The 119,316-nt window shown below is 39.6% G+C and overlaps 9 protein-coding genes and 1 non-coding gene across 18 annotated transcripts in view; 2 read left to right on the top strand and 8 right to left on the bottom strand.

The window, feature by feature from the left end:
• Nucleotides 1-21,855: 21,855 nt before the first annotated feature.
• On the top strand, nucleotides 21,856-40,287 carry pkd1l3 (polycystic kidney disease 1-like 3). The gene is made up of 23 exons (XM_086071404.1): nucleotides 21,856-21,886; nucleotides 21,958-22,113; nucleotides 22,378-22,403; nucleotides 22,481-22,502; nucleotides 22,580-22,641; nucleotides 22,719-22,781; nucleotides 25,921-26,079; nucleotides 26,359-26,471; nucleotides 26,549-26,672; nucleotides 26,762-26,881; nucleotides 28,292-28,511; nucleotides 29,957-30,138; nucleotides 30,389-30,619; nucleotides 30,755-30,856; nucleotides 32,620-32,798; nucleotides 34,790-34,936; nucleotides 35,016-35,218; nucleotides 37,413-37,600; nucleotides 37,692-37,824; nucleotides 37,897-38,092; nucleotides 38,192-38,408; nucleotides 39,326-39,410; nucleotides 40,162-40,287. The coding sequence occupies exons 1-23, from the start codon at nucleotides 21,856-21,858 to the stop codon at nucleotides 40,203-40,205; spliced, it is 3,003 nt and encodes a 1,000-aa protein (XP_085927530.1). The 3' UTR covers nucleotides 40,206-40,287.
• A 905-nt stretch (nucleotides 40,288-41,192) lies between these two features.
• On the bottom strand, nucleotides 41,193-50,240 carry ist1 (IST1 factor associated with ESCRT-III). 2 transcript variants are annotated; one of them, XM_086070970.1, is made up of 10 exons: nucleotides 50,063-50,240; nucleotides 45,051-45,154; nucleotides 44,790-44,970; nucleotides 44,623-44,710; nucleotides 44,464-44,547; nucleotides 44,253-44,363; nucleotides 43,969-44,172; nucleotides 43,224-43,325; nucleotides 42,745-42,784; nucleotides 41,193-42,570 (listed from the first exon to the last, which is right to left on the bottom strand). In XM_086070970.1, the coding sequence occupies exons 1-10, from the start codon at nucleotides 50,224-50,226 to the stop codon at nucleotides 42,410-42,412; spliced, it is 1,239 nt and encodes a 412-aa protein (XP_085927096.1). In that variant the 5' UTR covers nucleotides 50,227-50,240; the 3' UTR covers nucleotides 41,193-42,409. The 2 variants fall into 2 exon arrangements, with proteins under 2 accessions (XP_085927096.1, XP_085927097.1); XM_086070971.1 differs by lacking the exon at nucleotides 50,063-50,240 and adding an exon at nucleotides 47,680-47,817.
• Nucleotides 50,241-51,046: 806 nt separating this feature from the next.
• mphosph10 (M-phase phosphoprotein 10 (U3 small nucleolar ribonucleoprotein)) lies at nucleotides 51,047-57,485 on the bottom strand. The gene is made up of 11 exons (XM_086070969.1): nucleotides 57,340-57,485; nucleotides 56,093-56,759; nucleotides 55,834-56,009; nucleotides 55,581-55,746; nucleotides 55,030-55,171; nucleotides 53,479-53,546; nucleotides 53,237-53,374; nucleotides 53,039-53,149; nucleotides 51,857-51,964; nucleotides 51,546-51,776; nucleotides 51,047-51,301 (listed from the first exon to the last, which is right to left on the bottom strand). The coding sequence occupies exons 1-11, from the start codon at nucleotides 57,423-57,425 to the stop codon at nucleotides 51,155-51,157; spliced, it is 2,040 nt and encodes a 679-aa protein (XP_085927095.1). The 5' UTR covers nucleotides 57,426-57,485; the 3' UTR covers nucleotides 51,047-51,154.
• A 16-nt stretch (nucleotides 57,486-57,501) lies between these two features.
• Nucleotides 57,502-59,632, top strand: mcee (methylmalonyl CoA epimerase). The gene is made up of 3 exons (XM_086070972.1): nucleotides 57,502-57,559; nucleotides 58,206-58,546; nucleotides 59,110-59,632. Exons 1-3 carry the CDS (start codon nucleotides 57,532-57,534, stop codon nucleotides 59,260-59,262), a joined length of 522 nt encoding a protein of 173 aa, XP_085927098.1. The 5' UTR covers nucleotides 57,502-57,531; the 3' UTR covers nucleotides 59,263-59,632.
• Nucleotides 59,633-60,914: 1,282 nt separating this feature from the next.
• fth1a (ferritin, heavy polypeptide 1a) lies at nucleotides 60,915-63,189 on the bottom strand. The gene is made up of 5 exons (XM_086071887.1): nucleotides 62,909-63,189; nucleotides 62,480-62,585; nucleotides 61,884-62,030; nucleotides 61,424-61,549; nucleotides 60,915-61,313 (listed from the first exon to the last, which is right to left on the bottom strand). The coding sequence occupies exons 2-5, from the start codon at nucleotides 62,579-62,581 to the stop codon at nucleotides 61,155-61,157; spliced, it is 534 nt and encodes a 177-aa protein (XP_085928013.1). The 5' UTR covers nucleotides 62,582-62,585; nucleotides 62,909-63,189; the 3' UTR covers nucleotides 60,915-61,154.
• A 3,544-nt stretch (nucleotides 63,190-66,733) lies between these two features.
• trnaw-cca (transfer RNA tryptophan (anticodon CCA)) lies at nucleotides 66,734-66,805 on the bottom strand. The gene has a single exon. It is a non-coding gene; the product is annotated as a tRNA-Trp (tRNA).
• Nucleotides 66,806-68,014: 1,209 nt separating this feature from the next.
• Nucleotides 68,015-69,967, bottom strand: LOC147177516 (large ribosomal subunit protein P2-like). The gene is made up of 5 exons (XM_086071271.1): nucleotides 69,871-69,967; nucleotides 69,247-69,370; nucleotides 69,108-69,156; nucleotides 68,330-68,425; nucleotides 68,015-68,133 (listed from the first exon to the last, which is right to left on the bottom strand). The coding sequence occupies exons 2-5, from the start codon at nucleotides 69,367-69,369 to the stop codon at nucleotides 68,051-68,053; spliced, it is 351 nt and encodes a 116-aa protein (XP_085927397.1). The 5' UTR covers nucleotide 69,370; nucleotides 69,871-69,967; the 3' UTR covers nucleotides 68,015-68,050.
• Nucleotides 69,968-70,982: 1,015 nt separating this feature from the next.
• lin7c (lin-7 homolog C (C. elegans)) lies at nucleotides 70,983-76,417 on the bottom strand. 2 transcript variants are annotated; one of them, XM_086072023.1, is made up of 5 exons: nucleotides 76,207-76,417; nucleotides 74,291-74,409; nucleotides 73,795-73,866; nucleotides 73,518-73,727; nucleotides 70,983-73,396 (listed from the first exon to the last, which is right to left on the bottom strand). In XM_086072023.1, exons 1-5 carry the CDS (start codon nucleotides 76,241-76,243, stop codon nucleotides 73,229-73,231), a joined length of 606 nt encoding a protein of 201 aa, XP_085928149.1. In that variant the 5' UTR covers nucleotides 76,244-76,417; the 3' UTR covers nucleotides 70,983-73,228. The 2 variants fall into 2 exon arrangements, with proteins under 2 accessions (XP_085928149.1, XP_085928148.1); XM_086072022.1 differs by lacking the exon at nucleotides 76,207-76,417 and adding an exon at nucleotides 76,098-76,177.
• Nucleotides 76,418-79,246: 2,829 nt separating this feature from the next.
• bdnf (brain-derived neurotrophic factor) lies at nucleotides 79,247-94,669 on the bottom strand. 7 transcript variants are annotated; one of them, XM_086071438.1, is made up of 2 exons: nucleotides 94,484-94,669; nucleotides 79,247-80,673 (listed from the first exon to the last, which is right to left on the bottom strand). In XM_086071438.1, exons 1-2 carry the CDS (start codon nucleotides 94,628-94,630, stop codon nucleotides 79,834-79,836), a joined length of 987 nt encoding a protein of 328 aa, XP_085927564.1. In that variant the 5' UTR covers nucleotides 94,631-94,669; the 3' UTR covers nucleotides 79,247-79,833. The 7 variants fall into 7 exon arrangements, with proteins under 7 accessions (XP_085927564.1, XP_085927567.1, XP_085927565.1 ...); XM_086071441.1 differs by lacking the exon at nucleotides 94,484-94,669 and adding an exon at nucleotides 93,929-94,280; XM_086071439.1 differs by lacking the exon at nucleotides 94,484-94,669 and adding an exon at nucleotides 93,719-93,871.
• Nucleotides 94,670-117,651: 22,982 nt separating this feature from the next.
• Nucleotides 117,652-119,316, bottom strand: part of kif18a (kinesin family member 18A) — a 20,769-nt gene continuing 19,104 nt past the window's right edge. Inside the window, exon 5 of the mRNA XM_086071749.1 lies at nucleotides 117,652-118,975. The gene's annotated coding sequence lies outside the window, so the exon portion shown is untranslated. The remainder of the gene's footprint in view (nucleotides 118,976-119,316) is intronic.

Raw genomic sequence — 119,316 nt, 5'->3', positions numbered from 1 at the left:
ACAGCAAAACCTGATTGGAGTCCATCATTGCCCTTAAAACAACAGCCGTCCGTAAATAACGTCAAGTCTGGGTCGTCCAGTGGGATGTCGTAAAGGCAAAACAAAAATACAAAACGAGCTGTACAAACTAAAGGCGACGTGAAAAACAACACGTGGAGAACAAACACTCAAGGGTAAAGTTGTTAATGTGGGACAGGTGCGGCGCAGAAGGACACGTCCCTCTACTTAATCAGAGACACACGCACACACCGCACAGCCATGACAACTTTCGGGTCGCGAAAGTAGCTTGTATTTTTTTTCTCGATTAGACCGGTTGGTACAGCCATAAACAGCACAAAACTTCGGCATTTTCTCAGCTTTTTCCTATGGACAAATTACTTCCTGCCCCCCATCTGCCACTTGTCGTGACGTCACATGAAACCCACCTATAGGTCATAGCCCTTAGCCTCAAATGCCTGTTTTGCTTTCCATAAACTGGAAATTTGAGATTAAATTGAATTTCAAAAAAATGAAGCATTTTGGTTAATAATGGATGGATGGATGGATGGATGGATGGATGGATGGATGGATAGATGGTTCATCATGAAACTTAAACCAGTTCTGACATATGGGCATACTGTAGTGTCAACAACTGTAAAATCAATTTTTAAAGAATGAAACAGAACATGGCAAATTCATTTCCTCACTCTTCAGAAACCAATCGTCTGAAGAACAATTCTGGCATACGTAAATTGAGTTGCACGAGGTGCATTTTTCATTGGCCCATTCTTTACATATGTGACAACAAACTCCAAAATGACTGAGACAAGTTGCCCCTAACTACCATGTGGGCTATTTCTTGCTCTAGTTTAAAGTTAGATTAAAACAGAGCAGTAAACAGTGACAATATGCCTGAATCTCAATATGATTTGTTGCTAGAATTTGTCTGTGTACGACGCCTTTTTCAAAATATGAATATGTGGACACACTTGTTTTTTCACATAGCCGCAACGAAATATACTATTTGAACCAGAGGTGAGCATTCCGTCAATATTCAGAGAAGGGCTCAATCCGTCAATAATGCCCATTTTGTTGTCGGATTTAGCATTGCCGTAAATCGGTTTGCATCTGTCAATGTAATTAACCAATAACCAGGTTATTAGGACCAAAGTAATTTTGCATAACGGGAGTGGTTAAAATAACGTTGACAGAATGGCGATTGACGAACTGTGGCCATGAAATTTACTGTCGGTTCTAAAATAATGGCTGTCATTTGGCGATGACTTAAGGCCAGTTAAAATAATGTTGATGGATTGGGGGGCGCTGGTGTGCAGCGACAAGTAAAGACGAGGAGTGATGCACCTCCGCTGGGATACGCTACTTTTTCATACAAATACCACGATATCTGACATTGAACTGTAACTTTCCGTCACCTGCAACACTACAGCAAAGTCTGACACGACTCTTCTACAATGTCCGGAACAAGAGGGGGCAAAAAGTCAGAAGCAGCCGGGGCTACTGCTAGCCATGCTACACCATCGGACACAGCCGTGCTAATGACTGCCATCGCTAACTCGAAACAAAATGTGGTCGCCAAAATCACCGCGCTGGAATCTAAGGTTGAAAGCAAATGCCAAATTCTCAACAACATGATTGACTCACTCAGCAGCCAGTTTATTGATCAAATCAATGGGATTCGGTCGGAATTCTGCGCTAAAATCTTGCCGATTGACGCTAACCTTGCGGATCACCGGGAGCGGCTAACTTGCCTGGAAGACGCTTCAAACACATACTCCGACAATGTTGTGGCACAAGTTAAAGAGTTAAAAGAGACGGTGTCAGCCCTGTGTGCAAAAACCGACGACCTAGAGGGGAGGCAGCGCAGATGCAATGCCAGAATACTCGGGACTCGTGAACATTTTGAATCCGGGACCAGTTCTGTCTCTTCCGTGGCTAAGCTACTTCAGGCTTTGGGCCTAGACGCCAGTCCCACATTGGACCAGGCACATCGCTGCAGCGTCTTCAGCCTGCCCCAGTTGTCCCAGTTGTCCTCTGTCCTTGCCCCAGGGCAAGGAAAGAGACCCAGGCCGTTCATTATTAAGTTTTTCTATCAAGAGAAAATGGAGGTGCTCCAGAGGGCAGCGCAAAAGAGTCCCTTGATCTACAATGGCGACAGGATTTCCATCTTTCCGGATCTGCCTCCCACTGTGGTGAAAAGGAGAGGAACTTTCAAGGAAATGAAAGATCTACTTTGTGGCTGCCGGGATGTGAAGTTTGGGATGCTGTATCCAGCGAAGCAAGAACCTACATCAAGAATCAGCTACTACGTGCGGGTGATCAACATAACGAAGACTAAGTACCCTGTTTTATTGCTGATAATGTTTGAATGACTGAATATACCTCAAATGTCAGTTTGTACTATATGCAAGTCACTGGTGTTGTAGTGTAATACTTTTCTCAGTTTTAGTTTTATTATTTGGACTTCCAAGAAATGAACTTTATATCATGGATTATGATTCTGTACTCTGTGCCACAGTCCTCTGTCCTCATGGATAACATAACTTCGGATTATTTTCCATTACATTAGCCCCCTCTTGTTTAATCTTGCAATGGAGCCGTTGGCCCTAGCATTGACTACGTTTACATGCAGGCAATAAACCTTTTTGTAAACACGCGCAAAATTCCAAATATGCTCTTATTCGGGTTATTAAAAACCAGAATAAGAGCCCTGGGTTACTCCTTTCATAATCATAATTGTTGCTCATATAAACCCATTCGGAATATATCGATCGATTGGGGCAATTTTTTTGCTGTGCGAATGTTGCCCAGTTAAAGGGCAACTCGATACTTCCTGCCAGTGTCTCAACGTGCGGCAAACGCTGTGACAAAAATAGCAGACACACGTTGAGCTGCTGTAGTCACCTCAAGAAGGAATGTTTATTCTTCCTTTGTGTTCAAATGCTACTCTATGCCCCCAGTGCTACTGCAACTCCTAGTGAATGGATGTGGAATAGTGACATAGAAATGGAAACTGCTTAGAAACTATACTATTTAATCTAGAGAAAATAAACAAATACATTAAAAAACATATAGAGTGGTCTCTGTTTTTATCCACTTTAATTTCCTAATTCAGTTTGTTTAAACATTTTTACAGACCGCTGATTTTAACTCTCTACACTCTCCCCCACTTAAAAGAATGTCTCCTGACATTATTTACTTTTTAATGGACTACTAGTGTATGCATGTGTACTGGTTGGGGCAATATGGCTGGAAAGGGATGGAAAGAAGGGCTGGTAAGAAGGTTTTCTGGTGCTGCAAGGGGCTGATTGTACAAGAGAGTGTTCACTTGAACGCTCCAATGGCAGTATGATGGTTGACCAAGAGAATTATATGTGAGTCTCGCTGTCGGGCTTCCTCTTCGCTGTGACCTCCTTACACCATCCATTTCTCCTCCATTCTCACCATCCATTTCATCCACTTGATCAGGCTATCTTTCAGTCATTTTGTCGGCAACCTCAATCTCACTCTGTTCCATCATTCTGGCTGTTGCAGGCACCATAGACTGATTTTGAGGGTTCTGTAGTGCTACTGCAGATTTTCTTTGCTGTAGGTTTTGTGGGATCGCAGGATCTTGTGGTTGCGGTTGATGGTTTACAAGTTTGTAGCATGGGACTCCGCTTCGAAGGTCATGACGGTAAGTGTAATCTTCTTCCTCGTCAGAGCTATCCATCAGAGTCTGGTCAGTGTCTTTTTTAGATTGAGTCTGTCTGCTCCGTCTTGTCTTAGTTTCCATTGGAAGGTCTTCCTCGAGAGGTAGGTCATTCACTGGCAGTAGGAGATTTCTATGAATGATGCGCATGACCTTGCTATCTCTTTCCGGCTGTAGTTTATAGACTGGCCCATCTCCTAACCCTTCCACAACATGATGTACTACTTTTTCCCAATAGGAGAACTTTCCCCGGGCCTTCTCTCTCTGAAAGGTTTTTCACTAGTACCCGGTCCCCAGGCTGAAGAATGACACCTCTGATGTGACGGTCATATTGTTTTTGTCCTTTCGCTGAAGACTTTTGGCTATTGTCAGATGGTATTTGGTAGGCAACTCGCATCCTATCTGTCCAATTTTGTGCAAAAGTCTGATGGTTGTGCATTTAATTGTCTTTCTCAGTGCTTAACAGTAAGTCAATTGGCAATCTTGGAGGCCTGCCATACAAGAGAAAGAATGGTGAGAATTATGTGACATCATGCCTCGTGTAGTACGCGTGCACGATCTGAGGCAGATGATCTTTCCATTTGCTCTTCTTTTTTTCTTGTAGGTTACGAAGCATTTAGAGAAGAGTACGATTCAGTCTCTCAACTGGATTGCACTGTGGAAGATATGGAGTTGTACGTGAATGAGAAATACCTGAGAGTTGTTGTAATCTTTGAAACAGACAGGCTGTTATCAAACTCGCGTCCTTGATCGTGATGCAGCTTCTCTGGATACTCAAAATGAGGAATGAAGTCCTGAAATATCTCTTCAGCTGCTGTTTTTCCTACTTTATTTCTCATAGTGTAGGCCTGTGCGAACCGTGTAAAGTGCTCGACAAGGACAAGGATGTACTCGTACCCTCCTCAATAGACACTAACTCAAAGGGTGCACTGGTTGTGATGGAACCCATAGGAGCTCTTTGTGGGACATTGAGACACTTTTGCTTGTGATGAGTTATTAACATTGTTTTTAGTTTTAATTTATATTTTAGCCGTTTTGGATTTAGTTGATTCAGTGTAGGCTCAATGAATTGTATGAATAGACCTATATTCTTATCTGTGTTACTTTCATGAGAAAGAGCAACGGGTCTGTCTATTCATTCGTTATCTAATGGGAGGGCTGGGATTCTGCTGTGTCGGAAGGGAGTCAGGCTTATTATTATTGTATTTTTTCTAATCTGATTTATACCCATGGGAACGGATTCTCTTGTATTCATTCAGTTGTAACCAGGTGTGTTGTGGGCTGACTTTTTATGAACCCTCTTTGTGAATAAATAATGATGTGGGCTGGAGAGAAGACACATTTGAACAGAGCACTGCTTGGGTGACTTCAATTGTGTGACCAGAAGCTTCTGGTAATTAATACCTTTGCAAAGGAACTTCTTCAACAGAATCTCACCATTCAGTTAATTGAACACGCAAAGAGTACAATACTTAATATTGTCTACTCTAACAAATGGTGACTGCCGACGCTGAATTATAACGAATGGTCTCCTCCGTTGAACCGAACGGATGGTGGTATTTTGACGTGGAGCTAGATGCGGCGTTCAAGGACGGGCGGAACTTCTAGGCCTAAATAAATAAAGTACGGTAAGTGGAGACTGTTATCCACGTAGAGAGGTTGTGTCTGTCTGGTCCGCTGCAACTGGTTTTTCGTCTTCCAAATTGTCTAAATTTTAAATCAGATCTGTGTGAACAAGTTATAGTTTGATGTCGTTGGAGAGTTGATAATTCCGACGATATTGAACTAAACACGTCGTGGAGTGGTGCATTTGAAGGTGACGTGATGCAGACTCGAAGTGATGAAGCTTTTTTTGTACAGGAAGAAATAGAGGTTAATTTTTTGATTTGTTTTGTTTCTCGTCAACGCTATGAAGAATCCTTAGACCATAATATATATTGAAGATTATGGTATGCGCTTCTGTCTTTTTTGGCAGTTTTGGCCGATTTGAGGACTACTATCATAATTGTTCATGGCAATTGGTGAAAACGTCCTAAACACGTAATATGTCTTTTATTTGAAAAAGCGCCTGTTTGAAATTGAACAGTATTGAGGGGTCCAGGTTGATTACAGCGATGATTGGATTTTGTATCACTGTATTTGCAATCGAGAGATTACGTGTAACTTTTGTTTTATTTTGTTGGCGCTTCTACAATATGTAGTTTTGAGGTCAGGATTCCCGTTTGAATTCCTTTTGTTCCACGGTTGAATTCGATGGTACGTGACAATTTCTTTAAAAAATAAGCGCCTTGCAGAAATTTTGCAATATATGGAGAACAGTTTAGCTCAGCGGGATTGGGTAACCGCTGTGTATAAACGAGAGGTCACGTAATTCTTATGTCTGTCTGTGTGTGGCCATATGTGTTAACATATTGAACTATTAATACTAAAAGTGAGACGTCACTGTATTAAAACCGAAAGTATACATTAAAAACTACAAACAAAATGGAGGCGATTTCGACCGGATACAGAATGGTTTGTCCTGAATGCGCTTCCGGTTCAGGGAAAAATAAAAGCGTCGATGAACAATGAAAAAACGAACTGTGGATCGATTGTATAAAAAGCTTTCGCTGGACAAAATGGTATGTCAGACTTTTGTATTTTTTTTGTTGGTAATGGAAAAAGGCTGAATTTGATGCTAAAATGACTCCAGCATTTGTGGAGCAGTTTACGGGTGGTTTGTTCGAAGTTACCCGTTTACTGAAATCACCGTATAAAACTGCAGTTTGAATGCTATAAGATTTGTAGACAACGAATTGATAGAATAACACCGTTTATTATTTTATAATGACTGAAGAGTGTGTGCGTATGCATTTGAGTGTGTGACCTAGCTTCTAAAAAGGTGGGGGCTATTATTGTTATTGTGTGTGAGAAATGTGCATATGGGGATTTTGTTTGTTTTTCTTCAATATTTTAACTAAGTTTGGTGTTGTTTTGTGTGAGATGAGACTGTTGTGATAGTGGCGTTTGTTTTATTAATGGGAATGTGATAAAATAGGTTTTGCGATTTATAATGTTAAGATTCCCCCCCCCCCCCCCCCCCCGTTTCTAGGTTAGAAAAAAAAGGTGGGGGCTGGGCTGTGCGCTGTTAGCATAATGTGTCCTCGTAATGGGACTTTTTCTTTGTCAAAATGGTAAGAGAGGAATGATAAACAATATAAAATAAGTAATAATATTTGAAAGATATTGTTGAGTTTTTGAAAAAAGAATATTAAATTAGTGTTTTATTTGTATTTTTTATTTTTATTTTTATTTTTTTAGTGACTGAGCTAATAGTCTTTATATTTTAATGATTGATGACGATGGTTAATTTGTTAACTTTCCCTTTTCGGGACAAATGAAGAAAGAATAATGATAAAATAATGGCATTTTGTTTGAGCTATGTTGAGTTGATATAATTATGCCTACATCTGTATAGCTGTGGCTGGAAGTAAGATAGTTGAATAAGGAGTTATGAATGTTTTTGAAATTGACATGTTGATAATGATTTTTAATATATATATTTTTTTTTGAGTGTGTCATTTCAGAAACTGATGTTTGAGTTCCAAGGCAGATGAGGGTTTGATGGCCTTCACTGATTACAAACTGCGAACGGGATGCGCCCCAGCTGCTGATACGTTGTATGGCTAGTAGCTATTTGAAGGGGTATTGGGAAAAAAAAAAGAAGAAAAAAAAGAAATGAATAAAGAGGCTGTGTTTTTTACGAAACATTTTTGAGAAAGCAGGGAGTGAACTGTCTTGCTATGATCCCATATCCTCAGTCTGGCATTTTTAATGCATTGTATCAACGAGTGTGCATTTTTTTTGATCAGGTGAGCTCTCAGAAAGACTGTGTGTCATCGGATCCACATTGCAGACTGCGTCTGAATGGATGTGGCAGAGATCAAAGGTCAAAAGCCGCAGAGCAACAGTCTTCTCGTCCTGTGCCTAAGAAAAACATGATGTTCAAATTCCTCAATGCCCAGTGACTGTGTATACGCCTCATTATAGTGACTTCTCCCCTATGGCTGTTTTGCATCCAGAGGAAATCTAAATGCCTGCTCCGAACATTGCTGCCACAGCAGCCGCCCTGCTGGCCAGGACTGAACATTGACAACAGCTGCCGTCCTGCCTTTTGCTGGGGGTCTGGACAAAGAAAGTTGGTGGTCGGAATGGGAATACTTGTTCAGGGATATGCTACATAGTGATATGCAAGGCATTTTTAATGTGTTGAGTGGGGAACTGTGATCTATAGCAAGATATTTCAGAAAATTGGAAACGACATATGTGAATTTGAAATGAGGGATTGAGAAAATTTATTTCAATCTATAGCCTACTAAATTTTTGCCTAAATTTTTGGGAGAATCAGTTTCTGAATTGGTACAATGGGAATTTTATTAATATGTTATGATATGATATATTTTTATTTTCCCCGTGAGGAACTTTTTTGGACTTCGTCCAGCTGCAGCTATAGTATAAAATAAATAATAGAATAAAATGAGTAGTAACAAGTAAAAGACTAACTAAGAGTTTGATGGCTAAATTAGATTTTTTTTTTTTATAGCACTGTGATTTATAAATCCCAGAAATATTTTGTGTGCTGTGTTTTTTATGAGCCCCGCTAATATGTAAAAGATTAGAAGTTTGAAGATAATTTTTAGTTTGATTAAATCTAGGAAATGGTAGATATTTGTAAATTTTGTGTGATTTTATCCTCAGCCCCACCAAAGAGGTGAGGTTGATTGGCAGTTTAAATAATTTTCGGGACTCTAGGAGAATTAGAGTAATATGGTTATTTCTATTTTTTATGGTCCCAAAGTCATCATATATTAGTGTCTTAAGTTGTATTTGCTTATGCTCAGTTTTATAGTGTTTTGTAGCTCTTTTGTTTATCTCATGGCCTGATTTAGAGGGTTGAGTTATTTATGACGTTTTTTGAGTTATGAGGTCTCTATTTTGTCCTCCCTTTATCTTGACGTGTTTGAAAAAATCAGTGGATCTTTGTCAAATGAGGGAGTTTATGTTTAAGAATTTAACCAATGTAGACGAGTTAGAAAATTAAAATCAAACTTAAAAACGAAATTAAAAAGGTTGTGGGGTATCGGCCTACACTCCAATTGACAGGATGAGTTTGAATAGGATAATCCACAGTTTGAATATGAAAAGGTTTTGAAGTGATAATCCACAGTTTGAAGAAATCTACCAGAGGAAATCGATCGCAAAGTAAGTCTGAAGCAAGCAAGGACAATAATGCATATTCGCCGAATGAAGGTAATTACATTATATTATATCTTTTATCTCGGAATCACATTTGAAAAATGTAATGTTTGGAGCCCAGTGTTTGCAAAAGAGTATAGATAATATGAATATATGTGAGTTTTTCCCAGCATGCCAGGATTCGGCCGGTCATGGGATTCTGGGAAGAGAATAAGAGATATGAAAGGCACAGTTATGCAAATTTAGAACAAATTTAGGCATGGTAAAAAAATTACCTATTATTGAATAAAACCTATTTGAAAGATAAATATTTATAAGCTCTGTCTTATATTTATGAATGAGCGAATGTCATTCAACTCAATCAAAGGCTGGGCTCTATTTTAATGTCACAAAAATAGATATTTTCCTGTTCCAACAGCACAGGACCTACAGATCTTAATCAAATAACATTTACTAATCCCAACTAACAAAACCTATCAGGGTTTTTTCCTCCAAATAAAATTTATGAGAAACTAAAAATGAAAAGTTTCTGCACTCAGGAGAACGGCCCCAGGGGGTTGGTGAAAATTCCACATCTGGTCTACAAGGCTTCCGGAGACGTGCCAGGCTCGGCTATCTCATCAACTGATGATCATCAATCTTATCACCTCCGACCTGGAGCCACGTCAGCTGACCCAGTGATCGTTCTGGAGCGGCCGTTTCGACATCATTCGACACCGTTTGAGGACATCAGTCAACGGATCAAGTCAAGTGCCTTTTCTTGGGCAATCATTCAAAGAAGAGTCACATTTTTCGGGCAGAATAATCCCGGTGACCAATCGAAGAATTTGGGTAGTCTACCCCAGATTCTTAAAGAAGAAAAAGAACTATTGCGTCACTTTTTTCATTCAACAAAACTTCATCACAAGATGGCTTCAAAGAACACATATTCGTCTGCCGATACATTGCGACACTTTTTAATGAACAACATTTTATGTTAAGCCTCACATATGCTATGCTTATTCCACTAAAAATCTTTTAAATGTATCAAATTGTTTTTTAATGTCATATGATTGTTAAACTATCTCCTCTTCTGCTAAAGGGATGTTTTAAGGATAATTATTTTTACCACACAACCATTGAAAAAAAAATGTTTTAATGTGTTGAGCTCTCAAGAGCTCAAATGAGGGAATGATGAGTTATTAACATTGTTTTTAGTTTTAATTTATATTTTAGCCGTTTTGGATTTAGTTGATTCAGTGTAGGCTCAATGAATTGTATGAATAGACCTATATTCTTATCTGTTACTTTCATGAGAAAGAGCAACGGGTCTGTCTATTCATTCGTTATCTAATGGGAGGGCTGGGATTCTGCTGTGTCGGAAGGGAGTCAGGCTTATTATTATTGTATTTTTTCTAATCTGATTTATACCCATGGGAACGGATTCTCTTGTATTCATTCAGTTGTAACCAGGTGTGTTGTGGGCTGACTTTTTATGAACCCTCTTTGTGAATAAATAATGATGTGGGCTGGAGAGAAGACACATTTGAACAGAGCACTGCTTGGGTGACTTCAATTGTGTGACCAGAAGCTTCTGGTAATTAATACCTTTGCAAAGGAACTTCTTCAACAGAATCTCACCATTCAGTTAATTGAACACGCAAAGAGTACAATACTTAATATTGTCTACTCTAACACTTGATACAAGGACATTTCTTTGTAACATAATCCTTAATATCCTGTTGCATATACAGACAGAAAAAACATTCTCGAGCAAGATGAGACACTTTTTCAGGACCAACGTAACCCATCTCATCATGTAAGCTTTTCAACACTAAAAGTCTGAGTTGTTCAGGGAGTACCAGTTGTCTGTTTTTAGTTATTTTTCGGTACAGTAAACCATTTTCCACCTCTAATTTATGTAACAAATATTGCCCGTCACCCTCAATTTTTCCATTTTATTTGTCTTTTTAAACATTTCCCCCTGGGGAATACGTGTGCGTGTCTTAACTCTGTGTTTTCAATTCAAAAGGACTCTTTGAGTTTCCCTCCAGCAGGGACTGGATTTCGTTTTTTACAACCCCCAGCATACCACAGCTCTTACAGACCGGGAAGTCTGTTTTTATCAAGCTAACTAGCGATAAGACTGCTTATCAGTCCCCAGACCATCTTTTATGGTCTGGTCTATCCACAGGAATTAGCCATGTGTTTTTTTGAAACAATGCACTTTGGAAGTTATATGGTACAACAGTGCCCTCCAGCGGTCACTATCGGTTATCCTCAAGAATCCTGCCGCTCCTAATTAATCTGAAGTCTACATAATTCGGGACATACACAGATTCTATGTACTTAACTGACATCAAGGGACTCCTGTTGTTTATCTTTGTACACAACCTGTATGTCTATCTCAAATGAATGATGTGTGTAATTTCTGCAGCCACCTAAATTTAGCGGATTCAATAACTTTATGATCGCGGTAATGTTTGAAATGTGTTCAGAATAATAATTGAAGCATCTGGCTTGTCAATTCTGATAAAAAATTATCAAGTGCTAGCCCAAAAGCTTGGTCTCAGTCAACCAAGTCTGCTTCATGCACACGGAAGAGGCGGGACCAAACTGCCGGCCCCCTGGGACACAGTTTAAAAACAAGCGCGAAGGAACTTCTCTCTCTTCCCCTCCTTCTCTCTTCCCCTCCTTCTCTCTTCCCTCCTCTCTTCCCCACCTGCTCTACACCTCACGTCTGGCCCCATGATCTCTTCCCCTCTCCTTCGCCCTATGAACTGCTCCTGACCATCACGAGAGACGTGGTCGCTGAAAACGCGGAGAGCGACCACGTGGCTTCTTTCTTTGAGCCCCGGACTTAAACAACAGCGCGCGCGTCTGTTCCTGTGGAGAGCTGACCCACCTACCTTCTGCTCTTGGAATCACGCAGCGCCCCGCCAACCCGGTTCCACGACGGCTGTTAGGCACCAAACCGCTGTGCGCCAGCGACCCCTTGCTGCTCCAGCCGTGCGCCCGAGACACCTGCCTGCGGCCTCTCAACCGCGCAAGCACATCACCACCAACCGGAACGTACGCCAGCCAAGGACTTGCCTTGGCCTCCACGCCGCGCGTGCACCTCGCCAGCAGCCAGAGACTCCAGAGCAGCATTTTAGCTGCGCGTGCGCCGACTGCCCAGATTGCCTCAAATAGAATTTTCTTCAACTAAGGATCGACGCTCGAGAGTCCCTCTTCCTTTCGTGCAAACTAAACCAGTCCGTAAATTGCGCTGTGATTGCAATCTGACCATATACTACTGGTGCAACGTTTCATTCAAGAATAAAAGGATTGATTCCATCTCTATCCCCCATCTACCTTTTTCATCTACCCCTTCTTTATCTTAGTTAGGTTGCATGTTTTCTTTTTATCTTTGATTCACATTTTTATTCCGTTTCATTGATAGGTTAGGCTGTGAACTGATATATATGTGTGTTTACTAAATACATTTGTTGTCTAGAAATTCATTTTTTGCCGAATAATTTGTGTTGACTGAGTGGATTAGTAATTCTCTTATGAAAGCAAACTCCATGATTAACTAAAGTAGCAACTTCAGATTATGAATACTTGATAATAGGATTTTTATCGTTTATTTTGCTCCTACAAACAAGCAAATCAACGTGGTGCCCCAGAGGTTGCTGAGGAAATTACAACTCCTCTCAGTACCGTCTAAATTTCTCATAAGCCATTACGGCAACCCAAATAATCGCTACACTTATTCCATTCATAGAGTAGTCTTCTGGTCTTTTTACACATTGTCCTTATCTCTTTTTCATTGGGAATCCATCCTCTCAATTTCAAACAGACAACTTACTTGATAGCTGGATCCTTTTGTTGTGCATCTTTGATGCTTGTTGGAGTGATACTTGAAAGGCTGTCAAATGGCACAACACTTCTTCGTAGGTAAGTTGTAACATAGCAACCTAGGGAACATCATTGTCTTGTGCTGCTTTACTACCTTGCCGCACGGCTGTCACTACCTCTGGTGAAATTGACTCTGTGTGATCATCCATGTGGATGTTTACTGAATGGCTAGACAACGCCAGGCCTGTGTTTAATGTCAAAATTAAAGTCTGCTAACTCACTAACCCATCTGTGACCTGTAGCATTTAACTTTGCAGAACTTAGAACATAGGTCAGAGGATTGTTATCTGTATAGACGGTGAAGGTTGGTGCTTAATACAGATAATCACGGAACTTATGGCAGATGGCCCATTTGAGAGCAAGGAACTCCAATTTACCAGAATGTAATGGTAATTCTTCTCAGCGGATGTCAGTGTTCTGGATCCATACCCATGACACGCAGTTTGTTTTCTTGCCGTTGGTACAATACAGCTCCTAAGCCTTCCTTAGATGCATCTGTGTGCAATACAAACGGTGATCAAAACTTGGGTAGGCAAAGATGGGCAGGTTGGTCAGTAGTTTCACAAATCTGGATACCGCATCTTGTTGCTGAACTGTCCATGTTATAGGCATGCGAGAGAGAAGCTGTCCTTTATCTCCTTTTAATGTTCAACCTTTCTTTTTTTCCATCTCAGGCTGTGTGGCGTTGCTTGTCTCAGTTGGGCTCTGAAGAAGCTGAAACAGGGGCGTTGCAAGTCGTGAAAAATCTTAGATACAGGACCGGTAATAGCTTAAAAATCCAAGCAATGTTCTAACCTCTCCGACAGTGCGAGGCTTCTTTTCTTTCAGAGCTATTACTGCCCCCCAATCCTCTTCATCAATTTGAATGCCTTCTCTAGACACCATTAGTCCCAAATACCTGACTTGCTTCTTGAAAAGCTCGCATTTGGCTGGCCGAAGCTTAATGCCATGTTGTCGCATTTGGCACAGCACTTGTTTCAGATGGTTCACATGTTCTGCACAGGTTTTGGAACAATAAAGGACATCATCCAAATATGGCAAACAACACTCATCTCGGATGCCCTCTAACACTCCTTCCATACACCTTTGAAATGCAGCAGGTGCATTGGATAGACCAAAAGGGATTCTGACCCATTCATAAAAGCACCAGGGTGTGCTAAAAGCTGTTAGTGCCTTGATTCCTCACTGACAAAATATGGTATGCACTCCCTTGGTCCAAGATAGAGAACCATGAGTTGCTTGCTAAACTGTCCTGGATCCTCGGCAGTGGGTGGCGATCAGGGATGGTCTTGCGGTTCAGCTTTCTGAAATTAACACACAGGCGCAGGCGGGGGGGTTGTCTGCGCACACACACCATTGGTGAAGAATAGGCTGACTCTGACTTGTTGATCCAGCCCTCATTTAAAATGTTTTGAATATACTCCTTTACCTCTTTGTGTAAAGGTCGTGGAATGGAGTTGTAAGTGCTCTGGACAAGAACAGTGTCTGTGGTGTGGATTTATATTTGGAGCCCAGGAATACATCCAACATCTCCTTCCTCACGTGCAAACACATCTGATTCTTTGTACAGCATCTGCCGTGCAACTTCCTGGTCCTGCTCAGATAGACTTTCAGTATTGCTCTTTTGAATTTTTAAAGCCTCTGACAGCACGTCTATCAAGCTGATGTCATCAGTTTGGTCAATGTTCCCCATGATGATCTCTTGGATTACATTAAAGCCAAGTAGTGGACTGCTCAAGGTTTATTGACTCACTAACATTGAAACATAAAGAGAGATTGACCCGTGTTTGTTGCTGACAATCTCGAGAAGAACCTCTATTCACCCATCAAATGGAATGTCTGTCCCATTGGCGGCAGTGACTTAAAGTGGGTGGTCTGGCAGAAGACTTTCCAGTGGTTGGATAGTTACATTTGGTATGACTTGTTGCACCCAAGATTTTTCCACTATGGTAACTTGTGCCCCACTGTCCAATAACATCTGCTGTTTTTTTCCATTTAACTGAGTTACCAAAAAACTGCCACCAATTAGCTGTGCAACACGCTTTCTTTCTGTGCTGTTTAAGGGGTCTGGTCGAGGGTAGGATTTTCTCTTTCAGCTGTAAAGTTTCTGTGATGGGGGACTTAGGATTTGCCCTGGTCACTGGTGGTCCCTCCCCAGTGACCTTGTCCAGTTTCCCTGTGGATTGTTCTTCCTTAAGCAGCCAATTGCTCGTTGCCCCTCTTTTTCAACGGAAACAGTGCGTGCAGCTGCCATTTTCTTGGGCTATACATTGCCGACATTTACCTTTTACTTCTGACTGACTGTTTCTCGGGCGGCTGAGGGGTACGTGTGAATTTTGTTTTTCCAAACTCTTAGTCAGCGATGACACTTGTGCAGTCAGCTCTTGTATGGCAGTATGATTAGCTTGGACCTGTGTCTGCATTTGTACTGGGTCTTGCCTGTTACAATCTGGCTGCACTGTATTGACACTAACTGCCTTTTGTTTTTGTGTCTGTCCCAACCTGTTTTGTCTCTCAGGGTCCTCACTTAATGACTTTATTATATCTAGTATGAAGTCATCAGTAACGTCCTGTTTTGAGGTTTAAGATCATGTCTGATGTATGAGCATTTTATGTTTATACCTTGGTAAAGTGAATGTAAAAACACTCCCTGCACTAATGTGCTGTCGTATTGAACTCCTGTGCTCTGTTTCGAAGCGAACATTACACGATGTTTTAACCCCATCAATCTATACATGAATTGTTGCGGGCTTTCTTTCTCATATTGTTTTGCATTGCTGAGCTCCTGGAATAATTCTGTACTGCTCTTATCCCTAAGATGAGCTCTGAAAAAACGCTTTAGCTATGCTACAGTTAAGCTATCTTTGGTAACAAGCATGTCTTTAAAGGTACCAGGCTTGATTATTTTGAGCACTGTTCGTATAACCTCAGCCTCTGTAAACCCTTCAACAAGACCAGCATCTATTTGTTTAGATAGGTTGTTATAACTCAGATCAGAATCGGAATCTGACATCTGACCACCATGAACTTTAATTCTCTACGTGGCAGCAAGGCAGCAACATCGGTTAGTTTCACCAAGCCAGTTACCTGGTCGGCAACCATTGGTGTGGGTACTGTCATTATTTCTGATGCAACTACTGGTTCAGTCTCTGACACTTCTGCTGTAGCTGCTCCTTCAGATGCTTGACGCCTCCATCAGTTCCCTTCAATGTTTGCAGTTCGCCAATGAGGCCATGAAGCATAAGCAGACGAGACATCCCTTGATCCTCAAGCCTCTTCAGTAGTTTACTCCTCATGTAGTCAACAATGAAGTCAAAAAGTTCCACTTCAGTGGAGTCGTCATCTGGCAAATCTTCGAATACCTCATCATGGTACGCTTCTGCAAGCTTGTAGAGAACTTCTCTGTTGGCGGTTCCGATCAGCTGATGAAGCTTCTGCTGGATCTCCCACTGTAGATCATGTCGAGTGGTCATCTCTGGATGCCAGAAGTCTGCCTCTTGGATCAACGGCTCAGGAAACAGGAAATCAGGATCCCGCAGTTCATTGATGATCAGCACCAGTCCAGTAGGAGGCACTAACTCCCGGACGAGCCCCCACTTTTGTTGCCTAGTCTGCCCGGCAAGCTAGAAGGTGAAGAGGGTCTTCTGTCCAGATTTAGTCATAACTGTTTTAATTTTTTATTTCCTCAGTAGAACTTTTATCTGTGGATGTGTCTTTGTGAGTGATGTCGCAATTTCTGGCAAGTGTCTGTAATCAATTATGTTTTTAAAGTCTTATCGTCATGACTGGGACCTAATCTATTTCCACAACAATGGGCCATTGTCTGTGGTTGAAGTGTCTGTAATCAATGATATTTTTAAAGTCTTATTGTCATGACTCGGATCTCATCTAGTTCCACAACAATGTAATCAATGATGTGTTTAAAATCTTATCGTCATGACCGGTGAACTCCAGGTGGGCTGTTTGGAGGGGGCGTTGTGGTACCACCCCTTCAAGATAGTATACAAATGTAGTGAGTCCGCTGTAACTTCGCACTTGCGAGAGGCTGCCACCATTGCTGGAAGCTCGCTTGTGCCCGGAATATTCTGTAGAAATAAATCCTTCGAAGGACCTGTTCACCGATCTCCAGTCTGTATTCAGAAAATCAACATTCTCTCTACCCGGAACAAAACGAACACGCGGAAGACAAAGATGGTCTTCTAACAAAGGACAACTGGATACTTCCTGCCGGTGTCTCAACGTGCGGCAAACGCTGTGACAAAAATAGCAGACACACGTTGAGCTGCTGCCTTTGTGCTCAAATGCTACTCTATGCCCCCAGTGCTACTGTACCTCCTAGTGGATGGATGTGGAATAGTAACATAGAAATGGAAACTGCTGAAAAACTACACTATTTAATCTAGAGAAAATAAACAAATACATTAAAAAAATATATAGAGTGGTCTCTGTTTTTATCCACTTTAATTTCCTAATTCAGTCTGTTTAAACATTTCTACAGAGAGCTGATCTGAGCCTATCCTTCCTCTGGACCTGTCCAAACTATCGAAATCTGCTCTCTTTAACTTTTTCCCCTATCTTGGCTTTGACTGTACCTCTGATGAGCTCATTTTTAATCCTATCCATCCTGATCACTCTTAGAGAAAATCTCACATCTTAATTTCTGCCACCTACTGCTCTTTTTCATGCTGTCTTGTCTCTTCCTCCTCCACCAATTCACACGTATTTTCTGTCTTCTGCTAATCTTCATTCCTTTGTTTTCCAATGCATGGATCCATCTTTCTAAATGTTCCTGCATCTACTCCCTGATTTCATTGCAGACAGTAATGTGACCTGCAAAACATTCCACGGGTATTCCAGTCTAACATCATCTGTCAGCCTATCCATCATTATTGCACAGGAAGGAACTTAGAGAAGATCCCTGATGCAGTCCAATCTCCACCTTAAATTCCTCTGTCACACCTACAACACACCTCACCACTGTTCTGCTACCCTTATACATGTCCTGTACTGTTCTAGTATACTCCACTCCAAACTTCCTCATGCAGCTCCACGGTTCCTCTCTGGATGGGCACGAGAACACTTTTCCTCCATTTTTCAAGTATCTTCTCACCCTACATTATTCTATTAAACAACCTGGTCAAAAACTAAACGGCCACCTCTGCTTGATGCTTCCATACCTCTACAGGTATCAGGACCAACTACCCTTCCATTTTTCATCTTTAGTGCCTTTGTAACTTCTCCCTTACAAATCATTGTTTCCTGATCCACCACAATTGCCTCTTCTATTCTTCCTTTGTTCTCATTTTGTCATTCATCAACTCTTTAAAGTATTCTCTAAATGTAAATTGAATTTTCCTTTGAATGATACACATTTGTACCAAACCAATAACATGTGAAATTGAGTGAGTTTTGAGGCCAATATTAAATGGACAGCCTTTGTTCAGTGGTGATGTTTTTCTCAAATTGTTCAGTATAAATTGCCCCAAATTTCCCACAGTGTATTTTCTCGCAAATCTATGAAACTGAAAATACTAAGTAGTTTTGTCTTACTTACTGTACTATAAATATTTTTTATGCTCACCCTCTCAACAGCAACCTCATTGGCCGCTGTGGCCTCTGCTCGATGTGAAATTCCCAGATAAACCTTGGGAATGACGGGATCTTTTCCACGAATTTCCTGCCGACTCTTTTTGACAAACAGATTCCTGCCTGCTGTCAAAACCCAGAGGTTGGATATGAGCGCGCCACCAGCAAAGCCTCCGTCCAGCAAATTGTCATTCAGGTAGACCATTGCTTGCCACGGCACACGAGGGGCCAGGGTGATCCGTTTAGATCTCACAGTCAGTAACTTGGAAGCTGGAAAATAAGCAATGCAACATGTGCAACCATTTAGGTCTGAAACAAATCACAAACAATCACCAAGTTGAGAAATGTTGTTAAATACTAATTGATAACAACCTGAGGACTTTAGAGCTTCTCTTAACTAATGATCTTGCAGTAGGTTCACCTAAAGCAGGCTTCCCCGATCCTGGTCCTCGAAGGCCGGTGTCGGTACCAGATGTGATCGGGGTCACCTGCCAACGGCTTCACGTTACAGGATTGGCCTTAAATTATCCCTTTACAATTGTTCAATAAAGTTATATGGAGAAAAAATCAGATTGATGTTAAAATATTGGAAAGAAAATATTAAAGATGTAATTTAAATAAAACAATGTATGGACTGAAATTGTAAAAACGTAAATAAACCTAAGAATAGAAAAGCAGGGTACTTTAAGATTAAAGAAATAATAAAATCGGCGTCAGTATAGCAGCGCTAACGAAATGCGCAATTCAGACATGTTCACTTCGGTCTAGTTTCTTTTTTAACTGTTCACAAATCACAACACATCACGAAAACAGTTGTAATGATAATACAGTAGAAACACATTAGCAATCTAAACTGACAATATTTGTCACATCTCAGGCAATTAATTTGTATATTTATGATTTATTCAATCTATTTTATTATTTATTCAATATATCTTGCTTTTATATTCTTCGGTTTATTTACATTTTTAGAATTTCAGTCCGTACATTCTGTTATTTAAATTAGATCTTTAATAGTTTCTTTCCAATGTTTGACAATCCTGTAGCGTGACGTCCTTGTTAGGTGACCCCGATACGATCTGGCAGCACGATCACATCTGGTACCAACACGGGACACCTGCAAGTTTTAGATTTTAGGTTTCCGTTCTCCAACGCCCTCGAGGACCAGGTTTGGAAAAGTCTGACTTAAAATAACCTTGTAACAACTTTTACTTCATCTACAACCTTGACATGTGGTCCGCCAGCCGCCTATTTGTGGCCTCCAAACAGTTAGGGCATTTTCACACTCCACTTAGCACAGTGCTCTACACCCGCGATCAACATTAGTCAACATTGGGTACGTGCTGCAGCGTGCAGCCGAGGCTGGGCACAAGGTGAGCGCTTGGCACAAGGCCCACGCCATGAAAATCACGAGTTGTATTTGTTTTGGTTGCGTCAGCATATTCTTCCCGAGAGTTTTCTCCATGCAAATGATCAAGACATCCGGCGACTTCACTGCTGCGAGTGCAAGTGGAAAGCTCTACAACAGGGCTGTCAAATGTATGGCCCACAGCCCGCAAGATGATTTAGGGAAGTACACAGCGAATCGGTTAGTGTTAAATTTCCAGTTTTTGATCAAATATGCAGTAAATAGTGTTATTTTAACACTGTTAGGATAAAAAGTTACACTGTCAGAGTAAATGTCCATGAGTGTTGAGGTGGATGTAACCTGAATAGCACTACCTTGAGTACCTACCTGAGTAAGATACTGAACTCCCAGTTGCTCTGATGCTGCGTCATCAGGAGGTGAATGAGTAGTCGAATGTAAAGTGTTTTGAGGGCCTTGTAAGGTGGAAACACGCAATATAAATGAAGTACATTGCTATATTGGCATATATAGGAAGTTATTTTATTTATCTTTCTATCTCTATGTGCAGAAAATAGAGACCAGGGCGCTAATTGCTGTTATATACAGGTGCTTATCAAAAATTTGAAAAATCCTCAAAAAGTTGAATAATTTCAACAAACAAAAAATTTGTATAATGTGATTCACACAGCAGAGAAGAGCGCAGCCAGAGAAAACCTTCAAACAATCAAATAGTGAACAAACATTTAATACCGTCTTAAAGTAAACAAAAGAATAATGAAGATTAAGATTAGAAGCATCCAAAGGGAAATATGTTTTTTTTGCTACGAAACACATTTTTATTCATTAACTGATTCATATGAATACAAATCAGGAAGCGCGTCTAAATTAATTGATATTCAGTTGAATAAAATTTGTCTCACCGCATTTTGTTCAGTGATGTCGATGGTCACTTGTCTCATTTGTGTGACAAGTGGTAGGCTTTATATGCAACCTGGATTTGCAGCACTAAATTATGACACTGAGATTCCTGGAATCAGAAATGAATAGTTGCGAAATCACTCTCTGAATCAGATGACATTTGTTTGGCCTCTGGGCACACAACAAAATAAATCAGTGACATTTTTATTTACACTGCGTACCCATGCAACTATGACATGTACTTAATGGGAATCCATTTCACAAGTGTTTTTTTTTTTTGTATGGTATACCAAGATCGTCAAAACTTTTATTTATTGACTCACTTTTTATACAAATTGGTGTTCCTCTCCAGATAAAAAAAAAAATAAGTATATTTACTTTATTTTAGTGATCTCACTCTCCCGTCTTCTTTCCAATAGTATGGAAACAGTGAGGCCAATTCTGTTTTTATGTCCACTGAAATTATTCATTATCATTTGACATTGCGTCCAGCTGGCAATGGTAATGCTTTTAGGTAATTTTTAAAACTTTGTCATCTACCTTTCGTCCCTCTTTTTATGACCACTTAAAAATATGGACTCCAACATTTTTTTAATATTTAATTATTCAAATTGTATCTAAATCATTAATTAATTTGAATAATATTTTATCTAAAAAATAAAAATAAATACATAAAATAATATTAATTTATACATTTATAAAAAAAGATCCACAGGGAGCCACAGGAGAGGGACTAAAGAGCCCCGTGTGGCTCCAGAGCTGCAGGTTGCAAACCCCTGAACTAGTCAAACCCATGATATTACTTTCATTTTGCATCTTGTTTGAGTGTCTGCAGTGATTTTCCTAATGTATTGAGAAGACATGCAGAGTTTTCCTGGAGAAAGCTCTCTGCTTTACATGTGATGACAGAAATAACCTTGACCAGTTGCTGTTCCAACCTCTCTTTCTGCATTGCAATGTGCCTGAGTTAAATAAAGCAAACATGTTGATCAGAGTTGCTGTCTTTTGGTGTGTTGCTGCTAGATATTTATCTGAAACAAGTGAACTCTGTCAACCTGATGGAAGACCCTCACTGTGTGAATATGCTTTCAAAAATGTTTGTTATGAGATTTATGGAGAGTCTAAATCTTGGAGTCAAGCAAGGAGCAGCTGTGCACAGCGAGGAGGAGACTTACTGAAAGAGTCGAATGATGCCGTCAAGATGTTTCTGAACGACATCACCAAACAGAGAAGTGGCATTAACCTCACCTGGTGGCTGGGGCATGGGGTTTGCAAGGACAGCCTGGATTCCTCATTGGGTGAGTATGGTGCATTTTTGTTCTTCTGTTGGTCACTGACATTTTGAGAGATGTTGCCTGTTATGAAGATTCTTCCAGCTGCACATATGTGAAGCAGAATCCTTTTCAGCTTGTTGTATCGTCCGACTGCAACCGCAAACGAGGCTTCATCTGCACCTACAGTAAGTGTCACATCCTTTTGGTTATACTCATAGACATCATCTATTTGCCAAGGTGGCAAATCCAGGTCGAGAAAGCAAAAACCCTGCCACAGTTTGGCTTTAGCCATTGATGCTAGCTAGCTAGCTCCCTAGCACCTGGGGGCCAAAGCCAAACTGTGACAGGATTTTTACTTTCGCGACCTGGATTTGCCACCTTAATCTATTTTTGTGAATTTACAAATCCAAACACTTACTGTCATTTTTTTTTTCTGGAAATCTGGAAAGGTTTGCCGTTGTCACAAAACACACAGGTGAGACGTATATTTTGTTAACAGTAGGAAGCAGAGTCAGAATTGTAATAATGGGCTGCTTTTGCTTATGGTTACAGAAAACGTTGACATTCAAATCACGTAAGTGAGACTACTCAAAAAGTCAGACTGAAAAGTAAAATTAAAACTGTTTATCGCTGTTGTGTGACACAAACCAGGGTTCAAAAGGAGTGAACACCCAATGGCTCCCCATATTTATAACATTGTAGACCTCCTTTTGGTATGTGTTACAATTCTACAGAAATATTTAGTTGTCTTGTGTACATTGGGCTGACATTTATGGTTTATTTGCCAAAGGAAGCTGCCAATGAACTCATGCGAATGGAAACCGAGGCAGGAGAGCCAACAGATGAAAGTAGGGTGGGTTATTAAATGTACTGTACACTTGGATGAACAGATGGTGCTTAACTCTTGGAAACCTCCAAAAACAGCACTTTAAAGATCATGAGACAAGTAATATATACACTTCCAAAAAAGAAAAAAACTGAGGCACTACAAGTTAGTTAATTAGTGTCCCTTACTGAGCCATTGTCAAAACATAGATTTTCACATTAAAAGCTTTGGATGTACTTTACCGTCCTTCATCCAGGAAAGTGCACAAGTCTTAAATAAACTGTAGGAAATAAAGAACATTGGCCCTGGATATTTGGTTACTAAGGATTTTGATCTCTATACCAATATTGCACATGAGGAGGGACTATGGCCCTTGCACATTTTTTAGAAAGGAGATCTCCCGAATAACATGGAACCAACAAAGGGGACTTTATATAGAAATGTTTTTCTGTTTCTCAACCAAATGTACAAACAACAGAAAGGTACAGCAATGGGATCTTGCTTTGCACCCAATTATGCTAATTTGTCTTTTTGGGATGAAAAAAAAAATTCTTATTCAAATATGTTCTTTGATAAAATAGTATGGTGGGGACACTATATAATGATGTGCTCCTATTTTGGTCTGGGTCAAAAGAGGAATTGATTAAATTCCGTGGCTATTTAAATAATACAAACACATTTCTGTGACAGAAATCACATTTCTCAATTTAAAGGTTAGGGTAAGAAGATCTTCATACTACAATCTACTCACCGCAATACAATCTTGAGAAAGTTGAGAGCTGATAATTACCCTCCATAGCTGCTAATAAAAATAAAAATGAGATACATCCCTCATAATCAATTTCAGCAGCTGAGGAGGATTTGTGATGATGACACCCATTTTGACCATCATGCTCAAGTTATGGGACAAAGATTCATAAGTAGAGCATACAAAAAATTAATTATTTCTACGACTCATCAGAAAGCTAAGAGTCCAAATCTAAATGATTTATTAATTTCAAAACAAAAGAATGAAGAAAGTAGAAATTAAGTGTACTTTGTAACAACTCACACGAAGCAAATCAAACTAAACAGTTCAACAAAATTGGAATATCCTTACATGTGACAGCTTACTTAGAGAAGTACTTCCACATACTCCAACAATTAGCTTCCGGAAGGCCCACACCCTTAGCAATAAAATAATCAAGAGCTATCTTCCCCTTTACAAAAAAAAAAAGACTTGGCTCAGTACAAAAAGAGGCAACTTTAGATATGACAACTGTGCACACTGTAATACCGTAAAGACCACTTTTTTTTCTTTTTTCTTTTTACAAATACATTAAATCAAATATAAATTCATGTATTAACTGTATCACTTACTAGGACTACCTATGTGGTCTACAAGCTTGAATGCCCTTGTGGCCGTTTCTACATTGGTAGAACTAAGCGCAAATTTAAATCTAGACTTGCTGAGCACAAACAAGCCATAAGAACTGGCAATGCTCTATACTCTATAGCACTGCATTATAAATATTCCAATCATTGTAATAAAACTCTAAAAGCCTATGGTATAGAACATATACCTGAGTCTATAAGGGGAGGTGATAGATTAAAAAGAGTTCTGCAGAGGGAGTCTTTTTGGATTTACACTTTAAGAGCCACTAAGTTTCCTGGTCTGAATGGTGAATTGGACTTCTTTCCTTTTCTTTAAGATCTCTTTTGTAAAATGATATTGTAAATAATTGTATATTAATTGTGTTTCTTTTTTTAGTAGTGACTGTCAAGGCGCTATCTGTGACCCCTGCACGATCTGTGACGCGCATGTGCGGAAGATCGACCATCTTGGATCGCTAACTACGGCAACAACACTAGAACAAAATACCTTCATATGCCTGTGTGATATTGCGCGTTCGTAAAATGATACATGAAAAAAAATTCAGATTCTTGATGAATGTTAAAGTAACTAACTAAGTAACTATGATCCTATAAATTTTAAAGATGAACATTTTACTCTTGACCCTTATTATATTTCCTGTGAATCTGCATTGTTATACTTTACACAAAACACAAAACACTTCAGCATGTAAAACTAAAATAAATACAAAACCAAATATTTTTAATTATTCACAAAACAAATATGTCAATTGCAAGTAAATAAAAAAAATACACATTTGCAAACAACGTGTTACACTATGATAATGGCCACACATTGTTCTAAAGTGTGTCGAAATCTTTTTTTATTCGTACAAGATATGCTTGGGTACAGAACTGCTTTGCTTAAATAAAAATAAATAAATAAACAAAAACAAACGTGCACCTGTCCAGTACCTTTCGCAATGTCTGTTTCATTTTGCGTGTGTTAACGTGCTTTGACCTATGTGATTGCCGTAGTTAGCGATCCAAGATGGCGTGTCACAGATCGTGCAGGGGTCACAGATCGTGCCTTGACAGTGACTTTTAGAGTATTGTTAATTGCTGATTGCTGATTGGATGTTTAGTACCAGCCGATTGTGTGTCCAGCCCACATGGAACATGTGACTTACCCACACTCTAAAAACAGTTGGGTCAAAAATAACCCAACTATGGGTCAAAAATGGACCGATCCTCTACTTGGGTCAATTTGACCCAACTTTGAGTCAAGAAATGAATATTGGTCAAATAATTGGGTCATTTTGTATAAAAGAAAGTTGGGTCAAATTAACCCATGAAGTGGATCGGTCCATTTTTTTAAGCTATAATTGGGTTACTTTTGACCCAACTGTTTTTAGAGTGCATAATAAAACAGTTCTATGACAGTCCATTTCAGCTTGCCTTAACAAAGACCTACAAAGGCCAAAACGCGTAGCCATTTTTTTAATCAACTGGCCATGTTTGAATAAAGGTCTTTTACCTGTATTGCCTTTGGGTGCCTCCGTTTTTTTCTCTTTTTTTTCTTTTTTGGAAGTGCTTTGCAGATGTTGATCCCTCCAATGAATAGCATCAAAGAGAATTTTTTTTATAAGAAAAAAAAATCCAACATAGCAGCGCTCCTGCATGCTCTGATTATATACACTTTTCTATGATTGAATCCCTACTCTGTATTACATATAACATTTAAAAATACTTCTTCTGCCAAGAAGAACATTATTATTCACTACTCACTACCGCTAATGATTCAATGACATACCTCTCTTCTCATTTGTTACAGAACAAATTCATTCTGTATTTGTTGAAAGGCACTCAAAATCTGACACCTGAATTTGCCCTTGAAAACATGGGCATAATCAGTCAAATCATTGACTGCAGCATTAGCATCCTTGACATCTCCATGAACAAATGTGACATCCAGACCAACCCTAACCCTACTGTAAGTTTAAATAACACATAAAATCTTTTGGAGCAACTGTCATAATACTTAACTCAGTGGTTCTTATCCTTGTTGGAGGTACTGAATCCCACCAGTTTCCAATGCGCATTTACGGAACCCTTCTTTATTGATTGATCACTTGAGTCAGTTGTGTGTCTTGACCTGCGCCCAACCCTTGAGATTGACTCACTCTAGGGTTCGATGGAACCCAGATTAAGAACCACTGATTTAACTACTGTTACTGCTGCAAAATAGTAATGTGTCACTACCTCCCCCCAGTCTTTATTTGAGGATATGTTTGAGATCTTTCGGACCATTTCAGTGCTGCTGGGTTCAGCAACATCACAGAACATTGTCATCAAGTACTTAACGGGTACCATCTATCAGAGCAGGTTGGTTCTGACTTTCTTCTTAGAACTTGACATTTGTTGACAAGCAAAATGGTCAAATCCCCCCAAAAATCACTCAGTCACAACCCTGAAGATCTCAGCAATGCCATTCTGGGCTCAGTGGAAATTGGTGAGTTCGTCATAATGCCCCCATATTCCATTCTTCAAAGTCACATTGGACAAAATGAAAGGATCATTGCTCAGGTGCGTGTGTGTGTGCGCGCGCCATTGGCATGTTTTTCCACTTTTGTTGTCGTAAGCGACACTCTTTTAGCAGGTGTTTTGCTTTTTAGATGGCTACATTCTCAGTGAATCCCCATCCAACTGATGACATCTCTGGAACAGTTTGTAGCATTTTTCTGAGTGATGGAGAGTCAGATGTTGAGTTGGCCAATCTCACAGAGATGATTGAGGTATAACTGTGATAGGACAAAGTTTGTAGCACCGAAGTATGCACAACAGAATTTTTGAGATGGCATAGAAGAAAAACGGCAATGACATTTCATACTGTAATGCTAATAATTGTATTGAGAATTCAATGTCAAAATGGAAATACATGAAAAATACATTTAAGTCACTTTTTTATAAACACTTTAAAATACCACAAACACTTTAAAAACATTGAATTTATTGAAAGATACCAGGTGAAATGGATAAGATAAATATACACTGCTAAAAAAAAGAATAATAAAGGAACAAATATTGTTAATTGTTTAGATTTTTTTTAGCAGTACATATATACATATATATACACTGTTCAAAACAATTAAGGGAACACTTTGTTCTTTTTAATTATTTTGAGCAGTATATTATACAGTCTGTGTATCATCCCACATCATCCCATCTTTTCATAATAAGGTTATTTTAGTCAACTAAACTAACGAAATAACTACAACTAAAATGAAAAAATAAAAAACGTTTTTGTTGACAAAATAAAAACGAAAATGCTTTAAAAAAAAAATTTAACCTAACTGAAACTACATTTTACACTTCCAAAACTAACTAAAACAAAAATTATAGTGAAAATGTCTTTAGTTTTAGTCTTTGGTAATTAACTGAATACATGAGCTTTGGGGTTGATTTTAAATGTAAGTAATTTAAGTATATTTATTTCATCAATATTAATCAAAAGAAGGACGTTTCAAAGTGTGTTGCACAGAAGTGACGTCATCTAGCAGCAGCCAATAGAAAAGCACCTTCAGATGACATCGCTCCTCGGTGACAATTTTGTATTGTTTGCCTTTTGGCACCAATAGCTCGCCTTGCCTTCTTTTTCATTTAAATCAGCTGAAAAAATGCTAACTAAAAAGTGTGTTACTTTTTTTATTTTACCTTGGTATTTATTAAATCTTGCACACAAGTAATGCATAACATTATAAAAAAACGAAAACAACTAAAACTCTCTAAAACTAAGCATTTTTTTAAAAACTGAAACTTATAAAAAAAACTAACAGAGCCTCCCTGAAACTAATTAAAACGAATCAAATAAAATATATATTTTTTTAAAACAACTCCAAACTAAATAAAAACTAACTACTGTATAATGAAAGTTCCAAAACTATAAAATACATAATTTTATTTATCCATTATCTATACCACCTCATTAGGGCCGTGTGTATGCTAGGGCCTTCTCACACTTTTGAGTTAAAGGCACGAGATTGCATTTCATATGATTTTCACCGTTTTCGAAAACTGCCAAAGTAAAATGATCCAAATATGAATGTTCATATTTGTTATTTTTAACATAATCTAACACAATATAAACTACAATGAAAACAAAATCTCCTTGGCAGAGGTAATGATACCAAATTGTTTCTCCACAGATATTTATGCCCCGCCCAGTCACTCCAACAATGATTAACCACACAGTCATACTTGAAGAAAATGCAAAGGTAGTGACCGCGGTCAATGTCTCAGACCCTACGATGTCCATCTGTGTCAGAGTGGAGCCCAGTGGGAACATGTCCTTGATTCTTACACTGTCTCAAGTGTCACCTCCGAATTCGAGCTACTTTGCAAACATGACCATCCTAAATCAAACAGGTAACCATTACTTTGGGCTTGTTGTGATTGCATTGTTGTTTATAATATGTTGTAAAATTAAGGGCAGGAACTTTCCTTTAGTAGGAAATAAATGGAATTGGAATGGAGCAGTGGACCAGCTCTACACCCTCGGCAGGGTCCTCAAGGGTGCTTGGGAGTTTGCCTAATGTGTTTTGTGGAGTAGGAGAAGGCATTCAACCATGTCCTCCAGGAGATCTTGTGCGCCAAGAGTATGGGGTACCGGATGCCCTCGTATAGCCTGTTCGATCCCTGTAGTCAATTTTCTTTGACAATTCTGTTCATAAACTTTATAGAGAGAATTCATATATAGCTAAGGCCAGGGTTGGGAGGGTTACTTTTAAAATGTAATCCATTACAGTTACAAGTTACCTGCTAAATTTTTTTTAGTTAGTAACGTAATCCAAGTATAATAATATTAAAGTAATGTAACTGGATTACTTTTGGATTACTCCAATATTGAGTATGCTCATGAAGACAAAATAAAAATAAATATCACCACAATATATATTCTATACAATGTGCCTCTGCTATTTGCGGGTGATAGGGACCCGGGCAGCCTACAAATAGCAAAAATCCTAGTGTAATCAAAGTAATTAATAGACAGACAGACATCCAATGAGGATGACGATGTGCGACATCAACTGCAAAATGAACTTTTATGCCAGTAACAAGTTTAGCCGTGCATATGTTGCGTATGATGTTTAAATAGTGAATTGGTGGGAAGAAGATTTGTTTGGAAGGTGTAACTCACATTATGGTTGTAGGCTAGCGGGCCAGCTAGCAAGAAGCTACAGCTACATGCTACAGCATGCCGCTGGACTCTCAGCTCAAACTTTCGCTCCGAGTGAGTTCCAGTGAATACCGGTCGCCATTCCCTCCTCCCGTCCGTGAAGCTTTTTCAAACTGCCCGCGTGTGGATGACGCGACTAGTCAGTTTATTCGTTCCCACCTCCCCGACATGTAGCAATGCGTGCACGCACTCTCTCTCACTCTCTCTCTCTCGCTCTCTCTCTTGCTCTGTTGTTCTCTCTCTCTCACTCTCTCGCTCTGTCTCTCTCTCTCGCCCTCTTTCGCACTCTCTCTCATCGTAGAAATTGTAATCCCTCAAAGTAATCCCCATTTTTAATAAATGTACCTGCAAACTGATTACATGTTTTTTCCTGTAACTGTAATGGAATACAGTTTAAAAAAAAATGCAATCTGATTACGTAACGGCGGTACATGTATTCCGTTACTCCCCAAGCCTGGCTAAGGCATTGGGGAATCTGATGACCACAGTATTTCATCTCTGCTTTTTGCAGATGCTGTGGTGCTGTTGGCTTCATCAAGCCGTGATCGTCAACTCTCACTGAAGCGATTTTTATGAAGCTCTGTTCTCAGTTCTATGTTAGTCAAACTTTTTCTTTCTTTTTTTTTAATCAAAGAAGGCTATCAATGGATCATAACCCCAGAGATGTTACAGCAGAGTCCCGGGGAATGGCACATTAGCAGTGAACTCTTTAACTCCACATGGGAGCCAGGCATTACACTGAGCATCAGCACTTTTATGACCAAGTGCGTGTACTGGAGCATAGAGCGACAGATATGGAGCACTGATGGCTGTCAGGTGAGTGTCTACCAGGTACATCTTTCCAAAACAACATTCCCTGTACTCTATTTACACAGATCCAAGAAGGGGGAACATTCAAATGATGTCTTTGTTTGAATGATTTTCCTAGTGGCAGCTGAGCTCAGTTTGTTGTTGTTTTTCTTGTTAGTCACTGTATTCTTTGATGTTGTAAATATCAGTCAACACATATTTGTAAATTGGGTTAGGGAGAGCTCTGAAATTTAATACGATGTTGTTTTTTCTCCAGGTTGGGAAGCAAAGCACTCCCAGACAAACTCATTGTCTCTGCAACCACCTCACTCTTTTTGGGGGTTCCTTCTTTGTGATGCCGAACTATGTGGACATAACACGCACCGCTGAGTTGTTTAGCACCGTGTCTCAAAACTATGTGGTGCTTTCACTGCTTTGTGCTTTCTTTGGCCTCTACTTGGTCACTCTCTTGTGGGCGTGCTATGCTGACCGCAGATCACTCTCCAGAGTGAGTCAAAGAAATCTGTTTTTGTAACTATCAAAAGCATCCAAAGATACTCACCCACTAGCCTGTCATGTCGATATGCTAACCATTTCTTCTTTCCAACCCATTTTCATGCCCATTGCGATGATCAAATGTCAGAGGAAGATGACGCTCCTGGAGGACAACCACCCGTGTGCGCAGTACAACTACTTGATCAGTGTCCAAACTGGACAGCGCAAGAATGCAGGGACGACTGCCAATGTAAGTCTTTATACAGGAAATGACACACTAATAGGTGTTCTTGAATTGAACACAATCACGAAAACGGATCCTCCATTGGGTAGAGAACAGAGGATCAAATTCCATTTTGTTTCCTTTGAAAATTCTTTAGTTACTTTCGCATTTGGCTGAATGTGAGCAGAGAATTTTGCTTTGTACACCTCACAATTTAACTCGTCACATCACTTCAAGTACAGTACAGTAGGGATGTAACGATAGCGGCAACATCGTGATATCGCAATATTAAAATTGCCACAATATCGTTATCGTCATATCACAATATTTAAAGCAGCACATCTGTTAAAAAGGCAAGGTTGTATTCCATTTGTGCAGTTCTAGCATCCTCTGGTGGTTAGTTTATTGAGCAGTTTAATTTTAATTATGAAGGTTTTGGCGGCTATCACTCCTATAAATCAGTCATACCAGCTAATATTTTTCAACATCTCTGCCAAAAAAGCATTACTTTTGGCCCAGTCAAACACACCATTGTGAACCACATAAACGTTTTCTTTTGAGGGCCGCATGCAAAATAATCGAAGGATGCCAGAGCCATTTTGAAATTGTCGACTTTATTAACTCATTCAATCCCAGCAATTTTCCCTGAAGCAACCCCCTTTGCTCCCGGCTGTTTTATCAGATTTATTGGAATATTCTGTTCTATTGCTATAAAATCATAGAACCTACCAAAAGAAAGATTAGAGTCTCTTCTTTCATCAGGAAAAAAGTATGCCACCTGCTGGCCATTTTTTCTAATAACTAGCATTGCTTTAAGCGACTTCTTCATGTCTGAAGCTTTATCAAAGCCTACTGTATGCTCTAGCATACAAAAACATAAAAATTTATAAATACATTTTTGGGAAAGAAGGTATTTAAAAAACTTATTAATATGTTTTGGGGTTTGAATGAGTTTTAAACACGCTAAAACTAATAATTCAATTAATATTTTACTATAGTTTAGCTGGTTTTTAGTTATTTTTAAACAGGACATTTTGGGATTTTGTTTTTATTTTGGGGTGGCCCACACCCCTGTATCCCACAAGAATAGATCTGCCCAGCCCTGACCCAATCTTCACAATCAGAATCAAAGGAAGAGTAATTGGTAATAAAATGACAATTTTAAAGCAGTGTTTACTTGAGGATCTCAGTTAATCATTAATGTGATATGTTCACGAATTAGACCTTGAAACAAACAGCGGAACACGGAGGAAAACATTTTTGCTTCTGGAACTGAAATATCTGACTTAATCAATAAAATTACAAAGAGAAATAATTGTGTTTTAGATTTGAATCGTTGTTTTTTTTTTGCATATCTAGAAAAGCAGGCTGTGTCAAAAGAAATTTTTTGTATATGCTGGGGGCCGCTAGAAAATGGATGGTGAGCCACAAATGTGCCCCGGGCCATAGTTTGAACACCACTGAGATAGCCCATGATAGTTTGCACCGCTGAGCCAATTAGCGCACATGACAATGACATGACCAAGCCAAATTCTCTTGTCACTACTGTTATTATGTACAAAAATACAATATTGTGCTTTTTCTCCCAATATGAGCTTTTTTGTGTGTATCGTGGGGTTCATATCGTGATATTGATCGTATTGTGATGTTTGGATATCGTTACATCCCTAATATACTGTATCTTTAGTTTAATTTGCTGGTTATGAGACGTAGGCTACATTTTGGTGTCGAGCATGCTAACTTTAGGTCTGCTGATGTGTGAACACAAGATTCATTGTGTGTGTCTCTAGGTTACAATGACGCTGATTGGCTCAGAAGGACAAAGTGACGCACACCATCTCACGGATCCCGACAAGCCTGTGTTTGAGAGGGGAGCTGTCGACTTGTTTATGCTGGCCACACCCTTTCCATTGGGCAACGTTCGAAACATTCGGCTCCAGCACGACAATTCTGGAGGTCATCCGTCATGGTACGTGAGACATACAGGGCCTGGCGTAAATCTAGCATAAAATGCTCTGAGCAAGGATGTGGTTGTCTTTCTTTTAGGATTTTTGTATGAGGAGAGATTTGTCTAAAAAATATTCATACAAATACATTTGTGATTTTCACGTGTTTTTCAGATCAACAAACAAATTCGTCATTTTCACATGTCTTTTTTAATTTTGTGAGTGCATTTTCCATGACTTTTGCTTGCGAGTTGTCGAAAGTGCGTTTGTGGATCGTTGCGCACGCTCATTTATTTTTGAGACAAACATCACGCTGTTTCGAGATATTCACACACACACAAGCGCTCACATATTTATATGTGTCTCAGGCCCGTTCCTCCGCCGTCCCAAGGGAGGCAGTGTTACTGTCTCCATTGAACGGGAACAAGCCATTTCTGTTTCTCGTTTAAAATTGGACATTGAGAAACAGAAATCAAGTCTTTATCTGACTTTCTATTATGTGTATATTTTGCACAAGTCGGGAAACAAAATGCGACCTTAGTTTGTTTCCTTTGAGCTTGTTTTGCTTTCACTCGAAATACATTTTTCTTCTGCTGTTAAATTTTCTTCTTCTACGCCAATAAAGCAGCAGCGGCCCACTGATCTGTATATAACTGTAGCTTGTGGCGGGGTGGTCACTATTTTTTAATAAGTAGACGGCACGGTTTGTGCTACTTTGAAGACCCCCTTTTTTGTTTATTGCCCAGTTTCTTAAGAACTCAATATTAGATTTGGCAGAGGCATCTTTTGTTGAAATACAGTTATAATTCTTTAATTAAGAAAATATACAAGTTTCCTTCTGTAAACATTACTAAGGATATCATTTATACATGTATTTGAGGCAAATTGCATAATGTCTCAAGTCCTCTTTTTTATGTTTAACAATTTTAAAACATCATAAATCATGCCGTTCTTGGGAGGAGTAACGGCAGCGGTGCGGCTTCAAAAGTCTTGGCCTATTGGCTATCCAGTAATATATACAGATCAGTGCAGCAGCCAAAGAGCAACGAGCCGTTTCTCGTTTAAAAATGGAAATCAAGCCGTTATCTGATCTTCTATTATGTGTTAATCTTACAAAATTCAGGAAACAAAATGCGACCTTAATTTGTTTCCCTCAAGTTTGTTTTAGCTTCACTCGAAAGACACTCCACTTCTTTGGCCCCTGCTGCTTAAGTGGCATAGAAGAAGAACATTTAACAGCAGAAGAAGAGTGTCTTTCGAGTGAAAGCAAAACAAGCTCAAGGGAAACAAATTAAGGTCGCATTTTGTTTCCCGATTTGTGCAAAATAAACACATAATGGAAGGTCAGATAAAGACTCGATTTCTGTTTTCAATGTCCAATTTAAATGAGAAACAAAAATGGCTCGTTCCCATTTAATGGAGACAGTAACACTGCCTCCCGGTGGACGGCGGAGGAACGGGCCTTAGACAGATGTGAATATCTGAGCGTGCGTGTGGGTGTGTGGGGGTGTGCGTGTGTGGGGGGGGGGGGCGTGCATGTTCGTGCGTGTGCGTGCGTGTGTGTGTGAATATCTCGAAACAGCGTGATGTTTGTCTCAAAAATAAATGCGCATGTGCAACGATCCACAAACGCACTTTTGACAACTCGCAAGCAAAAGTCATGGAAAATGCACACAAAATTAAAAGACGTGAAAATCGCGTATATATTTGTGCATCTGAAAAACATGTGAAAATCAAGAAAATGTTTGTAGATCTGAAAGACACGTGAAAATCACTAATTAATTTGTGTGAATATTTTTGAGACAAATCTCTCCCCATATTTTTGCAAACGCGTGGAGTTTGCGCTGTTGTGGGTGTGAACACAGCTTGCTTCCTGGCCAATGGAAGCAGCTTTTTTCATCGCCTTTAAATTCAGCACAGGGGAGGTGTATGGTCTACATGGCGGAAGCAGAAACGGCCTCGCTGGAGTCCATGCATGTACTTACTGATTTAACGGATTGCTTTTGTTGTTCAGGTACATAAACAGGGTGATCATACAGGATCTCCAAACTGAACGTTTTTGGCACTTCTTTGGTGACTGTTGGATAAGCAGCGACCGTGGAGATGGTATGACTAAGAAAATATTCAATGCTGCAAAGAACAACGAGGTTTCCTGCTTCAGGTAAGGCCAAATGTCTTGAAAGCGTATGAGCACGTAATGGGCAAACTGAGTAATGACATACTTGCCTCTTTATTATCAGGAATATATTCCAGAGCAGAACATCAACGGGTTTTAGGGATGAGCATATTTGGGTGTCCATTGTGGATCCACCATCGCGGAGCCCTTTTACTCGGGTTCAACGGGTTTCTTGCTGTATGAGCCTGCTCCTCTGCACCATGGCCATCAATATTGCCTTTTGGAACATTCCAGAGGATGAGGATTCTCCAGTAGTCTTCTCCATTGGTAAATCAGTTTTTGAATCAAGATTGTGCTTCGATTGCATCAATTTATTCAGCGTGTGAGTGCTAATGCTTAGAATAGAATAAACCTTTATTTGTCATGTAGACACACATACACGAAATTTGACCTCTTCATTTGACGCGTCGGGGTTGGACTGGGACAAAAAAATCGACCCTGGCATATTTAGCTAACTAGTGTTGTACAACCGACTCTTAATTTATGTATGCGTTCCCCAAAGAAATGTTTTACTGTCATCCTAACCCCAACTGTAATTGAAGTGTACATCACTGTAGCTATACATTCCAGTTGTGAATGAGCTGGGATCTGTTAGCTTGCTAAAAGCCAAGTTGCCTGTACAAAACAAAATAAAGCATGACATTGACTGCAGTATGTCAGCCACTATTGCTTGCATAAGTTGCAGCTGTTCCATGTCCACCCCCCATTTTTAATAGTAGCATTATGTTTAAAAATATATATATATCACTTAAAAAAAAAAACACTTCCCCGGTCAACCGGCCGACACCATCTGACCCCAGGACCGTCGGCCAACCGGGAAATGTCCCGGTACGCCCGATGGCCAGTCCAGGCCTAACAGTAGTCGACACATTTATAGGATGAAAACAATATCACATTAATAATCTGAATATGCGCAAAACCTTGATGAGTTAAATGGCGACTTATTAATACTGCGCAGCTATTTTGCGGGATCACTGGGTAAAAGAGTCATTCATGTCAGTCTAATGAGTGCGATTGCCTTTCATCTCAACTAGGATAAACTCAGTTCAAAATGTTAACTTTAAAGTGCTGTTGATCCTGGCATGAGAATGAGAAAAGAAAAACACAAGTGCAGGCTGATGTTTGCATTACAAACAGCATCTGAATTGGAACAACTCACCAGCAGAGGGCGCAAAGGGAGACTTACCACAGTGATTCTAAAGTGGTTAAAGGTGTACTCAACACTAAATTAACTTTTTTTGCTGATAAACTGTATAAACTGATGTCTACATGTCCTGGTCATTATGTTGACATTTTAGTGCATGTTTGTTGACAGCTTGAATTTGTGGCAAAAACTGTGTGTTTGCTGCCATCCTAAACTTAAACACTGGGATAAACTCAATTTGTCCCCTCATTACACGAGAAGTGACCGACCGACTTTGTCACTTGTGGACGATGACGTAGTCGGCTAGTCGCCCCCGCCACCCACCGGCTCAGTCTCGTACTCGGCTCTTTTAAGGGCCATTTAGTGATCTCTAGCGCTATCTAGTGGTCAAAGAATAGAATTTGAAGTACACAGGAGCACGCACACACGACAGTGGCTCAGAGACAGCACATTTCGCAAGTCTACCACCGATTTTTATTTTGCGTGAGCAAACGAGCATCTCGGCGAGCGATGGCGACTCGGCAGCCGTTGTAAAGCCCGGCAAGCGACGCCGAAAGACCGATCGAGCTGGAATTAGCCGGAGCAGCTAGCGGGATTAGTCGGAGCCATCGGCCAGAGTGGCTAACGAGAGTGGCTAGCAGGAGAAGCTAGTAAAAATAAAATAGCTAGTAAAAGCTTGCGAGAGCAAAGCAGAAAGTGACAAGTGACGGGCCCGAATCATAGGAGTTAGTGACGACCACCTGGTGAGACTACATCAATGTGATATAATTAGTGATTACTAGACCTACGATTATATATTTAAAAAATACGTCGATATGATAGGCTACAACATATTTTTTTGCATACTATTGACATAAACTGTTTATAAAATGAATGAATTATTAGTTTACCACTAGATGGCGCTAGGGATCACTGAATGTCCCTTTAAACACCTTCTTAGCAGTTGCTGCTGTCAATCACAGCCAGTCCACGCCCAACCCTCTCCCCATTCGCAACCCAACGGTCCTCTAGGCAACACCCCCCTTTTGATCGTCGATTTCAAATTGTGAATAGTGAGGGGTGGAGCAAGAGTTGAGTTACTCTTTAAAAAATTAAGTCAAAAGTATTTTTTTAAGTGCATCCAATCATTATTTTATAATAATGCTTTAAAAGGAAAGCACCATAAATATGTTTATGACATTTACAGATAGGCCAGTTCACCCGTCACCCAGAACAAGATTTGAGTGGATTGTTTCTATAAAAGTGGGTTGTGTGTGGGAAACTGTGAGTTCAGTGGTACCACTACAAATCTGCACATGATCCCTATTCCCTGCCCAGGCTCACTGCACATTACGTGGCAGGACATCATGGTGGGGGTCGAGAGTGGTCTTCTCATGTTCCCAATTAACATCCTCATCATCACCATATTCCGAAGCATCAAACCTCGCATTGTTTCAAAGACTGAAAAAAGCAGCTCGGAGGAGACATTGAGACCCCGCGTGGTTACCATGGCAACCATTCTGAAGGTGAACTTTGTTCTACTATACATGGCTTAATGATTCGTGATAAGTTTTTGTCAGCTGCGCATGCAATTGGTTGTTGGCCCTTCTCATGCAGGAAACCGAGGAAGTCGTCTCTCTGGTGAGCAGAAGTCAACGGAACAAAATGGCACAAATGTACAGATTGGAGTCCACTGCTGATCTCTTTTCAGCCTTGAGCAGAGTGCATGAATTCGTCCATCTGATGCAAGGTACCCCAATTTTCATGCAAGAGAAATACAGTAGAGATGCTATAAAATTCTTCTTGGGGTCTGTGTGCCAAGGGGAAAGTGAGAGCGACCTGCATTGGGTGTATTGCAGCAAGTTCCTCTGGGCTGCCCTTGGTCGTCTGCTCATGTGCCTGGAAAAGTTGGATGGAAAGAACTTCCCAAGTCCACAAGACTACACACAAGCACGAGACCTCACCAACCTGCTGGTCCGCAAGGCCGATATGGTGTTCAGCAGTCATTTAGCCTGCTGGTCAGCTTTTTCTTCGCCTCTCACACTGCAAATATGAGCACGTACTGGGTCCATTTGATGAGAATATGTTGTACTCTTATTTCCTTTTTTGTGGCCCAGCCCACCTCCAGTGAAAAAGAAGAAGGCGTCGTCCGGCTGCTGGTTGCCTTGGTGGTGTGTGTTCCTCGGATGGTTCCTGTTAATTTCCCTCAGCGGCGTGTCCACTTTTTTCACCTTACTCTATGGATTTTACTATGGCAAAGCAAAGTCCATCAAGTGGATCATGTCTCTGGGCCTCTCTCTCTTCCAGAGCATTTTTATATTACAGCCTCTCAAGGTGGGTCCTGATGAAACCTGTCCATCATAAAACACATTCATTCTTGGTAGAGGTACTCATTCAAAATGATCCTGTATACTTAAAGTATGTTCTTTATTTTTATTGCGCCCCACATTTTAATAGAGTATTCACAGCACTTGACTTTTTCCATACTTAAGAAAAATATCAAACTATAAAAATCAAAGACTTGAGGCTGTCATATAGCGACCAAATGTGCATCAACAAACTATTGAGCCAAGGCTGTGAATGCTTATATACAATGCAAGTGATTTCATTGTTTTTGTTTTTATTTTTAGGACATTTGTACACAAATAGAATGGGAATTATTTTCATTGTGTCATAACAAAATGGAAGGAATTTAAGCACTGTCCTATGCTCCAGATGTACTGTACGATTATTGTTATTATTATTATTATTATTATTATTATTATTATTATTATTATTATTATTATTATTATTATCATCACCAATATTATTATTATTAGTAGTAGTAGCAGTAGTATTTAATTATTTTTTTTAAAGGGACTTATCAAGGTACTTTGTAATTTAGCTTTTTACTTGAGTTTATTACAACTTTTCTGAGGTGCCTATTTCCCAAAATGCACATGTGAATGAGAACAAGCCATTATGAACTTGGTCACTCTGTGATATCTCAGTAAGTGAAACCCAGAGATTCTCAATGCTGATAAAGTCCAGAGTGTTTGGGCATTTTGGCAAAAGAGTTACAAACAAATGAGAAAGCAGAAATAAGTGTCTCATCCCCCTGTCTGTTTGTCTGTTTGTCCGTCCATCCGTTTATCTATCTGACTCACTGACTGATCTACTGTAGCTGTTGTTATGCCTTAAGTGCTTCAAATGCAATTACATATTTTTTCACTTTATAGGTCATGAGATTTTCTTTTAAATATATTTTAAAGGTGATTGGAGTTGCTGTATTTTTCGCCCTGTTGCTTAAACCAGTAGCTGTGGAGGAAACGGAAGAAATTCAACAAGTGCTGTCAGGTAAGTGGTCAAAATGCTGTCTTTAGCTCCCGTTGCCTGGAAAGTGGTAACTTGGTTTTAAGAGTTTTCCAACAGCATATGGATTCCAAATTAGTCAGACTTTCAATGATTGTCAAAAAAAAAAAAGAGTGGAAATTCAAAAAGATCAGTAAAAATGGATGCTGCCATTTTGTGCATTATGGTCATCTGATTTGAATAGTTGAATGTTCTCTTCAAAAAGTGTGTTGTACAACTTATACACAAATATTATGATGCTGTGATTGTTAACGAGAAGATAATGATACGAAAACTGTACATAGCAAGCAGCAAGCTACTTCTTTTCAACCCCAAAATGTGTACCATACCCTCCCTCTCCCTGGCGAATGTCTCCCCCTAGTGGATCACCACAATATATAGCTATTGATTAAAATTTTGAACACATTTATATTAGTATTCTTTCTGACCTAGATTTGTGTTTAAAGTTGAACACCGACATTTTAAAGGGAAGTCAACTCATTTTCATCACAGTTGAATTGAGCACTGTGTTCTTAGTAACTAAGAAGAGTAACTTTGGGATGCGTGTTCTATTTCACTAGTGACAGACTTCTCATTCATAATTCATGAAAATAAAGGTATCCTATCGTTCCATTTTGGGACAGTGCTCTTATGTAACCATGAATCTAAACATATCGGAATGTGTTACAGTTTTTGTATACATTTTGTAACATTAAAGTTCCAGGAGACTAACTGGTGCCTCTTTTTAATTTTACAGAACAAGAAGAAAAATGCCGGCGTTTTTCCAGGGGGGAATTCTGAGGGTACAGTAATAACCATGAGTCGCACTCATTAGATGAAAAGTCCTGATTATATTCTTGTATATGCTTCTACAACCTGCAGCTATCTGGCAGTGATGATTCAGAATAATTACTTCATATGAAATTTTATGTTATTTAAGTTTTCTGTCCTTCCCTTGAAGGGTTTATGTAAAGGCTGCTTACATTAAATGTTGTTGTATATTATCGTATTGAGCAGGCTGGCTCTTACAAACACTTCAGAGCAAAAATGTATCATTAAAATGGAATAAGCATAATTACTATTTGAGTGCAAAGCGTCACAAAGAGTGCATATGTCCTCCACAAACATGAGTCGTAAAATTCTGGAGATATTCTTTAATGCTGTTCTGAGTTCAAATATGGGATTAAATAGAAAAGGTGGTAAACATTACCATGGTAACTGAATTAAAAACAAGTCTGTCCCTTCAAATTATCTTTGAGGAAAGTGTGGCAACACATATAATTTAAAAATTCCCTATTTATTACTTGTTTTTTCAATACAGTACTCATCTTCAGTTAGAATCTACTTACATTATGTAACAACTAGTGATGGACAAATTAAGCTTCATGAAGCACTTTATATTTTCTGTAACTCTTGGTTTAAAGATGCAGTGGAAATGTAATTAAATTTATCTTTTAACCAAGAGCACCAACTAGAGGAAAAAGCATCACAAGTGTTTCATGAGGCTTCATTGTCCTATCACTAGCAACAACCCATTCAATCGTGTTTCAACTAGCATCCATCAGCAGAAAGTGTGAAGATGATTTGAAAATGTGTTTAGTACTGTTCATGCAGTGAGTAGAATTTTGTTATAAAGTGTATATGTAGACTACAAGTTAATCATGAACCTTGGTCTCCCAGGTGTGGAATTGAATAAACAACTCTTATTTAAATGACTGTCTGTGACCGTTAATACAGTCAAATCTATTATAATACGATGGAAAACACAAAACATTTCTGCATTCCAAAGACTTTTAGTAAATTGCAATTTTATTATACTGATGGGAAAACACAATTGTTCAACATAGAAAATAATAGTGGAGTTCTGCAGTGTCATTAGGTTGAACAACCTCCTCAGTTTTGTCACATCCTTTCCAGAATCTGCGGCATCATTTATTCCAGGCAAACATCTATTAGCAATAATGGGAGTGGCTAGGTTGGTGAACACACGGTATGTAACACTTTTGATGCTATCACATAACCTTTAGCCAAATAGTTCATGATTAACATGACAAAACTAAATACAGGAAACATATCCAGTCTTAATGGATAGCAAGTGCATAATGTGCGATCCTAGTAGACTGGCAAGGCCTCTGGTGAGAGATGCACAAGTAAGGCAAATGCAGCTACGCACATACAGTGTAAGACACGTGACACATAGGGAACTATCTAATCTACATCTCTGTGGGGTCAAAATGTACATGTAAAATCAAGTTGTGGGGTCATGCTATTTGATACACTGCAGATATTTGGTAAACGGAGGTACTTTAGTTGGATATATATATAAAGACTTGTCAAAAATCAAACCACTCCCAACTACCACTCATTTAGTGTATAAAATATGCATTCAACTGATGAATGTATTATGAACTGCACACTCAAGGTGGGTAACAGAACCCAAAGCAAGGAACAAAGAAGAAGGCTTCATATGTCCTGAAACGTTTTTTTTTTTTTTTAGCAATTACAGGTACTGAAACTTCGTCACACAAACAAAGCAGTAGACAGGCCGGGCTGGGCAGTCAGACTTGTTTAACTGGTCCGAGATCAGGCTGAATGACTCCGTGGCAAAGATGACGGCAAGGATAGTTGGTATCAGACAAGACGGCGAACGATAGAAAAAGTATCATTATAAAGCATATCGCACAAATAAAAGGGGAACATTTACGAGTGAGGCCAAGCAAGATGAAGTGAGAATAACTTATGTGTAGTCAGATTCACACACAAAAAAAAAACAGTAACAAAGTCCCAACTGAGAGTCATTTTGCTGGAGTTAGAAGAGAAAAAAAAATCACTACTTTGTCCTAACCCCACTGATGTTCATTATAAATCTATACGAGGTAAGATAAAGAGTAAGGTAAAAGTATATTTTATATAGGTTTACAAATTCTGAGCCTTGAGCATGTTCTACTTTCGTTTCTTATCTGCAGCCAGGCGACAATCGCCAGCCTGCCTGTTTGTCAATACACTTAAGTCTTCTTCTTCAGCTCCTCAAAGCGTCGCGTGAGGTCATCAAAGTCGATGTCATCCGAAGTGGTGGTATTGCCGCCCAAGGAGTTTGCCGGGAGTGTGTCTGGGACCGAAGGAAGTTCTGGGAGAGCGTTGTTGTCATATATTTGTGATGAGAGACCTGCAGCGGAACATGCGGAGGCTGTTAATATTTTGAACAAACAAAAAGTGAATGCGATCAATCTGGGACACATGAAAAGTCTAATGGAGCAACATGGCCAGAGTCAAGTGAAGTTTTCCATGACATTCAAATGTAATGACACTATGAATATAAACAATAATTGGTAGGTCTTACCTATGGACTGGGAAGGAAGAGAGTTTTTTATGTCATCAATCTGAAACAGAAGGGTTGTTTGTGACAGCATCATGTTAAGAGTATACATATGTTACGTTTGTTAGTGTTTACAGAAAAGAAACAAAAGTAAAATGCTTGTGGGGCTCAATGAGAAAACCACCACCTTGAGTCTCCACTGCAGCACGCTGCTCAGTCCAATCTAATCCCAGGTCAGTTAGTGGGACTTACTGAGTTGTTAGTGCTTACAATACGTACAAGCCATTCGTGCTTCCTACTTTTGCGCAAACAAAGCAAAATAAAATAAAATAAAAATGGCTACTCAGGGAAAGGGGCACAAGTGCGTGCAGAGTTAATAGCAAAAGCTAAGTGAACAACTCTTCCCTGAGTGATGCCCTGCCCTGCCCTGCCCTGTCCTGTCCTGTCCGTCCATCTGTGGGGAGCAGGGAGGGGTCATGGATGGGAGGAGTTGGGTGACTTACAGACTCGTATGTGGGGGGAGAAGTGGGCAGCTGAGGGGGCTGCCCTCCTCCCATGCCGTGCGGGAAACTGTTGTAAGCTCCAACGGCTGGATTGAACGGTTCCTGGAGGAAAACATGAGCAGGATTTGTCTAAACATTATGACACTTGCACTCATCTGCTGGGAGGTGAATGGAGATATATACAGTTGTGCTCATGAGTTTACATACTAGGGGTGGGAAATAATCTTTTTTTTTTTTTATGCATCAATCGTCATATTTAAAAAAAAAAATCTGAATCAATTCAGAGTATATTAAAAATAGATTTTTTTAAGTTTTGTTGTAATATTGTACTTTCAATTATTAAAATATAGGATACGCTAAATCAGATTAATAATTTTAAATATGTTTTTGTAAATGTATCTATGAGAAGTTAGACATTTCTTACAGCACGTTTTTAAATTTGTGTTGACACACTAATGTAAACCAGGCCACTTTAATAAAAGTCCGTGTGAAATATAAATCTTTACTCTTCCTTGCGTTCTACAATTGTTTTAAGAAGGTACCAGTGTTTTACATGGACTATAAATGTCAGCCAATGTAGTAATGCATCGGAATCTAATTGAATCGTGGGCCTGTGAATCGGAATCGAATCGTGAGGTGCCCATAGATTCCCACCCCTATTACATACCACTACTGCATCGCCTTTTGTCTTTTACATTGAAATCAAAATAATTCAGAGCTATGTTTTTGAAAATAGTAAGCTTACTCCTTTGGGAGTTGGATAATTGAATGGTGCCTGCATGGGCATGGGCATTGGCATTGGCATGGGCATGGGCATTGGCATTGGCATGGGAGGAGCAGTGAAACCTCCTCCTCCTCCTCCTCCTCCTCCTCCTCCTCCTCCTCTTCCGCCACCAAACTTCTTGTCATTGTTCATGTCAATCAGGTCTTCATGGGAACCCACTTCAGGCTGCCAAGTGAAAAAAATGCTGTGCCGGTAACTGAACAACATGACAACATCCTGATTACTGTGCCTTCTTCTATTCTTACCCGGACCATGGCGTCGGGTTCATATGGCACATTGTAGTTCTTGGCTATCTCAATCAGGTAGCGCTCCACCAAAATCTTGGGGGGAGCCTCCACACTCAGTTTGTGCATCAGCTGCAAACATAGCAAACATTTGATCAGACTTGAGGTGCGGGCATATTTCTTGACTGAACGGAATCGAGGCAGTGATAGGAGAGAGAGAAAAAATGCCAACCCTTTCGTTGACTGTTCCAATCTGGTTTGTCCTGCACAGCTTGCCATACTCCTTGCTATATTTTACACACAGCTGTTCTGACACCTGGAAGATTTAAAAGTCAAAATGTCAAGACTGAAGAAGACTAATATTGGTGCGTTTCTTCTAATGAGTGCTTACCATTTTTAATTCAACCACCTCTGACTGAAGCCGAGGAGCTGCCCAGATAAGAGTGGACACTGCCTCTTGTAATCCTGGATCCAACTCCCTGAAATGGCAACCCAGCAATTATTGGAAAAGTTGATTAAACATAAGGCATTTTGATGCCTTATGTTTCCACATCTTACTTCATAGACTGAATGAGGCCGAAGCGTGTCAGGAGCAAGTCGCAGTAAAGCTCCAGGATCTCCATGGCTTCAACCATGTAGTCCTCTCGGATGATGTGCTCCACGCGGATTCGCGCCCGCTCATCTTTTCCTGATGACAGGTATTCCGAAATCTCCTTCCGAGCCTTTTGAGCAAGCTCAGCTTCATTTGAAATTGTTGAAGGAAAGACGAGCAGAATGTGAGTCAAAGCATTTGTGTGGTTATATTGTGTCAGGACTCACTCTTCTTTTTCTCAAGGAGTTTGAGTCGGTTGATGACAAGCCGGAGGTTGACCCTTAACCTCTCAGATTTGAAGCCTCCTGGCACCATGTCTGCGGGGACGTCTCTTTGGTAAAAAAAAAAAAAAAGAAAAAGAAAAAAAGCCATACGACTATATCAGTATGCGTGTATCCACCGTTGAATGGTTAGCAAAAATGGTCACTCGCGCATTCTGATCAGCAACATAACTAAACATAAAGGAGTGCGCCCAAAAAATCGATTCTCATAAGAATCGCGATTCTCATAAGAATCGTGATTCTCATTTAGTACGACTCAGAATAAATTTTAAATGTCCCCAAATCCATTTTATTTAAATTATTTTATACTGTCTTGCCTTTGTCTGTGTGTGCCTTTATTTGGAGCGCCGAAAATGTTGTACCCGATTTGGCCACATAGGGACAGTGTGGTTCCACGCGGTCTAATACACTGTTAAGTTGTAGCCACAATAGAGAGTAGAAGGAAAAGTCACAATCAAGTTATTCCAATAAAAGCTGTTTTTTTTGCAGTGTGGAGCCTTCATTTTGAGTGATAAAAGTTCCGCGAGTAGCGCGCTAATTAGCATTAGCGAGTCAGACTGGAGTAGATCATTACAATTCCTTTCACATCTATAGATTGAAGCAAAAATTATTGTCAATCAAATCATTTTGAATCAAAAATCGTTCTTAATCGATTCTGAATCGGATCGCAGACCGAAAAAAATCTGAATTGAATCGTAAGACATTCAAAGATTCCCATCCCTACTTGTTTGTGTTTTCTACCTTAGCATTATCCTTATGACGTAGAACTGATATCTTACAAAGATCAACTAAACGCCTTATAAGACACAGACCACACAGCCCAAATTTAGAGTCGACCAACCCACCTCAAAAAATTCAGGCAAGTAAGGCCAGTTTTTCAAATCCATATTGTTTATTATATATGTTTCTATGCTTCTGCTAAATTTGAAGTAAAATTACTTTTTTTGGGGGGGGGCTCAACAGTTTAGCAGGTCCCTTCTGATACTCAGACCCGCCACAATGGTTTATATTTTCCATCGCTTCCGACATCAACTACAAAAGCCTCGAGATAACAGGCATTGCTATTCGTCCCATATTTCAAGGTATCAGTCCCCGCAACGCCCTTGTGGTCGCGTTTTACCATCAGGAACTAGAAATTAGAAGAATAGAAATTTACCATTAATTTCATGCAATTGAAAAGAAAGTGCCATATTGGGATATAAAGGTCTTTCTTTAAAATTATCTGTCTTTTTTTGCGGAAATGTTATGTATCAAAAGTAATAGTTGTATCAATATAGGCAACTACTCAAGAAGTGAGCACTCGTATTGGTATCGGTTTGGTTTGAAAAACAAAAAAAGTGGTCTTGAACATCTCTAGCCTCCACAATTACTATTTTTTTGCATGGCACCTATTAGAGAAATTATGTACAGCAATATTAGCAAATATATAGACTCACTTGCTGTATTTTATATGAATTTACTAAAAGGAGGCCTTCCATTTTTTTTTTTACATTTATATTTTCAATTTAACATTCACTGTAGTTTTCAAATTACAATGATTTTTTAGATTTACTGATTGATTCCCGCACCGTATGCTACTATTAAATTAAATGGTACTTCATTTATATAGCGCTTTTCCGCCATACAAGGGCCTCAAAGCGCTTTACTTTTTGACTACTCATTCACCGACTGATGACGCAGCATCAGGAGCAACTGGGCGTTCAGTAATTTGCTCAAGGAATTTTCAACATGGTCGCCTGGGATTGAACCCAACCTCAGGGTTCCAAGACGGACACTAACACTGTCCACCCTAAATAATAAATTAGGAGTCAAATTTTGTATTGTTGTCTGTTTCTGTGTTTAGCAAGCTTCTTGAAAGTAGGATAACGATCAAGAAAGCTAAGAAAGTATGAAACTCGGATTCAACACAGGTTAACTTGTCACACCTCAAATTTTGCCCCCACTGACTTTGCATTGAGACGTTGGCCAGAAATTGTAGAGCTAGAAATAATATTTCTCACAGGATAATTATGCTTGCTTCGATGAATTTGTCTGATAATGCTGGAACTTTTAAAATGGAAACACACACACATATCTGATTTTAAAAACACACATTTACCATCGTCCTCACCCACGTCCCTCCACTTCCGTGAGTCACTCAATCATGTGAGTGTGACAAAGCCACGGCAGAAAAACATAACTCCAAATACAACCGCAAACTAAAAATACTCTGACTGAAAGGAAAAAGCCAATTTGCACAGTACTTAAACAGTTAGCATAAACATTAGCCCGCACGGTGTCCAAACGGCGTCGTGTTCTTACAACCCGATACGACATTGCTCACATTTTGAAAAGTATACCTGACTTTTCTAAACCTACAGTAAAACACGCGTGGATGCTACCAAAGTTGGCTCTAAGCAAATAATGGTTGATCAGTCTTGTCTGGCATCTGGCTAGCCGAGCTAGCTCTCGCTCAGTGCTAAAGAGTAAGCAACAAAATGTCTGAGACACAATGTGGTGGTTTTCACAACACTAATACGTCCGAAAACTGTTAACGGTTCAGTTAGTCGCTGATCATTCTTTGTCAATAACGTACCTGTCAGTAGCAGTCGAGTACGGAACTCAATGTTTGTGTCTGTGCTCCGTCGCCGAGTTCACTTCCGTGATCATCTGTTGTGACGTCATGGTTTTTTATTTTTATTTAGGGAGGGCACTGGAACACAATGAACTATGCGAAGTGACTCATGCTGATGATTGATCTTAACGATGACGTAAAAGGTTTGGGAAAGTAAGATATTCCCCATCTGTGATCTTATCTAAGAGATTTGACTTTGTCGGCTCCAAGAAAGCAATCTTGCTTGTGCCAGCGTATGGTATATATAAATAAAAAAAATACCATTAACAAGCATTCATGTAAAGTGTATTTTTCATTTATTATCATTAGCCAATTTAGCTTTTAAAAAATCAGTCACAACATTTGCAAAACTATGGAAACATTGTTTTGACAGAGTGACTGATATTTTTCTAGAGCACTATGAACTATTTTTAGCAGATTTTTTTTTTACGGTGCAAAAAATGGCTATTGAAAACCATAACTTTTGTGGAACGTGTTGCAAATTCTAAGTTAATGTTTATTTGCACACACAAAAAAAACAATCAAGTTGATAAGTTTGAACATAAATGTATGTGTTTGTAGAGTACAATTAAACAGGTTGGACATGATTTGCAAATCATTGCATTCTATGTTTAACACAACTTGTAAGACGGTGCTACACCAAGCCTAGGGTGTTCTATCAGAAATCTGTATTGCCCCAGTTTAGACCCACCAGGATTTTATTTAATATTACAAAATATATTTATGAATTATTTCCTCAGTCCCCCCTTAGTAGACACCCATCAGGAGAGAGCCATGCCTGATCTTACCGTACTTCTACTTGTGAGTAGCGTACTGTACTTGGTTTTTTGGGGGGGGGGGGGGGCGGTGGGGGGGGGGATAATAGTCCAAGGTGAAAATTTCAGAGGCCTATCATCTTGAAATGCAAAATGTATGAAAGAACATTTATTAGCGTACTGGGGTGGTCAAGTGTCCCCCAGAACTGGTCCTGGGTTATTAAGTTTTTTGTTTGTTTTTTAATCATTTTTAAAAATAAAAATTAAAAAAATCAGGAGGAGCCTTGGTCAAATTTTATATTTCACAGGCGTTTTATTTTGAAAGACATCATCAGATTTGTAATAAAGTATTTTTGTCAAGGTTGTTGTTGTTTTGAGGTCGTATTGCATCTCCTTGAACTGGACCGGTGCTGGGATAACAAAAGGCACACCTCAGTGTTTCTAAAATCGAGGATTACAGTCAAATTGGCGAATTTCAGATTTATTTCTAAATGCATCAGATCTGAATGAAAGTGCTTTTAAGAAGAACTGGACTACTGTACTGTACTCATGGGAGAAAAAAATATATGAATTTTTTATTCTTATTTTTATTTTATTTTTTATCGTGGGTAGTGGTCAAAATTGCAATGTCTGAAGCATTTTAATTTGAAAGATGTGAATGAAAGTACTCTACTCCTAAAAAATTAATGATTTTTTAAAAATAAAATAAAAACTTGAGACGGTCGTTCAGTAACCAGAAGGTCGGCTGCTCGATCCCCGCTCTCCCCAAGTCATGTGTCCTTGTGTCCTTGGCCAAGGCACTTCACACACATTGCCTAAAGTCCTACTCACACTGGTGTATGGAAGGTGTGAATGTTTGGTGGTGGTCAGAGGGCCGTAGGCGCACACTGGCAGCCACGCTTCCGTCAGACTGCCCCAGGGCAGCTGTGGCTACTTAAGTAGCTTACCGCCACCACAGTGTGAATGGGTGAGCGCATCAATAATGTATCCATTCCTCTGTACCGTGTCTAGAAAAGCGCTATATAAATCTGTTGCATTATTATTATTATTATTACTATTATTATTGATTGAAGGCCTTGGGTGGTGTAGTGTTCTATAGAACTGGACTGGTTTTAGGATAAGAAAGATTTTTTAAATCAGGGTGATGGCAGTCATTAGTGCAGTGCAGTATTGACTTTTCTAACTCAACTTCAGAACTTTAGTGAGTGCAAGAAGTTCCCAAATTACTTGTTTCTCTTTTATTTTGAGGAAGGCCAACGCAGTTCGTTTTGACGGCGGCATGTTTACCGCACTACTTTGGGCTGTTACCTTTTTCTTTTCTTTTTTCCTGCTGTGAAGTTTCAGCCTCCACACTCTTCCCCGAAAGGACCAGTATACAAATCCTGTCTTCACTTAAATCGATCAAGCCATTTTACCGTATCGCGCATTCTTATTTGAGCAGTCAGGTTACATCCTAAATATTTGAGGCTGGATGTGTACTTTGCCACGTTCACAGCCATCTAACGTAACAACCACTATTTGCTTTTTTGCAAAGAAGTTTTGAACCTGCTTCCTCGATCGCCTCCATTCACCGCCCGGGCTATACGTACCTGCTCGATGCATCTTGGCAACCGAAAAAGCACTTATCCATTTCATCCACATGTAAATGTGGACTTATAACTACAGTTAAGTACTGTTGTAAAACACGATTCACAATTCTCAAACTATCAAGCGATCGCAAGCTTCGTGATTGCTCTTGGATGACTTGTGCCATGTAACAGGCAAATGTTTGTACTTTTAGATTTGTCTTAAAGTTTGCAATACGCTTAACCTTTATGGTTCATCTATAAAGAGGAGATGATCATAAAGAGAACAATGACGTCACTGGAGCTCATTCAAAGACTGCTTAGGAGTCGGACATTTTTTATAAGCAATGTGGGCTTTCTAGCAATCTATAAATGCTGAAATATATAAAGAAACAGATAGGGGTGTAATCACTTTGCTATTTTACTTAATTACACAAAATGTTCCATCTGATCACTTGTGTTACTTACAATAGGCCTACATAATCAAATCACTCGGCATCCATCCTCCATTCTTAGTGTTTGGGATGTCAAACATTAAATGTTCAATGAGATTTCATACTGCCCAAGGCTTAAACAATACACAACAAATCTTTTGGCAACCCAAGACTTCACAATAATAAAAACTTTTTCTTTTATAAAAATAATTCTGATTATTATCCATAAAGTAACTTTTTGAATTAATGCATGTGTTTAGATGTGAGATATTGATGATTGAGATTTCATACTGCCCAAGGCTTAAACGATACACAACAAATCTTTTGGCACCCTAAGACTTCACAATACTCAAAACTTTTTATTTTTATTTTATCAAAATAATTCTGATTATTATCCATAAAGTAACTTTTTCAATTAATGCATGTGTTTAGATGTGAGATATTATTCCCCTGCTTTTTACTGATTTTGTATTTTATTTTAACTAAGGTACTATTTCAGTACTGGTTTTGAGCTTCTTCCATAATCACCCGGTGCAGGCACTATATTACAAAGAAAAACAAAGCATTTCAATATGGTTTCATTTTAATTAAAACAAATGTGTCTTCAAAAGTCAAAGATTCGGTTAATTAAAAAAAAACTGGGCTCTGTACAATATAAGCATCTGCAAAAAAGCAACAGTCACTATAACTTAAGTTTGCTGGCAGAAACCTCTTTATGTTTCTTTTTTGTAGGCTGCGACTTTGCACTTTTGATCTGACTTTTGACTTGATCCTGCAGCTGAGAGAAGAAGGCTTGAGAAGAGCGCAGTGCTTTATCCTTTCCTTCATCCTAGAAACAAGAGCCACAAATATTATTCATATTTGTTAAATCTATTCAGTACTGTCAAATAATTCATTGTCATAATTACCAAACACAAATACATCATATAAACAAGTTTATCTGGATTACACAGTAAAGGTATACAATAGACTTGAACGTGTGCTGGCGATTTTTCTAGTCATTTTTTGTAGCAGATTATCATTTGTGGCACTTTTATATAGTATTACAGTTAAGTAGTACAAAGGACACCCACCTTGAGTATAGAAGCTTTGCCTCCTTTAGTGAGTTTCTTCAGGTCTTCTCTTGCTTGAGCTTTTGTTGGCTTTTTGTTCTCAACGGCCATACTGGCTTCTTTCAGCTTCTTTTTCTTTTCTTTCTCCTGGATTTTGAAATGTTTCACCTTCTTCTTAAGTCGTCTCTCGCGCTTCTTGTCTGTTGACGTCTTCTCAGAGTCACCCACGATATCACCAGCTTTGTTTTTCTCCTTTGGTTGGAAGAAGGCATTTTTAGACATTTTGCACCAGCCGCATAATTTTGGCTTACAAATGACCAAGTATTCCAAACCTTGATTTCCTCTGGTGCAAGCAGTGTAGCATCGCTGGCAGTGACTGGGGCCACTTCTTCCATTGTGATAGACGGCAGGTTAGAAACCACCTTCACCTCAGGCACAGACTGGAGGGACAAAAGAAATATGAACTGAGCGACACGTCTGAAACCGCAGAAAAGTCTTTGTAGCATAATTTTCTCATGTATTGCTACCCTTTTTCTGTACTGTACTGTGCTTCTTCCATGACAAGTGTGCCATACTTTTGTGGTTGAAAGAAAAATATTAAAACAGGACAGCACTGTATACTCTATGCGGAGTCTCAAAACCCGATGCAGGTTTTATGTGCGGTGCTCTATCACTTGGCGTGAGGTGAAGAGGTGGCAACTGTAATTTTTTCGTGATGGTCCACTTCAGTTACGTTCAGCCGCCTCGCCTGATGTGCAGCGGGCTTTGTAGCTATATACCTTTTACTGTTGTTGTATGTATGTTGTCAATTGTGTTTGTAATTGTGAACATTTGAACCTTTTAATTCTCCTGTCTCATGTTTTAATATGGCTGACTAACGCTGCATGCAAGGATGGTCGGAAGTCGGATATATCAGAGTTGTTTTTTTCCCAATTCCGACCTAAAAGCATTCGAGGCAAAAGTAAACAACCAAAATGGCGGATAGTGATAAATTGCTTTATATTTTGGTCCTCAAAACACATTTTGATCTCCAGCAAACTTGCATTCTTGCAATTTTGCTTCATTTATTGTTTGTATCTTATTTCATAAGCATTCCATACAGTTCAGTCTTTCATCGTATAATTTCATGCAGGGAGATAGCGGCATACTGTCACGTACGTTGTGTTACGTGAAGTTATGTTGAGTATTTATAAATGAAGAAAGCTATCTAGTTTTATACTCGAGTAAATTGTGTTTTACCATTCACGGTCTGTGTTTCCAAAGGGGTCACCACTGCAGTGTGACGCCACATTTTAGTCTGTAGGTGAAGTCGAGATAACCGCCCCCGGCTTTGCAAGTGGAAGTTCCCGTACACACTTCTTGGTTTGAACTCAGAAAAGTCTGACTTCCGACCATTCTCGAATGCAGCATAAGTCCCGGACATAACATTCATTAACAGCCATTGTCATTTAGTTACTATATCACAAAATTAGTTCAACTTTTTTGTCTGTCATGTAGAAAGTTAACAAACTTACTGGTTTAGGTGTGAAGTGGAAATTGGAGAGTGCATCCAATTTTAAGAAGAGTGCATCCATCAGTTTTTGTATTTCTACATGGGCTGGGTTTTCCTCTTCCTCTGTCTTTGCCTGAAATCATTATGAAGATGTCAGAAATGAAAAAAACAAAAACAAATGTGTTTTATCAAAAGTGTGAAAATGAGACAAAAGTCGAACCTGTGTCTGCTTGAGGTATTCCTGCTCATAAATTTCTGCTAGACTCTGCTTGCTCTTCTCGTGGTCTAACGTTAGTCTCTTCTTGTATTCAAACACCTCCTCTTTGGGCTTCTCCTTTCGGACCACATCGTCAAATGCCTGGGAGAAAGAAAAAATAAGTAAAAAAGGACTGCATTTTATAAGCAAGAACAACTTCAATGGTAGAACATTGGAAAACAACTGATTGTAATGTATACACAAACCTGGTCTTTAATTCTCTGTGTAATGATGTCTTCTAGATGCAGTGTGGTTTCCTCTGTGATAGCAGGAGCTGAGCGAACAGATCAAATCTTACAGTCAGAGAGATGCTTTTGATAATGATTTATCAGCACAGAGTGATTTTGTTTGGTACAGTTTTTTCTTCTTTTTGCATTAGGATGTGGGGTCCTAGTTTACAAAAGCATCAGAGAGACGTTTGTCACCAAAACAACATGGCCGAACAGAATGTTATGAGGAAGCAAATAAGTGCAGACGTTCCAGTGAACTGAGCGAAGGTGTTGCCTTGACACAGGGAAATAAGCTTGGAGACAGATTTCCCCCACCAACCATTGACCCGGGAGGAGAAGACTGCCTGGCCATTGATGACTACCCCTCCAGAGGCCATGAAAGCGTGTGCATCAAGGAAACAGAGCTTGCACTTAGGCTATACGTTCACATTGCAGCGCATGATGCAAAATTTTTATTTTTATTTATTTTTGTTAAATCCCATCTTTTCATGTGCAATATTTTTCAGAATATAAATCACACTTTTTTTTTTTTCCGGCTGCTCCTGAGACTAAATTACAGCTCAGATGGCCCCCCCCAAAGTCCCGTTCTCTAATGTGTTGACTTTATTTTGACAGCTGCAGCGACACCTTCTGGACAGTGGCGGTAATGCACCAAAAGTAATTGCCAACCGGCAAAAGGTAGATATGAAAGGGCACGGAGAAGCAGTTATACATTACCGACGTTTAAAGGACGCTAAAAGAAAGTCACAGTAATGCACTGAAAGTGTTTGCCAACCACCAGACAAAAGACGAAAAATAAATGAAAGCAAAGACGAGGCAGCTGTCATGGGAATGAATCGCTAGTTTAGCATGCAGCTTCTTTACGCCACAAGGCATAAGAGCGACTTTATTTCGTGTTTACTTTAGTTTACTCATTTTTGGCCCAGTTTCAGCCATGAATTTTCATTTTGGTGCATCTCTACCTGGGATGTAACGATATCATGATATGAACCTCACGGTAAGATAGTTATCACGCTATTGTGGGAAGGAAGGTGGTGATATTAAAAAAGGTCACGATATTGTAAAAGAAAAAAAGAAAAAAATAACTCATACTACAAAAAACAAACAAACAATATTGTGCTTTTGTACATAACAGTAATGCACATAAACATACAATCTCTAATAATACTTACTATTGGAGGCACTTACTTGCTAATGCACGCACATATTGACTCGGATCACAAGCATATTTAATTTCCCTTCATCTAACGATTAGCGTGGTTTTTAAACATAGAAGGGCCAAAACATGCCGTATGAAAATTAAACCGTACTAATAAATTAACCACCAGAGAGTTCTAGAACTGCACAAATGGAAATCAACCTGACTTTTTTTAACAGATGTGCTGCTTTTAATATTGTGATAAGACGACTACGATACTGTGGCAGTTTTAATATTGCGATATTACAATATTGCCGTTATCATTACATCCCTAGTACACAGTAGATGCAGCTCTTACGATTCCACCCACACATCCATGTGTTACCTACCCTTCCTAGATCCCTGCTCAAAGTCCAAATCTTCCTCAAGCATGCTGTTCTCCGGGCGGGTTTGCGCTGTCACCTCTCCAGACAGCTGCCACGGTTTTTCAGCAAGGGAGGCTTTCTCCAACTCCTCGATCTTCTGTGACATCTGCACACAGTAAGTGAAGCAGTTAAATACATGTATCCAATGTGATGAATGGTTAGCGGTATTGCCTGACTCGTTCTGTTGGTCATGGTAACCATGGTGCTGCAGGAAATAATCAAATTTCACTTTATTGCCCAGAATATTATTATTTATTTACTACAAATAATCATCCATGTTTATCTATCATTAGATGGTCAGAAGGTACAATTAACACAAAACATATAAATACTGTTGTGATATTTTTGGGATGATATGCTGTGATTGTTACCATAAAGGAAAAGGTGTGCCTGTGTATACTCGGACATCTTCAAAAGCTTACTTAATTCTTGAACTCAAGACAGCAGTCTGACTACAACTATGTTATTTAATGCATTAACTCCCCCACCCCCTTAAAGGTAAGTACTACAATTACCTTTTCTTGAATTTTCTCATGCGATGACTTGGATTGAGATTTTTTTGAGATTGGCCTTTTTCCTCCGAAAATATCCTCAAGGTCCTCCCCTTCACTGTCTTCGTCTCCAGAAAGGTTGAAGGTGACCTTTTTATGAGCGGCGTTTGCTTGGCTCATGTCTCCATTCCTTGTAAAAGGCAGATAAGAAATATATTGTGACAAACGCTTGAAATTTTAAAGGCCGAAAGAAAAAAAATACAATCATCAGTCTTACTCTGTGTCAAAGTTGTTGCCAGGATCATCATCATCATCATCATCATCATCATCATCATCATCATCTACTTCTTTTCCATCTTCCTCCTCACTATCCAACTGCTCGTCTGCATCAGCGGTAGCCTCTTCGGCAGCACTAAAGTAGTCCTTGTACTTCAGGTCTCTGGAGCTCTTCTCCTGTTGATATAAATAATAATTTTAAAATAATATTGCATGAGATCCTAAATCATAATGCACAGATGTCACAATACCGTACGTACAGTGTTTTTCTTTAGCTTTCTGCTCGAGATCATTTCAAGGTCAAAATTTTCGTCCTCATCTGAGGGCAGGTCCTGAAAATAATCCACATCATTTTCATCGTCCTCCTTTCCTTCTTGCTTGTCCATGTCATCAAGAAAAGACTCCATTTCTGACAACTTGAAGAATTTATCGTCAACTTCCGAGGGAACGCTCTTCATTATGGATTGTTCCTCTGCAGGCTTCCTCTTTTGTTTCTCACGCTTCTCCAGAGCATCCACATCAAAATCTAAATCAGAGTCCTCATCTGTGTAATCTTCTGCTTCACAGATAGCCATTTTCGTCAACCTACCATCTTGCCTCTTTTCGGCTTCTTCATCCATATTTTCATCGGGATCTCCTTCTTTCTCATCCCCAGTCCCTTCATCTATCTCTTCTTCTTCTTCTTCCTCCTCCTCCAGTATTGCTAATGTTTCATCAGACAAAGCCTCATCAACTGCATTTGTCAAGTGTTTTAGTACAGCGGAGTTCTGCAGCTCCAGCTCCTGCCAGATTTGCTCTTCATCAAAGTTTTCCACCACCAGCTGAAAAAGCGGGCTGCCTTTATATTCTGCTGGCTCCTGGGCTTTGTGGAGGTCATAAAGGGTTTTGGTGAGAGATGTAAAGTCTGCTGCCACGGCATCTTGAAGGCTGCAACAATAAAAACACAGAGCCATTGCATGTTATTAGAAACTGGAATTTGTTGTGTGAATCTTCCAGTACACTAAATAAAAATTCACATAAGAAACATTTTGGGGGCACTGCACCACAACACATAAGGAAATAATGTAGACATGAAGATGAATTAATGCAAACTTTCACATTGCAAAATACAAAAACAACAACAAGTGATTAAGCAACAAAATATCACAATAATATTTACTAGGTATTGCAAGATATTTGATAGGTATTTCACAATGACATGTATATATTTTGGCATTATAAATGCATAGCACAGAAAGTAGCTCAATTAATCAGATTTTTTTTTTTATAGGCTACTGTGCCACAACATAACCGCATCAGTAATCAGTAACTGCCAGCTCTTTAGTTACTGTATTGTATTATAATCGACTATATTATTCCATTCATGAACACTTCAGCACAAGTGCCACTATGAAGCTATTTGCAGTTAGCTTAAGCTAACAGTTAGCTAGCTCGCTAGACCACCAAAATGCAACACTGAAACAAGTTTTCTTATAAAAGCACAGCCATGCGTAGGAATAACACTTGCCTCAGAAAGTTATCTGGATGCTGTGTGTTGACGTTAAGTTTATCCAAACACTCTTCTAATGTACCACATTCGTCTGTTTTAGCCATCGTTGCTCATACATGTGAGAATATCGGTGACGGTGTCGCACATAAATAGGCTCTGGGAGAAACATTTCAATTTATTTTTGTTCCGTTCAGTAGCTGGCGTTCAAACATGGCGTCCGCTTTCCTGAAGGTTGCAGGTTGGTTTTTATATATGACATGATTGTGTATATAGGCAATTTTTAACCATTGTTATTTCTTAAATATTAAGCTAGATGTGAACGGTTGGTCATGCGATGTGTACTGCATCAAACTGGTTTGAGCGACAAAATTATTACGTAGTGATAACCGCGTCAACGATGCAAAATATATATATTTTAAATTGTTGAAGTTGTTTGTCGGCCACAAAAGGCACTTTAAACCTTTAACTAGTATTCAATGTTTTCAGCAGGTAATTAATCATCGTAACTTGTTTGCTGCTAATTACTTACTAAGGAAGTTGCTGTCAAGAGAAGTCATCATAAATGAAGCGTACAGGGGTTGTTTGTTTGTTTTTAAGAGACTGGCTAGGTTACTTTGATCAGATTTATGTTGAAACAAGTTGTTTAACTTATCAATGCTTTTAAAAAAATCTTTATGCAACATGTCTTTTTAACAGAAACATTTAAGAGCTGATCAACAAACCACAATTTAAATTGGACAAACCAATACTATATTCATCTCAGCCTCTTGTCCTGGTGTGTGTGTGTGTGTGTGTGTGTGTGTGTGTGTGTGTGTGTGTGTGTGTGTGTGTGTGTGTGTGTGTGTGTGTGTGTGTGTGTGTGTGTGTGTGTGTGTGTTTTTAAGTATCCAGTCTTTCAAGATATTCTCATCTCACACTCCTGAGAGCGCATTCGACATCATCATCCCTGCATCAGGGCATCCCTGGGGTACTGTGGAACCTGGGCAAGCTGAACCATATTGCCATTGCTGTCCCAGATATGGACAAAGCCACAGCCCTGTATCGAGACGTCCTTGGGGCCACAGTGAGTGAAAAAGTGCCTCTGCCAGAGCATGGCGTCTACACAGTGTTTGTGGAGCTCGGCAACACAAAGCTAGAGCTTCTCCATCCTCTTGGGGAGAAGAGCCCAATTTCTGGATTCTTGCAAAAGAACAAAGCTGGCGGAATGCACCACATTTGTATTGAGGTGAGCACAAGAACAGGGGTACTTTGTTATACTACCTTCTTACAGGCTTAAAGCATGTCATGCTGTACACAACAGCAAGTTGTTGCATTTATTTTACTCAAATTAGACATGGTTATGATGGTGTTCACGATGTACTACTCAGAAATAGTTAGGGATATTTGACTTAAGGGTTAAATTTCAGGACTATCCTAAACTGAAGGATAATTTTTACAGATTAACTTTATTTAACATTCTCTAAACTTCCAACTGTTCAGTGTTAACCGGTAAAGGTTATACTGTATTGTATTTTAGGTTCATTTTAAATTTTAAGACTAAAGCTGAATATCTCTAACTTTTTGTTATTGCTGCAGATGTCTAACCTGTCAAAGAAAGAACTTTACTGTATGTATACATTTACCTCAGTAATACTGAAATCCTGATATCATGCTTTTTGTCAATGTTTGTGCATTCTCAAAAAATGTCTGCCAGTTTAGAACTTTTTATTAAACCACTTAATAGTGTACATTGTTAATTAACTGATTAACATCACACTATCAATTTTGAAATGTTTCCATATGTTGCAGGTTGACGACATCAACGCTGCGATCAAAGACCTGAAAGCAAAGAACATCAGAACTCTTGCGGCAGAGCCACGAATAGGAGCGCATGGGAAACCAGTGATGTTTCTTCATCCCAAAGACTGTGATGGTGTATTAGTGGAACTTGAGGAAGCGTGAAGAAAGTCGAGCACGTTTTATGTTGATCCTTCAGGAAATAGCACAAGCTTGCATTGGCCATGACATTTCTGTGTGTTGTTATCAAACTGCATAAAAGTTACGAGTGGAATCAACATCCTGTTGTGTGTATAGATGATGGCCTTAAAAGTTCCTTGATATTCAGAATTGTGCATTGCTATCAATTTACACAACTTGTCAAAGTTTGTGGCTCTTGCAGCATTACAATGTATCTGGAATTTATGTGTACATGTAAATATTGAGCTGTACTGAAGGACGGACATGGTTAAAATACTAGTCTACTTACTGTGTAATGTAACCAGAATTTATATTACGAAAGTATATATTAAATGAAGAGTTGTTTTTAATAGTAGAGCACCATGTAAAATGGTCATTTTAAATTGTGGCCTATGTGTGTGCAGCCTGTGATATCAATCTAGTTTTAAGTCAGATTCTGAATCCAGACCAAAGGTTAATGAATTGGATTTGCATTGGTAACGTTTAGGCCAAAGGTAGGCAAGTTCGGTCCTAGAGAGCTGCAATCCTGCATGTTTTTGATGTCACAGCTGAGAGGCTCCTGCAGAACGTAATGAGCTGCTGATTTGAAACACCTGGGTTGGAGGCAAGAGACACCGAAAACATGCATGCGGCTCTTTTGGACCGAACTTGCCTATCCCTGGTTTAGGTTAATAGTTCAACGCATTAGAGTAATTGTTCATATTTCATCGTGATTTACGGTACGGGTTCCCTATATTTTCTTGAGCAGTAGGGATGGGAATCTTTGAATGTCTCACGATTAGATTTTTGGGTGTGCGATTCAATTCAGAATCTATTTTTGATTAAGAATGATTTTTTTTATTCAAAAATGATTTCATTGACAAGGATTTTTGCTTCAATCTATAGATGTGCAAGGAATTGTAGTGATCTACTACAGTCTGACTCGCTAATGCTAATTAGCGCGCTACTCGCAGTACTTTTATCACTCAAAAGAATGGCTCCACGCTGAAAAAAAAAAACCTTTTATAGGAATAACTTGAACGTGACTTTTTCCTTCTACTCTCTAATGTGGCTACAACTTAACAGTGCATTAGACCGCGTGGAACCACACTGCTCCTCAGTGGCCAAACCAGGTTACAACATGAACGCCGTTCCAAATAAAAGCAAGACAAGATAATTTAAATAAAATTGATTTTGGGACATTTAAAATAAATCCTGAATCGTACTAAATGAGAAGCGATTTCTTTGGCACATCCCTATTGAGCATTTGATTATGCAACCAAGTGAATTCATGGTTAAGGACCTTTGTTGGAATTCCCAGGCATTTAAAATGTCACCTCTAAGTGTGATGACACTGTGCTGCTTGTTGGGAAGCCATCAATGTTAATAGTTTAGAAACTATATATAAAAAAAATATATAAAAATAAAGAGCAATGATGATGACATTTCCAAATGAACAATAGAGCTCTTTAAAAAAAAAAAAAAAAAAGTTAATAGTTTAGAAACTGACTATTCTAAAAATGGTGAGTTACATGTAAAATAGCAACGGTTTTCATTAAGGAAGTGAAATACTGCACATCTGGCATGTTGGTTAGGTAGCCTTGTTAAAGGTTTTTCCCCCCAGTTTCTTTACAGGAAACACAAAAAAAGGTGACAAATCATCTTTCAGGTGGTTTATTTGGTCGATCGACAGCTCAAAGTAATAAACATTCGTCAAGAATACCAATACCACAATGGGTAGGTGGGGGTACAGCAAGCCATGTCATAGCTCACTGTTCTGCGAGCACAAGTTCTTCATGAGAGGACACATTACCAAATTACTAACATACTGGCCACTAGCATCAAGATGGATTCACATTTTCAAACAAAGCAAGACAAATGAAGCAATCGGGAGGGAATTAGCTGCTTTCCTTGCCCAAAGTATGTTTGTCAAACAAGTACTCTGCCATGCCATTCTGCGGAGCACCCATGCGGCGCAGGTTAGTCACCCAGTCTCCCAGCTCTTTGATGGACTTCACCTGTTCGTCCAGGTAGTGGGTCTCAATGAAATCGCACATCTGAAACATTAAATCATCATGTTTACATATAAAGAGGTTTCTGCTGTGCATCAAACAGCCCACATTCAACTCTAATATTAACATCTTTAGGAACAGAATTTAAAACTCACATGTGGGTCATTGTGATCGGTGCACAGCTTGTGCAAGTCCAGAAGCGACTGGTTGACGCTTTTTTCAAGCTGCAAGGCACATTCAAGAGCCTCGACGCCACTGCCCCACTCATCCCGTTCCGGCTTCTGCATCACAAAGCAGGACAAGACAACAATGATGTATTTTATATTGAACATGAGGCCGCTGTCCTGAGGCAGAGAGCAAGTACATTTTCAGTCAAGTTAATCATGAGTTTGCAGTTTAACGCTTTACTTCAGTTTTGGGGCTTGTTTGTGAGTCTAGATAAAGATAAGCAGCACTAAACACCCACACCCTCAGTATCTTCATTCGCCCTGTGCTGCCCTCCCCCACATGGTCCTTGTGATAAAATAAACATAGTTGTGATAAAATAAACATAGCATTGAATTAAGCGCACCCCAGAAGTGATGAGGGGGAGGAATATGAAACATGAATCAATACCCTGACATCTTGAAGGAAGATCCTCCCACCCCGCTGGTTCTGGAGTTTCATGAGCTTCTCAGCATGCTCGCGCTCCTCGTGCGACTGGCCACGGAAGAACTTGGCAAAATTGTGTAAAGCCTGGTCATCCCGGTCAAAGTAGTAACCCTATGAACAGGAATAGAAGAATGGTGAGGCCTGAGCTACTTATTAACTTTCAGTAAAGTAGTTTGCCACCAATATTAAACAACCAAAATGGGGGGGGGACAAGACTTTCAAAAGCCAGTTTTATTTAGTGCATCATGTTGCACAGTAACTTTGTAAAGGTAGTCTTGCATATGTCCAACAAGGCATCTACTCTTGCCAGCTGGACACTGGCTTTGTATTTTGAGGGCAGGTGGCAAACCTTATCTAAAATGCACTTCAACCTTTGTTAAATTACATTGCCACCAAAGAATAAGGCCAAAGTTTGCACATTTGATGTGTTTGCTGGTACCAGGTGTGCATTAAAAAAAATGCTTAGGTCTCTGGAATTGCGCCAGTTGATTATGGAGTGCCTTCATCTTCATGCTGAATCAATCACATTTGATTAGCTCCCATGAGGCACACAGACTCACCATTGAAAGGTAGACATAGGAGGCATAAAGCTCCAGGTTGATCTGCCTGTTGATTGCAGCCTCGCAGTCCTGGTGGAAGTTCTGTCTCACTTGGGAAGTCATTGTTCTGAAATGCGCAAGAAATTATTCTTTGAGCCGGAAAACTAAAGGAAAAAAAAGTGAGACACAAAAGGTCTGAAATTTTAATTCCCCATCAACATCCCTTTATTTCTCCTTGTCTAAAAAAATAAATAGGGTATTGCATTTTAATTATAAATAAGAAAAACGTCGTCGACAGGGAGCGCACGATGTGGAAATAAACAAGCTCGCAGTGAGGCCTAGACTGCGCAAAGGCCTCATTTAACGACCTATAAACAACATCCTTGGCGAAGACGTAGGTCGAGAACAAACACACACCAATTACAAGAAATGAAGTAGAAGTGTTCTTACCTTACGTGTGAGCGGCCTTTGTTTGCAAAAAGATCGAAACTATGTTCAAATGACGTGCGTAGTTACCAAACAAACAGGCTAGCTTGCCAGAGAAAGCGATTTGGATAGCAAAGTTAACCACAGCTGTTGAGTTTTTTTGTTGGTCAAATCTTGTTCTTTTGGTCTTAGTGATGAAATAAAGACAGATGAAAGGTTGCCGTTCAAGCACTGTTGAAGCAGGTAACCTTCACTGTCCGCTACCGAGACGTGACTGATGTGACTGAGCTTTTCAGCTTTAGCGTCATCCGGAGGGGGCGCGAAAAATGACGTGATTGGCCCTCCGCTTAAAGGGTGGAACCGAGGAGCCGCTGTGACGTTGTTTGTCCCAATCGTATGATTATGTTCTTGTTCTTTTTCTCGACTACGAGTTTATGACATGTGCTTTCTGCTTGCTCTTAAATTTGCAGAGGTGGCAGAAGTACTCAAGCTCAGTATGCAAGTAGAATGAATTACAGCCACTTATATTAAAATAAATAAATACATGAAAAAAGACTGTTAAAAGTAGAGAAAATGAGTCAGCTCCTTTACTTCAATAAAAGCAAAAAAATAAAAATTACCCAAAAAATCCGTACTTTTAAGTAAAAAAGTAAAAATGAACGTTTCCAATAGATATCGTGATTCTCTGCCGTTGCTGCCTGGTTACGTCCATGTTGCTGCTGTCCCTGTAAGAGCCCAAAATCTATGCAGCACGGAGGCCAGATTGCCTCAAAACTGTGAAGCAGATTTGCTAACCTAACCACTTGACTACAATGCTGCCACCTGTTACACATAATGTACAGTTGTGTTCATGGGTTATGTAAATTTATGAGCACGTACTGTAACAGTACAAAAGTTAAACATCTCTTGATGACACAAACATGCTCTGGATCAACACCAAAATTGACATGATGCACATCTATGTTCAAGCTACTTAAACCTCTGAAAATATCAAAACAACTACAGTATTTTGGATTTTATTGGCATTAAGCCCTTTTATCACCATACAGTATAGATAGGGGACAGAGAAAAAAAGAGAAAACAATGCTGACAAGAGCAAAGTTGGATCACTGTGGATTCAATAAGACGGTGGTGGAACATCATGTTAATGCGGTATAGAAGATAAGACAATTGCAAATTAATGTTTTATTATGCTGTGGTTTCTGTTGTCTTAAGCTTATTGTGATAGCATAGTCACAAAGTTAGCTGGTACCTAACAGCTTGGATATCAAAAGCAAAATTCAGAAAAATTATCATTTGATCATGCTTTAGGTGAAACTGGTCAGTGTCACACAAAAAAGGCTGGGGACCACAAATCAGAATATTTGTTTATGTTCAAGTCAAGTTGTTTAATAATTGTAAATTACAACTTTGCATTATGTTCCTGGTTGATTTAATGACATAATTGGTAATAATTGATTTTGGAAAGGTTTGCAAAACAACATCAAGCCACTAGAAAATTTTGTCTCAGTCTACTCTAAGGTACTTGAATCAATCGGCTTGTTCAGCTTGACCTTGAGAAACAAATGTGCCGTACTCAAGTGTCTCCCCTCGACCCCACAATCTGTCAAGGGTCCATACATACCCTGAGGTTGTTTTGATTGGAAAAACACTGCACAAGTGAGAGAGAGAGAGAGAGAGAGAGAGAGAGAGAGAGAGAGAGAGAGAGAGAGAGAGAGAGAGAGAGAGAGAGAGAGAGAGAGAGAGAGAGAGAACAATGAAGCGAAACCCCAACTCCATTATGTTCCTCTTTCTGTAAACTGCTACTAAACTAAAGAGTCCAAATTAGCTGATTAGATCAAGTACATAATTGACAAATAAGGGTTTTGCTGAAGACAACTTACTGACTCAAGACCTGTGTACTTTTCCAGTACGGTCACAGTACAATTTGGCATGACGAAACAGTTTATGACTCACCACAAGGACATGACTACTTGTCATTCATACCTATTGGGAAATATAATAAGTTCCTATGAACAAAGTTAATGTGTGTTGTCCTCATAATTAGGTATCACAATTCATAGGTCCCGATTTGATTAGATACAGATTAATCACGATATGAATCTATAAGTCGATAATTGCGATTTTCCCCCCCAAAATGTTTTGAAAATACTTAATGTAACACTTATATTGATATTGTTTGACTCCTCTCGATGGCACTCTTGGTTTAAATGGGCAGGCTAGCTAGCTAGCTAAACAGCTAATTAGACAGACAGACAGACAGACAAATGAAGCTTTATGAAGCACCTGTGATATTTTTTTACTCCTCTAGATGGCACTCTTGGTTTAAAAGCTAACCTCAAGTAAGATGTTTTGTTGAATATTTCCATCAAAATTGATGTATAAAAATGGATTTGGCCGCATATTGAATCGATATTGCGATATATCGCCGAAAATATTTTTTTAAACACCCCTAATATATATATATGAGAGAATTTCCTGCACTTGAGAGTCACCATAATTACCACCTCCTTCTGTCACCCCCGTTTTCCTTAATGTCTCCTTCTTTAGCTTTCTCTCAGGCCCATATCTTCCACACCGTATTAGCATGATGTTCCACCGACTCCTCTTCCTGGCACTCCTCACATAAGCCTGTTTCGTGTTTTCCTATAGTGTTATTGAATCCACAATTATCCAATTTTACCCTTGTCAGCATTGCTTAATATTTTCTCTGCCCACTATCTATACACAATTAACTTTAATATTCTTTTAAATCCTATACAAATGTCTTCCTTTTCTTTCTCTGTCTCCATCTTTCCTGTTACATTTGAATGATTTTGCACCATACAACACTCTCTAATGGACTAATATCCATTTCTACCTGCCTTTTCTCCAAAGCCCCCTTAGCCAATGTACCCACACTCTCATTCTCCTTTCACCCCTACAAGTTACAGGAAGTCCTCCAAATTTTACGTGCACTCCTTGATTTGGAACTAGTGGCTGATTGAAGATCTTCATATAAAATATTTTTTGAATGGAATGATCGTAAGCGTTTTAATACAGTTGCTGAATCCGAACATATAAACTTTTAACTTGTCTTTCTCCACCCACCTTAGTGCTAATGTTTCCTCTTATACTGTTTTTTTTTTTATTGAAGTTACATTTTTACATTTCTTAAATCTTTTACTGTAAATGTTACTGTAAATCTTATTCTCTGTTCTTTCTTTCCTTAATTCAATTTATTTTGTTCTTTTGTTTAGATAGATTTCATTGTCTATCTAGAATCTTTTTTGTTCAAATTTGATATGACCCTTTGAGTATGGAGTAGAATCTTTAATAAGCCATTTCGGCTTCATTCTCTCCTTGCACTGTTTTTAAATTGTGCTAAATAAATAAAATAAATTGGAGAAAAAAGAACACCCCCAACATTTCCAGCGTAAACTCACAAATTATCAGTTGCACGTTTACTACCAATGGGTTTTTGTCTTACTGCCACCCCAAATCCAGTAACTCCTGACCCTGACTTCTTTGACCCTGATCATCTTAGTTAGTTTAAGATATTTTAGGAATTTGAAACTTCCCTGGATGTGCTATCATGGGGCCTAAATAGCTGACAAGAATATTGAGAAACTTTGTACAGCCAAGAAGAAAAAGTGGTTTTCTTAGCCAATCACAAATCAGGACTTTACATATTCATGGTCTCACAAATGCCAGAAATAGGACACATAACTAAATACAGTATTTACTTTCACAAAAATCTACAGGAAAAGTAGTGTGGCATTTTAGACTACAGGTCATATGTTTGAGCTTAATTGACATATTTCTGTTCTTCAGCAAGCTGTTCTGCAAATTTAACCTACAAAATATCATTGACCCTGACGTGATTTGAACACGCAACCTTCTGATCTGGAGTCAGACGCGCTACCGTTGCGCCACAGAGTCTAGCTTATACTCACCCTCTTTTTTTTTAAACGGCCAAAAGTGAACTTGGCTGTTGGCTGTGTAGACGTCAATGGTTTATTTGAAGACACGTCAGTAATTTTCAGGAAGTGAACCAACACCCCGAAATAAAACCCTGATGGCTTTTGATCTGTCGCGTTTAGTTCCAAATATAGACTCTTGAAATTAATGTTTGCCGCACTACTTTAAAAATTCAAGGATGTCTTACTACCACCTTCTGGACAGAAGTGTAACATATACTTAATGAAGTCATTATGAATCTCCAAACATGTTTTACGCAATCAGATACTTAAATTATCCCAAGGATGTAATACTACTATAAATAGCACTATCATGTCACGAAAATGAAAAAGATCAAATCTTTTTTAATTAGCTGGAGATTTTCACAAGTGAAAAGGACCTTGAACTTCCTGCCTCCTGTGACATTTTTCTTGAATATTTACAATACAATACATGTATTCTATCCATATCTATTCCTCTTACAGTAGGGTCGTGGGCATGCTGGAGCCTATGCCAGCAGATTAGTTTGGTAGGGTACATGGTCGTCAGCCAATAAGGACGCACACATTGACCATAAACACATTTCAGAAGAAGCCCAGAATTGGGCTTGATCCAAGGTTCAGACCCAAGACCTTGATTATGACCGCACTGGTAAAATACTTTATTTTGGGTAGAAATAGAAACATTATTTATCCCACAATTATGACCACAAAATAATTAAAGAATGAACCGTTAAATTGTGCTCCCAAACAATTAAATTGCCCTAAGATTCTTAACTACCCTGCAGCGTAGTTTCACTGTCTGTAGTTTGCACACTTACAGTAGTGTTCCCTTGCTATAACGCAGTTCACTTCTCGCAGCATCGCAGATTTTTTTGGGGTGCTATTTTGTATCCATTTTTGAAGCTTTGAACATTGAGAATGTTTAAAACGAGAGAAATGTGAGTAAATGTAAATGCCTCGATGAGAAAAGCGTAAAAACTGTGTGTTAAGGGATTTTAGAGCCCTAAAACATATATAATAAATGTAAAACAAAGCTAACTACTTTGTGGAGTTTATTTATTGCGGGTATTTTTTTGGAACCTAAACCCAGCGGAAAACTAGGGAACACTATTATAATTTTAACCCACAATTTTGACACAGGCATCTTTTTGTGATGCAATTTATATACAACAGAATAAAAACAAGAGGATTTTTGAAAACATTTTTTTTATTCCATACAGAGTGCTTAGTCAAAAAGACCGAATCCCATGTCGTCATCGGATTCTTCAGACTCTTCCTTCTTCTCTTCCTTCTTCTTCTTTTCTTCAGCTGAAAAGGCAAACAATTTGGTGAGTCTTCTCAAATGTATTTTAGGTTATAATTTTAGAAACTACATTTTGATTTTTGCTGTGATTACGCGAGCCACCTAAAACTTAAGTGAACTGGGTAGATAGCGAACATGAAATGACAGAGCCAAAGCTCTTAGTGTCAAGAGCCACACGAGGTGGCAATCTTTGACGCTCACCTGCAGCAGGGGCAGCGGCGGCTCCTGAACTAGCAACTGCAGAGGTGGCGACTGCTACAGCACCGCCCGCTGGCATGCTGGCCAGTTTGCCCACACCTGAAGAGACAAGACAATAATTGCACCATCTGTTAAAACTGAGGATGGGGGTGACTTTTGCAGAGGTAGAGAAGTAGGCAAAAAAAACAAACAAACAGTCAAAACACCTTTAGTTGAAGGTGGAACAAAAAACAAAAAAATCACTGTTGTAACATCACAGCTGTTAGAGAGTGTCTGGGGGACGTTTTTGGACGATTCAAATGGTTGAATCAGCATCCGCAAAGAGGTGAACCTCGCCGCATCTTTGCTTGTGAATGACTGAGCAATTCAGGGAAGCTCCTTTTACATCGATCATGGCACCCACCTGCTCCCAATTAGCCTGTTCACCTGTAAGATGTTCTAAACAGGTGTTTGCTGAGCGTTTCTTAACTTTCTCAGTCTTTTTTTGCCACCTGCCCCAGCTTTTTGGGAATGTGTTGCAGCCATAAAATTCCAAGTTAATGATTATTTGCTAAAACAAAGTAAATAAGTTTGAATATTAAATATATTGTCTTTGTAATGTGTTAAATTAAATATATGTTGAACATAGTTAGCAAATTATTGTATTGTGCTTTTATTTATGTTTAACAGAACATCTCAACTTCATTGGAATTGGGTTTGTATATCACAATGTTTTTCCCGCTATCGATGTATATTTTACAAGTTTCGAAATGCCACAATGACATGAAATATTGACACTCACCTGCAGCAATCACATCATTCACTTTCTTGCCTTTGAGCTGAGAGAGGACCTGTCAAAGTCAATGACATTCGTGAGTGCCACTCAAGTAAAAACATGTAGCATAAATACAAAGGGAATTCTTAAGCACCCAAACAGGTACCTTTTCCAAACGGGTATCATCAGCCTCAATGCCGACACTTTCCAGGATCTTCTTGATGTGTTTAGCATCTGGATTTTCATTGCCACCAAGGGCAGAAAGCAGGTAAGCAGCAACGTAACGCATTCTGTAAAACACATTTTAGGGTCACTTTAACATGTAATGTAACTAGGCTTTTAAGTACTCTTATTTATGCTTGAGGTTTTAATCACAGGAACGAGCTTTAAAATAGTGATTGGCTGTCAAGCTCTTTCGGGAGGTTGTTTGAATGCTAAGTTAATGGCAACCGACGATGTTAGGAATTTCCCACAACGTAGTAAAGCCAAACCAATATTTAGTTTACCTCCTTGACTACCTACTTAAATATTCGTGCAGTCGACAATTTTCCCATCACTCACAAACTGGATAACTTATCGAAATTTGTCACTCTCACAGGCGATGCATGTTTCTAGCAGTGGGCTACCATGTGGCGGTTCTCTTCCGTACCGCCCTGAACAAGTTTTAAACATTCACTTAATCAAAACTCGTTGTAATCATCCTGTCTTTTCTTAACCGCTTATTAACTGTACCGCGTGGTTCATTTGACCACTTATAAAAGCAATAAAATGTCTTTAAAAGGCCACTCACTTGAGCAAAAAAGGCGAACGCGTGTCCACTGGTAGGTTAGCACAAACGGAAAGGAAGTGACGTCAGACAACCAAAACGGATGCGCACTCATTTCTTCTTCGTTTTGTTTAGCAACAGGTCAAGCGCCACCTGCTGTATTATCTTACCATGTGTATGATCCATCTATGTAAGGGTGTGTTGATTTTTAATTGAATTAAATATATCCTGTGGTAGGTCTAGACAGTTTTACCTGGAATAGTGAAGGGTTGGCAGCTTGGGTAGTAGCTTACCTTTTTTTGTTCGTTTTTTCTTTTTTAAATCAATATTGAACAACTGTTTCAAACTTACACATCTGGATCAAAGACAAATATATACAAAAATTAAGGCTTTTGTTATAGCACAGTACACAATTCTATGAGGAACCAGTATACAATGAAAATAAAATACAATTTAAAAAATTAGAAAATGCATTTAAATAGGAATGTAAAAAAGTTTATACAAAGTAGGCGTCTTCTTTATGTTTCTGATTTTCATTTGAGCTGGGAAGTATTTGATAGATGGCGTCGGAAAGTTAGGTTCATATTTGTTCATTATTTTGTACTTTCTTTCTTTCTTCTGTCCTTTATGGATTTTTTTATTTTAAGAAATAAAATTAAATATTAAAAAAAGCTATGGCTTTTGAGTTCACATAACACATATTTGTCAATTATACAAATAAGTTGAATAGCATTCCTATTTTTAATTATAGCTTACCTGACTGGTCATCCTGGGATGATAAACATAAAAAGCACAGGTGGCATGGTAAGATGCAATTATTTCCTTCAAAATGGGGGCGAGGAAGTGGTCGGAGTGGGAGTGAATTCTAAATTTGATTTTAATTACCCACTTAGTAAACTGGTAATTAAAACGTTAACACACAGAAATATCCTATCACTAATAATGTGGCTTTAATAATGCTTTCTCATTTACTTGCAGTCTTCCAAATAAATCAACATACGCACATGAAATGTTGCAGGTCTCTGCTGTGCAAAAATGTATGTGGCTCTTGATTTTAGCGTTAAATAACACTTGTCATGACAGTTCAAAAGAAGTGTCAAACAACCGGGATTGTGAGAAAATCGAATGGAAAAATCTCAATTAAATCAGTCATTTATTTAGCTTTCACTTTTATTACTACAGTTTACATTCCACATGAACACAACATAGTAAATAAAAAGAACACAACCATTACACAATCTAAAGGTATAGTAAATAACCTTAACAAGCACAACTAAAATATTTCAAAACATTATCAAAAGCTTCCCCTATGTTGCAAGTTTGCTTTTGGAATTTGAGAGCGCACAAAGACCAGTTGAGATTCAGAAGGGAGCGTTGGCGTAGGCCAGTTTGTCTGCAAGTACTGACATCCAATTTGCTGTCCGAATACAGCCTTGCTACGTACTCAACACAGACACACTCACATTGCCCCAAGATTTTTTTTTCTTAGCAAAAACACTTACAAAAATTGAGAAAAATATCAAAAGAAAGCCATTATAAAAAATACTCTTGACTGTCCCAATAGGAAGATTCCGCAAAATGGCTAGAGTTGAGTTGACTCACAACATTTTTCAACGACGTCAGATGGCAGTCAGTGACATTCAGTGTGTTAAAATGCACGTGAGCAGGAAATTTAACATGCTTCTGCTGTGGGATAAAAACATACAAGCTTAACTATTTCAATATTCTACCAACTATAATATGTACATGGAATGGTGTGCCACCAAAACAGAACAAGGAGACTGGAGCTTAAAAAAAAATTGTAGAGGTGAAGCCCCTGAAATTCTCAAAAAGTTTTGTTACTCAAATATATTTCATTGTGCCTGTTGAATGAATTATTCATATTCAACTTTGCACAGCCGTGGACACATTCTAGATTGACATTCTACAAACTGTTTTGCAGCAATCGAGGACAATATCCCCTATTTTAAAAAATACTTTGCATAGATTTGTGTGTACATTTTGATTTTGTGTAGCCGCCAGTCAGACTTTTGTATTTATTTGAACCGATTTCCAAATAAGCGCCATGGTTATTTGCACTACATGGGGAAATCAAAATAACAAGTAACATCATCCGACTTGTTACAATCATTTTTCTTCACTGGAAAAACAAGGCAGTGCTTCGGAATAATTAGCTTGTGTTTGGTATTCCACTCGTAAATAAGAAAACAGCTGTTTGGTTAAAAGGGTACACTACTGTAAGTAATCATGGTAGCACGAAGACTTCTTTATGGAAACAATCAATAGTTGCTAACATGACAGGTCATGGAGGAATTATCTGAGAATTATACAAAAACTACAGATGTTGCATTTGTACACGAGTGTATTACAGACATGGATTATTCATTGGATGGCGAAAACACGAAAGGTCAAAACCATGAAGAATTCTCTGTGGAACTTTGTGTTGTGAAGCTAAGCTCCTTATAGTACTGTGTGATAATAAATAAGTGTAAATAAATATGTTAATATTCTGAAGACGTTGCAGTGTGTTATCATATTTGTTGCATGATCAAAGTCAAATTGTTTATGCTTGAAAATAAACTTTTGAGGAGTTTGTTGCAGCATGGCACACCAAACCTCAAGACTGCTAATCCACGCTATAAAACCTTTTCCTAGTCTTTACTGATAAATATCTGCTTCTTTCAGTTTGCACATTTATATTTTAAGAACTATAACGAACTATCAGTGGAAACAAAAGAGGAAAAAACACACCCAGTGAAGTCGCAAACATTCCTCGTTAAAGGAGTTTTGTACTAGTAAGTACCATTCAAACGGCCAATTCCCAAAATAATGCACATGTGAGTTAGCTATGCTGACAATTGTGAGCTGAAGCAAAAACTTTCCTAAATGAACACGCTGTCTCCAAAATAGCAAAACGTTCAATGATGAGGCCTATAAGTGTTTCCACCGCTTTTGCACCACGAGTAGCTCTAACACTTGACAACTCACCTGGTGGGAACAAAATGTTTCTAAAACCTTATCGAAAGACAAAGTCAGACATTTTGAATGGATGTGATTCTATCCAGGCAGGTTTTCAATTACATGACCATTGTAATAGAAAATAAAAGCCTGAATCTGTTGCCCCAATTACGGAGATGGCTGGCGAGTGGCAATGTGCGCCGATGCCATGGCTGTGGTTGTCCAGAACACAAACATGTTTAAACGCTGCTGAAAAGGGCAGAAACTAAGACCAACATATATACTTTAGTGTGGATTAACTTAAAACTTTCTGAGTGTGTCGGTTAGAATGTTTTTGAGTTGGGATATAAGAAAGAGAGCAGAACAGATGGCCTGAAGGCTGAAGGAGGAGAGCCATAAGAACTGGCGTCGACATGACACAACCCTACTGGGGATAGTTGTTCTGCTGCCGACGCTTTGCCGACCTCATTTTCTCAAAACGCGACTCCATCTCTTCGAGGACTTTGGGGGTGTACCTCACTACCAGCTTCACAGTGCCCTGAGCTGCTTTAAGTAGTTCCACAGCTTTCTCGTGGTGCTCACCTTCCACACTCTGTAGGGGCACAACATATCACAAGTCTGACTGCACTAACAGTTGTTCTATTGCAACAAATGTGACAAAATGAATGGCAAAGCTGAGAAAAAGGAAGGAGACTTTTAAAAAGAGAACTCACCACGCCGTTGACAGAGAGAAGCTGATCACCTCTCTTCAAGCCACCGTGTCGGTCGGCGATGCCTCCTGGGATGATCCGTGAGATGTAAATTGGAGAGTTTTGCTCCTTTCCGCCCATTATGTTGAAGCCCAGGCCTTCTTCTGTTTTGGGAAGTTCCACCACACGTGGGTGCGAGTGTCCCTCACTTGCTGCAAAAGCTGCCACGGTCGCCTATACAATTAAAGTGTCCTTTTTAATACTTGAAATATATTGTAACACAGTGACCGTATGATTGTACCTTTGCTGTAGCATTTGCTCTGACTTCAGGACTGCTGTTAATGTCCACTGTCTCGTACACATGCTCATAAACCTGTGGAGACAAATCAGCCAAAAGTCAAAACCTGCACTACATATAGTGGACCCTCCAATGAAAAATGACAAAAGTTGGTGTTCAAACAAAAAGTTTCTGGGAAAATATGACTAAAGTGTATAAACAAAACTCCAAATCATCATCATGCGCGATGTCACACAAGACACATTTTGTGAGGTGCCTTCAATTAATATTTACACTGTACAAAGCGACTTAAAACATTGCCTGTATGATTAATAAAGGTTTTATGATGGCAACAGTTTGAGCCGAGAACTAATTAATATTTGTTCACTTTAATTAGTGACACGAAACAGATTATGTTCGACGGAGGTGGTTCCACTGTAATCAACACGAGGAGGAACAAGGCAAACTAAACCCAAACAACTGAATTATTCAAAACCATCACAGTGCAAGTGTCTCTTACTTCTCTGACAGCATTGCAGAATTCACTCTGTAAGACCCGCTGCAGGGCCTGCAGCTTCTGAGGAGGAACCTCCCCTGTCCTTTGGAGCTTGTCAAGCAGTTCAATGGCACGGTTAATATCTATCAACAAACAAAGCACATTACCCATAAAAAAAAAAGGCTTTGAGAAAACTAAGTCCCACAGTATGGAAGTTGCATTTCTTTGAAGAAGAAGGAAGAAAAACCCTTGTTTTCCTGAGTAATTTATTTGTGTTAGTTTTTTTTAATTGTTTGTTTATCAGAGTGATTTTCCCCCCATATATATTTCTGACTATTATTTTTGGTTTATCATAATAATTTCTCCTATTTTCCTGAGTAAATTTTTTCTGTTTTCCAGAATACTATAATTCGTACTTCAGGGGGAAAACTGTGTAAAAATAGGGCCCCCGCCCCCCCAATAAAATACAACAAAAAACAAAGAATAGATGGCGGCAGCGCCTCAAAGTGACTGCAATACACTTTCGTAAGATCATGTTTGATTACGAGCTCTCACTAAAGAAATGCATACATAACTTTGGATGCGCTCTAATCTCAGGAAAGAATATATTCCAAATACAAATTCAAACAAATGTAAAATAAAAAAGGGGGGCGGAACATAAAAGGGAAAAATATACCAAAAAGCATTTAAAAAACAAACAAACTACAACCCAAAAATAGAATTACTCCCCAAACCATAAAAAAATCAGACAAACAGAAAACGAAATGCCTATCAAAATATTAATTACTGTACTCATTAGTTTTTTTGCTTTTCCCCTAAGCGAATTTAATATGCTTTTGCTTTGGCTGAATTGTATCAAATATCTTTCAAATGATAACGTATGGAGCAGCTTTTGCGATTGCACTACAGGCACTGCTAACAACGGCTAATGTCGGTTTTTCATGGCTAGAAAGCCACAGGGATCTTACAGTCTCCATGTTGGAATCCACTGATACAATTATTAATATTGTTTTCTGTTTTACATATATATTCTTCAAAGTGTTTTTTGATTTTAGTTAGATGAATATAACTGTGGTAGAATGTGGTCTGTTTTCCCCCTAAGGAAGTGAGGTGTCGGAATCCACACAGCAGGTATGCAGGAATCTCTGGAGCCAGCTCTCCCGAGGTCAATAGTTTATCTAGGAAGCCAATTGTATACCTCATGTTTGTTAAGGACTGGAAGAACTCAATAGGAGTTGGCCAGATTGTATCTCACTCTGCTGACAGGACAAGATCAAAAGGGGGGCCTGGTAGAGGGAGAGGGGGGCCCAGTGTGGCCCACATCCCGAAGGAAGAGATAAGAGAGGGGTGTGTAGAATTGGGGTGACAGGAAATATCACATGCTGAGAAAGGGCCGAATGGTCAAATGAGGGGGAGGGAACCATATGTATATATGCACGCATGAACTTTGTAAAGAACACATCTGTGGGTGAGCTGCGATGATTGAGCAGTACTACAGGTGACTTTCAGAATCTGAAATAAAGCTGGCAAACTTGTTCACAGATTTCAACTTTGAATTTATTTGAACACGCAGAAATCAAGGAAATGATTTCCAACACCACCTAACCATCATTTTTGTTATTATATTACCGCAGCAGCATGCATGTAAAAACTTGTCATTACACATAAACGGAGCCGGCATTTACCCGACGTTCGCTAATTAGCTACGATACTATGTAAAATGACGGACGGTATTTATATTAAAACTGAAGCAACATTATCGGCTACCAAAACAGATAGAATGAATTGCTGACATTACACCTACTGCGAAGTACAGTACTATAATGTCTACCTCGACGTGGTTTTAAGCGATAGCGTGTGCACTGGGCTAACGCTAGTTTTCGGTGAGATGTTGCCATCGACACATTTCGAAGCTACACTAGCTAGCCAATTAACTTTACCTCTCTCCAGACGTACGGGCTCCCCAAGTGACGCCATTTTCCTACCGAGACGCTGTTTGATGTCACGCGGATATTACGTTGAATTGCAGCTCTGGGAAACTAAAATGAGTAATCCTTGCTGACGTTACGTGCTCTCAACCGAGACGATAAATCAGATTAGCTAAATTAGCAGGCTAGGCTAGTGGCCTGTGTCATGGTGCGTTCAGATGGCACGGGAAAAAAGAGTTGCTATTCCAAAAATCTAATTTAATAATAAAGGATACAACAGAGTAAGTGACAATAACTATGTTTATTTTGCAGTTCAGATAATATTAGGATTAATTGATGAACTTTTAATACCTCTTTACCTACTAAATGTGAATTACCACTTTATGAACGCCCCAATCCTCGGTTGCAAAAGTACAGTATCAGTAGTTCTCAAACTATTTTACACTGATGATCACCACTTATAACAATACTCCAAGTAGCCTACTACCATCGTGACCGACATTAAAATACAGACACAGAACGCAAATATCTGAGAGCTTGTGTGTGTGAATATCTCAAAACAGCGTGATGTTTGTCTCAAAAATAAATGCGCGTGCGCGACGATCCCCAAGCGCCCTTTCGACAAATTGCAAGCAGAAGTCATGGAAAATTCACACACAAAATTTTAAAAAACATGTGAAAATCGGGGACATATTTGTGGATCTGAAAAACACATGGGAAAATCAAGAAAATGTTTGTGGATCTGAAAAACACATGTGAAAATGACGAATATGGTTGTGGATCTGAAAAACCCGTAAAAATCGCGAAAACGTTTGTGTATCTGAAAAACATGTGAAAATCACGGATGTATTTGTGAATCTCAAAAACACATGTGAAAATCACAAATTTATATGTGTGGATATTTTTGAGACACATATCTCCCCATACACTACACACTCGCACCCATCGACGTGAACGCGCAACCGAGGGGCACAAGGGCAGAAGCGCAAGCAACCGGAAACAGCGCGGTAAGTTAGGAAACAATGTTAGCAAACTTACCTTTAGTATGTAAATTGCAGAGGTTAAATGAGACGAAAATCTTGAAACCCTTTTCAACATCACTCTGAGGAGTTCTGCTGCAGAGCAGGACAATTCTTCATACCTCATTCACAGGAACTTTGGATATTTCCATCCAGCACAGCCAACCACTGGTTCCCATGCCACTGATTCATTCGCCCAAGTCCTTCATGGCCCATTTAGTTTTAGGCGTAGGAATCTTGAACAAAACTACTTTCATCATTACTATGTTCATATTTATCTTACTCATCTATAAATATATGTACATAATCTGTATTTCAAGATATTTTATTTATTTCCCCCGACGTTCTTCTTGAGTGGTGGGGCCAGGGCGGCTCCTTAGTGCCCTCTATTGGCCAGCTGCCACAACAACATCATGGATTGATCAATATAATGTGATCTGTGCTCAAGACTGGGATGGATGGTATCCCCTTCAAGTTACCAGCTGAATTATAAGTTTTAAATTGCTTTTAATATTGAGCAGAACTGCCTGTTATTAGATTGCAAACCTGCCTTGGTCTGTTTTACTTAAAAGTGAAATATTTTCCCCACATACCAGCAAACTATCATGGTCAATTTTGACATATTCATTTAAAAGCTGCACTGAGCCTCTCTGTACTTCTGTTCAAGGGATTATTGGACCACATCCTGTCTGTGGGAGATCTGACGCTTTCAAGGCTTTAGCTGATGAATCTGAACTGTCCCTGAGGGATTTGCATCATTAAAGTTTTTCATTGTATAGTGATTACATTAACTAATATAGCTGCATGATTCATTTCAAACAGCTGCAAAACTGCTGCTACAGCAATATCATTTACAGTGTGTCCTATGATTGTACCTGTTGTTGGACATTTATTTTAAAAGGATTATCATCAAAATATACATACATTGGTCATCATTACCTTTTGAGTGGCGGCGTGAATCCTTCCTCAGATTTAAATGGAAAACAGATTTCATGTTGGTTCATGGTGCAAATCCACATTTTCTTCAACAGCTTCAAGGCAAGTTCCAAACTTCTTGAGGGATTCCACTTACCTTTAAACAACTGACCTAATATGTACAATTGGGTTACTTTTGCTTAGTGTATAAGCATCCACTTGTTTAAATTGTGAACAAAGTGTCAGTTTGAATGTATGAAAGACGTTGAAAGAAGTTTCATAAGTTGCTGAAAAGAATAAAGCTGTGGCAACCTTTCACTTCTGAAAGCAGACAAGTCGGTTTCCTTAGATCTTTGTGACTGTACAACTCCATGAATGCCCCGATGAATGATCTTTTATTGGAAGACAGCAGGATGGGATTCAGGAATATTGAACTGAATGTGCACAGATGTCTGGGGTGGGTGAAGCCTTCAAGTATGTGTCAAGAGCAGCCAGAGCCTACTCGCACAAGTCCAAACTTGACGGGCAGACACTTTCCTTGTGAAAGTGAAGATTATTTCTCTGATTGTGGGATTATGGTGTAGGTCGAGTGACAATAAAGACGGCGCCTGTGAACATTTGTCGATGTGTGACTGTGCTGTTTTGTATTTCACCTATTTCTCTCCCAAACACTGAATAAACCTTAAAGCTGCAAGGACACATTTCATCCTGATATGTTTCATCAGTACATTTGTATGCATAGTGACACCTGATTTGAAATGCTGTACCCTCAATATAGTTAGAATAATTGGTTATTGGGTAACATATTGGGTAAATTAGGCAGCTGATTGATGTGTTTTATGCGTTTCAGTATTTGTGCATACAACTAAAAGTGGAGGGTTGAAACTTTATCAACATTGGTTTTGTTTTTCAGTTGCCTATAGTCATTTTTATTTCTTCAAATATTTCAGTTTAATATTGCAAACAACTTCACAACATACAAAATGAATAATATTAACCCAGAAACATGTCTCAATATATATATATATATATATATATATATATATATATATATATATATATATATATATATATATATATATATATATATATATATATATACTTTTTTTTTCCTAATATATATCTTTCTCTGGTGGGAATAAAAAAATAAACAGCAAAGCTTTGACAACAGCACCTTGACATTGTAATCCCAACATTATACCTTGAGAAGTTTAGAACAGTAAACAGATAAATTACTTGAGAGGAAAGTTGTTTTCCGCTGAGTATGTAGACGGAACGTTTTTTTGGTCAGCCTCATCATTTTTTTTGTAAGTGGAGAATTTCTCAATTCACAATTGAAGCAGCATGCAAGCTTTTGAAGATGGAACTGTCCTCTCATTCCTTGCTTGTTTTTTTCCCACTTCATTTGGTCAATCTTGGCAACATAAACAAATCACAATGTCTTGAGGAATGTGATATAGTAATTTAAAGTGGGAGCAAATGACTGATCAGATTTTTTTTAATCGTTTACAAGGTCATGAATATGTTCAATAAATAGACTGTTATATCACTTTTACTGTATAAACTTCATCTTTTTTTTACATGCAGTCCATAAAATTTTCATTTGACGGAATAATTTACCCTGTTATGTATATATACAAATAGATATTTTCTCTGTATTCTCTCTTTTTTTAAACTCTTCAATAAAATCTATACATTTTATACACTATCTCCCTCTTTTAATGGTCAATGTGCATACACAGGAAGTGTCTATCCTTATAAACCGCCAGCCAATCTTCTTTTTGCTATCCATGGTGAGAGCTCGCACGTAGGACTGGGTTGTCCTGCATTGGGAATTATAATGCCGCTTGTCTATTCCTCTGCAGCCGTCCTTGGTGTACCCCATGGGGTTGCATTTGGTCTCGTAAAAGTATTGCTTCAGTTGGCCATTGGGGACGGGAACCTTTTCCATGACGGTCACCGTCTGCCCCGACATGTCTATCGCCGTCTTTTTATCCACCGCTGTCACCCACTGGCTAATACTGTCACAAACGCTGAGCTCTCCACGTCGCGACGGGTCGGAGTGTCGCCGCACCCTCATGGACATATTAGCAGCATCCAGATAGTTTTTGTATTCCTCCAGGAGAAAGAGCAACGGCGGCTCCAAAGGCACTTGGTTGCTGATCATCACCCGCGAGTCGTACATGTCGACATCCTTGCTTTCGGTGGCCGCGGCGGCTGCTGAAGCCACACCCCCACCGCCCTGGCTCCTATCTGCCCCCTGTCCCATCTGGGCCGCCTCTGCCTCCCCCTCCACCTCCAGCAGCTCCTCTATCACCTGCTCAAAGGTGTCTGTGAGCGAGGACATCCCACGCTGGCCTGGCCCGCCACCACTCTGTGGAGTCCCCCGGCCTCTTGCGACCGTCGCGGCGACGCCCAGGTAGCCTTCCGTCCGATGGCCCTGCATGCCCGGGGCGTCTCTCAGGGGCGCAGCTCTCATGCAACTGAAGTATGAAATAACCATAGTAAGGAACAGGATGCTCATCACTCTTCTAACCTGGTGGAACTGGAGGGACAAAGAAAGACAAAAGGGAAGAGGGGGACACCCGGACAGTTAGTGGAATGAAGTTGTGAGTCATAATGCACCACGTGATATTTGCAGCTTGATAAAATGTTTGGAATCATATCAGCAGTGTTCTGGCAGTGGTTTCCTCACATTTGTAAACTGGGATCCTTCCTTTCATGTGCGAGGCTCGGATTTGTTGGCATCAATTCACCAAAGCTGTACTCAACATCACAGAGTGCCGTTATACCAAAGACAGCGATGACCGCAGACAAGCTCTTTATGTGTTGTATTTGTACGCTACTATTTAGAATTCTCTGAGGCAATCACAGGCGTAAATGTAGCATTTCTAAAACCTGTTGCTTTCTTTGTAAGCGGCATTACCCAAAAACAACAACCTTATGGAGGCCCATGAGAGGGGAAGTCAACTCAAGTTTTTATTTATTATTTTATTTTTTTTACAATATGTTGTATGTGCGCCCACTAGTCTAAACACAGCATTATGATTAATATTGTATTTGTGGAATATGACTTAAGTAACAAAATCCATCTATTTTTATCCATCTCAGGGGGCGGCCATTTTGCCACTTGCTGTGGACTTAAAAGGGGAAGTCAACCCCAAAAATTTGTTTTGACAATAATATCTTCTATGCATCCCCACTAGTTTTAATATGGTATTCTGGTTAATATTGCGTTAGTGTAATATGTGTTACGCAGCAAAATCCAGCTGTTTTTATCCATCTCAGAGCGCAGTTTCAGAAAACAGGTGAGCTGTGATTAGTCGTTGCCTGAGCCCTGAGCAACATTGAAGTCATCTTCCGTCGACAGCAGGTGGCAAAATGGCCGCTACCTACGATGGATTAAAAATGGCTGGATTTTGCTACATAACTCATATTCCACAAATGGAATATTAATCAGAATGTCATGCTTAGACTAGTGAGGTCACATATAACATATTATTGTCAAGAAATGTGGTTGACTTCCACTTTAAAATGACATCACAGACGACCTAACCTTGCCAGCAAGATAAATTCTCCCTAAGACGAGACGGAAGATGAGATTTTCATCCGTTGCCTTAATTGGTCAAAACAAAATGTGCAAAGATGCCACATCGTCCAATTAGCTCGAAGTATTGTACAGCAAGCACCGCCTTTACCGAACGGGTCTTCTTAGTGAAGTACCAGATTGATAATGGGAAGAACTCCCTCGCTCGAATGAATCACAATTATCAATCTGACTGGCGAGGTTAGTGACAACCAATCATGGCTCGGCTTCAGAAAACAGGTGAGCTGTGATTGGTCATTACCTGAGCCCTGACCAACTCTGATGTCATTTAAGTAGATAGTAAGTTGACAAAATGGCCGTCCCTAAATTGGATAAAAATGGGTAGATTTTGCTGCTTAACTCATATTCCACAAATGCAATATTAATCAGAATACTGTGTTTAGACCAGTGGGGCTGCATAGAAAATATTATTCCCAAGATTTAACACATTTTTGGGGGAGGGGGTGGGGGGTGGGTTGGAGTTGACTTCCCCTTTAAATGTAGTTACAAATCCAGAAGCTGTCTTTTGTCTTGTTTCAGGGACCACAGAGTAGCCTACAAAATAACACAGGGCCTGACAAACAAAAATAAGCAGCTTTTGCTCGACTGACTTTTTATTCATTTTATTTTATTTTTTATAACAGTTTGATTAATGCTGGAAGTGTTCCCCCTACTTATTCGTGCTGCTGAGATATTGAAATCCACACACTGCGATGAGGACAAATAAAATACAGTACTTCACCCCCCACCTCCCATCCCCACACACACATGTTGTTTGTTAGCAGTTGAAGCTGTTTATGCTGAACTAACACACTTGTAGTGCGTGGTCTGTGTCTAAAACTACAAATTAATTCTGAATTTGAATCCTATAAAGCCAAACATGTCATATTAAATAAGACATTTTGAGCCCTCTAATTCATGAGTATAATGTCCCCCCCATTAAATCCCTGACGTATATGATCTGACACATGCATTGCACAGATAATCCATTAGAGGGCAGTATCACCCAGCTGATGGCTTTTAGTGACCGTGCATGCAAGAAAGGAGAGACACCTATACTTATTATTAATGGGGAAATGTTCTTTCAGATTTTTGGAAATACTAATATGTTTGATATGTCTGTTTATTATTATATTTTTGACAGTTACAAATGTACAAATTTAAAGCATTTTGACCCGATCAGAGGTGGCAAATCCAGGTCCAGAAAGTTAAAACCCTGCCACAGTTTGGCTTTAGCCCCAGGTGCTAGTTAGTGAGCTCCCTAGCTAGCTCCCCGGGTGCTCTGTTACTTTGCTAGGGAGCTAGCTAACTAGCACCTGGGGCTAAAGCCAAACTGTGGCAGGGTTTTAACTTTCTGGACCTGGATTTGCCACCTCTGGACCGGATGTATGACACAAATCAAAAGTCATGTTGATTTTCAATTTTTTGTTTGTTCAAAAAGTCAAAAAGTAAATACTCTATTTACAAAGAAACTGATATCTCATATATTTCATGGTTCAGGCCTCATAGGGATTAAGGATGAATTTGTTCTAGGTAATTATCATGTGTTGACCAAAAAGAAAATGGCTTTGTTTGTTTTGTGTGCTTGATGAAGGGCCTTCCAACGCGGAAACACAGAAAACTCGAGAGTGACGCATTTAGCCGGAAAGAAAATTCAGATCGTAAGTGAGGAGAACTTTGCTGAGAGCAGGTGGATGACTCCAGATCTCTCCAGGCTTGAACCCAGCAGGACACGAATGACTCAAAAATGTGTCATCTTCGCTACCCTGGAAGGTGCCAATCTTTACACTGACATGATGATTAAACCCTGCTAGGTGTCACTCCGACCGTCACTGTGCGCACTCCAATGATCTTAGCACAGAATTATCTTTTTATTAAGAAGATAGAATAAACTGCATTCCGAATGGCCTGGCTGTGTGAGTGCACTAAATGTCCCAAGCTTATACAGAAAAACATAGTGAACAAACATGCACACTCCAGCCTTCTCTCAAGAGTGGACATCAAGAACCTTTACCGTAAAGAAGGAGCAAGCCCCGCCTTAAACGCATTTGTTTCCTTCTTAATTGGTGTCTGGGGCTGCAATTAAACAACACCAATGACTGCCATAGAGATATCTGCACTATAAATAGATGTGCTGGGAGTCTCCCAGTCTATTCAGAATATCACATCCTTCTTCTTAATGAGCCACTCATTCCCCAAGCTCAGGGACGCGCTCCTCCACAATGTGTGTGTGCAGGAAGGAAGATGTATAGGGAGGGGCCGGCTCGTAAGGAGATTGGGGGGCGGGGGGGGATTTTTCCCTCTCGCCAATTAAAACAACAATAAGGACAACGAATTGCGTGAAGTGCAAATCCATACTCATGAAATGTAATTATATACTAAACCGCACAGATTAACCCCTTGTTGTTGTTGTTTGGATTCCAATCAGAAGATGTACGTGGGCCTTCCCAGCACAGAAAATCAAGCCGCTTTACGGGATGGATGCCAGTCACGAGCTTTTCGTGGAGGATGCATTTAGGCTGATATTATTATCAGCACTGCACACAAATGGTTCCACTTCCACATCAAGGAAATGAAGGGAGAGGGCTGATTACTGTTAGGCGTCAAACTTCATGCTGGAAATGGTGCAGACAAAGTGCTGCATCTTCCGTAAGCGACCACAGGGGTAATATTGCAGCAGCAGCAGGGGGTGGAGAGAGCGGCAGCGTCATTTCGCAGCATAACAACCACAGATGACGTCTCTTCCAGGTCTCCACAGGGGAGAGAATGGAGAGGAGGAGGTTGCTGGGGGTAATGCCACTCAACAGTGTGCAATTGCATGCAATTATTCCCCCAGGTATCCTCACACCGGGAACAACAAATGATTGTATTTATATCTCTGTGATTTCCTGTTTCCATCAGGACGATCAATATGGCTTATGTTCTCAATCAACATCCTGTTAAAATGCAATAAAGCCAATGAATCATTTAATTGCTGTGGGACTGGCTGAGAATTATACAAGGAAGATGTTACGTGCACTGCAGGATTTTCACAGTGCATAAAAATTAGGGGTGGGAATCTTTGACTGTCTCACGATTCGACTCGAACGATTTTTGATTCAAAATGATTTGATTGACAATTATTTCTGCTTCAATTTATAGAAAATCATCATGATCTGCACCAGTCTGGTTTGCAAGACAGAATGACAAATGGAGACATTAAAATATATTTTTATTTTATTTTTTAAAACACATTTATTAAGTTTTGAATTGTAAGGAAAGTGCTTTTTCCCCCCCACAAAAATAATTTATGGACCTCAACTGCTACTCTATGTAGTATATATCACAGTATATTCTGCCCTCCCTAAGCAGAATGACTACAGCGAACACTCCCTCAAAAAATAGTCCAATGCTGGTATGTTTCACCCTGTTCCGTTCTCACTGACCATATAGAGTGGACGATTAAGGCAGTGACTTGTTTAGCTTGTTTCCCGAACGTAGCTAGCTCAAGGCTAACGCACAATGGAAAGTGCCATTGACTCGCTAACGCTAATTAGCGCGCTACTCGCGGAACTATTATCACTCAAAAGAACGGCTATTCATACGAAATGCTTGAGGAAGGTATACAGAAAATCATCTTAATATTACTCACCAGCAATGCTCTTCCTACGCTGCAAAAACAAAACAACTTTTATTGGCATAACTTGATTGCGACTTCTTCCTTTTACTCTCTAATGTGGCTACAACTTAGCTTAACTTAACTTAGTGTATCATGACGCCACACTGCCCCTAAGTGGTCAAATCGTGTACAACATGAACAGCGCTCACAATAAAGGCACGCACAAACAGGGGCAAGACAGTACAAAATAATTTAAATAGAATCAATTTTGGGACATTTAAAATCGATTCTGAACCGTACTAAATAAGAACCGCGATTCTTATGAGAATCGATTTTTTGGCACACCACTAATAAAAACGTGCGTTTGTGTGTTCAACCAAATGAGCATTAAACAAAATCCATCAAGAAAGGATCCAAATGTTCTAGAGGAGTCATTGCTGTATGTCATGTTGAATCACAATTTTTTTAAATATTGATTTGTGTCCAATAATGAAGTCTTGGGCATCAATTGTTACCAGAGGCATCATCATTTCCTTCCTTCCATCCAGACCGATGACATGGAGCGGAGGGACACAAAGGTCTCAATAACCGCTGCTCAAACACGCTTTTATGCACACAGAACAATGCAAGCAGGTGAGCGTGTGGCCTCTCGGACGTCCACACGCACCAAATGACCACCTGCTCGTATATGCTTTTAAGGCACGCCCTGTAAGGCCTGTAAGGTTGCCGTATGCAACTTCTAGTCTAACATTTATTCTTTACGCCAGGTGGGGATTACAGCGCTAAATACCTCGTATGACAGATGATGAAAAGTTTCTAAAGCACATGAATGGATCAGCATTCCTTGTGATTATTAACCAGACGCTAATGTAGCTCCAGTATACTTTATGGCAACATCTACCACCCTAGGAAAACTTCAATATGAGAGATTAACATTGGATTGGACTGTATAGCAACATTTGTTATCTGTCATGCCTTGCTTGTGTTTTGCACACTTTGTTCAACTCCTCAACACCCTTGCCAAGTGGAAGTGTTTACCAAGCAGCATGTTTGGTCACGTCCAACGTGCACAGAACTCAATGCCAAATGTTCAGCTATAATAACAGTGGGAAAACAAACATGCGCACATGATATTAGATTCAGGACACCCCTTGTATTCCATATTATGGCGCAGTAAAAAGCAAATCAAACTGTCAATGGTAATGGCTGACACATGTAGAAAAGGTTTGCTGCCTGGAGATGTTATTTTTCATCTGACACAATTTCAGAGCATATTTAGCAATATACTGAGCACCAACCGGGGATTAGGCTACACCTAGCCTCAGAGCCAACCCCTTATCCACTTCCACATTGAAGCCAAGCATTCAAACAGCTGCTGTCCGAGCTGTGCTGGCCAAAGCAGTCACTTCCCTCCCACACAGCATACAACAATCAGTATTGATTTGGAGAATTATTCGCCATCTTCAACTAAAAAAAAACAGTCACATGCTAACCAATGTCAGGTCTGCTTCAAATTCGATCCAAAGTGTTCATTTGGATCCATAAATTACAAAATCACAGGGAGATTACTGCACAAATTTTGAAATTGGGCCACTGCAGTTTACAACTATTGACACTAGATGGCGCCCAAGACCGTTAAATATTGGCAAATGTTAGCTTTACCCTGCCAGATAGATAAGATAGATAGATAGATAGATAGATAGATAGATAGATAGATGGATAGATAGATAGATAGATGGATAGATAGGTCAGTAATTTGAAGACACCCAATGCAAACACAACACCAAGAAGTGGACCAAAGTGGCCGGTGTATCTTTGGTCTCGGGTTTCCCATAAAGTCTTAATGAGTGATGAGTCCCTCAAAGTATTTTTTTTTCGCGGAAGTTGTTTGTTTCGTCCGTTCTATTTTTTTCTTTTTACATTGGTTAATAAAAAGTAAAAGTTGTTGGGGGAAATAGTTGTGTTTCTGAAACTCCTAAAAACTAGTGTATAAGATGTTCAAATGCGATTGTTATTATACAGAAGCGCGCTGAATTGTCACCATTTAAGATGCAGAACTAACCCATTTAGTTATTACTGTTTAGTGTCGACACAAGTGTATTATATTTGTGTTAAATTACACCCAGCGAGCCCTTGCTCTCCTTTGGAAACCCAATCAACATAATAAATCCGTTTTTTATTAATGAACGGCAGGATAAGATTACACATATCCCCTATGGGGCCGCGACGCTGCCTGTCCACAGGATAGGGAGACTTGATGGGCCATTTTAGACCCACAAACAACCAACTTTTTCTTTTTCTTTTTTAAACATAGGCTATATAGGCTATATATAGCTATATACAAGCAGCATCCCAAAAAAAAGCTACGCAGAAGTTGCGAAAGAAACATACCTTGTGCTGCCCAGTCGTAAAACAGACCATTCAACAGGACAGAGTCATCTGGGCTGTCCTGGCCAACTCCCTGAGTAATTTAGACTTTAGTGATACTTTTCCTCTCCGTGCCCTCCTGACAAGCTTCAGGATATCTCTTCAGGTTTGGAGCAAATACATTAAATTATTGATGGTGGAAATTGCATGGATGAGGTCATGCACTCCCATGGCTGGACGGCTCCGGTGGAGATGTGTGAAAGCCGAGTTGTCGCCTGCATGCCGCCGCAGCAGCAGCAGCAGCAGCTGAGGAAGAGGAGGAGGAGGAGGAGGAGGAGGAGGAGCAAACCAGTGGCGGGATGAAGACAAGACAAGAGAGCTGTGCAGCTTGGAATGGGGAGCCCGTGTGGAAGTCGACCAACTTTACTACACGATGACGCTGCAACATGTGACCAGCGGCTGGCTGGCTCACTTGTTCGCCTCCGACTCGTGTTTAAACAGCCCCGAGGCGGAACTATTAGTGCGCCCTCACTGCGCATCGTCTTTTTTTGTTCTCGCGCATTCCGTACACATCACACCCACACCACCATGTCTGACTATATATATTTTCTATAGTATATATAGAGCACGCGCACGCGCGAAGCCTCCGTGCTTCCGTGTTTTGCCCACCAAACATGGTGGCATATTTCTTGAGGGCTGTGCGTCAGCGTGCAAGTCGTGACCCAACGCGGAGACGTGCGAAAATCGACGTTATATTTATTCATGAGCAATATTATTCTTAGTCATATTTGCGTGGACATTCCATTTTTTAAAAGTATTTTCCCCACTGTATCTCCAGTTGGAATCGAAAACAAAGATAAGAGCCTTTTTTTTTTTTAAGTCACCTCAACAAACGGACTACAGTATAGCCTAACGCTAGCTGACATATGTTAACAATGTTGGCTCTTTGAGTCGATGTTGAATATTTTCAAACTGATGGATAGCTGTAATGAGGAAACAGCATCTCATTATCCTGTGTGACTGGTCCAATGCAAGAATGATAGGGATTTGTTTGCTCCATGACCAGCATAATTCTGCCAGCATTGGCTTACAATGTGTGCTGGGGAGCTCCTGTTTGGCATGCAGCAACATAGGAGTGGATGCTCACACCTGCCTAATGAGTCAGCCCCACCTCCAACACACCCGGGGACGTGCCAAGATAGATATAGCCCTCCCCAAGGCCCAAAGATGAGGGCGAACTCTGGATGACAAAGACTTGCACCATGAGCAATCACTGAGGGACTTGACTCCAGCGAGTATATAAAAAAAATATGCACAATGTTCTACACAAGTAATTCATAAATAAATCACTTGCCATCTCATTAGTAGCAAAAACAACAACACAGTCTTTCTCTCATTTGTGCAAATGCAGCAAAACTGAAGCCGGTGTAGCAAGTGGAGTCTTGGCTTGCAAGCGGCGTCAGAGGCTTTGGGGACTAGTTTTCTGAATGAATTCAAAATAATAAGTGATAAATGGAGGCAACAAAGAGCTCCAAGCTCAGTGGGATGTTTGAGGCCTGTGTTAAAGCAACCCGGAGTCCTTCTGAAAACTAAGCCACTATTTCATCTGCACCGTGGTGTTCGATTTCTGCAGGTTTAAGATTTCTCAGGAACAATGACTTCAAACTGTCTGAGGCGTATGGATGAACATCTTTTGTCTTTTGGGGAGGGGGTGCGGGTGTGTGTGCGTGTCTCAGGTTTTAATCCAGCCATGTTACAAACATGTGATTTGCATTTACACTTCTCTCTTGCTTAACGTCTTTTCTTTTACAGTTGATGCTGCTAAATGCAGAGAGAGACATGACAGTCTGCACTGCTGATGGCTTCATTCGCTCAGAGCCTGCCTCCTTGTGCAAGACAGGAACTGCGTAACATGCTGGGCAAGGGGGAAATTACATTTGAGAAATTGTCATTTTCACTGGGGATAAAGAAAGGAGTTGAGGGCACTTGGATCAATGTAGGAGTATACAGAACTGAGAAAACACTTTGTAGAAGGTTAGATGACGTCAAACAGCGAGGGTGGGCTGCAAACCACTTGGGACGCCTTTTAAACAGGTAAATTCGGGTTCTTTCATGGAATGAGACACTTGGATGAGGAGGTAATGCATTTCATCTCGCCTGTGATGAAAAACCTTTATTATAATAATGAGCAAGAGGCAACAGTCATTTATACTACTTCCTTGTGCCTTTGATGACACTGACTGCAATTCACACTGAAACCTATTAAGGCTCTCTGTCCCCCCCACCCCCACCCCCCACAAAAGCTCAGCACCAATAGGCTAACCTTTGCGTTCCCTGCTAAAGGAACGTGCAGACAATGCCATGAAATTCACTATACAAAACATTCAAAGCGACACATTATTACAATCATGGAATTGCAACTCTAGAAACCGCTTACAAGTTGCCTGTCTGTCTCCTCAGTGATTTAAAAATATCGAAGTAGAGAGAAATCGGTGCTGTCCGACACGTATAGAACGACTGAACCCCCCACCCCCCCAACGCGATTTTTAAATATTAATAAATTAATTAAAACTTGTACCCGTGCCATGTACAGAGCCTCATCCAAAGCATCTCCTCTGAACGGAACTTGTTTAAACAAGCCTGTTAATTGGATGAAGGTGATGGTGATGAAGGTGATGACGGTGGTGACTAAGCGGCAGCGGTGGCGGGGCGATGGAGCCTTCATTGCCATCATGATTAAGATGATAGCTTGCTCTAAATATATCGTGACGTCCGCCTGCTGCTGTGGATATTTCCGCCATCTATAGCCCAAAATAATCGATAGCCCATTTCTTATTTATATCATGTGCACGAGTGAGCCGACAGTTTTTTATAATTAATAAATGAGAAACGGACCGGAAAGGACGCAATGTGGGGTGGAAAAAAGGAGGGGTAGGGGGGTAGGGGGCTTTTGTCATTATAAATATTGCAAAATAAAAAATAATTGATTCAAAACGCACGAATTAATCAAAATAAGACAAAGGCCGACACAAACACGCACAAGCCAGCTATAGAAAAACGAAAACATTAATGTTTGCCTTTTTTTTTTCGTTAAATGATAAAACCAAGCGAAACAATTTGATGTGAATTTTGACGCCCACCACAACTCTGCAGCGAGAGAGAGAGAAAGAGAGAGAGAGAGAGAGAGAGAGAGAGAGAGAGAGGAGATTCTCAGTAAAGATAACGCGTGCGTCCGCGTGCGCAAGTAGACGCACGCCCGCACACACACGCGCGCAGCCCCATTTATGGACTGATCCGCTGACGTACATTGCAGAAAAGTGCTATAAAAAAACCTTCATACATACAAAGTGTGTCGTGCCACCCCACAGACCCCTCCTAACCCGCCTCCGCTCATCCCTCCTCCTCCACCCAACACGCCCACACCCACACATAATCCCACATCTCAGTCGGAAAAAAATATATATATTTATGTATATTGCAACATGTCTAGAAAGGCACGCATTTTGCTTAAAATTTGTCCTAATGCAATTAAAACATAGAAATGCACAAAACATGCAAAAAATACGAGTCAAATGATGGCAAAAATGAGATTGAAATCTTCATAATTTGTTACTCTAAATAACAGTTAAATCATCTCACAGCTTCGTGTACTAGCCTACTAATTTTTTTCAAGCAACGTTTGCTCATTAATGAACCCGAAACGTGACTGCCGTGACGTGACATTTATTTGCGACGTATTTCGAACGTCATAAATAATGCACGCTTTTCTGCTCATGCAAAAATGAGGATTAATAAACAGAATATGTTGGGCGCACGTTGCACCGGTGAATAAAACGAGCGAGGACGTCTGCGGACAAGTTCCGCCATTCAAACACAATCATGAGGACAAATTCGTTTTCGGACTATTTATTGGAAGACGTGCCACGTGAAAGATGAGCGTTGATTAAAACAGAACTGACTGTGGGCGTTGGGGCTTTTCTCTCCTCGCCTCGTCTTGGATCAGAACATCTTAAATCTTTGACTGGAGGAGGAGGAGGGAAAAAAAGACGAGATGGAGAGAGGGAGTGAGATGAAGATGGGGAGTGGAAATAGACAATATCCAGTGCTTTTTGAGCGATTTTCGCGAGAGATTGAAGCACTTGAAAGTGGCGATCGTATAAATCTGTCAGCCTCAAGTGTCCGGTTATACGAATTTCCTATTTTTGAAGCAAGAAAAAAATTCGTGCTATCAAGTCCGCGCAAGTGCATAGGAGACATGTTATCTCTCCATCATTTGTCAGTGACGTGGACGAGCCACGCCCATACGTATTATAAATTCACACGAAAGAAATTATTTTCCCAAAAAATTGAAAGAAGTTCTACGAGAAGGTGTGATCACGTTGATATATTTTTAGAGTGTTATTCCTTGTACAGCCTGTGGTTGTGGCATGCACGGGCCAAAAAAAAAAACACACACAAAAAACGAGGGGGATAGTAGAGGGAGCAGGTGAAGCGAAAAGCACCTTATGAATGAAACCGTGGAGCGGTCGTAGTAAAAACACAAGTGATTTGATGGCGATGACGGGAGGGGTGGGGGCCGGGGGGGAGAAGGAGGGGGTAAAGCGTAGGGCTATATTTGGACCGATAACAGAATCCACAGACATCAAGACAAAACATGAATGTAGCAGCGCAAGCATGGATAAATAAAAAGGAAGATGGCAGCTTTTGTGTCCCGCACATGTGTTATCACGACTACTGCATTATTGTTGTACACACACCCAGGATCAGTCCTCCGGTTATGGAGCAGGATGACGGGATCACTGCAGCGTCTTAGTTCCCATATTGGGAGCATGATTAGGCATAACGCAACCATTACGCACATTGTGTTGCAGAAAGGCAGCTTCGGAGACTCCAAAGCTTCAAAAAGAAAAAGCCTGTTTGAAATAAATTATAACGGAGAAGTCTCAAAAGAGACATTTCCCAAGACTTAACGCTTACATGCGAGCCTTTGTTATTGCCCGATAAATTCCGTGTCGTTACTAAAGAGCAGACATTTGATCCGATGGAGTTATTTCGGTGACTAATGCCGACAGGCGAGGATGCGGGCTGCATGCTGTGTTTAAAAAAAGCTCAAGTTTGTGGGACAAAAGCCCGCAAAGACGACAGGAACAAAAGAGTGATATGAAAATAATGGATTGGGCTCTTACCTTTACAAGGGCTGACAACCACTATGTGAGTGGTTAGATCTCAGCGACCAACGCTTGCATGTCCCAAAGTTTAAACGCAGTGTGTGGGGGCTTAAAGGTACTGACAATGTGCCGTGCAAAAAAAAAAAGAAGAAAAAAAAAACACCAGACAGCCTAACGTTTCAACTTTGACAAAGCTCTACAAAAGCACATGCGCTTTTCTTTTCTCCTCACTCCTAGCTCTCCAGTTTGCATTCTCCCCACTCTTAATCTTGTTTAAAAGACAACAGGCTCCCTGAGAATAAGCTTACCAAAAGTTGGAAAAACAATCCCAGGTTTGGCAAAGGGGGGGAAAGAGAGTTGGCGTCCACCGTGTTGTGCGAGTTTAGTCCATGCACGGCTCCTGTGCCTCTGTCCAATGTGCTGAAAGCATCACACAGCCGGGGGAACTACAGTATGAGGGGCCACTGAATTATCTGGATACTTTTGTTGAGTCCCCACTTAAGGGAGGAAAAAAAACATCTGCTGCTGATGCTCGTCACGTGTATTTTCCTTCTCTTGCAAAACCGACCGTGTTAATATTTGATCACATCTCGGGTGGACATTTCCTTCCAGATAGCGGTTCTTATTAATGAAAAAAAACCAAACAAACCCAAAATAAAAAGCCGGTCCGATCGCCCTGTTTCAATCCGCCTAAAACGATAGCCTACTGAGCCGAGCTCCAAGTGTCTCACTTAAGTGGCACGTGTTGCTGTAAAAGAACATACATGCATGTATAATAAAGCCACTCACTGGCAGCATGCACGACCCTCCTGGAAGTCTCAGTATACGCGCGCGCACACAGCCGTTGCCATGTATTCCATGGTTGCCTTACCTGCCTCGGCGTAGCCCCAAAACGCCACACAATCTTTTTTTTCCCCCACACAAGCTTTGTCAACATGAGTCTTCAGCACACAACCGAGTCTCGCTGTACTGTAGCGACTTTGTCAAGTACAAGTCATCCAAGCCCTGGCGGCAATGCAGCGTGAAACACCAAACGCGACTATTTACCCTTCGAATGCTGTGTTTCCAAACGCTTACTTACCATTTTCCCCCCTACGCTGTCCTGGAGATAGAAGTGTCTTAATATCCACTCACTCCAACAGATGCTGGTAGGTAATGTGTCTTGTTTGAAGTCATCATATGAGAAGTTCTGCTGTGCTCAGTAGATCGCCCACCACTTCGCTGACTTATGAATCTAATAACCCTTCGCAATATCGCCGTGCTTAAACTCTCATAGGCAAAAACACACACAAAAAAAACCAACAACCTTGGTGGCTCTACGGGAAAAGACAAATAATCAACAAGAGCGACTTGTCAGAGAGAAGCTTGCACACACAGACGTAACACACTCGCCCGGACAACGCCATTATAGGGGCTCTTACGTGATTGAAATAAGCCCCAGCAAGCAGGCAACTTTATGACGGGGACTAGTTCTTGACTGGGGGGGCTCCTTGGCTGGCTCGCAGCTGTCAAACGCAATCGAGCAGTGAGCTCGACTTGTCGGACAAATGCCCCTATAGGCCTATTGCGCTTTCACAATTAACGTCAACATTCCCGCAAATAACTTGTTGCTTGCTCACAGTCAAATCATACTTACGTTGCCTCTCACACAGATATGATCGAATTTCCCCCAATTCCCCTGCAGAAGAGTTTCACTCTGAGAGTTTGAAACCCCGGAACGATACTTTTGGATGAGGATTATGGGTAAGTTCAAAGGCGAAATCTGTTTTGAGTAAAATTCCATCAGTTGCGGTGCCAACACCGAGCCATCTGATTGTTATGCAGTGACGAGGCGATGTGCTTGCAAGCCATGCCCCAAATGTACTAAGCAACATGAGTAATAGGTGAGATTCGCCTGAGTCGACGCCAGCATGCAAAACTTTCTTAAAGTGTCTGTGTCATTTGTGTGGTTTAAATGACTTTTCTTTTCGGGGAAGGGGGGGGGGGGGGGGCAACCGTAGTCGGAGGAAATCACACTGCATGGGTGGTGTACGGCTGTATACTGGAATCTGTAGGCGTCTGGAAGAGACAATAGCGGCAATGTGACAACTCATTGGACACTTGTGTCACAAACAAGAAAGCTGTGAATCAAAGCAGGATGTCATTACCGAGCATAGCTGCTTTGACGAGGACCACACGCATCTTCAAATCATCATGTGATGAAGATGATGCTCAGGATATGATAAGAAACTCGTTTTTCTGTACATCATTTTTGGGCAACCAATTAAGGAACATAAGCACAAATGTATCATTAAATAAAAAGAAAGAAAAGTCAATTATATTGATGTGGCGTTATTTAAAAGATGATGATTCAAAATTAACAAGGGATTCAAGTAAAACTAAATGGTTGTCTTATTCATTTTTATACATGTTCGATACCACTTTTTTTCCACACTGATACTCAATTATTGAGTACTCACCAATACCGATACCAAGTACTAGGCTTTAAACAATCAGGATTTTCAGTTTTATCATCGATCACAGACTTAAAAAAAACAAAGAAAAAAAAACGGTCACCGATTATATCAGAACATGGAGCAATATTTTAAATTCTATTTCAATTATATTTTAAAATCTTTTTATACTTTTACTTTGACTCCACTGTTGCCATTTGCGGGGGTAGGGACTTGCCCGGACCACGAATAGCAAAAAACAACGTACAATTGACGGCAATTGAAATGCATGGAAAAAAACCATACAAATTCTTCATTAAACACTGATAAACATTAAATATTAGATTTAATGCCTTATTTTGCAGAGTTGATCAATGACAGAATTGACCGATCGGACAAATGAAGTATTACAGCCGATTATGCATAAAATGCAAAACATCGTCCGATCCTGATCGAGAGGCTGGTTGTCACATTGCAATTATTATCTTCCCCACAAGAGGGTGCAACTAAAACGTTTTCTATTTCTAGTTTTCTTCCTATATATGGTCAGGGATTGTGTCCTGTCTGAGAAGAGAATAACACATTGTGAGTTGAAATGAGCGCCTGTTAACTATTTTGCACAACCCAAAGTCAAGTACTTTAACTATATATATTTTGAAACAAGCATTGTCCATAAACAAATTCTAGCAGCAATTCATGTGTACTCGTTAGAGGAAAGATTCAGGCATCAACTAGAGCTAGTATTAGCTAACATGGTAGTTTAGGGCAACATGTCTCAGACATTTTGGGGTTTGTTGTCACATATGCAAAGAATGGGCCAATGAAAAATGCATTTCTGGCAACTTGGTTTATGTATGCTAGAATTTCCCTTTGTATGACGAGTATGACTAGTGAGGAAATCTGATTTTTTTTGATACCAGTACCCATACGATGAAATAAGGCAAGCTAGAGGGCTGGACTGGCCATCTGGCAATACGGGCACATGCCCAGTGGGCCGAACCAGTGCTTTTAAATTGATAATTTTCCTACTTTGTACCTCAAGAGCCTGGCCCAAAATTTAGAGGGAGCAGTTCGTTAGCTCTGAAACATCATCAGTGGCAGAACTACATGTTAGGCAGGAATCGGGCTGGTGGGCCTAAGTCAAAATGCCAGGGCCGATTTTTTTGTATTAGTCCAATCCTGGCCAGCTATCACAACAGTCACATAATCATCATTTAACAACCTTTATGCTCAAAATCGACCCATGTACCTTTTTGCCACTAAGTAGGGAAAGGTTTGCACATTTGAATAAAGTTTGAGTTGAGACGAGCAACAAGTCTCCTCTGGTCGATTAAGCGCATTGCTCATTTAAAGCTTATTCTTTACCACAGTGCGCTAAATGTAGATGCTGGACACACGGCGGGCAACAGGTTATTAAAATAAGGAAGTGACGTAAAGAGGGGGAGAGGTAACACATCAAGTCGCTGGAGACTGCATGCTGAGGATGAACAATTCACCTTGTTGGCCGCACATGATTTAATGATAAGGATGTATGTGTCCCATCACCTCCGAGCGCTCCCACCACCATCACCCTCCTCCTCTTCCCCCTCCTCCTCCTCTCAGTCCTCTCTGCTTCCTGACGTGGTAACTTGAATGGCTCCTACTTGTGATGTTGTTAACACTTCCTCTGCTCCCACAGCTCCTCGCAGACTCGCCGCCTGACTCATGCTCGTCCGTTTTCCCACTAGCCGAGCCTTCGCCGCCGCTCTTCACCACCATATATCTTATGGCTTGGCCTGAGGTCACGGATTAAACACTCGCACGCCCTGCCTAGTGTTCCGTTGCTCTGTGGCCAGCCGAGATGCTCGCTCTTTCAACTTTGAAGTGTTGATGTGAAATAGAATTTGCTGCTTATATACTTGAAGACAACAATCAGCGCACTTGGATAGATATGGAGATTAATGTGTGTAACTACATATTTTTGTACTCTCTAAAGAAAGGTACTGTGTTTCAGATCTTCAAGTATTAAACTTCACACTTGAGAAGCAATCCCAGCTCCGCCTCCCATGAATGTTATGGAATTTATCGGCAGAAAGGTATTGTTGAAGCACCACATTAACACGGCAAGTCATCAAACTTACTTGTTTTCATCTGCTAATTGCTTTTGGACCTCGTCTGGTCTCCAGAATCATTACGAAAATGTCGAGTGCAAGCCTAAAATTTTGTGTCAATCAGCACTTTCTTATCCTTCGCCACAGTGACAACATTTACGTTTCGGCTGCACGTGTAACGACTGCTATAATGTTTTGAGTATTGAGAACAAGTGCATCTTATGTGCTCTTATTTTAGGGCATTCTGTTATAAATGGTAGCGATTTATGTATGTGTGTGTGTTTATCGCATTCCCTCACTTTTCGTGTGCGATACGTTCCACGCCCTACCCGCAAATTTTTGTGAAGTAGAGGTCGTTTAAAAAACAAAACAAAAAACATTTGCAACATTTTGCGTAATTAATTGTGATGAATGACATTTGTCTACTTTTGCTTCTACTTTCTTCATCAAAGCTTGTAACATATATTTAGCTAATTTAATAGCTTTATTTTTTCCTTGAATAGAAAACTTCTGCCAGGGCCGCCTTTACCTACTGCCCCGGGGCAAACCAAATATAGCCCCCAAGCCCCAAAAAACAAAACAACACAGACTAATAGATGAATGCATTAGTGGTGCAACGGATCACAAAAGTCACGGTTCGGATCAGATCACGGATTTGAGTCATGGATGGGATCATTTTTCGGATCATCCAAAAAGAAAAGAAGAAGAAGATAAATAGTACTTTGTCTTCATTAAACTTGTAAAACGCTTTCCCCCATTAAATTACAAAACAACAACAAAATCAACTCACAATGGCTAATATGGCTGTTTAGGATTTAGGAACATAACTTTAAATACAATATGAGGCAGATACACTCTTATTGCGTAAAATAACAAGGTATTAATGGCTTAAAGTTGTGTTCCTAAAATCAAAACAGCTATATTTGACATTTTGAGTTTATTTATTTAATGGACAAAAGTGTTTAATAAGATAAATGAAGAAAAAGTTATATTTATTTATTTTTAATAACAACCATCATCCAACATCTCCAACATCCATCCATTATCTGAACCACTTATCCAAAATGATCAACATGGACTCAGCTTTTTTCTCAAAGAAACAATTCTCAGGTCTTCTCGCTTCCAGGTTTAGTTCATTTTAGAGGGGTTGATTTGCAAGGCCCCGTGGAGGGAACTTGAGTGCCAAAGACATACAACTAATATAAAAGTAAAATGACCTATAGACACACTTCAGTTGCTTTAAAATTGATGTGGTGGACCGGATTAGGCCCCCGGGCCTTTAGTTGGACGCCTGCGCTCTAGGAGTTTGAAGTCTGGGACCCACAGAGAGGAAGAAGAAAACACCAAACGCTCTGATTAACAAACTACCCAAGCCTCTAATAGAAAACAAATACGAGGTCTTAATTGCTTTCAAAGTCGTTGGGCCCAAATCACAGTGAAAGCCTGTTGCTAATGTGCTTCACATTGCTGTAAAGTATCTCTGAAAAGGGTGGAAATTAATTACCAGGCTCGGCCAGTGACTCAGAGCTCAGGTCGTGTGGAAGTAATGCAGCCTGTAAATGATCGCCCTGCTGCCACCATACTTCAAGCTGGTGCCAAGTGCTGCATTTGTGCTAATTTGGCGCTTCTATGTACAGTGTGACGGACGGTGTCAGGATAGATGCTTGTTTGGCTTGCCCCGGTGTCTCCGCAGGCTGAAATAGAACCAAAGAGACCGGTTTCCACATGGATTTGCCGCGTTATCATCTATCTTTTGGCTGCCAGCGGAACACCAGGAGAGTATGTAAACTGTATTTACCACCTTCAGAGGGAAATCTGGAGCTTTGGGTGTGCCATATTAGTGCACTGAGCTCTTAAATCGGAATGAATGAAAATGACTTTTGCTGTGTAAGCGAAGTGGAATAGAACCTGAAGCAGATTCTGTGGCATTTATGCAGATTTGGGAGGGTTTTCATTTTGAAATTCCAGGGTAACGTTGTGTGTTGATTATATGTGGTAGTGGAATGTTAGGCATCATTTCAAAATGTTTGAAATCAGAGGCCACTAAGAGACATTAGGAAAGACAAAAAACACAACCTCTCCGGGGTTTTACGTCATGTTAATTATAAAGAGGCCCCCGGAATGAAAATGGGCTTGCTTGGGTTTGTTTTTTTCAAGTGGAGGCTGCTTTGACCTCAGTCTAACCCGCCGCATCTGCTGAAGTGGAAGATGCTGCTTGTCTGCCAGTTGCTTTATGGCTGCCCTGCTCACATAAGTAATCTCAGCCTGTCACCAAACTGAAGGGCTGCCAAACACGACGAGATCCCAAGATTGTCTTTGCTCGGACTGATTTTGCAGGTGACGACAGACTCAGAAAGACCGATCCGATTCCACCTTAAACCGTAACTCAGCTCAGGATGGTGACACTTTAATGGCGCATGTGAATGGATGTATTCATCGTGTAGCATGGTGCTCCTGGACTAGCTTTTTCTTTTTTTCTTGAACGCATATTGACATGGAAATTTGAATACGGGTATTTGCATGTTGCATGGTCAAAGCCACTGCTGGGTGCCAGTGGAGGAGACTTGAAATTTTGCATACACGGCATCCTCTTTATAAAGTGCAAAATATTACATGTTGCAAGTGTGATTCACTGACCTTTAATGCAGCACATACGTGGAACATCTGTTGACGAAGATGTCCACATTTCATGATTCGGCCCTTCCTGGTTTCATTACTATCATGTTAGTATGTTAAATTGCATACAAACATGCAAATAGTCAGATACAATTGAATGTAACTGATAATACAGGTATGGAAGCAATTGAATGATATCTTCATGTGATTGGAGAAATATGATGAGACTAAAATATAAAATAGTAGGTATAATGTTAAATTTTTACACATACTGTCACATAGGTATTAATTCAATGTGTTTATTTGTTTATTTATGTGTAATTTGCAGTAGCATATCTATCTATCTATCTATCTATCTATCTATCTATCTATCTATCTATCTATCTATCTATCTATCTATCACAGGCAGAACAGTTAAATGCTCTTCCATGTGATGGCTGAAGGCACAAGGAATCCACCTTTTGCCTTTCGTACAACAAATTCATGACTTCCTGCAAGCACTCGAGTTACGGACAAGCTCCGTTCCTACGCTAACTCTGTAACCCGAATTTCAACTTAAGTCGTATTTCACCGTTAGAGACGATATTTACATCAAAATACTTTGCACAGTAATTTCCCAAAACATATTAGCGCGATCCAGAAGATGCCGGAACCAATATTTCGTGTTTCCGCCTGGACGTTCATTGCTGACGGCTGGCAAAGCGGAGCTAATGGAAACTTAAACACGGAAATGTGACGCGCCTGATGGCGAGCTGACCTGCTAGATGGACACCCGTTGCTGGAGGTAACAACAACACAATTTAAATTAACTTGAAAATGACGTGATTACTGTGAAAATTAATGAAAAAGGTGCTACGGATGAGGCACGGGCGCCGTTAAGTTGAAACGACGTCGGTCGTGTACAACGTAACTCCCTGTATCAGCTTTGAGTTCAGCTAAACAGGCCCAAAAAGTCAATTTGTGAGGAAATTCAATCAAACCATGGATCAATCCAAGAAGAAGATGAATAAGAAAAAGAAGAATCAGAAGAAATAATGTTTAAAGCTACTGTACGTGCTACATGAACTACAATAAAAACAAACATCGCTAACACCTTCCGGATGACCGCTTACAGTCGTGTGTGAAAGTGATGTCTACGCATGTCTACGCACATTTGATAAAATTATGGCGGAAAACAGAATGAAATAACATTTTTAGTGGAGGTGGATAATTTAAGTTTGTCTTTAATGTCATGTCATTTGAAAGTAAGATGTTCAACATGCTTTTGTTACATGCACAAATAGTGTTCATTGATTTTATAAATGTAACACACTAGATTTTTTTTAAATATACATACAGGTGAAATAACAAAACAATATATGCAGTGCTATCATGTCAAAAGCATTATCGTTCTAGCTCCCTTTGTTATTTTTTTTGGGTTTGTTTCTGTAGACAGCTGACATGGCTCTTTGAATGTTTAAACAGGAAGTCAACTCAAGAGTTTTCAAAAATATGTTGTATGTTCCGCCACAAGTCTAAACACGGACTTCTAATTAATATTGTGTTTGTGTAATATGAATAAAGCAGCAAAATCCAGTCGTTTTTTTATCTATCTCAGGGGGCAGCCATTTTGTCACTTACTGTTGACTGAAAATAACAAAGTTACCCAGAGCTTGACTGGCACGACAAATCATGGCTCATGTCATGTGAATGAATGGTCTTTACCTGAGCCCTGAGCAACTGATGTCATTTTCAGTCGACAGCAAGTGGCAAAATGGCCGCCCCCTGAGATGGATAAAAATGAGTGGATTTTGACGCTTATTTCATAATCCACAAACGCAATATTTAAACTCATTCAAACCCAAAAACGTGTAAATGTGTTTTTTAATACTTTGGCCTTCACTCCCAAAAACTTATTTATACAGTATGTTTAATTTTTTTTATGCTAGAGAATACAGAAGGCTTTGATGCATCTTCTGACATAAAGAAGTCTTAAAGCAATAATAGTTATTAAAAAAATGGCCAGCAGGTGTCAGCAGAGTATAAGAGATCAACCAGGGCCATGTTGCAACAAGCTCTTTTTCCCAGTGTTTTTGACAGGAATGTGAATAATGAAGAAACTTAGCTACATTCTAATGATAATTGCTGCAAAACGGTGAAAGAAGACTCTAATCTTTATTTTGGTATGTTTCATGTTTTGATAGCAATAGAACACAATGCTCAGTGGGACTTGCAAAATCAGTCAAAATCCAGTAAAACGGGAGCGAAGGTGGTTGCTTCAGTGAAAATGGCTGGGAGTGAACGAGTTAATCAGAATATTGTGTTTACAAAGGTGGTGTCGCTTTGTTTAACAATTCAGCATTGGCTGACGTCTGCATTTTAGTATCGGGTAGTTTAGTTATATTTGGTCATTGATAATGTAAAAATGCAATCAAAAGTACTTCTGTTCTTGAAAAACAAGTTAAAGTATTGATCCGTTTAGTCCTAAAAATGTAAAGTCACACAACATTTTTTTTTAACTGAAAGAGTTCAAGTTTAGCCTGCAGTGTCAAGAAGCTGCAAACTTTACACATCAACAATAACCCCCAGCCCTCCACTACAAAAAAAAAGAATTCAAAATGACATTGCCAGCTACAGTTGACAGACAGATAGGAGGGACACAGTTGAAATAAAGGAAATGAAAGCTTTCAAGTAAATGGGGCGGGGACTGTTATGGCAAATACAAAGGAGTGGGATTTCTTGTGCGAGGGATATCCCGGCCAAAGTTTCTCTATACATCAAAGGGCGGCCGCGAATAAAAGCAGAAGCGAACAAACTGCCGCCTTTGTGGCGTCAGGCAGCCAAATTCATGCGCACAAAGCCGTTGGATGTCCAACACTGCAAAGAAGACACACCATTCAGACGACATGCTTTGCTCTCCGGTGGTTTGCTGCCTGCTTTTGTCTGCCCTGACCAGGACAGAGAATATCGCCGGATTAAAATCCTTTCAGGCCTTTTTACACACTGTTAAATGACTCCTGTTACACCCCCTCCTCCTTACACAGCGCTATTCTTTCTTTTCTTAAACAAAGTAAACTTGATGCAAGCAGATAACGCTGCCCCCCCGGGCCTTATGCCCCAAAATGAGTCTCAAGTTCCTTCCATCTTTTTAAGCTAAGAGCCCTGAAGAATGGGCGGTCAGACAGGCAGAACGCAGTTCACTGTCGCTTCAGGCTGTTAAGCGTGTTGCGCACACGTCCAACAAGTGTCACCTGCATCGCTAACACGCGGGTGAAATAAATCACCAGAAAACATAAACACGGGTCACACAAGGCACCCGGCACACCCCGATCCAGATAACAGCTTCAATTTCTGCATTACTGTGGGTATAACGGGAGTCATCAATTATTTATACAGCCTCATAAACACATACAACATTTTTAGGACTGGCTGCAGTTTCACAAGTTTTTTTTTTCTTGAACTTCCTGAGGGAAGCAGACAGACAGTGTTCACACTTTCAGAAGAACCTGTTGCACGTTCGGTGCACACAAGATGCTTAATGAACAAGACACATCGCCCTTGCCGAAAGCTAAAAGAAAAAAGAAGAACAGGAAGAACTAATGCACATTTATTTGTTACGCCGGTCCTAACTAGGCAATCAGTCAAACACAATAACACAAAAGTAAACTTCTGACTGAAGACGTGATGAGCAAAGAAATTCTGAGTGAATCTCATCATTCTTCAACTGAGGTCATCTGCCTTTCATCTAGTCTGACAAGCTTTTACATTTCTACGTAAAGTACCCGTGTCCACAGAACATGAAAGGTTGAACACAATCTTTTACACGATTTCCATAAATCCATCCATCCATCTCAGTCTCAGGCCCTTTGCAGACTCCAACAGATTTTCATCCAAAATGGTCCTGTATTTGGCTCCATCTATATTCATATCAACTCTAACCATCGTCCATAGTATTCCTCCTGAAAAAAAAAAAAAACAGCCCCAGACTAGAGATAGAGCAATATGTTCTTTTCAGGGCCGATACCGATTATTAGCAGTCAAAGAGGCAGATAACCGATATTTGGAAATCATATTAATTTTCAGTGAAAAGTGGAGGGTTTGGGTAATATTGGCGCCAAAATTTCTTCAAATACAAATGCCAATCTTGAACTTCTTGTAATGTCTTAAAACATGTTTATTGAACATTTTTCCAGACTTTTCAAAATGTAGAATTTTTTAAAAATTATTATTTTTAATCGTAGACAATAGACATCTGTTTAATTAATTCAAAATGTTCAGGGAGCTCCCAAAGTTATCAGTACGTCTTTAAAAGTTAAATGGAAACTTAAACAAGTAAATACCATAGCTCTCGATAGTTCTCAATAAATAATTTCTCTGCGTAGTTTGTCACTTTTTTTTACTCACAACTGCCACCTCTGGCCCAAAGCACAACTGCAGCATCAGTGTCAGACTTGGTCATGGTTCACGCGCGAGTACGTGCACGGTCTTAAAGCGACAGCCACAGTAGAGAAAGGAAGGCATGACTTCATATGAGGTAAGAAAAACTCCGCCCCTCCCCAAAGAAACTGTGGTGTGCGTGGGTCCGCACACTCACCCACACATGACCTTTTTAAATGGCACAATGCACCTTTAAAATACCTGAAATCTTAAACGTTCACATTTCTTTGTTTTAATGTCGAACAAAAACAAAAGTCAGCAGCATTAATATAAGTTATAAAGTTAACAGAAAATTTAAATAAATAGTTCTCTGACATTAAAATGGTTTTAGATTGACCTTTTATCGTCGTTAGACTTTATTTTTTATTTTTTTAAAGGCCGATACCGATATTTGTCAAATTGCCCAATATTGATGCCAATCCTGGCCAATTATCTGTTTATCCCTACCCCAGACAATGATGTTGACGCCACCATGATTGACAGTGGAAATGGTATTTTCAGTGTTACTTTTATGCCAAACATCACTTTTTGCATTTAGCACAAAAAGTTCAATTTTGGTCTCATCTGCCCAGAGCACCTTCTTCCACATGCTTGTTGTTCTTCCTAGTTAGTTTGTGGCAAACTTCAAACAGTTATTTCTATGTTTTTCTTTGAGAAATGGGCTTTCTTCTTGCCAGTCTTCTTTCATACAGGCCGATATGCTAACCCTAACAGGAAGTTCGCTATTTAGAATTTATTTTAGGAATTGCACACCATTTTTGGCTTTTTATAGAGATCTTATTTTCATGAATACTCTCGAAACTTTGCACACACATAAGGCCTTCCAAAAACATTTCTATGAGGTTTCCCAATGTGCCAGTACCCCAACGTGCAAGTACCCCAACATGGCCAGGGTTGCGAGTGCCCTTCATAAGCTCTCATCGCTCGGTTTGAAAAATTGGTGTCCAAATTATGGCACGGGGGCCATTTGTGACCTGCGGGCCATTAACTCATGGCCCTGAGCATTTATAAAAAAATTTTTTTGACATGGCCTGCAACCCTATTGGTTGACAAAGTGGTGGACTGTGACAAGCCTGAAAACTACTACTAATAATAAATGAGACTTTTACAAGCTTTTCTAGATATGTAAAGAAACTATTCACAGCTAATAGCAATACAATTTCTATTTTCTTAATTCTTATGAATTTAGATATTTCAGTTTCAGAAGAGCAAATTATTTACTTCACTTTCCACTGTCTGTCAAGGTCAAATACGTGATCATTTAATAATGATTGACTAAGACCAACACTGCTTGAAAATTTGTCATTATTACCAATTTACTCTTGCTTTGGTTCTGAATGTGGGGCAGGTGTGAAGCTTGTACGTTGCAGGGCTGCGTACCACCCCAAAATCATGAAAAATCCCAAACTGTTTGCCTTTTCACCTTTAACAGATGTTAAAAATAATTAAAAGAAAAAAAAATCATTGCTAAAATAATTAATGCATAATTGCTTGATTGTGTGGTTTTAGTGTGTTTAATAAAATCAGACAATGTCAAAGTGACCCTTGCATCCTTCAATTTTTCTGTATCTGAACTTTAGAGGGATTGCCGGATTTTGGTGCGTTTGCAGTGGTTTTATACACTCTCCATTTCAATATGATTGATCGAACCCTGCTCAGTAAAATGTTTAAAGCTTGTGAAATATTTAATATCTTAATCATGCTTTAAACTTCTCCACAACTTTATCCTGGACCTGGCTGGTGTGTTCCTTAGTCTTCATGATGCTGTTTGCTCCCCAATATTCTTTTAACAGACCTCTGAGACCATCACAGAGCAGATTTTATTTTTATTTTTACTGAGATTAGATTACATATTCTTAGATTCTATTAATAATCATCATCAGTCATTTAAAAGGAAATTTATGAATTTATTTTTTTTGCACGCCCTACTTTCCAGTTTGGATTTTCTTAACCGCTTGTCTTCAGCTGGCTTCGGGCAGTAGGCGGGGTACACCCCAAACTGGTTGCCAGCCAATCGCAGGGCACACAGAGACTAACAACCATCCACACATATGGACAATTTCGAGTGTTCAATTAACCTGCCATGCATGTCTTTGGATTGTGGGAGGAGAACGGAGTACCCGGAGAAAACCCACGCAAGGACGGGGAGAACATGCAAACTCCACCCAGAAAGGCCGAAGCCCGGACACGATCTCACGTCCTCTGCAGTGGGAGGCGGACGTGCTAACCAGTCAGCCACCGTGTCTCCCACTTTTCAGTTATTTATGTGTAAAAAAAAAAAAGTTAAAAATATTGTATATATTTCATTCCACTTCTCGATTGTCACAATTTGGTGTTGATTCTTTGCAAAATAAATAAATAAATAAATCTTTATATGTTTGAAGCCTGAAATGGGGCAAAACGTCAACATATTCAATGTTCATTTTGTATGTATGTAACTCCTGCTATATAAGGTCTGTGCTCTTCAGTAATGGTGCCCGTGTATCTCTCTCCACATGCCTCCGTGGGAGCGTCACTCCAAAGTGGGGGAAGACAAGGTGAGTGGGCCTGATGGCTCACACTTTGCATTAGCGTGGTTTTTTCTTCTTCTATTTTTTCCCGCTTTCTCACTTTAGGAGCATATGTTTGCATTTTTGAAACGAAGATTAAGGTAGGCGGAGGAAAAGCGATCTGCAGTGAACCGGCCCACATATGCCAACTTTAAATTCAGCGATACCACTTTTAGTGGCAGTGTGCGTACAGCTGGTATTACGTCAAGTCAACTGAAAGTGACGACAGTTTGATGAAGGTTTAAGTTGATCAACTTCTAGTCAATTCTTTCAGGTATTAAGGTTAAAAGGCTAAAAAGGCACTTTGTGATTGTGTACCTCTGTGTCTGTGTGTGAGAAAGAGAAAAAGGAATTGCGCCAAAGTATGTCCCACAGACACCTACGTTAGCAGGAAGTACCACAGAGGCAGTTCTGAGCTTTTGGCAGGCTTTTGTTTGTCTGTGGCCACATGTTGCCAAAAGTGGGTGCGGTCCAAACAAGGACAGAACGGAAGTCGTAGGTAGTGGCTAGGACAGAAAGCTTGAAAGGAAAACAAAGTGCTTTTTTGACTTGAGCTTTGAGGCCTTAAGATGTTTTATTTGCATGTACCCTTTTGTACCTCTCCTGTGATTTACAGGATTAATAGCTATTTGTGTTCTTGATTGTGCCATTTTGGCAAAATCTCACAACAAAATTGATCAAAGCTTTTGTTGTGAGCGGATTTTCAAGTCGTGCCACATTTTAGAGCTTTTCAGCATCCCAGACATTTACACTATGGTAGTAAAAGATTAGAGATCAGCTTCTGCCAAATAATGCCAATCAGATGTCTATTGTTATTAACTACTTGACAATTAACGCCACAGTATGCCATAATTTGAGCTGAACAGAAAAGCTTGAAATAATTTTATGGTACAGAAGGTTGCAAATAGGTAAATACTGTAGCATCTCTCCTATTGCCGCGACAACCCCAAATCAATCACTTTAGTGTTTTAGATTACTGGTGAAGTGGTACTACTAGTACTAGTTATAATGATCCTATTTAGAGTCTTAGTCAGAGCTGATTTGGACATTTATTTTAGACATAATAAAAAAACATACAATAATAATAAAAAAGCAACGCTAGATAATAAAACATGTAACACTTGTATTCCATGCTGCATGGAGTCAAAAAAGTCTCAGTATTTTGTTAATTTACACATCTATTCTGTTTCCATGATAATAACAACACTAGTAATAATAATATTAATAACAAACACCAATATAGCAATCATGGATTAGTGGTTAGCGCATCATAACCAGTGATAAGCCAGGCAGAATATTGATTGATGTATTTCTTGTAGATTCTCTTAAAGTGGCAGTCTAATAGATGACCACTAGAGGTCGCTATATCATAGATTGCAGCCAAAGCACATGTATTTCGAAGCACTCACACTACGGTGGCTCAGAGAGACCACACTTCGCAAATCTTTTTGGGAGCGCGAACGAGCATCCTCGCGAACGGCGATTTGGCGGGAGCAGCTAACACGAGCGGGTAACGGGAGTTAGTCAGAGCCATAGGCTGGAGTGGCTAACAAGAGCAGCTAATTGGAAAAGCTAGTGTACCCATCGGAAAAGTTGGTGGAGAATTTGTTCTGTTTTGTTTATCTGTTATTTGTCATACTAAAAATCATGAATTGAAATATCTGGCCTTGGTGGAATGGAAGGTATTTTTATTTCAAAGCAGTTGACGCGAAAAACAACAACAAAAACAAGAAAATGCAGCAGATGTGAATCGACGAGCGACTGTTGACAACACCCACACATTCCTGAAAAAAGGTTTCATCAGACTGAGTTAAAACACCTGCAAACTGGGCGTGAACTTGATTTGAACATGGGCTGTTTTCAGAATCATTCATTAATTTTTTAGTCACGATACAATACGGTATAAGGTTGTGATATTGTACTACTACACTAATCAGTCAAGGGAAAATTTGTTTCACTGCCAACAGGACAAGCTTCAATTACATTTTTGGCCCAAATATTACTACATCTTAATTAATCGAATAAAAATATTTTTTGTTTGTTTGTTTAAATCAACATAGAAGCTGGATACATGTGCTGGTGTTTTCTGTCTATTGCGTCACACCTGATTGATTTCTGTTTAGTATTGTTCAGGGCAGCGTGGTTGCTAAGCGTTTTAACATTGCCGCCTCCACAAAAAGCATACGCAGGTCAAGCTTGCAGTTCTTGTGTGGTGTCTTTCCCTCCTGTGATTCCTGACCCGAGGGCCGGATCATGCTCGGGTTGGCCACAATATGACTTAAAGAGGAAAAGATGAATTCACGATGTTGCACCCACACAAAATGATTTTCTTTTGTGACATTGATGTACTGCACATAAACATTTTTTAAAGAAAAAGTAAGGAAGGAAAAACATATTAGGAATCAGAATCAGATTTATTGGCCAAGTGTGTAAAAACACACAAGGAATTTGTCTTCTCAGTCACAACCCATCCAAATAGGAAGCCTGGCGGTTCGCTAATTAGCGCCCCTCTATTTCTGCATGGGCATCATGATAAAGTAACCAGCAATGGGCATAATAACCATATTAGTCCATTGATTGGTCATTGAGAATTGGTTAAAGGACAAGTCAACCACCAATTTTTTTTATTGACAGTAATATATTTTATGCAGCCCCACTAGTCTAAATATGGTATTCTGGTTAACTCATTCACTCGCTGCCATTTTCACTGAAACAACCCCCTTCGCTCCTGGCTGTTTTACTGCTGTTTACTTGCTGTTGAGTAAAAATGGCATCACAGTTAGGTCTCAGGTAACAACCAATCACAGTTCAGCTTCAGGAAACAGGTGAGCTGTGATTGGTCTTTGCCTGAGCCCCGAGCAACTGTGATGTCATCTTCAGTCGACAGAAAGTGGCAAAATGGCCACACCCCGAGATGGCTAAAAACGGCTGGATTTGACTCATAATCCACAAATGCATAATTAATCAGAACGTTGTCGCTTAACCCATCTTAACGGAATTGAGGCAACATGGAGTGCAGTACCAACAGGTAACCAGCTAGAACGCTATTGAGTCATTCAACACATGACGACACTATATCAGCAAAGCCAACATCATGGGCTGCATTAAGTACTCAATTTGACACCGGCATGGAAATAGAAGGTCAGAATAGAACAGATGTAAAGTGATGCCAAGAAAGTATCTGAATGTGCGCATCTTTTACTGACCACGGGAGGAGACGGAGTCACCTCTCAGTGTGCAGTGCTTCTTGAAAGTTGCAGGAAAGGGTAATGAGCACACACCGATGCACAATAGCGACGTCTCGTAGTGCTCGGTTTGGGACTCACCCTGTCTCCATGGCAATTGCTGCAATGATGACAAATTTGCAGTTTCAATAAAGAAAATACAATTCTGGAGGTTCAACTGATGCCTCACCGTCGTACGTGTCACTGATATTGTCATTACGTGCGCAACACAACGGGAACGCAGGAACACAGGGGGATTATTTTTGTTGTTGTTCTCGGCTGTGTAAAGCAACATTGGTGTATCAGTTGGCATTTGCAGTGTGTGGGTTCGGATTTGAAGTACTTCAGTTGACTCTGCAATTTGTGAAATGTTTATTTGCAATACTACCTGCATTCTCCTGGGGATGAGTCATCCACAGGCTAACATAGTGTACATCTGAGGTGGGCTTTGGATATGCTGCCTGAGGAGAACGGAAAGGGGCAAGGCGCACTGCTGAGCCATCACAGTGCTACTGATTTTCTGTCACATTGTTTCACAACAGGAGACAATACCTGTTAAAGGAAACTGTAACCCCCCCCCCCCCCCACACACACACACACACACTCACACTCACTTTAACTACAAGGTCCTGCCAACAGGCCACAGAGAATTGATAAGTGGTGTATTGTGTTTGCCTCACAACATCCTTAACAGGAAGATGATCACCTTCAAACCTTACCATCTGTTGAGAAAAGATGCCAGGGACAAATGAAAGTTTTGCGGAAGGCATCATAAAGAAGTGAAGTCGGAATGCTTATGAGTCATATTGCCGGGTTTTCAAATGGAAGTTTACGAATTAGTCAAGTACCCCTGAAGATGCACACGTCTGGAAAAACACAACTCTAATGGTGCACAAAACTTCAGAGGTCAAATTACTGCGATGCATGACATTGCACGTTACTTTCACATATCTCACAAGGCTTAAGATCAGTCAGCATTAGCATATAAACTATTGATTATTTTCAATGTGTAACCCCCCCCCCCCCCCTCTTGCCAAAGAAGGGTAGGAGTGGGGGCAAAAACAAACATATGACTTGCTGCCAGCAAACTTCCCAACAAAACTGGATAATAACATTACTACAATTCTATACCGATATTTGTTTCTGTTCTTTAGCAGATTTATTCTTTGTTAGGTATACTGTACTTTACATGAGTAGGTTACGTCATACATTTGAAAACATATCTATGCTTTCTACTACTCATAGACTTATGAGATGCCCCCACATAAAAAAGACAAATAGAGGTATAGTCAACCCCTGTTGCGATTTGAATGAGATCTTGGGCTCTTATACATGTTACAGGAACAACAACGTGGAATACCGCGAACCAGGGAGCATTACAACAATGCTGATCAGATTCAGAGACCCAAATTATTCATTCCCCATCTATTGCCTTATTTAAGAGATTGATTTTGGTGTTAGCTAGATAGCTAACAGAATTTTTCGTGGCAAATATTCTGTGTCTTCATGTGCCAGCCAAAAAACATCACATCCTGGTATTAAAAAAATAAACAAAAATAAAACATCCATCTAATCTGAGAAGACAAAAACAAAACAACGTATAGATGCATTTTTCAGTTGACATTATTAGCTAATCTAGCGGTCTTTTCTTATCCGGTTCTAGAGCTGTGCAATACTTGAGATTTTAATATCGATCAATACCAAATAAATACTGGTGCCAATATCGCCGATACCAATACCAAGTACTTTAAGTTTATAAAACATTACGGTATTTTAAATGATTAATCCTATTAAATAACATGATTGTTTTTTTTTGCAAATAAATCTTTCTTGTTGGGTTCTTACACATGCCATAATGTAATATCCGCAACGGAAACATACCTAGACTTGTTGTTTAAAGTTGCAATTTAGTAATAGTGATCTTCATATTCTTAGTAACAGTCACTCTTCTGCACCCAAAGAAACGTCAGCCACCGAAGTTCCTCTAGTCGATAAACATAATACCATACTTACATGCTGTGCTACAATAATACCTAGTTCAACTAGTAGTTGGAAAAGCTCAAACGAAGCATAATGACTCTTAGTGTAAAATGTCATTCATTCTAAACAAATAATAACTTTTTTTTACCGCCAGTGCCACATGCGCATGCACTACGAAAGGAATAGGTGAGGGACCCATGAGAAACCAAAATAAATAGATACATGTAAAGAATCGAAACTAGCTCGTTGGTATCGATACAATACCAATACTCACTTTAGTATCGATTCTAGCGATACTTGGACCAATCTGCACAGCCCTACTTGGTTCACAATGTTATTAGTAAAATGGTGGGAACAAGTTGTTTTTAAGGGGCAAGACAACCCAAACATTTTCTTTACGATAATATGTTCTATGCGCCTCTAATAGTCCAAACATGGCTTTCCGATTAATATTGCATTTGTGGAATATGAGTTAAGTAGAAAAATCCCCCCACTTTCATCCATCTCAGGCAGGCGGGCAGCCATTTTACGACTTGCTGTCAACTGAACATGACATCACAGTTCCTAAGGGCTCTGGTAAAGACCAATCATGGCTTACCGTGTCAACGTCACATGACCAAACTCAGAAAATAGGTGAGGCGTGATTGGTTGTTAACTGAGCCCTGTAGCAACTATGATGCCATTTTCTGTTGACAGCGAGTGGTAAAATGGATAAGGTGGATAAAAACGGGTGGATTTTACTGCATAACTCTTATTCCAGAAACGCAATATTAATATTATAACCCATGGGCGGTATTTTATTTTGAAATGGCCTGTTCAGAACCATCAAAAAGCCCAAAACGGGTCACAATACCACCCAAAGGCTTTCTTTACAATAATATTTTGAATGTGTCCACACGAGTCTAAACATAGTAATCTGGCAGAAGTGGAGAATCGATGTCCAGGATATAAAAACCCTGACACAGTTTGGCTTTAGACACAGGTGTTTCTATACAACGGGAATGAGCTTGTTTACTTGCCAATAAGAAGTGTCAGTGTTTTTCGTTTCTGGACCTGAATTCTCCACCTCTGGATTTTGATTAATTCAAACCCAAACACGTATAAATACGTTTAAAAAAATAAAATGTAATACTTTGTCCTTGACTCCCCAAAACGTTTTTATATATTTTTTTATTTATGCTTATGCATACAGAAGGCTTTGCTGCAGCTTCTGACCTGAAGAGGTTGCTTAAAGCAATGGTAGTTATTACAAAAAACGTCCAGCAGGTGGCAGCAGAATATAAGAGATCAGGTAGGGCCATGTTGCAGCAAGCTCTTTTTGTCAGTGTTTTCAACAGGTTTGTGAATTATGATGAAACTTGGCTATAGTCTAATGCTAATTGCTGCAAAACGGAAACAAATACAAACATATTTTTTTCCTGATGAAAGAAGAGACTCTAATATATTTTTTTGCTATGTTTTTGTAGCAATAGATGAAATTCTGTGGGCCTTGCAAAATCAGTCAAAATCCAGTAAAACAGCCGGGAGCGAAGGGGGTTGCTTCAGTGAAAATGGCTGGGAGTGAATGAGTTAAAACACTGGGAAAGCGCTTTTTGCAACATTGCCCTTGTTGGTCTCTTAAACTCTGCTGCCACCTGCTGGCCGTTTTTGTAATAACTACCATTGCTTCAACCGTTCTCTTTAGTTCAGAGGCTGCATCAATATCAGACACTACAGTGCTGTATGCTCTAGCATAAGAAAACATAAAAACGTATAAATACGTCTTTGGGAGCATGTCAATAGTTAAAATAGAACGTATTGATACGTTTTTGGGAGCAAATGAGTTAAACAAGTTTGTGAATAATGATGAAACTTAGCTATATTCTAATGCTAATTGCTGCAAAACGGAAACAGATAGAAATATACAATTTTTACTGATTAAAGAAGAGACTCTAATCTTTATTTTCCGTTTTTATAGTAATAGAACACAATATTCTGTGGGCCTTGCAAAATCAGTCAAAATCCAGAAAAACAGTCAGGAGCGAAGGGGGTTGCTTCAGTGAAAATGGCATAGAGTGAATGAGTTAAAGTTAAGTCAAAGCCCCCTAATCCATACTTTTACTTAAATACAGGAGTTTTTCTACTTTTACCACAGTCTTATTACACAAGTATCTATACTTAACACTGTGTACAATGCGGATAAAAAGGGCCAAGAATGGAATATACACACACAGAGTAGAGAAGACTTTCTACCAAAACACACAGCACTTCCCCTCTGCCACAGTGTCCGTCACGTGTCTTAAAATTTTATATACTTCTATGAGCGACATGAATGCTAAAAAGGTCAAATTAAGTTGTCACACCTCCAGTACCTCCCCTGCCCCAAGCTATACAAGCTTAATTTGGATGAGTACCAAAATGTACAGCATTACAGAGACAGCCATTGACATTTATGAAAAGCAAAACAAAGATTTATATACACATTTGCAATGTTTTTGTACTACCCTCCTCCCCCAAAACACGTATAATTAGCACACACTAATGAAAACTCTTAATATTAATATGATAAATCAGCAGAAACATATACCAAACATTTCAGAATATATCAAGTAATGTCACTTACCTTATTATCCCAGTAGTATATTAAAAATACTGACGGCAGTTCCACTCTAATAGGACATACAGATCATTAAATGTTTTATTGTTAATTTCTTTCCTTTCCTGAGTTTGCTGTAGTGGCCAGTGTCACATAGGGTGTCAACAACAATCCTCAAGGACCTGTTTTACATGCCAAACCCAGTGTGCATCCTAGGAATTTCCATAACCCCTATTTAAATATTTGCATCCAACATCACGGGACGGAATGAGTAAAAGCATTTTAGTCTTTGACTTGAGGATGAAGAAACAATATACTCACATGAGTTTAGAAATAAGACAGAATGTAGCACAAGGTTGATTTGATTGCATTTAAATCACTGACTAATTGAGCCAATGAAGTATTCTTTATAATCAATATTTGGGTCCAACTTGGTATAAAGTAATGTTTTCACTTGCATAGTGTGTCGGGATTTGTTTAGGGAGAAGAGACAGTGTTCAGACTGGGGGACAACATACATTTAAAGTCACTGATTTTGATCTCACTATGCAAAAATAGAGTTAACAACTTTGTGACGCATTTGACAGATGTGTCCCCCCCTTCTCCACGAATCACAGCACATATCATGTAATATCTCCCAGGGATGTGAGATAAAACAATGGGTCCAACATGAGCTGAGATTCTACCTGCAGTTGCTAAGCAACACCCACCTCCAACCCCTCCATCTATTCCATTGGTCAGCAGGAAAAACGCACAAGACACCTCATTGGCCAAGAGAAAGTTAATAAACTTTAGCCAAGACCTGCTTCATCGTGTGTGTGCGCGCACACACACGATGAAGCACACACAATGAAGAGGTTCTTGTGAATGAGTGTCAGCGCTTGCGCACTACAGTGCTGACATACTGTATGCATTGAGCCAGTGTGCTAAAAATAAAGATCACACTGAATGCGGTGCTGCTGAAAGTTGCACGAATGAATTGAAAGTGACAAGTTCACTTCTCTCCAGACAACAGTTTGGTCCCACACTCACTCAGCACAGATCAAGGAGACATCTTTTCAAGTGTTAAAATGGAGTAGTATAACAAAATATGAGTGATGCAATCAAAATATATGATCACTTTCATTTTGTTGGTAGGCGAATTTCTTGTTGACATTCATTTGAATCATTATGGGAAGGAAAGAAGGGCAGAATCGTATTCTCTAGACAGAGAGTGCGTATGTTCGGAGAGGTAAAGTGCGCTCCGCACCAGTGTGTTGTTAGCAAGACGACTACTTTACAACTCAGCTCAGTAGCAATCAACTTGCTAGCCCACACAGTTAGCTAACGTCAATATTAGCTAGCCTAACAAAAACTGCCTCCTTGATGCCCACATCGCACTGAGGGGCAAATGTTTGCGACGCTAACGATTGTTGATTTTCCATCAGAGTTTGTTCAAGGTCGCAACATTTCCTGAACAGTTTTAACAGTTGTCTAAACAGTCGTAATGGGTTTTCATGATGCAAGGAATTTTTAAACATGCTCAAAATTTCCTTGCCAACTTAATGAGTTTTCTTCTCGCAAGAAAATATTGAACACGTTCAAAATTTCCTTGCGACAAGAAAAACCCTTAAGACTGTTTAGAGAGCCATTAAAATTGTTTAGAGAACGTTTAGGAAACATTTGTTAGCATTGCAAAAGTTCGCTCCTTAGTGGGATATGAGCTTAAGGCAAGCTCCAGACCTAGCGCCTGCACTTCAAACTTCAAACTTCAGAAAAAAGTTAATAACTTACCAACATGAGAATTGGACCCAAACTGAAACAAAATTTCAGTCAAGGCAGATCACTACAAGTGCAGTGAATAAAAAGGCAAGGGGTGCAAATACTGCTTTGTGTGGGGACAAGGTGAGGTGTATTAAACCGACTAAGTTCTAGTTATCAGCATGTGGCCTCCCCTGAGTATTCGCAGTGCACATTGGTAGCACATACTTTACTTAAAAGGTTAACAATTATTTTAAAAGACTACGACTGTTGTCATTTGTCAAACAATAACACAGCAATTTTAACAGTAGCAGTTTAGTGCGGACAAGTTTGTTAAAGGCAAATGTACAACTATTTACAATGATGCTAAAAATCCACTGTAACATTCCTTCCTTGGATGATGTGTAGCAAGTAATTTTGCTTACATGAACATGTGTCAAACAACAAGATGTACTGTCCGTATTGCTTTTTAGTGCATTCTCAAGACAGCTTTATTAAAGAGGATGTCAACCCCAACATTTTTTGGGCTGTCAACTTAAAATGACATCACAGTTGCTTGGGGCTCAGGAATCGACCAAGTGGCAAAATGGTTGCTCCTCGAGATGGATACAAATGGTTGGATTTTGGTTGCTTAACTCCTATTCCACAAACGCAGGATTAATAAAAATGCTGTCTTTAGACTACTGGGGACACAAACAACATCTTACTGTACAGAATATGTTTGGGTTCACTTCCCCTTTAAATAGGTGAGCAAGCATTAGGCCTGGATAGAAATGGAGCAGTTTAGTAGTAAACATTTGTGGGAAAAACAATTTCAAGGTCCTCAGAAGTCCCTCTGACTGTGTTACCTCAACTGGGGTTTTAAAGCTTTAAGATTAATATCATGGCATAAGAGGACAGCAGGAATGTTTGGCGGTTGTTAATGTGGAAAAGCTTTATTAATTAGCTTAGATGTATGCAATTCACCCCAACAAGTAACAACTCTTGGGATGAAGATTTAGGTTTTATCAGTGCCATCCAAGTCAGTAGTAAATTGATTAACGTGTTATCTTACATAGTTATTTTTTTGGTCTGTCGGGACTGCTTGGGTGCAGACATGTTTTCATATCTTAAGAGAGAACAGAAGGTGAAAAATTGTGTCACAAAAAGACAGCAACTTATCTCGTTCGGTAATTTCTCCAGAAAACAAACTCTTCAACAACTGAAATACAAAACTTTTAACTATCTGTTTAGTTGGTTAGCCTTGGGTTGTTACCAAACTGTCTGCTAAGTGCAACATTTGTCTTGACAATGTACGGTAATATGCAAGCGAACAACATAAAAAGGGATGGGAGATCTGATGTCTGCATACAGTTAGTCTCCCATGAAACTCAAAGCAGGAGATCACCATAGCCCACCGTTCTATGACAACAAGAATAGCTGATGTGAAACTGTTGAATATTCTGCTCTACCTCCCTTAACAAAGTGAGGTATGTCTCATGATTCCAGAGTCAAGAGAGTTATTATAGAGAGTTTTAAGTCATCCTTTTTGTAGGCCTCTGTAGGAAGTGCCACTTGGGATAAAGCATTCTATGCCTAATCCTACGGAGTGATGGGTTACTCGTAATCTCTGCCAGTGTTACAAAACGCACTTCATTTCATCTTTTTTTAGGGCCATGTTAAAAATGGATTTGCCCCAAATATTTTGTTTTTTTACATCAACACACCAAATCTTTCCACACAAAAAAGTTGCCTTGTAAGAAAAAAAACCTTAGTTTATAATGATAACAATATGAGCAGTCTTGGGTAGCAAGCAAGTATGCTTTTTCTAAGCAAGACATTCAGTCCTCAGTATTAATGATTCGTGAAATGTTACTTTTATTTAATCATGAAGGTTTGTCTTTCTTTTCCATTTATGGAATTTTCTTTAGTTAGTTCGTAACCTAACTTTTTGATCTTAAGTGCCAAACTTGATCCTTATACAACACTTAAAAGATTAACGTGTTGTCGTATTACTCATATTTTCTTGTGAACTAGTGTATTTTGGGTATGTGATCCATTTTTTATTTGAATGTGGTATTGGGGGATAGACTCCGTTCTGAATAGCATCATTAATATTTAGTTGGAGTGTCTTTTACTAAATTTAAGCATAAACTATTGAGGAAAATAATTTAACTTTCTCACTGTTGTTAGGAAATCTGATTGGCTTCATTGGCTATGACAGGATTGATTAGTTTAGTCTGAGCTGAATAACCCACAGACTTCATTGCCTGATGGGGGCCGTCATTGCTTATTATGATCGTTGCATCTTCTTCGTGTTGAACTTCAAAGGTCATGTTTGGATCCATGCCAGTGGACAAACTAAACTGAACATCTTTTTGAGCAGGCTGTGGTGTGCACTGGAGCGGAGAGGTACCCTCATCAGCGTCGTGGGAGAACGTCTTTGGGCCTTGTTATGGCAGCAAAACCGAGAGATCGGGCCTTCGGGTAACTACGTCTTGCTGCTAGTTTGGACGACTTCCGCTGCCTAAAACCCAGAACATTGATAAAGAATGAATGAATACTTATACTGATTTTTATATTTCTTCTAAATTAAACATTCGTATTTGATAATAACATTTTGTATTTTACTTGTATTACTGTATAATGGGAAATGACAGATCAAAATACAGAAATTCAACTGCAAAGAATCTTTACAAAACAAGGACATCAAATGTAGACATGTTTTAATCCTCTCTGAACCACCTCAAAGTGACGACCACTGTGTTCGTTTCTATTAAAAAACAGCCAGGTTAAAATGGCCTGCCAACCATACTCAAAATTTTAATAACCTCCATGAGTTGTTGTTAAGCATTCTTGGGTCCCTTG

The sequence above is a fragment of the Leptonotus elevatus genome, chromosome 3 (genome assembly GCF_054856555.1).
Source record: "Leptonotus elevatus isolate MCC_2025b chromosome 3, RoL_Lele_1.0, whole genome shotgun sequence".
NCBI classification, from domain to species: domain Eukaryota; kingdom Metazoa; phylum Chordata; class Actinopteri; order Syngnathiformes; family Syngnathidae; genus Leptonotus; species Leptonotus elevatus.
This window is presented reverse-complemented; position numbering and strand designations above follow the sequence as displayed.

Coding starts and splice junctions, on each gene's coding strand:
- pkd1l3 (XM_086071404.1), top strand. CDS start 21,856: ATGTTTCTGAACGACATCACCAAACAGAGAA. Junction 22,114..22,377: donor AGGCTTCATCTGCACCTACA/GTAAGTGTCACA, acceptor AAATCTGGAAAG/GTTTGCCGTTGTCACAAAAC. Junction 39,411..40,161: donor AATTCAACAAGTGCTGTCAG/GTAAGTGGTCAA, acceptor TTAATTTTACAG/AACAAGAAGAAAAATGCCGG.
- ist1 (XM_086070970.1), bottom strand. CDS start 50,226: ATGGCACAAGTCATCCAAGAGCAATCACGAAGCTTGCGATCGCTTGAT. Junction 44,971..45,050: donor ACTCCTTGAGAAAAAGAAGA/GTGAGTCCTGAC, acceptor TTTCAAATGAAG/CTGAGCTTGCTCAAAAGGCT. Junction 42,785..43,223: donor CTCCCCCCACATACGAGTCT/GTAAGTCACCCA, acceptor CTTCTGTTTCAG/ATTGATGACATAAAAAACTC.
- mphosph10 (XM_086070969.1), bottom strand. CDS start 57,425: ATGGCTAAAACAGACGAATGTGGTACATTAGAAGAGTGTTTGGATAAA. Junction 53,375..53,478: donor CACAGAGAATTAAAGACCAG/GTTTGTGTATAC, acceptor TCTTTCTCCCAG/GCATTTGACGATGTGGTCCG. Junction 51,302..51,545: donor GCAAAGCTTCTATACTCAAG/GTGGGTGTCCTT, acceptor TCTTGTTTCTAG/GATGAAGGAAAGGATAAAGC.
- mcee (XM_086070972.1), top strand. CDS start 57,532: ATGGCGTCCGCTTTCCTGAAGGTTGCAG. Junction 57,560..58,205: donor CGCTTTCCTGAAGGTTGCAG/GTTGGTTTTTAT, acceptor TGTGTTTTTAAG/TATCCAGTCTTTCAAGATAT. Junction 58,547..59,109: donor TGCACCACATTTGTATTGAG/GTGAGCACAAGA, acceptor CATATGTTGCAG/GTTGACGACATCAACGCTGC.
- fth1a (XM_086071887.1), bottom strand. CDS start 62,581: ATGACTTCCCAAGTGAGACAGAACTTCCACCAGGACTGCGAGGCTGCA. Junction 62,031..62,479: donor CCTATGTCTACCTTTCAATG/GTGAGTCTGTGT, acceptor TCCTGTTCATAG/GGTTACTACTTTGACCGGGA. Junction 61,314..61,423: donor CCGATCACAATGACCCACAT/GTGAGTTTTAAA, acceptor TTAATGTTTCAG/ATGTGCGATTTCATTGAGAC.
- LOC147177516 (XM_086071271.1), bottom strand. CDS start 69,369: ATGCGTTACGTTGCTGCTTACCTGCTTTCTGCCCTTGGTGGCAATGAA. Junction 68,426..69,107: donor GAATGATGTGATTGCTGCAG/GTGAGTGTCAAT, acceptor TTGTCTCTTCAG/GTGTGGGCAAACTGGCCAGC. Junction 68,134..68,329: donor CGCCGCTGCCCCTGCTGCAG/GTGAGCGTCAAA, acceptor TTGCCTTTTCAG/CTGAAGAAAAGAAGAAGAAG.
- lin7c (XM_086072022.1), bottom strand. CDS start 76,164: ATGGCAACATCTCACCGAAAACTAGCGTTAGCCCAGTGCACACGCTAT. Junction 73,867..74,290: donor TCTGCAATGCTGTCAGAGAA/GTAAGAGACACT, acceptor TTGTCTCCACAG/GTTTATGAGCATGTGTACGA. Junction 73,728..73,794: donor GAGCAAATGCTACAGCAAAG/GTACAATCATAC, acceptor TTAATTGTATAG/GCGACCGTGGCAGCTTTTGC.
- bdnf (XM_086071438.1), bottom strand. CDS start 94,630: ATGGAATTTTACTCAAAACAGATTTCGCCTTTGAACTTACCCATAATC. Junction 80,674..94,483: donor ATATCTGTGTGAGAGGCAAC/GTAAGTATGATT, acceptor TTGTCCCTCCAG/TTCCACCAGGTTAGAAGAGT.